The sequence below is a fragment of the Gossypium hirsutum genome, chromosome A04 (genome assembly GCF_007990345.1).
Source record: "Gossypium hirsutum isolate 1008001.06 chromosome A04, Gossypium_hirsutum_v2.1, whole genome shotgun sequence".
NCBI classification, from domain to species: domain Eukaryota; kingdom Viridiplantae; phylum Streptophyta; class Magnoliopsida; order Malvales; family Malvaceae; genus Gossypium; species Gossypium hirsutum.
The window spans coordinates 8,098,401-8,242,579 of record NC_053427.1 but is presented as its reverse complement, the minus strand read 5'-3'; the positions used below and the strand labels follow the sequence as shown (position 1 = coordinate 8,242,579).

Here is a 144,179-nt window from a genome sequence, read left to right as displayed (position 1 = left end):
ACTTTAGGTACCATCAGGATTATTACAGCTTGTTACTATTTCTGAGTGGAAATGGGAGCGTATTACGATGGATTTTGTATTGGTATTACTAGTGACATTGAGGAAGAAAGACTCAATTTGGATTATTGTTCACAGACTAATGAAGTTAACTCATTTTATCCCAATCAAAATTGATTATTCACTTGAGAAGTTAGCAGAATTATATGTATCAGAGATTGTTAGATTGCACGGAGTTCTATTATATATTATCTCTGATAGAGACCCGAGATTTACCTCGAGATTTTAGGGTAAGCTTCATGGAGCTTTGGGCACTAAACTTTATTTCAGTAAGCATACCATTCGTTATTTACCGTTGGACAATTAGAATATGTGATACAGATTCTGGAAGATATGTTACGGTGTTGCATTCTTAAGTTTGAGGGTAGCTGGGAGAGATATTTACCGTTGGTAGAATTTGGGTATAATAACAACTATTAATCTAATATTAAGACGGCACCATTTAAAGCCCTCTATGGAAGAAAATGTAGAACACCGTTGTATTGGTCAGAATCAAGTGAATCTAAGCTAATTGTTATTGATTTGATGCGTGAGATGAAAAATAAGGTTTGGACAATCCATGATTGTTTAAAAGCAATGTCATATCTTCAAAAATCATATGCAGATTGAAAAGAAAATATATGGAATTCACTATTAGTGATCGAGTGTTCCTGAAAGTTTCACCATGGAAAAAAGTGTTTCATTTTGGCAAAAAAGGAAAGTTGAGTCTGAGATTTTTTTGGGCCATATGATATCACAAAAAGAATTGGTCTTGTAGCTTATAGGTTAGCTCTACCTTCAGTACTTGAAAAGATTCACAATTTTTTTCATATTTCGATGTTGAGACGGTACAGGTCAAACCCTTTACATGTCATTACTCCCTATGAGGTTGAGATAAAGTCAGATCTATCGTATTCTGAAGAACCGATTAGGATTTTAGAAAGTAAAGTAAAGGAACTCCGAAATAAAAAAGTGACATTAATTAAAGTCTTATGGAATCATCATGGGGTTGAGGAAGCTACATGAGGAACTAAAGACCTGATAAGATCACAATATCAGAACCTATTCTAGTAAGAAATTTCAGGGATTAAATTTCCAAAGAGGAGAGAGTTGTAACTGCCCTTTTTTCAATAGTATCAGAAATAATAGCTTCGGTACCACAACTCTGACATTTCAGTCTGTGAATATTAATTATTTAATATTTCTGATGGCATTAGTGTCGTATTAAATTTTGATTAAGAAATTTTATCATTTTGATAGTTAATTAAAGAAAATGACTAAATCGTAAAAGCTGCAAAAGTTGAGTCCGTTAATTAAAGGTACTAAATGTTAATTAAAAAGGATAGTAAGGTACTTAACTGGTAATTACACCATTAGAAGGGTGAGTGGACGATTTTGGCTACCATTTTACTCAAATATCAGGTGAAATTAAAAAGGGTAAAATTGTAATTATTTTACTAAGTTAAATTACACAAAAATAAAATGAAATTTTATCATCTTCTTCATTATATTTTCTTTACGTTAGTCAAAACCCTAGAGTAAGTAGAGAACACCATTCGGTTAACTTTAAGTCCTCAATAGGTAGGTGAAACTTCGTCTGTTTTTTAGTGATTTTTACGTTTTTGAGCTCGTATTAACTTAATCTAGCTAACACTGGGATCAATTCGTAAAACTATCAAATGTTATATCTTTTTTCATTATTGATTTGAGTTGTTTCTTGAATTTTTATGGAAGATTATTAAGTTTTGTTGTTAGATTGGATTGTTTTGTAAAGTGGTTTTTGATCATTTTAACGTCTAAGGACTAATTTGTTAAAGTGGTAGAATAACTTGTACTTAATGTGAATTAATAGCAAATAGGAGCTGTAGAGAGGCCCTTGTATATTCGACCAAGCTTGAATGTGAATAAAAAATGGTTAAATTTGCATGTTTTGAACTTAGGGATTAAATTGAATAAAAGTGAAAAGTTGAGGGTAATTTTATAAGATGCCAAAAAGGGACTTAATTGCATAAAATGATTTAATTTTGTTATTGGTATAGTAAATTGAATGAAATTGTTGTTCTAGATCAAGAACGCGTTGTGAACCACGGAAAAGAGAATATAGCGGAGTAGTCCCTATATTATGGTTGTCACTGCATTAGTCGATAAGTTCGCTCGGTTTAATTTTAATATTTTTAGGTTTATTTTGGGATGAATTAATTTGTTGTGACTTGGATATTATTGTATGGTTGCACTTGAGATTTGAATAACAAAACATTATAGAATTGATTACCATGAAAATCTCCTGAAACTATGAACGTAGAGTATTATTGACATGCCAATAGGTTATAGTGTGCGCTGTATGGGTTTAACTTGAGATGAGACAATGATTCCTTCTTATAACACCCCATATTCGACCTAGACGATAAGGCCAAGCCTGGAGAGTTACAACGAACGATATTGAAAAACATAACTTCATAACTTAGCTTTAAAACCATTTGGAGTCATATAAGATTTAAAGAAATAACAAAGCAAGCAGTTTGAGGTTTATCATCCAACTAAGTTGAAAATACTAAAAGTAAATTAACAATACTAGTTGTACTAAACAGTTTAAAACAGCAAAATCAAGCTCTCTATCTACTGACCCGTTCAAGTTTGTGATTTGCTTGTAATTCATTGAACAAAACAATGCATTAATTTCTCATAAATAAACCAACTATATACATATTCAATAGAGTTATGGTTAAATAAGTAGATATCCAAATGAAAATGTTGAATCAGACTCAAGAGACAATTCATTCAATTACAAATCAGAATCGTACAAACATATAACAAATCAGTTTAGTCAGATACAGAACAAAACATAATATATACAATTTTCTTAATCCCAACCACTATACACCATTTCCGACCAACCCAACACACCAAATGGGTAATTACTACCCATCTAACCCTACACACCATATAGTGTCGATTTGACATGTTTCAGTGATTCCAATCTAGCTGCTAGATCAGAGTACAGATACTAGTGGTTTAACCACTATTTCAGAATAGAATACTTCCCCCTTACTCAATTCTCACCCAATGCAAATGCAGATTTCAAATGACAGTTAATATAGAGTCCTTTACGAACATTCAGATACAATTCATACTCAAATAGAATAGATCGATACCATTACCCACACAAATTTTTATTATATAGTCTCAAGTCATAGAATATCAGTTTATACTGTTTAATTCAATCATACGGCCTCACAGAAAGCTTGTATTTGTTTCAAGCGACACTCGTGATCCAAGCGTAAAAATTTCGTATATTGATCCACAGGCCTACGTGGTTTCACACGGCCTGTATAGCCAGCCCATTTGGCCTGGCACATGCCTGTGTGCATTCTCGTGTGTCTCACACGATCGTGTCGTCTACTCGTGTGATCCTAATTTTTGTAGACAGTGAGTTACAAGGCCTGGACAAACACCCGTCTCCTTAGCTCGTATGAATCTTGCATTAACTTTGCCATACACGGTCAGTACACACACTCATAAAGCTCTAACTTGGTGAACAGCGAGTTACACGGCCTATCAAATGGCCATGTGACGTCGACAGCTATGTTTTTGACGTCCAAAATTCATAAAAACATAAATTTTTGGTACACCTAAAGTAGTTTTGAATAGAAACGACACAGAGAAACCCCAGAGCCTAAATTAGCCAACCAAAAACCAAATAAATGACTAAAACAACGTAATTCGCACAAATTAATACTTACTAAACTATTCAAAAACTTCGACATAAAACCTCTAATGAAACTAATGCTTACCAGCAAATTAGCGGCAACCACTCAAATTAACCTGTCAAGAAACGTTACTTCCAACACCTACACCTAATATAAAGAAGCCAAAAGCTGTTTAATCACAAGAATTCAACCCAACAAAGATAGAGTCATTTCGACAGAATGACCCCGATGTTTTGAAGAAATTTACAGCAAAACTTACACAATTAACTTTTAATCTACAACACAAAGAATGCACTTACACAAATATATTGTAGAGGATTTAACGTCAACTAAAAACGAGAGACAAACCGAACACAAAAAAGAAAAAGAAAAGAGGGAACAAGAAGAAAAAGAAAAAGAAAAAGAAAGGACATTGTAGAAATAGAGAACGTTAATTTAATGTTTAAAACCACCACTCAAAATTTTGACATTAATAAAACATCTTTCTTAACGCATACGTTGAAACTCGAACATAGGATCAATAAGGGGGAGAATACTTAACCAGTGAACCAGCAGGCTCATTCTTAACGCAAATTTACACAGAATTAAATTTAAGTCAACCATTCAAGGATAGAGGTTAGTATAGAGTAAAATAGAAAAAATTTCTACAGACGCGACTTGAACTTCTGACATCAAACACATAAGCAGAGCACATAACCACAAAAACAAAGATTTAATTATGCTAGCATTTCTTAATCAAACATTTAAATTTTTAGGGCGTACACTGCTTATTTCCTATTTACCTTATTATATCAAAGTCTGGCATTTTTTACGGACTATCGAGTTATACTTCAGTGTTTGCTGGCATGTTTATGGGGGTAGTTGTTAACCTTCGAGCTAGGCACTTAATGCTGAGGAGTGTTATTGGTTAGATTAGCTCATATGAGTGTTTGGCGTGTTTCGGATGATTAACCATGTACTCGTATCCATAAAACATTCATCGGGCATTGATTATTTATCGTATTAACATTTGAACATTTCTTACTTGTTGTGAACTGTGTTTGACAGGAGTTCTAATATTAGGTCGTAACAGGGAGTTTATTCATTTAACTAATTACCTGAATTATTGTGTTATTTTTTGTAAGATTTATCATTTAATTGATGAGCTTACTAATCTTTATACAATCTTACTCGTGTTTTATTGTGTTCTCTTGTAGATAGCATTTTATGGATAATCGGGCGATCAGATCAACTCGAAGATTCACACTATCTCGAGAATTCTTTGGTAGATTTTGTGAACATATAGGCTAATATGGCATGTAATAGGGTTGATATACTTATTGTAATGTTTATAGCTATGTGCTAGTTGGTATGTTCATTGCCGAAACCATTTTTAAATCGAGTTTTAGGAAAATGGGAATCGACTTTAAAAAAAATGAAAACGGGAGTCGCCACCAATCTTTTTAGGTGTGATTGGATCACCTTATAAAATGTTTTGTTTTAAAACATTAATTTTGGTCTACGAAAGTCGAGAAAATAGATTCGGGAGTCGGTTACGTATGAGGAAGGGTTAGCACCCTCGTAACACCCAAAAAATTGGTACCTAATTGATTATCAAGTGTCTTTAATGTCGAAAATTTAAAAAATTTTAAGATGCAGTCCTCTTTTAATATTTTTTATTTTGAAAATTAGGGTTCACTTTTATCAAATGAATCAAAATATTACATCCAATAAGTTAGGACACAATATTTTTAAAATATTTGACACTAAGTTAGCCTTTTTGGAAATCTATATCTCGAAACAACAAAACGCCACATCCAGTAAGTTATGACACAACGCCTTGAAATTCCGAGACAGTTGCTTGCACTTTTAAAAAAAACCTTAAAAACTTAGAAGGGTGCTTGACTATTCGAACTCAACGAGAAAAGTTGCAACCCAATAAGTTAGGGCACTACCTTTCTCGAAGTTTCCAAACATCAAGCATTGCCTTTTATTTTTTAAAAAAAAAACCTTGGAATATTATTTTAAATGACATTTTAGGATGACATATTAATGCATCATGAAGCATAGATGTACAAAATATTCTAACATTTCCATACAAACATAAATAATATCATTAAGAAAAAACTAAATAACATGAACATACGTTTAATAAAAAAGATCATACTAATATAAGATAAAAAAACATGAGTAAACTAAAAGAAAAACATAATACATGCAAAAATTATACAACAATATATATTATAAAATAGCACATAAAATAAATAATTAAACATAGCATATAAAAAATGAAACTATACACATATAAGATAAATGACATACACTGAAAAAAAATATGAATAAATAGAACATTTACAAATTATAAAAATATAATGCAATAGTTCAAAATACATGAAATGATAATATAATATATATACATGCATAGAAAATATATATTTGAAAATAAACTATATAAAAGGTTAAATATTATAATATATAAATACATAATCAAATGTATAAAAGATAGGAATAAATATGCATATTTGAAAAATGAAGAAATTAAAATAAAAAGGTTGAAAAACTAAGATAGACAAAGAATAAAATAAGAACAAACCACAGAGAGTAAGAACGCAAGAGGGAGAGAAATTTGAGTGAATGCTCTCAAGAATTCTTATTGCTTCCCAAAACTCAAGTGATTTACAATGAAGGGAGAGGCCTCTATTTATAGTTGAGCCTCCCCAAATCTAACGGTACAGATCAATTACATCAACGGTTAAGATTAAAGGATATCTACAAATTAAATCTCCAAGATTAAAAGATCATATCTTCAAGATTGCATATCATATCTAAGATTGCATATCATATCTATGATTGTATCATATCTAAGATTGCATATCATATATAAGATTGCATATCCTTAAAGATTATATTTCCATATGAGTCAAGCTTATAGATGGACCTTAAATCTTTTCAAGTAATGGGCCATTCCGATTGGGCCAAATTATATGTTTGTGATTTTGTACTAGACTTGGACTTTGTTTTATTTTTATTTTTTGGGGTTTATTATTTTAAATACTGAAATGGGCTGGGAAAAATTGAGTGTCTACAGCTGCCCCTCTTTGTTCATTGTTGTGTAACAGGAATAGAGCGAAGACTATAAAAGGACCAATTTTGCCCGGGCTCGCCGAGTCTTGAGTTCTTGATCCTTGATCTTCTTTAAATGGCCTCTTGACGGCTTCAATCTGCTTCACTGCAACTCAGAAAGGCGATATCTTCTATCTTTGATCTGCTCATCGTCTAATACAGAGACGCCAAATTTGTTATCTTCGATCTGCTCCCCGTCTAATACAGAGACGCCAAATTTGCTTCTTCAATCTGCTCCTTGCAAACTCATGACTGTCATGTTGATATCTTCGATCTGCTCTCCGTCGAACACAGAAACGCCAAATCTGCTTCTTCGATTTGTTCCCTGACAATACAGAGATGCCAAATCCTCTTAGATTTGCTTTAACGTAAGCACGTGAAAGCCAAATCAACTATGTCTTCGACTTGCTCCTTGTAAGCACAAGAATGCCAAACCATCTTGGATCTACTTCAGTATAAACATCTGAAGGTTGGATCTGCTATATGTCTGCCCTCTGTCGAAGTGGAGATGCCAGACTTCAATTTGTTCTCTGACAATACAGAGATGCCAAATCATCTTAGATTTACTTCAACGTAAGCACGTGAAAGCCAAATCAGCTATGTCTTTGATTTGCTCCTTGTAAGCACAAGGATGCCAAACCATCTTGGATCTACTTCAGTATAAACATCTGAAGGTTGGATCTGCTATGTGCCTGCCCTCCGTCAAAGTGCAGATGCCAGACTTCGATTTGTTCTCTGACAATACAGAGATGCCAAATCATCTTAGATTTGTTTCAACGTAACCATGTGAAAGCCAAATCAGCTATGTCTTCGATTTACTCCTTGTAAGCACAAGGATGCCAAACCATCTTAGATCTACTTCAGTATAAACATCTAAAAGTTGGATCTGCTATGTGTCTGCCCTCCGTCGAAGTGGAGATGCCAGACTTCGATTTGTTCTCTGACAATACAGAGATGCCAAATCATCTTAGATTTGCTTCAACGTAAACACGTGAAAGCCAAATCAGCTATGTCTTTGATCTGCTCTCCGCCAATACAGAGATGCCAAATCTGGTATCTTCGATCTGCTCTCTGACAATACAGAGATGCCAAATCTGCTATCTTCAACTTGTTCCCTATAAACACAGGGATGCCATGCTGAAATCCTCGATCTGCTTCGCTGTAAGTACAGGAGTGTCAGATCTGTTATCTTCGATCTGTTCCCTATAAACACAGGGATGCCAAATCTGCTATCTTCAACTTGTTCCCTATAAACACAGGGATGTCATGCTGAAATCCTCAATCTGCTTCGCTGTAAGCACAGGAGTGTCAGATCTGTTATCTTCGATCTATTCCCTATAAACACAGGGATGCCAAAACTGCTATCTTCAACTTATTCCCTATAAACACAGGGATGCCATGCTGAAATCTTCGATCTGTTCCCTATAAACACAGGGATGCCAAATCTGCTATCTTCAACTTGTTCCCTATAAACACAGGGATTCCATGCTAAAATCTTCGATCTGCTTCGCTGTAAGCACAGGATTGTCTGATCTGCTATCTTCGATCTATTCGCTATAAACACAGGGATGCCAAATCTTGTTTCTTTGATCTACATTGTCCCATAAAAGACATAACCTGTAGAATACGTATGATTTCATGCCTAATAATTAGGATGCTACGATCGAAGTGAGTCAAACTCTCCTAATTCGACATGTTATAATGTAAAATGTTGAAAATGATTCCTATTTCGGATCTCATCACTCATTCCTTCATCGAAGTTTATCCTTACTTCTCTCGAAGTCTCATTCCAACTCAACTTGTGGGTTTGTACCATTCTTCAAATGCTATGACCCGCTGAAAATGTCTGTAAGATGATCCTTTCCTAGGATCAAATCGTTTGATTTGTTCAATCACCATTTAGACTGAAGAAGAAATTTCAGTTTCCCCGAGTATATCCGACCCTCACATATGGGAATTCCTTAAACAATTGTCTTGTTTCAGTTTCTTGTATTCTCTAGAAATTTCCAAAGTAATATGCAAAACTTCATTTGTGAAGATATTTTAGTTCATCTATCATTATTTCAATGCAACATGCTTTATGAATAATGGGAGACAAATAAATTGATCCTGAGGATAATTAGATTTGAATAAATTTGTCAAAAATACAAAGGAAATTAATCTAAAAGCCCATCTTTGAGAAGAATAAGAATCTAAAGATAGCAAACAGGACCAAAGTTAGATGCCCTAGATATTGCCACTTGAGCGTTTATATGCCAGCTCCATGAAGACTTTCTTGAGTTCAACATGTGTTTCAAAAACCCAAAGTACTTTGTCGATGCCCCGATATGCAACGCGCCTCACTCTTCGTTGAATCAGATATAGCAAGATTACCGTGTGACTTTCCAAATTTGAGCTGCCCTGTCGGGATTTCAACTCAAAACCCCTTTGGTCTCAAGACGCCCTTTGCGGGTTTTCACCTTGGCCTTTCCATTTTTTTTATTTTTTTCTCTTTTTTCTTTTTCTTTTTATTTTTTTCTTTTCTTTTTCCTTTTTTTTTTTGAAATAGAAGTACCAAAGTGCCCTTTGCGGGTTTTCACCTTGGCTTCCTTTCTCCTTCAGACAAAGTACTCATTGACCGAGTCCGAATTAACTAGATCAGATAAATTCTTCCTATCCATTTCTAGTCAAAATCAGTGCACCTCTAGAGAAATCCCTCTTTACAACATATGACCCTTCCCAATTCGACATCCTTTTGCATGGGAAGGATCTCTTTCAGCACAAGGTTTCCTTTATGAAATTCTTTTGGACAAACCTTCTTCGTCATAAGTCTGTGTCATCAATTCTTGGTACATTTGCTTAGGATAAATACTTTCAAGTTAAGTTTACTAGAGGTATTCAATTCTTGACTCCATCAAAGCTTGGAGGAAAAATCTTGATTCATAAACCCATGAGAAAGGGATTGCCCCAGCAGCAGTCCTGGCTGTTGTTTGTCACACCCTACAAAAAGATGGTTCAATGATTCTCAACAGACAAGAATAAAGTTTCTAACTTTATCCTTCAACTTGGAAAGCTGAGGTACAGAGATTACTCCCGGAGCATACATTCCACCATGACTCAATGATGTTTCTGAAGCATCCCTAATCTTCATAAATTGCCCCCAACTGTGAAGCTGCCAAATGGGCATAGCAAATAAGAGCCACAACCAATATGGCTATGGTGCTCCTTTGATACATATAGGATAGAGAATGAACAAACTCTTGCAGATCATCAGCCGAAAACCCAGCCTGGTCTAAAAGAACATGATAGTGGGTCTGCCTCGTGATTCCAATCATTCCAGCATGGGTACCAAGGTAAAAATCATTGTTTTTTGGATGGCATACTTTGTTGTCAATGACAGTACCATGTAACACATTGCCAGGAGATCCCTGCTGAAAAAATTTGGTATGATGGTTTTCCGTACAACAATAACCACAATCTTTAGAGTTCCACTTCTCGTCAAGGAACTTGTAAGCCTCAATAACTTGATCTAAACTTGATTGAATTGAGACTCGCTAACCCCATCCCTGAAAATAATGATTTGATTAGGTTTCCTCTTCCCTGAACTTGTATAAAATTCTAAGAGAGCTTCCTTCATGATACTGTCATCCACTTTGTCAGAAACTGGTTTTGAAGAAAGAATCTATCATTTTAAGCTTCAGAGACTGTGTATGGCCTAATGCCCCATAGCTGGAAATCAATGGCCACTGCCTGGAGCTAACCATCACAGCTATTGATGGCACATCAGACTGCTCAGGAAAGCCAAACAATGCACCCATTCCAAGGATGTTGGTTGGAACCTTTGAAACAACTAGAATTGAAGGTGTTTGCCCCAACATAAGCATAGAGAGTAGGTGGTAGTTTCTTATGCCAATTTTTACCAGTCTCGGTCATCTTCTGTAATTTGTTTTTTTTTCTTTTTCTTTTATTTTGGCAACTTTTGTTGTACTGTGGTATGGCACATTATCTTTGAAAAGACTGGAAACTTTTGGCATTGTGCAGTTATATATAATCTTTTTTTTTGAAATGGATGACTTTTGACTTTGTAATATTGGCATATGAAGCTATCTTCCTCTCTTAATGGAGTAGTTGACATCCACAAAGATGAGTCATTGTCAGCTTGAAACTTTTGACGAGCTCGGGCCCATAACATACATGCTCCATAAGTCTTGACTCCTTTAAATTTGGCATTTATTGTACAACTGATGCAATCCCTTTCCATGGTGGACCAACAGTGCCCTAAAACCTCATGTTTATCCTGGAAATTGCAAATCCTGCTGCCTGCGTATTTGGACTACATTTTTGAATTCCCATAATAGTCTCAACAAGGTCTTGTTTTGTCTCCTCAGCTAATTCCAATTTCGCAATCTTTCCTTCCTCTAAGGCTATATTTCCTACCACCACTTCATGAGGTAAAAACCATTTTCAACAAATTCAGAAACAAGTCAGAATTTCTGTCACCTTCAAAGTATTGAGATTCCTCTAAACACATATCGCACTCAAAAGGAACTCTAAATCTGTAGTACCATTGCCCGTGTCATTGATATCTAGGGATCTATAGGCACACAAAAGAATATACAAGGAATAATTGAATTCAAGAATGACTATTTACATAAAAAAATAAAAATTTATAAAGAATGTCAAAGGTCAAAAGAATCAGAATGAAAGAATATTTACTCGGATAAATAATACAAGTATGTTTTATTGAAAATAAAAATGTCTGAACATGAGCCCACTTCTCAAAAGAAATCTCATTACTCCTAGGCTTTAGAGCAACAAGAGTGTTCTGAATATTACTCCGTAAAATTCCTAAAGATTACAGGAAGTTCTTCTGCAGTCCAATTGTTTAAAGAACTTCCCTGTTCGTAAGGGCGAATGCCCTTAAGATGTCTTTGTTCAGTCCCTTCCTCATGTATGACATTGATGGGATGATTTTCATTTCCAAACACCCCCTTCTCATAGTAAGCTATCTCTCCTGACACAAAAGTCGGGGATATGTAAGGGAACATCGTTAATTCCTATTCAACTTCTTTTTCACTTAGCCGTGACCCTCTTCTCTCTCTCTCTTTTTCTTTCTCTTTTTAATAACTTTAACTATTTAGGGTCTTTTTATGGATTTAAATGCATGTGATGTGATGCAATGCAAATGAATGAATGCAAAAGAAAAGGAGATGTTGATCTTGAATTCAATTCCATTAGAATAACTTTTCTAGAAAATAGATTTCTTTACATGAAAATATATTACATATGTGGTCTTGCCCTTCATAGTCCAAGTAAACGCTGATCTTTTCTTCACGGTCGAATCCTGTAAATTCTCTAAAAGATGCCTTTGCTCCTTGCTGTTTAATCTGAGCCTCGATCTCTTGCTCGCTTATCTCCATGATACTCATCAAAAAGTGCCAGCTCTTGGATAATCTTTGTTGGCAATTAAATCAAGTCATGTATTCCTTCGTGGACTTCCGGCTTTCTCTCGTCGTGCTCTTGGATAACCTTTGTTGGCTTGAATATCTGGCAATTACATCATGTATTCCTTCATGGACTATCAGCTTTCTCTCGTCGTGTTTATTTGGACTATATTCAAACGACCGCACTATAATCCACTTTATCAAGAAATTCGTTTCCTTATGACAAACTATTCTATTTAGGAATCGAATTTCGAATCAATACCTTCTTTTCTTTGATGTAATGTAATGCAAATGCATGAATGCAAAAAGGTATCGATCTCGATTCAATTCCATTTAGAAAACTTTATTTAGAAAAAGAATATATTTACATATAAATCGATTACAAATACGCTTTCGCCCTAATGCCTAAAGTTTTAACAACAAAACAAACGCTTGGCCACGATCAGATTGTAGCTTATATTGGTGCTCAATATGTCAGCCTGTGTCGTCAATGTCTGTAAATAATCAGCTGCCTCCTGAGTTTGAGCTACGACCTCACCTATGGGGTAATCCGTGCAGCTAAGGGCACCTCCTCCAATACCTGTGAAGTTGTTCTGATTATTTTGAGATAGATTAGTGAACAAGTAGGTATCTCATTCTGTAGTGTGCTACCTTAAAATAATATCCTATATCCTCAATATTTCTTGAGAGCTTTCAGATTTCTACCCATGCAGAGCATCCTGCCTCGGTACCTTCGCAGCATAGCTAATCTCTAAAGGTCTTTAAATGATATGGTCTTCTTTAATCTCATTGTTTTGCGTCCATTTTGACAGACCATCAGGGCTTGCATTTCCATTGTCTCTGATAAGTGCAACATAGTAAACTCATGCTTGTTGTTTGGTCCTATAATAAATAAACCTCTTACCATCATAGGCACAATTCTTTCCATCCAACTCACCTTTGTAGGTCCATGCATTCTGTCAATCACTTTCCTTCCAACACTCTTACCATCGACCATCTTCATATGAAAGAGAAATGTTATAATGGTGGAAATGTCCATCAGTACTCTTCTTGTTCACCTTGAAATGATTGGTGAGTACATTACCTTCTGCCCTTTAGTTCCTGCAGCACGCCTTGCCATAGGGTATCAAACAATCTTCCTCGTATCCAATTCTACTTTGATTGGAAACAATATTGAGACGCACCAGTGGCGAAAGAGGCAGGAATTCCAAGGCTGCCCCTTTTCCCTCCTGCTCTTTCTATTTTAGCTCACTCCCTCTCTCCATGACGTTCATCAACTTCCTCACAAAAGTTGGAATACAGTCAGCCCTTGAGTAAACTTTATCAACTTGAATCATAGGACAATGCCACAAAACTGAATATTCCTCCACCACGGGTACTATATCGGCGTAAAGCAACTGTATACAAGATTCCTATACTAAGTGATGGCCCGAAACAAATTCTCGTTTATTCCCAAGTCAAGCAAGTACTGCAAGTCCCCAAGGTTGTTGTAGAACAACTGCTTGGCATTGCTACCCCATTGATCCTATATTTCCTTTAACTCATGCTGATTATCCTGTGTGACGCTGATACGAATGTAGTCTGACAGCTCTGACACATATCCCATGGCTAGACTATTTTCCTTTACTAACTGAGTTTGCTCTGACCATATATGGACGTTAGCGTTGTCCTCCACTCTATCAAGAAGTTCGTTCTCCATATTAAAACTCTCTAACTTAGAAACTGACCGAAAATCGATACCTTTTAAATGCGAAATGATATGCAACAAAAGAAAGGAAATAGTTAGTATCACATGATAACAATAAACTCAAAGATAACCTGCAATGGTAATAATTACGGTATAATTCATCTAGGTTGAGCTCTTACGGTTTTTCTATATGTGGTTTGTTTCTAAAGTTTGAGGTACCCGAACCAGCAAATTCCTCGATCCTTACCCATTATAGGCTCATTTGAATCGAGTTCAGTTCAGGGGAATACATTTCCCTATGGCAACACGGAGATGAAAATCTCACGAAACCATAGGTACGGATGTATCCCGAAAGTGATCCACTATCCTGCACGGAGGCGAAAACCTCATGAAGGCATAGCTTCTCACTCCCACTTAAGGGTGTGACCACAACGGTCATGCAAATGCAATGCGTATCAGGATATAGCAACACATGCAATAATACAAACACATGTAATGCAAAAAGAATTAAATTTTAAAATTTTTAATTTCCAACATTAAGACAAGAGATAATCAATTACACGGCTTGACTCTCTTATTAGTCCCTAGTGGAGTCGCCAAGCTGTCGAAACCATTTTTAAATTGAGTTTTAGGAAAATGGGAATCGACTTTAAAAAAAAAAAACGGGAGTCGCCACCAATCTTTTTAGGTGTGATTGGATCACCTTATAAAATGTTTTGTTTTAAAACATTAATTTTGGTCTACAAAAGTCAAGAAAACAGATTCGGAAGTCGGTTACGTACGAGGAAGGGTTAGCACCCTCGTAACGCCCAAAAAATTGGTACCTAATTGATTATCAAGTGTCTTAAATGTCGGAAATTTAAAAAATTTTAAGATGCAGTCCTCTTTTAATATTTTTTATTTTGAAAATTAAGGTTCACTTTTATCAAATGAATCAAAATATTACATCCAATAAGTTAGGACACAATATTTTTAAAATATTTGACACTAAGTTAGCCTTTTTGGAAATCTATATCTCGAAACAACAAAACGCCATATCTAGTAAGTTAGGACACAACGCCTTGAAATTCCGAGATAGTTGCTTGCACTTTAAAAAAAAACCTTAAAAACTTAGAAGGGTACTTGACTATTCGAACTCAACGAGAAAAGTTGCAACCCAATAAGTTAGGGCACTACCTTTCTCGAAGTTTCCAAACATCAAGCATTGCCTTTTATTTTTTTAAAAAAAACCTTGGAATATTATTTTAAATGACGTTTTAGGATGACATATTAATGCATCATGAAGCATAGATGTACAAAATATTCTAACATTTCCATACAAACATAAATAATATCATTAAGACAAAACTAAATAACATGAACATACGTTTAATAAAAAATCATACTAATATAAGATAAAAAAAACATAAGTAAACTAAAAGAAAAACATAATACATGCAAAAATTATACAACAATATATATCATAAAATAGCACATAAAAGAAATAATTAAACATAGCATATAAAAAATGAAACTATACACAAATAAGATAAATGACATACACTAAAAAAATGAATAAATAAAACATTTACAAATTATAAAAATATAATGCAATAGTTCAAAATACATGAAATGATAATATAATATATATACATGCATACAAAATATATATTTGAAAATAAACTATATAAAAGGTTAAATATTGTAACGCCCCTTACCCGAGACCGTTGCCGGAGTCGAGCACAAGGCACTACTAAACTTATTTGAGCACTTAACCAAATTTAGATAATTTATATCATACTTTTCAGACAAGCTGTCCAACTGCATCATAGTTGCTAAATAATTCATATCTCGAGTTATAAAACTCGAAATTCAAATCCGTAAATTTTCCCTGAATTTATACTCATATATATACTTACCAATTTTTTTCTAGAATTTTTGGTCAAGTCAATTAGTACAGTTTATTAGTTAAAATCTCCCCTATTTCAGGGTTTGACTACTCTGACCTTTGTATATTACGAATCAGATATCTCTCTGTACAGAGTTTCAATGACTATGCCGTTTGTCTCTAATAAAACTAGACTCAATAAGGAATCTGTACATATAAAGTATGACTTCTAATTATCTTTTTAAAATTTATGGTGAATTTCCAAAGTCAGAACAGGGGATCCAAAAATCGCTCTGGCCCTGTTTCACAAAAATTTAAACATCTCATAAAATATAGCTCATATATTTGTTTTGCTTCTTCCATATGAAAATAGACTCATCAAGATTCGATTCCATAACTTATTCATTATTTAATTCCATTTCTAATATTTTTAGTGATTTTTCAAAGTCAAACTACTGCTACTTACCAAAAACTGTTTTAGTACAAATATTGTTAACTAGTTTATAACATCTTTACTTCAATTCATTCAAACTCTATACATGCCATATAAATCTTTAAACATAAAACAAAAACTACCGGAATTGATCTGAATAGTGTGCCCTGTTGTGTTGATCCGATCTACCCACTTCACTTCAAGTCAATCTACATAAAAATATTAAACACACACAAGTAAGCTTATTGAAGCTTAGTAAGCTCATAGGCATAAAAACACAAATCATATCAAATATCGTACACAATCATATATCTATTAGTTTAACTATTTCATCCTCCAAATCACAATTTCATTAATAACTCATTGGAATAATTTCCATATGGCTACTCACAATTTAACTCCCTTAGGCCCATTTCTCATTTACTTCATTGTCAAATTAGGGAACAATAAGGGAATTGAGTGATTCATTATCACATTGCCGTAGTAAACTATGGACTTTCACATTGTTACGCATCACACACCGAAGCCATAGCCTTGCCATGGCCTTACACGGTTCACATATCATACCGAAGCCATATCCCAGACATGGTCTTATACGGAATCACATTATCACATTATACCGATGCCATAGCCCAGCTATGGTCTTATACGGAGTCACATTATCACATTGTACCGATGCCATAGCCCAGCTATGGTCTTAAACGGGCGCACTTATCACATATTTTTCGTCAATTCATCAGGGTCACAGCATAGAAGCACTCAAATCCATTGTTCCTACTAATTTGTACTTTTAGTTACACATTATTTATTAGTTAATGCAAATTGATAGTATTCATCAACAATAAAATACTTTAACAATCATAAGATTTTCATATCAAAACATTGAACTTTGCCATATGAACTTACCTGGACTAATTTGCAAAAGTCGTAGAAATTCAGGGACTATTCTTGAATTTTCTCCTTTCCACGATTCAGTTCGTTTTCTTGATCTATAATTATAAAATCATTCCTTCATTAGCATCCATTTCAATTCTATTTCACTTCACAATTTATGCTGTTCAAATTTCGAAATTGCACTTTTACCCCAAAATTTACAGTTTTCACAATTTAGTCCCTGCTCAATTCACCCATCAATTGAACTAATTTTTCTCAATTAACACTTTATTTTATCATCATAAACTATTTCAAAACCTTTTATATTCTTAATTTCAACAGAAACCTTCAATTCATAACTTTTTCACAATTAGGTCCTAAATATCATTTCCTATCAAAATCACTTAATAAAACCACCTTAATATGAAATTAGAACTTAAATTTCATAATAATTCATCATAAAATTCCCTTATCCATCCAGGGTAACTTCCAATTTCACCCATAAAATCAAAAACTAATGAATTCTACAAGTGGACCTAATTGTAAAAGTCATAGAAACATAAAAATTATCAAGAAAAGTAAGAATTAAACTCACATGATGTAAAAATATGAAAAACCAGCTTTCTCCAGACCTTCTATGGCGTTTTGGCTGAGAAAATATGAAGAAATGTCTAGATTTTTCAATTACATCATTATTTAACTATTAACTTTTATGCTATTTCCAATTTTGCCCCTTGTTCACATTGTTTTCTTGCTTATTTCATACCCAAACCGTCCAGCCACTAACCTTTGGGTCTAATTGCTCTTTAAATCCATCTTTTTAAATACTTAAGCTATTTACTCACAATTTAACAAATTTTGCGCTATTTTCAATTTAGTCCTTTTAATTAATTAGCCATCCAAACGTTAAAATTTTCTAACGAAACCTTAATACTAAATCAAGGACACTCCATAAATATTTATAAAAATATTTATAGCTCGATTTTCAACTTGGAGGTCTCGATACCTCATTTTTGACCCGTTTGACCTAATAAATTCTTTTAATTCACTAATTTCACCATTTCACAAATTCTTCTAAATTCTTACTTGACTCATAAATATTAAATTACTATCTTGTTCAATCTTATTTGTCGAATTTAGTGATCTCAAATCACCATTTCCGACACCACTGAAAATTAGGCCGTTACAAATATTATAATATATAAAATAAATAATCAAATGTATAAAAGATAGGAATAAATATGCATATTTGAAAATTGAAGAAATTAAAATAAAAAAAGGTTGAAAAACTAAGATAGACGAAGAATAAAATAAGAACAAACCACAGAGAGTAAGAACGCAAGAGGGAGAGAAATTTGAGTGAATGCTCTCAAGAATTCTTATTGCTTCCCAAAACTCAATTGATTTACAATGAAGGGAGAGGCCTCTATTTATAGTTGAGCCTCCCCAAATCTAACGATATAGATCAATTACATCAACGGTTAAGATTAAAGGATATCTACAAATTAAATCTCCAAGATTACAAGATCATATCTTCAAGATTGCATATCATATCTAAGATTGCATATCATATCTAAGATTGTATATCATATCTGAGATTGCATATCCTTAAAGATTATATTTCCATATGAGTCAAGCTTATAGATGGACCTTAAATCTTTTCAAGTAATGGGCCATTCCGATTGGGCCAAATTATATGTTTGTAATTTTGTACTGGACTTGGACTTTGTTTTATTTTTATTTTTTGGGGTTTATTATTTTAAATACTGAAATGGGCCGAGCAAAATTGAGTGTCTACATTCATGATGTTATAAATTTTAGAATTCCTTATGGTATGCTACCCTAACATCTTAAGTTGTGCCTAAATGTTTGATCATAAATGGTAGTTTCTAGTTTGGATCTTGGCATTGTGTTTGTGGTCAAGGTAAGCAAAGTTAATGTGTGTATTGTGGTTTGTATGTTTGTTTAAAGAGATACAGACTATAGGTACCATGTGATGTGAATTTGAAAGACATTTTGAGTAAGATTGGATGAGTATATTTGGTATATTTTGGTTCTCTATGATGTGTTTTAAGGTGTTGAAATGATGTGGTATGGATTGATTTAGGCTGTTAGGAAATAGAATGAAGAATAAGATGTGATGTACACGGGAAGCCCACATGAGCGTGTCTCCTGAGCTTGTTAGGTGCAATTTTCACACGAGCTGACACACAGTTCCAACACGACTGTGTGACCCAACATCAGTGCAATACAGGCTAGCACATGGTCTTCGACACGGTCATGTGAGGGTACTTTCAATGCTACACAGGTTAGCACGCGGCTAGTGACATGGCCGTGTGGAGTTATTTCAAAAGCTACAAGGTTTGGCACACAGGTAGCGACACGGTCATGCCTCTACACCATGCGGTCTATATCCTATCACATGATCGTGTGACCCTTATTTGAAATTTTTAATTTTTCTCTGAATTTTCTAATTTGTTTCGAATTGGTCCCCGATTATTCCTAAATCGTTTCTAAGGCCTCATAGGCTCTAAGGCCTGTAATTGTATGACTTGTTCCATTTTGAATTATATATGAATTTATTAAATCAGTTTGATAATTGAAAGCTATTTGTTATGAAATGTTTCATTTTTACAATAATACTCTGTAATCCTGTTTCGGCAATGAAAATGAGTTATGGGTGTGACAATAACAGACAAATCAATTACAAATTCAGTTGCAGATGCAAATACTTATACAAATTCTGTTACAGATGCAGATACAGATACTAATTTAGTTATAGATGGAAACTCAGTAACAAGATCAGTTACTTATGCAGATGTAGATTCAGATTCAGATCCTACCATCATTCGCTACACACCAACTCTGTCCATCCCTACACACTAATTAGGGTAAATAAATACCTATCCAACCCCACACACCTTTAAGTGACCGTATGTCACTTTTTAGAATAATGCAGTCAAGCTGCCTAAAATAGTGTAGTAATCCACCAGAATCAAATAAGTGTGGTCAATCCACCAGTATTGCAGTCAAGCTGTCAGAACAGATATATGGTTAAACTACCAATTAAGTTATCCCAGGTTGTTCGACAACGATGACCCACCACTCTAAGTTGTCCGGCAATGATTGTAATGAACTGAAAGTTACGGTATCGGAAATTGAGTCTTGAGTACTGTTTCCGTGAAATTAATTCATTAATATTTATTAGAAATATTTATGAATTATAGTTGAGTGGTTGATTCATGTTTGATTAAGTGAAGTAGCTTGAATTTAGTTTAAAGGGCTAAATTGCATAAGGAATAAAAGTTTAATTATAGATTAAAGATTAATAAAGGGACTAATCTAGCAATTAGACCCTAAGTGACATGTGTGTGTTAATATTGAATAACATGTGTAATAGTTGGTAAAGATATTAAATGTGTTAAAGTAGTTTTTCTTATAGATTAAGTTATTTTATTAGAATAATATTATATTATTAAAATTATTATATTGAATATAGATTTATGAGTAAGTTAAAAAAAAGAAAGAAAGATAGAAAAGTTACATAGAGCAAACGTGAGAAAGAAAGAAGGAAAGAAAGAAAGAAATAGAAAAGGGAAATTTAAGGTTTAAGGACTTAAAGCTTGATTGGTAAGTTGTTTTAGCTCATTTTCTTATGATTTTTATATTTATGGATGCCTAATTCAAAATTCTACATGTATGAGGTTAAAATGAAGAAAAATAGAGAACTTTTAGATATTGATTTAGTTGAATAAATTGAGGTTTTATGGTAACAATTGATAGAAATTGAAGTTAGAAGTGATTAGTTAAAGGAATTTCTAAGCTAGGTTTAAATAAGGACTAAGTTGAATAGAGATCAAAATTTATGTTTTATAATGAATTTTATGAGTTAGAAATTGTTAATGAGTTGATTAAAAGAGAATATGAAGCTTAAGTTAAAGAAAAAAATATTAGTAATGGAAAAAGGACGAAATTGGCATTTTTGTAAAAGTTTGGTAGAAAGTGAAAATGTGTTTTATGAATTAATATATTGATGATTTTTAATTGTATGATTGTTAGTAGCAAAAGTAGCACCGGATATGTCATCAAAGAAGGGAAAAGAGAAAGTGAACGAAGATATCGATTAAATTCGATAAATAGTGGTTTGTATTTCTATAAACCGAGCTTAATCGTTATTGTTATATTTGATATTTATATTGTATGAAAATGTGAATGAGGTAAGTATTTTTATCATATTGAAATGAATGTGATTTTGAATACCCTATTAACAGTGTCGGGCTAGTCGGATAAAGTTGACATGGCATAGGAATTGAAAGTATTGGGATATTTCGACATTGAGTCGATGAGACACTATGTGTCGACTACTGTTAAAGTTTCGGATTTGTTCCGATGAAGTACTTTGTGTACTATAATGTTAAAGTTCCAGATTTATTTCGATGAAGCACTATGTGCTTATCCCGGAGTGTAGGTTGGATCCGTGTATCCGTCAGTGTCTGAGTTATGTTAATAAGGGTAAATAAAGTAAAGGTTATTAAAGTACTGATTGATATTGAATAATAGCAATGATGTGTTTGAACTACCATGTTTTAAAGTTAATTAAGCTATTGTTTATAGAAATACCACTGAGAGTATTCTCAGCGTACAGTTTGTTTCTGTGCGCAGGCTAGGTACGAAAGTATAAGAACTCAGCATACAAGCCGATCCCCAAACTCAAATTGGTGAAGTTTCTATCTTTTTGGAAAATGGCATTGTACCTAGGATGTCTTTTGGTCATTTTGAAAGTATTTAAGTTGTTAAGTGATATTTTGGTATGTTTTGTAAATGTTACCAAAACCTTAAGTATGGTATGTGTTGATATGTTAGTGAAGAGTAATAAGAGGAAGTGTTGGTAAATATTGTAGAGAGAAGAAATGAATAAACTTAGTTATCAACATTTTATACTAAAACAGATTTGGATAGTAGCGGTATTCCAACTTTGAAAATATACCAAAAATATTATAAAGTGAATTAGATAATGAATAAAATTTTTAATTGAATCTTAATGAATCTATTTTTATATGGAAGAAATAAAATAGGCAAAAGAGTTGTATTTTATGAGATATTTACGTTTTGGTGAAACAGGGTTAGAACAATTTCTGGATTCCCTGTTCTGAATTTAGAAATTCACCATAAATTGTGTATTAAGAATTAGGACTCAAACTTTATTTGTATGGATTCCTTATTGAGTCTATTTTTAATTGAAACAAATGGAATAGTCATTGGATTTCTGTACAGGAAGAAATTTGATTCGTAGTGCACAAGGGTCAGAGTAGCTGAACCCTGAAACAGGGGAGACTTTTTCTAATAAACTGTACTAATTGGCCTGACCAAAAATACTAGAAAAAAATTAGTTAGTAGATATACGAGTCTATTTTCAGGGAAAATTTACAGAATTATATTTCGAGTTTCGTAACTCGAGATATGATTTTTTAGCGACCGTGATGCAGATGGATAGTTTACTACGAAAATTGTTTAAGTGCTAAGATATGTTTTGTAATGTCTCCTGCTCAACTCCGGCGACGGTCTCGGGTAGGGGGATGTTACAATGATGGATTATTAATATGTATTTAAACTACCAACACTTCCTCCTTCAAAAAATATCCCAACCCCACGCAATGCAATATGGCATGCAAATACAGAATCTAAATGAAAAGTATGTAAGACATGCAAATATGTATTACATAGGAAATAGAAGGCATGGGATTCCACACTTTGAAGAAAAGATGTATCAAATATTGACAAAAGCAAATCAGTTTTGTTACAATGTCACAAGTATAATCACATAGTAGTCTTAGAATTAAACAGAACAACATAATCAGATTTCACATGTTCATATACAAACATGGTAGAACAGAAACATGCCATCACAAAACTCAACATGCTTACATATCATATCATACTACCATGCTTTTGAAAGTAGCATATACGGAGACAAAATACCATATTTCACATTTAACAGTCATACGTATCACATTACATACCCTACAAAATGGCTAACCTCGAATCGTATTTCATTTACAACCTTAAGCAAAATTTATAGAAATTGGGCCCACGTGGCTTCACTAGCCTAGCCTGTGTGGCCCACACGTCCGTGTTACAATGTCAAGGTTCCTCGTCGCAATAACTTAAAATTTCAAAGCTCATTGTGACGACGTGCGTTCAACATCACTACGTCACATACAAACTCTAAAATATTACCATAAATCACAAATTGTAATTTTAACAACAAATTTCCAAGTGCACACCAACATCAGCCAACCAATAATTCTAACTCTTTAGCATCATTTCATACCATTTAAAACCTTATGTACTATTAAGCCTACACCATTTAAAACAATTAATTCTAACCATTCTCATTCTCATTCCAATTCTAATTCTCATTCTCTTCTAGTTCGCTAAATTCATCCACTTTTATAACATTTCATTCCAGATCAAAACACATTCAAGTCTATTTACAAGATACTTTCATTTGACCAAATAAATAAATCAACATTATAACATATAAAAGCATATAAACATAGTTTGTACCAAAATGACTCAACCTAGGTACATGCCCTTCTTAACACAAAATAAAGCTAAGACAAACTTTGTTAAGTCGGGAATCGATCGTCGGATGCTGAGATGGCCACTCGAACTATTGAAGATCTACTCTACCGACACATGAAGAAAACAAAAATTGTATGCTAAGCAAAATATTCAGTGGTAAATCTATGATTCAAAACAATTAAACAATATAAATCATATATGTATCTACTTCAATTTAACTTAAAACAAGTCACAAACTAATTTCATGCCAAACACGTTCCAATACAATATAACATGCTTATATTCATGCAAGTTCCTTAATTCAATATACATACATACTAACTTGTCATGGAACATTCAATTCATAGGCAATTCAATTTATATCAATTATCACATAAAAGTATTAACATTTACTCAATTATGCATTATATGAATTACATGTGTATTACTTCAACCAAATAAGCTAATGAACATAACATATCAACATCTCAATACTAATGACATTACATATTTATTCAGTTTTGCCACATTTCATCACATCACATTACATTACCAATTCGAATCAAACCATTCATTATCTTTCATATCAACCCTCAACCTGTTTAATCAGTTCACATGATCTTTCGCATGATATCAACAAACGAATATCTTATTTATACACGTGTAGTAATATTTAATAACATTTACATGTTTTTAATCAACATTCATCCAATTCATAGTTTATATCCCCTATTAACATAACACGGACTCGGTATGGATACACAGATCCATCACCCCAGGTTGTCTAGCAACAATGCCTTTCACTACCTATATTCATTATATCATCCTGAGTGGTCAGACAATGATGGTTTGCACTATACAATATATTACCATCTCGAATGGCCCAGCAATGATTTTTTTTAACCTAAAGCATGCCAACTAATTCAACGATACTCAATATCGTTATTAAGGTAACACCGAATCACTATACATTGTAACCATTTATTACAATTCAACCTCAGTATCAATACATTTCATACCATTCAACATTCCATATTGTACTCGTTTTTCCTATATTCAACCAGTACGCAGTTTCAAATTTTAATACCATTACACAACTCAATTCAACATACACTCTCAACCACATTCACAATCAAAATCCAATTCATTATAAACATTGTATAAACATCATATAACAACTCAATTTCAAACCAATTATCACATATCAATCAATCCATACCATTTTCTATTCTATTCTATTTAGTCCTTGTCTTGATATTCAATCTAATCCTTAATAATTCAATTCAATAATGACTGACCTCAACAATATGTAATGTAAAATAACATGAATATATAGTAATTAAATGAGTTCCAAATAATAGAAATACAAACCAAAATTTCAAGCTACTTGTTGACGACTTTGGATTTTCCTTTCGTTCTCGACGAATCCTGGTTAATGTTAGCTACAGATTAACATAAAACATATAGTACTATTAATAATCAACCAATTCCCAATTAATTATGAAATTATACAAGTTTTTAAATTTATTCAATTTAGCCCCTAAAATCGGGACTAACATAATTCTCAATTTAAAACTCTGAATTGAAATTCGATTTCACTATTTTTTATTAGGGACCTCATATTTCTTATTTCTATAGTAAATTTCACATTTTATTCACTTTAGTCCTTAATGTACTAAACCATCAATTAAGCTTTATGATTTAGACCTTTTTTCACATCTAAGCTTAAAATATATCAATTTAACATCTAAAACTCCAAGAAATCAACAATGAAAATTTTTTAAAACTTTAACTTTTTTACAAATTGATACATGGGCTAACTAAATCAAGCTCTCATTATCTTAAAAATATAAAAATTACAAGAAAAATGGCTAATTTGAACATACCAGTTAAGGTTGAACCTTCAATCGTTTCTTAAGTTTTTCCTTCTTTTTTGTTTCAAGTCTTGGAAGAAGAAGATGATGAAATTATTCTTCTTCTTCCACTATCTCTTTATATGTATATAATATTATTTATTTAACTTTAATTTAGTCAATAAATTTTATTTAAAATCAATTAATTATCCTCCACTAGCTATATAATAGCAAGGTCAAATTGCTATTTTAAACCTTAGGTTAATTAAAATTTAGGTTATTAATTCCTTTCTACTTAAAAATTCATAATGATTGTATTTTACAATTTAGTCCGTACACCCTAATTAAACACAATTTTGACTAAATTACTTATCCAAAATTCAATTCACTTATATAATAACTCTCTAATATTTATGACTTCAGTTTATGAAAATTGGGTTTTGAAATTATATTTTTCGACATCACTAACTTTTTGAATCGTTACACAGTTAGCCACTTCACAACATTGAGTTCTTAACATCGTGACGAGGGATAGTCAATAAGCCGTGTCACGACCTGGAACCTTTGAAGTTGCGGTATTAGCCCATTAATTTTCAAAATTTACATTTTAGTCCTTATTCAATCTCGGGTATCAAAAGAACTTTCATAAGCTCATATTAAACCCTATTATGATTGTAAAACATGTTATGAACAGACTATGAACTTCATAGCATGTATTAATTGTTAAATTGAATTATTGTAACACCCCAAGAATTTAGATTTTGAGTAGTTGGTTGTTTTCATGTGATGTGTATTGGTTGGGTGGTTAAATGCTTGATATTTTTACTTAAGGTCTCGTTTTTTAGTCTCTGTGTACGTAAGGAATATGTTAGTTTTTCTCTAGAAAGCTTGTAGATGAGTTTAAACTATAGGAAAAAATTTGATTAGTTGGTTAAAAATTGATTTTATTTTATCTTTTAAAAAATATATATAGTTGTAAAACATGTTATAAAACTTGACTATGATACCATGAAATGTAACACCCCAAACCCGGACTAGACGTTATGGTCAAATCTGGTGATTTTACTGCAAGTTCGTTTAAAAACACAAAATTTATTGATTTTGAAAAATGTGTTGTTAGCTTAAGTTACGTGAAAATCTGACTTGTTTGAAAACACATCTTAGTTTTTTGTTTTTGTGAAACATTGTTTGTTTACACTTTCTAAAACATATAAGTTTACAGTGGAATTCTTAATGCATTAGATTTTGAAAAACACCATTGTTGTTTTGAAAATCCATTACTTTGTAGGGAAACCGAGCGTCATCAATAAAAACGGTTTAAACAATTTTAAATGGAAAAACAATAATAAAGTCCAAAAATAAAACAGTTCCAAGTGTCCAAACAATCCAAAATTTACAGAACACCTTAATTCCAAATTTAATAAAATCAAATATACCAAATTATTAAAACCAAGCTCCCGTTACACCAATCCGCCTAAGTCTGAGGGTTACCTGAAAGAGTCAAACAATCAGAAGGAAAGTTTTTTGAAACTTAGTGTGTAACATACAATTTTTTTTAACAATAGAAATTAGCCAGATAGAAATATCAAAAACAGTACATATCAAAGCAGTACAGATGCAGAAATATAATCCTACCCCATTTGCTACACACAACTCCAACCATCCTAACACATGATATGGGGTATGAAACACCCATCCAACCTTACACAGTACTTAGTGTTGGTATGACATTTTTTTAGAATATTTGCAGCTTAGCTGCCAAATCAATAGGCGAACTATCGCCGTATACAAAAATAGTTGTGGTTGTGCCACAAGATATGGTAGATAATCAAACTGCCCACACTTCCTCCAATACATAAATCCCGTCCCAAATACAAATAAAGAACTAATATCTATCAAATATGTTTATGATGTACATGCTTATCGTGACAAATATAGAAAATACATAACATTTTTCTTCACAAAGCATATTATAGATTCATTCATATCATTTCATTTTAGACATGTGAACAAATACCTAATTTGGCACTAGCAAATGACTAGAATTCATGCTTTATGACTTAATTAATAACAAATCGACCCTACAAAAGGCTTACATTCGATCCAAACGTTGTTTACGACCCTAGAAAAAATTTAGAATTTTGCGCCCACACGGCCTAAATGGCCAGCCTATGTGGCCCACACGATCTGGCACATAGTCTCACACACGCCCTTGTGGCCCACACGGCCCAATTGGCCCAGATCGTGTGGCTCAATAGTTCACATATGGCCTGTCCTACAATTTCTAAGGGTAACAGATTAGGATAAGTTAAAAATAAAATTTGCTTCATCTCCCCACATTTCTTCTTTTTACTTTTTCTTGTTTCCTTTATCTACCGCTGTTTTTGCTATTTTTCTTTGCCAAGTGAATTCAAGTTTGATTTTGGTTTTCTTGCTGCTATTTCGTCAATTTTGCTCTGTTCATAAATCGTTGACTTTCAATTCTATCCTTATTGTTCTATTTCGGTAAGTATTCAAGCTAGGGTAAATGGTTATTTTTGTTTTTGATGAGTAATTAGGGGTTTCTTTTTAAGTGAAGAGATTATTTGACAGTGTTTATTCATTGTTAATGATCGATTAGGGGAGAATACTGACACAGTAGGTGCACCTCTAATGATTTAGTTGAGTGAATTTGTTGCTTTCGAGGGTAAATGGCTGAATTTGTTGCTATTGTAGTTGAATTTTCAATGTTGAAGTTTAAGCACCGATGTTGGATTAAGTTTAGCATTTGGATTTGAAGGAAATCTATAAATTATTTCATTTGAATAGTGGTTATAGGTACTAGGAGTTCGTCTTTGGATTTGCAGCAAAAATTGAATTAGGTGTGTAACGGAAAACATGAAAAACAACGAGCAGCGAAAGCTGAAAAACTACTCTTCCGACATCACACGATCGTGTGACAAGCTATGTGCAAACTGTTGAGCTACACGGTCTAGGCCAATGGACCATGTGCGCCACACGGACGTCTGGGACCAAAATTCTAAAATTTTCCTTGAGGTCATAAACAACATTTCGATCAAATGTAAGCCTTCTATAGGGTCTGTATTTTATTAATTAAGCCATAAAGCATGAATTATGGCCATTTGCTAGTGTCAACTTAAATATTTATTCACATATCTGAACTAAAATGATATGAATAAATCTATAATATACTTTGTACGATCTGAAGAAAACATTATGTATTTTCTATATCTGTAACACTCCTAACCCCTCTCCGACGATGGTTTAAGGTCACGAGTATTACTAACAAATCAAACAATTAATTCAATCATAATCAACATATAAATTAACTAATAACATTGTAATATGCAGGGGCAGATTACGACAATCTAATACTTTCATGCTAGATTATTATACATTCGAATAATAAATTATGCTATGCATTTCTAAACTTGGTCTTCCACTGTCTACACTCTTATCACTATTTATCCCTTCTAGAATGTCCGAATTCGGATACATACAAGACTATTCCAATCATTAGCATCAAAGTATTAGTCCGTACCCCGTCTACGATTATCTTTTTAATTTATCTTCGATAATTTTAGTAGAATACACCTAATATAGGTTTGCTAATCCATTCCAATTCAGAGTAAAAGCTACTCTCACAACCCTTATTACGAGTCTACGGGACCTTAAAAATAGTTTAAAAATAGGTAGGGACTAATTTGAAACAATTCTAAAAGTTTAGGAAATTAATTACAAAAATTTTCACAGTAGGGGTCACACGGCCGTGTGGCCAGGCCATGTGACTCACATGACCAAGTCACACGCCCGTGTGCCTGGCCGTGTCCCAGCCCATGATTGTGCCCGTGTAACTCACTGAATTGGGTCACACAGCCAAGCCATATGCCCGTGTGCCAAGCCGTGTACCCTTTGAAATGGCCTCGCATGCCCGTGTGCTAGCTGTGTGTCTCACACGGCCAAGTCACATGCCTGTGTCTGGCCATGTGGACCTAAAATGTGCCTTAAACTACAAGTTTACCATTTTCTACTTGCTTGGGCATTAAGCAACTCAAAAACCATTCGTTTAACCTATTCAAACCATGATCAAACACATTCAGAACATGCCCAAAATAATCATCCTAGTGCCTAAGTAATATACCCTCATTGGTACCACATTTATATCATCAAAACATATCATCAATGTATCATTCAAATCAAAATTACAAATATGCCAAACCATTGAGTAAAAGCATTGGTTCAATTCAACATACCATATTATGGCTTCAAACAAAAACACATGGTTACATATATATATACCAAACCAACATAACACTTATGCTTCATTTACAATTCATCCACAAATAACTATCAACTAGACATCCTAGGTACATGCCAACATAAAAGATAAACATAACCACATTTGAGTCGGGATTGTTGCTGGATCTAAATCGACTATCAAAAGTGAAGTACCTAACCTGTGCACGGAAAACAAAACCGTACATTGAGTAAAACTCAGTGATATTTCTATAATCTGAACAATTAAGAATATAATGATACAAAAATGCATAATTTGAATTATATGAACATAATGTTGTCTAAGCTTGTATTTGTCATATACCATTATTTCAATTTCACATGCTATCATATTTGTTTTGTTTAACAAATATCTCAATACACATTTCTAGCTATATAAATAGCTTTTCACATATCAATCCACATTTCAATTAAACAATAACATTATCCATTCCATATTCAGTTCATGAGTATATAACTCATATATTCCATGTATTTACAACATATTTCACATTCTATTTTCAATTCACTATATCACTTCCATTTCTCATACCATGCCATTTCAATATCAATTATAGAACTTTATTATTTATTTACCCCTATTAACATGATTCGGACTCAGACGGATACACGGATCCAACCAACACACCAGTTTGGCACCCAGTGCCTTATCGAATGAATCTGAAGTAATAACTGCGCCCAGCGCTATATAAATTGACACCTAGTGTCTCATTGGTTAAATCGAAGTAAATTGGAACCTAGTACCTCATCGACTCAAAGTTGAAGAAATCTCTAAACTCTTCTTATCCTATGGCATGCCATCTATATCCAACTCAGCCCGATACAGTTAATAGAGTTTAATTTCACATTTCAAATTCAACCAATATCCAATTCTCATATTTGTATATATATTCATTTCAATTCAAATAATCAATACATTCATAATGTATGTACCAATTCAATCCATTTCAATCAACTATCAAAATGCCAAATACTCACCTCACACACTTACCAAATGCATTAAATCGAATTCTAATAATTGGCAACTAGGTTCGAATTTATAGAAATACAAACCGTGGATTCCGAGCTATTCGACGTCAATTTTATCCTTACCCTTTTTAGTCGAGGATTTCAGTACGACGTTAGCTATGGAATTAAAACAATTAAAATACATCAATACAACACAATTTAATTTCACATTGAGTATTTCAATTTTTACTCAATAATTGCTTAAATTTCAATTTATTCCCTAAATGGAGACTAATTTTTATTCTTTATATTTAATACTATATTCTCATACAAATTTCACTTTAAACTAAATTTAACTCCTTACTTTCAATTAAACCCCTAAATTTTGAATTTTTTTACAATTTAGTCCCTATTGCTCAAAATTTACTATTTGTTTTACAATTTAATCCTTTTTCATTTCTAGCTTAAAAATCTATCAATTTAATCCCTAATACTAAAACTATTCAACATTAACAACATTTAGAATCTTAATAATTGCTAAAATTTCAACATAGGCCGGTTAGTACTAAACACCAAAATTCCAAAAATATAAAAATTACAAGAAAAGAGACTAAATTGACTAACCAATTGAAGTTTGAACCCTAAAAGTCCCTAGGCTATGCGTTAACCCTTCTTATCTTCTTTCTTTTCTTTCTCAAACTTTTGCATGTCTTTATAATTCTTTTTCTTTATTCTTTCTTTTATTATTATTACTTTTATTATTATTATAATCTTTATATATATTAATTTCATTTTATAATTCATAATATATAACATATATATATTAACTATTATATATATAAATACCCCATTAATGCCGTCCACTGCCCAATATAAAGGTATAATTACCACTTTAATCCCTCAATTGATTTTTAATCTATAATTGAACTTTTACTCTATATGCGATTTAGTCCTTATACTATAATAACTTTTAATTCATGCAAATTTACTTAATCGAAACCTAATTAACTTCACAACTAACTTCGTAAATATTTATAATAAATATTTACGAGTCTGATTTACGGGAATGAAGTTCCAAGAATTTACTTTCAGTCACCCTTGACTATAGGGTCGTTACAGTATCTGTCACGATAAGCATGTAAATTATAAACATATTTGATACTTGTTAGTTCTGTATTTGCATTTGGGACGAGATTTATGTATTGGAGGAAATGTGAGCAGTTTGATTATCTACCATATCTGGTGGCACAGCCACAACTATTTCTATATACAGCGATAATTCGCCTATTGATTTGGAAGGTAAGCTGCAAATATTCTGAAAAGTGTCATATCGACACTGAGTGGTGTGTAGGGTTGGATGGGTGTTTCATACCCCATATGGTGTGCTGGGATGATCGGAGTTGGTGTGTAGCTGATGGAAGTAGGATTATATTTATGCATATGTATTACTCTGATATGTTCTATTTTTGATATTTTTTGTCTAGCTAATTTATGCTGTTAAAAATTTGTATGTTACACACTGAGTTTCAAAAAACTCACTTTTTGGTTGTTTGACACTTTCAGGTAACCATCAGACTTAGGCAGATCGATGTAACGGGAGCTCGGTTTTAATAATTTAGTATATTTGATTTACTTAAATTTGGAATTAAGGTTTTTTGTAAAGTTTGAATTGTTTAGACAGTTGGGACTGTTTTGGTTTTGGACTTTATTATTGTTTTCCATTTAAAATTGTTTAAACCGTTTTTATTGATGACGCTCAGTTTGCCTGTGAAGCAATGAATTTTCAAAACAACAAATGATATTTTTAAAAACCTAATGCATTAAGAATTTCACTGTAAAACGTTTTAGAAAGTGTAAACAAACAACATTTTACAAAAACAGAAAACTAAGATGTGTTTTCAAACAAGTTGGATTTTCACGTGACAAAATCTAATGATGTCTTTTCAAAATCAACGAATTTTGGGTTTTTAAACGAACTTATAATAACATTACCAAATCTAGATATAACTTCTAGGCCGGGTTTAAGGTGTTACATTTATTGGTATCAGAACCACTCGCTATGCCTCTTGAGCGATGGTGGGGCAAACCTCAACAAGGATGTTGAATCCTTAAGAGATATGATTGTAACACCTTAAACGAATCCCACATCAACAAAGCATGAGAGAGACCTGGACTATATAAAGGGGTAGCAATACTTAAGTGGTAAGAAGCCTTTTGGGGGTGTATGGGCGCTCCCAAGAACAAAGCTGTGAGGGTCATGTGTGCTCGAGTCAGGTATAGGATGTTACATTTTCAAAACAATCAATTACACCCTTCAAACTTTTTGCACCCAATTGAGTCATTGAACTAACAAAACTGGCTAAATAGGCCCTTTAGTTAATGTTGACCATTAGTATTTAATGACAACATAAACATTGTTGTTAATAGACACAACGTCAGCAAAAAAAAATTTAAATATCATAAAATTATTTTTAAAATAAGTACACAATAAATCTAGACAAATGGCTATTTAGGTTCATTTGATTAAGGACAACCATTTGTCCAAATACATTTTAGAATTACAAAACAAATAAAAAATGATTAAAATCATTAAAATTATAAAAAATATTAGAAATTTATAAAAAAAATATTAGAAATTAATTAATCATAAGATTTTATAAAATTTTTAAATATAATTTGTTATTTTTATATTTTAAACCAAAAAAATGAATATCAACAATTTATATTATAAAATAGAGCTTAATTATTTTTATACTTTTTCCTTTCATTTTTAATTTTCATAAGTTATATTAGTTAAATAATTTAATCAAAATGAGAAGAATAATTTTTATGAAATTTTATAAAACTAATTTATTTTTATAATTTTTATAGTTTTATTTAATTTCTAATAATATTTATAAATTATTTTTTTTCTAATTATTTTATGAATTTTTAATGAATTATTATTTATAAATTTTATAATATTTCCAGGTTTTTAATTAATTTCTAATACTTTTTAGGATTTCTAATACTTTTTAGGAATTTTAATAAAAATTTACAGTTTTTATAATTCTAGAATGAATCTAGAGAGATGTTTATCTAGATTCAAATGAATATGAACAATCACTTAATCCAATCACTTAATCCAAATTCTTTGTACTTATTTTAAAATATTTTTTAACTTTTTTTCGACCTAACATTGAGGTGTCAATTTACTGTTAAATACTAACAATTAACATTTTTCGAAAGAATAATTAGTCAATTTTATTAATTGAAGCTCAATTATACAAAAAGTTTGAAAAAGGTTTAATTGATTTTTTAAAAAAAGTTTAAGGGTTTATTATATCAATAAACCCTTTTAAAACTTTTTAAACTTTAGAGTAAGAATCTAATTCTTAACAGGCATAAAATTATGTACTTAAGAAACAAATCTCCCGTCACAGGCCTCAGGTCTCACGTTCACCTTCTACTGCTTCTTCATTTCTATTTTTAATCAGAAAATATATATTAAAATTAAAATTAAAATGGGAAGAGGAAAATTCAAGGGCAAGCCCACCGGTCACCGCCACTTCTCCACTCCTGAAGAGCTCCGTACGTACTCTGCCTCTTTCCTTTTCTACGTATTTATATACTTTTTTAATTAATTCCTTTGCATGTACGTATTTCATACGTATTGTAATACACTTTTCTGGTATTCGATCTAACCTAGCTTTCAGCTTCTGGATCAGTAGCTCTAGCGTATTGATTTTTCTTTTTTGTGTGTGTCTGTGATTGAGAAATTTTAGCTCCTAAATAGAGAAAATAGGGAAATTTTTACTTAAAAATTTTCTACTTTTAAACTTAAGTTTTGGGTTTTAATGAACTTAGATATGACTCTGAAATTTCAAGGATGAATTGTTAGATTCGAAGCTTTTTGGGTATTTTTTTAATTCGTTTGCATGTGATGTACTTATGCGTATTTCCATTCGGTTTTAAAAGGTATCTGATCTAACCAAGCTTTCAACTGTTGGATTGGTAGTTCTATCGTATTGAATTTTATCTTCTTCTTCTTTTTTGTACTTTAAATTTCAAATTTTGTATTTTTAAACTTAAGTCTTAGTTTTGAAGAAACTTAGAAATGATTCTGCATTAAGTGGATGAATTATTAGATTCCATTTTTTTCTTTCTTAATATGTTTAAATACTTTTGTTTCTTTTAACCAGTGTGGCTAAAAATTTGAGCTTTGAGTCAAATTGAGAGACCAGAAAGAAATATTTTAATTCTTTGTGGTTTTCTTAAGTGGTTTTATAACTTTTTATCATTAATCTCACTTTGTTTTTGTTTTGTTCTAATGTTTTAATGGTTTCAGGTGCTGGTACCTCTGCTCGTCCCCGTACTTTTAAGAAGGTAAGATTTTTATGCTAATTTTAATTCATTTGTGATTATAAATTTGGAGAATAAAATATATACGGTGAAATTAGTTTTTGATTGTTATTAGTTAACTTTCTTTTATGGAAATCTGTTGTTGTTATCATGTATTGTTGCTATATATTGCCTGAAAAGAAGTGATTACTTATCTTGAGAGTGATTTTTGTGAAGAAGAAAACACTACGAAGTTTGAAAAACCAAAATCGATGCTTTGTTTGAACTTTTGCCAAGTTATGTTCGGTCCCTTTTCTTGTAAGGTAGATGATGGGTTGAATGTTGTAGTTTTCTTGGGTTTTGGCTGTTTGGGTTATTTCTTATCATCTTTGTTATTACTTATTTTGAAGGGAATATTAGTTTGGATTGGACTTTATTTGTTTGGAGGTCTACCTTTCAGTTATCACATTTAGATGCTTGGAATGGTGAAAAAAAATTGAATTTGGCTTATATGTGTAAAACTATAGCTACGAACTGTCAAAGCCGTTTGGCAGCTAGGAAACTAACTGAGAAAGCAAGAAAGTAGAAGCAGCATACTGGAAAACAATAATGTCATCACAGAAACTGTAGGTGAGGAACTAGAAGGTTTAGGTAAAGAAGCTGAGACAAGAGATGCACGAGAGCTGTTGGAAAATGAAGAAGTGGTCACAGAGGAAGACAACGGTGGAAAAACAAGCAAAGTAGAGGAAGTATGTGAGGGTTTAGAGGAAGGGAGTGGTACAGACTTGGAAGCAGTTTTGAAAGGAAATGTAACATGACAAGACTCGTAGACTTTTCTAGTACTATCACGACAACGATAGCCTTTGTGTAGTGAGGAATAACCAAGAAAAATACATTGGGTGGATCTACACTGTAACTTATTAGCATTATAAGGTTTGAGGTTAGGAAAGCAAAGACAACCGAAAACTCCAAGGAAAGAACAGTTAGGTTTGACACTAAACAGCTTTTCATAGGGTGACACATTTCCTAAGGGAAGAGAAGGCAACCTGTTTATCAAAGATACTGCATTGCTAAATGCATCATTCCAATAAGTCAGAGGCATGAAAGCATGAGCAAGCATAGGGACAGGTAAGTCAATTTTGTTTATCAACAATCTGCCTGTGCTTTCATTCAACCAGTCCATTTTGTTCAGAGGTATAGGGACAGGTAAGTCGATGAGAAATACCATGTAGTGCCAAGTAAGACTTTAAAGCTTGAAACGCTCCTCTCCCATCTGTTTGAAGAGTGTTAAGCTTACAACCAGAAGCCTTTCCGCTTGTCTTTGAAACTGAACAAACATGGATGGCACTTCCAGTTTCTTCTTCAAAAAATACACCCTAGTGTATCAAGTGCAGGCATCAGTAAAAGCAACATGGTAAGAGAACCCATTGGAAGGAACTGGAGCTGGTCCCCACACATCAGCAGCTACCAACTGAAGAGGGGCAGTGTACTCAGACATAGACTGAGAAAAAGACAATTTATGTTCCTTTCCCAAATGACATGCAACACACACAGTTATCTTTATTGGATTGAAAAGAAACATTACAGTGATGCAATGCATTCACAAGTGTAGAGAACAAGGATGGCATAACCTGGAGTGCCACACATCTAAAGGATCAACTTTCTCAAATACACAACATTCAGCTGAAATGGAAGAAGCAGGAGCCTTAACAGAACCATTCAGATGCAGTTTGTAAAGTCTATTAAGAAACCAGTCCATGGAGAAGAACGTCTCTGCTTCTCAAATTGTGAACCCGACAGTGAGTGGGAAGAAACTCAAACAACACCTGATTGTCCTTTGTGAACTTGGACACGGATAACAGATTCTTGGTTATGCCAAGAACAATCAACAAAGAACGTATATGTAGTGGTCTAGAACAAGTAAGCAAAGATGATTGCCCAACATGCATATCAGGTATAGCACTGCCATTACCAACATAGACCTTACGGACCACTGTTTGATGCACTATCGCCTATTGAGGCAGTTGCATGTGTGAGATAATGTGTTACGCTAGAATCAGGGTACCAAGCATTGTCCCCAACAACTTCAGGTGTAGCAATATAGGCTTGAGGACTAGGAATTAGAGCAGGAGAACTCACAAGCAACTTAGAACTTGCACCAAATGGATTGGACCAAGAAGGAGAAGGGCCTGGAGAAAAAGACCAAACACCTTGTGAACTTGCAACAGGTGACGAATTAAAAACAAGCATTGGAGGCTTGAACAAGGGCATCCAAGATTGCACTTGAGGCCCAACACCAAAATTACACATATTTGCCTCAGGTTGCTCTGTATTTTGTGCTTTTATATGAGGCATCGAAATGATAATAACAGTGGTCAACGAGATGACCTGTTTTGCCACAAAGTTGACACTGAATTCAAGAACCTGAAGATCAACCACGCCCTTGACATAGAAATGGACCGAAGCCAGAAATGGACCTCGACTGTAATAACAGACTCAAAATCTGAAGAACGGCCATTAAGAATCGCTGTAACATGCTCATGCTCACTAATAACCTCACCACAGCTAGCAGACTTTCACAATAGGCCTTGATCTTCATCAAAAACTTTTTCAAGAAGAGATCACCTTTTCGTTGAGAATGCAAAGCACGTCTAGAGAACATTAACCTAGAAGTGATCTTACTACCATAGATACTAGCAAGAGTACTCCGGATCTGAATAGTAGAGTCCATACTAATTAGATGCGAGAGTACCTCTTGATTAACAGTAGACAAGACCCAAGAGGCAAGGGCATTGCCCTGCTGCTCAAACCTCTCAAAATCAGGATTCTCCTTAGTCACCCCAGTTACATCCTTAGTGAACTGTTGAGGAGGAAGAATGGAGACATTAAGAAAATTCTGAAGTTTGTGAATCTTGAGAGCAAGCAGTACTTGTTGCCACAACAAGTAATTTGAATTCTCAATGTTAACCTTCTTGGTGGAAAAGAGCTGACTATCAAAAACTCCATCTGTGGAAGAAGCAGGAGGTATCATAGGTGCAATGACTGAGACAGATGAAGGGCTAGTGGGAAGAGCCATGGAACCCACAGTCGAGTAGAGAATCAAATCCGTGAGGAAAAACAGAAGCTCTGATACCATGTAAAGCTATAGCTACAAACTGTCAAAGCTGTTTGGCAACTAGGAAACTAGCTAAGAAAGCAAGAAAAAAGAAGCAGCATACTGGAAAACAATAATGTGATTTCTTATTATTTGATCAGAGATTAGCACAGCTTTTATATACACTGATAGGAGTTGATAACTAAATAACTGTAGCTAAACAAACCCTCACTGACTTAACAAACATAAACTAATCTGTTAACCGACCTAAGCTGAGTTGCTTAATACTCTAATAATGTGGACATGACAAATGAATAAGAATTCATTAATATTGGCAATAAGTTTGATAATAGCTATTTTCTTTTTCATGCTTTGTAATCAATTGTGTCGAGTGTTTAATTGAAAATTTTAGTTTATTTTCTTGAATATATTAGCTTAGTTCTTATGCTTCTCTTTCTTCACGTTATGGATGTGCATGTGTGTGTGTGTTTTGTACTTAATTTTACTTGGTAGATGAGATGGTATTTTATCTTCATTCTAGGAAGAAGCCGAAGTAGAGGAAGAAGAAGAAGAAGAGTCTGAAGAGGAAGTAGAAGAAGAGCCCGAGGTCATTACATTTTGCCCTTTCTTGGTCTAATGTAAATGGCATTGGTTCCATTTGCAATAATTGCTTATTGTTCTATTTACCTTTTATACTGTTTGATATTGGTGCTGACATGACAGAAACGAAAGGGTACTCAAGGGCTTATTGAGATTGAGAATCCAAATTTGGCCAAACAAAGGAATGTCAAAGCTAAAGATGTTGATGTAAGTTCAACAAATGCTCCTGTGCTGTACGAAGACCGTACTTAATCATAGATAAATTTATGAATTTATAACTCGATTGATAACTTGAAAATTTATGTTCCAGATGGGGAGAACAACTGAACTATCAAGGCGTGAAAGGTTTGTAATTCTCTTTATTAATCGAATCTGACTGATCACTGCTTTATCATGTCCAACTGGCACAAACTTTTGATTGCATAAGCACTTCATCTGCAACCGAATATTTGTAGATTATGATCATAGTTGGAAAAGGGACAGGATATGATTAAATATTTTTCCATGTTATTTCAACATGAGTAGAAGCCTTTTCATCATTTTTATTGAAACTGCTGTTGATTATTTGCTTCAAGATATGGTGTTCTTGCTTTTGAATCTTCATATTTCGAAGATACCCATATACTTTTTATGACTTTTTGTTAAAGGATGTAATTTTATATTCAAATTACTTATTTCCTTTGAGACGAACTTAGATTATGCTCTTGTTGTACTATTAATGACTGCAGAGAGGAAATAGAAAAGCAAAAAGCACATGAACGATATATGAAGCTGCAGGAACAAGGGAAAACTGAACAAGCAAGAAAAGATTTAGGTAACTAATGGATATGATTCCCGAATTGTTTTGTCTCTAGCATCAGGTTTAAACTGTAGTGTAACCCTAATTGAATGTTTATGAAGTTGCCATGGGCTTGCAATAGCCCTGGAAAATATCATTATACTTAAACAAGGCTTTTTTATGTCCTTTCAGTGGACTGGTTTGCTTCTTTGTGGTTAACTGAATTTGAAAATGTATAGCTAAGGTTGAATTTATGTTCATTCATAGGGCTCTGAAGACGAAAATAATGATAACAATAACTCATCTCCTTTTGAGTTATTATAGTAGTGCCATATGTTGTGCATAAACCATCCTCAATATAGGTGTGACACAAATGATAAAATGTTTTACCTAAAGCATCAATAGAAGATCATTGTCCATGTTATAAATATTATATGGAGCATCGAGGTACTGATGAAATACTTGATTGCTAAGGAGAGTACATATATGTAACTTGATTTCTCTTGCTGTCTACTCGTATTTGTGGTCATAAAATATGACAGGAGTCTATGGGAAAAGATTTGTGAGAAATATAAACTCTTTTACTTGGATGTTCTTTTTAAAATGGTTTACTCCTGCCATAAGTGCTATATTCTCAGGTAGTAAAATGAATACAACTTAATTATATCTTTGTTAACAATGATGGGAAGTTGAACTGAACAAAAACTGAGGAAGTCTCTTATAGGTTAGGTGCAAAACTGCATATGTTTTTTTTCTTTACCACATAGCAATCTAGATCAGTCTTTCAGTGTTTAGAAGTAAGAGGTAGAGAGATGAATTATGCCGGTTTTCATGTATAAAATATGAATGAGTTGGTTTTTCTGATTTGGTGGAGACGTTTATATCAGCATAATATGAAGTTATCACCTTGACGTCAACTCCTCCATTTCTTTTTCTCATCTCTTCCCTATTTTCTGATGTTTGCATTCATGTATTTTATTGCAGAGCGCTTAGCCCTGATACGACAACAAAGGGCAGAAGCTGCTAAGAAGAGAGAGGAAGAGAAGGCTGGTATGGTTCCCGTCACTATTATCTCTCCTTTATATTATAATGCACGCATCTTCTAATGCTCCCTTTCTGGTTAGTTAATTATTACTGCAACATTTCTTATATTAGAGAATTGGTATAAGATTCTTCATTGCTTGAACTTAGGTGTAAGTGTTGGATACGGAGATGTGTCTGACACAGGTATGTTCATTTTTGCTAAATTTTTTTTGAAGGCTGACATGGAGAGTCATATCGAATTATCGATATCCATGTCTAAATGTGTCGTACATGATTATTTGACACAAGAAAAACAAAGAGTCGGAGCAACATAGATTAGATATGGAATCTAAAATCAGAGTGACCTGCTTTATAGGAATATTGCAATTTCATTTGAAAGCTGATAATATTTCTATTTGTTCATACAGCGAGAGAACAGAAGAAAACTGAAGCTCGCAAATAATCCAGGTTGAGAAAAATCTGTGACAGTTTCTCTCTTTATCTTCTATATTGACTTCTGCATCTGTATACTTGAGCTCTTATCCCATAAAAAAAAAAGAGTTTGGAATCTGATTGTTGGATATTCTAAAACATAAATATATACTTTTGGATCATCTCAAGTTACTTGCATGCTTGTCCTTCTTGTTTCTAGTGCATTATTACCATTGAAGTGAATATGTAAAGCAAGGGCATAGTTTAGGAAGTGCGAGTGGAGTTCAAAACTCAAATGCTATGTTCAAGCAGAGCAGTTTTGGTTGGATGGAAGGAATACTCATTCCATGGAGTAGCCAATTCTTACCTTATCACACCTTTGCCTGTGATAACCATTAAGCTTTGAAATTTTAACTAATGTTTATTTTATTTTATTTTTTCAAAATTAAACTAAATATTATTTTTACAAAATTAAACTAAATTTATACTATTATTTAAGCTTCTAACTGTGTTGGTGTCACGAATCAATCAGGTACTAACTCGGTTAGGGGAAATTATTTTAATGCCCTTTTGTATTTAAAATAGAAAATAAGTTGTATTATTTGAGAATTTTTTTGTTTAAAAAAAGCAAAAAATTTATGTCAATTACACTAGTAAAATTTTAAATTTATCATTCAATTGTATTTTTTTTATAATAGCTTTTTACCAAGTTTGTGTCTTTATATATAATATCTAGAAAAATACTTTCAAATAACAAGATTTGAACTCAAAATATTTATTATATTATAATCTTTTATTTTTTAACTCTGTGATTTTAATTAAAGCTTTGTTATAAATAAATATGTATTTTATTTCGTTGCACACATTTTTTACTCGCATTCGCTTCACATTGTAGATGTGATAAAATTTACTATATATTATTAAATTAAAAAATTATAATGGAATATATAAAAGTATTCGAAATATTAAAATTTTTATCATGCGTATGGACATAGAAATTATATACTTAGAACATAGATGTTAGTTTAGAAGTATAATGAAATGTATAGTTTGAAATTAATTAATAATAACAAATAAAAAATGATTAAATTTTGAGCACAATGAAATATAAATAAGTAAAAACATAATATCAAGAATTGACTTGTAATTAGAGCTGATCATGGGTTGGACTGGGTTCTGTTTGGGTTGGGCCCAAGTAAAATTTTAGGCCCAGGCTCGGGTCGGCCCAAAATATGGGCCTAAAAATTATTCAAGCTCAGCTCAAAATAAAATTGTTAAGTCAGAGCCCGACTCGACCTGGCCCATATTAATTTTTTTATTTATTTTATTAAATAAAAATTTACAATATAATAAATCAAATACATTTAAAAACATAAAAATAAATATTAAAACAAGAAACAAATTAAAAATTATACTAAAACAATTTTTAAAACAATACACAAATTGAAAGTGAAAGTGAAATTAGAAAAGTAAAATTAAAAATTAAAAATGATTAAAAATAAAATAAAATATTTATTATATAATTCGAGCCGGGCTCTGGCCCAGGCCAAAAAAATTTTACACGAGGCTCGGCTCATTTTCTAAAAGGGCCTCGCTTTTTGTTCAAGCCCATTTTTCTGGCCTACATTTTTGCCTGAACCCTCTCATTTTTTGGGCAGGCCTTCGGGTCAGGCCGAGTGGCCCAGCCCTTGATCAGGTCTACTTGTAACACCAACTCAATCAATTGATGGGACTAAAATTAAAATAAAATTTTGATTTAATGGTAAAGTTAAATTTTTATTAATGTAACTAGCACGGGTTCAAATCGAACCACGTACAAATTTTTTACAAATTTTTTTATTATTATTTTAAATAAAAAGACTAAAATGTTATCTAATAACATAACTTATTTTAGTTATAAAAAGATATTTTTATAATTTTTCTAATCGAGTTGGTGTCACGAGTCAACGGACATTAATTTAATCCAAGCTTAAATAATAGTATAGATATTATAAATTCTTATAAAATCAGAACTAAAATATAAAAAATAAGTAGAAATTTAAATTTAAAAAAAAAAGATATTTTAGTAAATATATGAAGACTTGTCATATGAAGTGGGTTTTATCTAAACTCATTCTCAACGGGTTTTTTTTAAAAGAAAATAATAGTACCCTTACAAGATCAGGGTAGATGGAGACTTGTCAAGCTCAATATTTTTTGCCACCCTAAAAAATAAACATGATGTTTGGATAGTTTCTCAAATTACAATTAGCTTAATTGAATTTTGCTTTTATTTAATTTATAATTAATTTTAGTTTTTATAATGTAAAAATAAATATTATATATTATAAATAGTGAAAATATTATATTAAAAATAATTTATAAGAGATTAATTTTTTATTTATTTGAAAATGTTAATTTTAAAAAATATTTATGAAAATATATTTTGAAACCCAAAATATATAAAATAAAACTCATTTTGTTCCAAAAATCCAAAACCAACGTTAGAATAGAAAATAAAAAATCAAAATAATTATCATTGACAATTTCAAAAATCGAATAAATCCACTCAAATCACACCTACCATAAGATTTTTTCTTCACTTTTATATTAGGATTTATAATACAAAATTTTTTGAAAGATTACTCCGATTCCAGTCAATGTTATGTGCTTAGTGATGTTCATGTCAGGAGAAAAGTACTACAAAAGTACATATAGAGTACCTCAACACTCACAGGTGTTAAGTTTAACATTTTATTTGCATGTTAATCGTAACTAACCCACTTAAATAAATTGGAAGTCAACTCCCATGGTTATCAACTTCTTCCCTATAAAATTCATCCATTTCTCTCTTATCCTCACTCAAAATTTTCCATAACTCTCCAACTTTCTTAAATTTTCCTACTCTTCTATAATTTTCAAGGGAAAAATGGTGGAGCACATTGACAAATACGCAGTGAATATGGTAAACTCTCCAACTCAAATTCTCTCCAATTTTGAATTTTTACAGAAATGTTTTCATGATTTTTGAATTTTAATATTATTATTTTATAAATTTTTAACAATCTATAAATTGAGTTCTTTGATCTGACACAATTTGCATTTTCAAGAGCTTCATCATCGTATCGAACAACACTTGAAGGTTGTCAAGTTATTTTTTACTTTTTTAAAAAAAATATTTATTTTATTTGTTTTATTTTAATAATTTTATAGTTTTTTATATAGTTATCTTAATATTATTTTAATATTTACATTAGAGTAGTATTATATATTTAGTATAGGTTTATTTTTTTAATATGTTCTAAATTACATAATATATAAAAATAACATAATATAAAATATTATAAACCTAAAAACGGGTTGGGCTCGGGCCTTGAATGTTCAAGTCTGAGCCTTGCCCATATTTTAATTGGGCCTAATATTTTCGCCTAAACCCTCCCAAATTTTGGGCGAGCCTTCAAGCCTAGGTGGGTAGCCCGACCTGTAACACCCTGAAAATTTCTACAGTAAAATATTACTCTTCATAGAGTAAAATAAGGAAATAAAGTAACAAGAAAAGGAAAATTGAGTTATGTCACTGGGAAGTATATTATGACATATTCATTCAAGAAAGGACTAAATTGTAAAAGTGAGAAAAATTTTGTGGCCCAAGAGTAAATACTCAAAATTTAAGGGATTAAAGTGTAAATATGAAAATGTTAAAGGACTAATAGTGCAAATATTTTAAGGGTGGAAGGATTAGAAACCAAGAAAAATTGATGAATTAGGACCAAATTGAATAGGTGAAGAATTATGAGGGACTAAATTGAAATTTTACCAAAATTAAGTGATGACTCAAGAATGGAGTTTTAAAAGATAACAAAGGGCAAAATGGTCAATTGGAAGAGAGAGAAATCTACAAAGAATGATGATGTTGGAGATATTTTAGATTAATTAATTAATTAATTATTCGTTATTAATATTTTAATTTGATTTTTATATTATATTTTATTATTTCATTATTATTTTATTAGTATATATAAAGAAATAAAGATGAGGAAATTCTCATCCATTTTCCATGCATTCACGTTAGGAAGAAAAGAAGAGAAGAAAGAAACTTTTCATTCTTTACAATTTAGTCCTTCTACCAAAAATTCACAATTTTCACCTAGAAATCAAAAGAATTTTCATAGCTACCAAGGGAGAAAAATGTTAAGGAGACTATGGGGAGTTAGAATATCAAATTAGATTCAAGGAATAGAAGCTGAAGGAGAGAGAAAAATCAAATTAAAGATTGGAATCAATAGAATAAAATAAGTACATCAATATTTCAATATATTTTTAAATTTGTTATTATTGAGAAAGCATGGAAATAATGTTATAGTAGAGTCTTCTTATATAAGGTTCTATGATCTTGATGAGTTAGTGAAGCGAAATAGGAGAAAGTGATGGGAAATATTGTAGAGAAAGGGAATAAGGGTAAAACTTGTTAAACAACCTTTTTCACTAAAACAGTTTTAGACAGCAGCAGTAAGCTAACTTTGAAAAATAACCAAAAATTGTGGAAGTTTAATGAGAGGTTAAATAAAATATGAAATTAAAGCTTATTGAGTCTAGTTTCTTAGAGAAGAAATGGTGTAAGTAATGGAATTATAAATCATGAAATATGATAAATTATGTGAGACAAGGTCAGAATGATTTTGGGTTCCTCTGTTCTGACTTTGAAAAATCATAAAAAATTTGAGAAAAATAATTATGGGCTTAAATTTATATGTTTATAATTCTGAACAAGTCTATTTTCAATAGAAACAAACAGGAACATCATTTGAATCTTGTACGAGGAGATAATTAATTTTTAGTAAAGAAGGGTCAGAACTGTCAGATAGCAGAACAGAAGTGACTTTAAAGAATAAACTGTACTTATTGGCTGAGCCAAAAAATTTGAAAATTTTATGGTAAGAAGATATGTAAGTCTAGTTTCAGATAAAATTAGCGGATCTTAATTTCAAGGTCTGTATCTAAAGATATAAGTAATTTAGTGACTATGATGCAAATAGATAGTTTTGAATATACATATAAGTGAATAGTGAAAGTATTGGTAATGTTACTTGTAGCATGTTATATAAATTAAGGATGAGGAATGGAGAGGAGGAGGAGGAGAATATGTATGAATATTTAGCTAGCATGGCTAATTTGTATGTTTTAGGCTCAGGGACTAAATTGAATAAAAGTAAAATTTTAGGGGCAATTTTGTAAGGATATCAAAAATGACCAAATTGAAGGAAATGAATTGATTTATTGTCTAAAAATGACCAAATTGAAGGAAATGAATTGATTTATTGTCTAAATTAATAAATTGAATGATAATATATTTATGTATATGATGCATTGAATCGGTAAATATTTAACAGAAATTTTTGTTAAATGACATGTAAATTCGAGTAATGCTCCAAAACTCTGTTCTGACGACGGATACAGGTTAAGGGTGTTACACGACCCATGAACAAGTCTAGTTGTAAACATTTACATCTCATTATTCGTGTGGGAAAATGACCATCACGCTTAAAAATGTCGCTTTAATAGTCGACCTTTCAATAGACAATGAGGTAGTAATCACAATTAGTGCAATCAATCTAATGAACTAGTGTAGTCGATTGATAGGTGTCGTTCCATTAAGAGAGAAGCTAGAGAAACATTTAAATAGGTGCTAGTTGAAGTACACCCATTGCATGCAACTGTGGAGGAGATGATTGATATGCCAAAGCTTGGATTCTTTGGATGGGGGGAGGAATGTTGTTGCCAAAGTCGTTTTACAATAAGGTCCATACCATGTTTCTTCCGATATTTGAGGATTTTGAGACAGTGGATAAATTTAGTTGGGGTTCTACCACTTTGGTGTATTTTTATCAGGTGCTTTATAGGGCAATGAATCAATTGACCAATGAGCTAAATGGTTTTTGCTTTCTCTTGCAAACATGGGCATGGATATGCATGTCATGGTCAACACACATCCTTTCACAATTATGAGGGTTACCTCTTATTATAAGATATAAATATCATATTGTATAATATCTTAAAGTGTATTTTAGTAGCCGCATTTAATTTATCTTGTTGCATTGATTAATGGAATGAAATTAGAGGTTGCTTGGAGTATCCATGCTACAAGGACTTGACATGGATGCATCAAGAAAGCCATCAATGAGCAAATGAATAGGTATGTCGATATTGCGACTAAATTCGGTGGAATTCAATATTCCTTTTTGTGAATATAAAAATATTTGTATCTTTCACTACAAGAAAATAAACTTTTAGCGGCACTTTTTTTAACCTTTAAGCCCCTCAAAAAAACGCCGCTATAGGAAACGCCGCAAAAATTTGCGACGTTTATCCAAAAAAACACTACTAAAAATCATGACTTTTAGCGGTATTTGTGGGAAAAGCGCCGCTAAAAGTCATGGCTTTTAGCGGCGTTTGCAAGAAAAGCATGCTTTTAACAGCGTTTTACGAGAAAAATGCCGCTAATTTTGACAGATTTACAATGCACATTTTTCACCAATATCCAACCTTTCCTACATTAAATCCAACCAAAAATAACAAATATAGCATGAAATGCAACAAAAAACAGCAAATTTAGCACAAAAAGTATAACTAAAAATATTAAATCTAAATGATACTTTAGATTTAACGAAAGATATATGATGTAATTAATGAATAAAGTAAAACTCAAAATATTCTTACAATAATGTTAAATGTGAAAATGTTAAAAACATTCTTACAACGAGAAAACTAATATCTAAGATGACGACTTTTGCGACTGCTGAAACATCTGCATCATATGCTGAAGCTGTAGCTGGAGCTCATCGTACTTTCTGCTTTGCTCTGCCTCCCTCATTGCTGCCGCTGCCTCCCTCTCTGCTACCTCCGCTCTAAGTTGTTGCTGGAATTCTTCATATTTTTTTTGAACCTCAGCAATTTGCTTAACCGTGTTCGCTTGCATCTAAGCTATTTGGTCTCTTAACCTCTGAATTTCAGCTTGAGCTTGACTCCCGGAAGGCATGTATTGCTGGGAGCCAGATCCAAAATATTGAGTTGGGATAACACCAGATCCTTGAAATCGAACCCGATCATACCTTTCAGAACCCAAAACTTCAGTGATAATTCTGTTATCAATGTTCTCAAGATTAACAGAACTATCAGTCGAAGCAATCGCTTCATACTCCGCCTTCTTCTCCTTTAGTTTCTCCTAATAAATCAATCAAAGAGTTAGAAACGAAATATATAATAAAAAGGAATGCAACATAATTTTACATTATTTAAAACTACTAATGACGAATTAAACCATTATAATTAAATATTATAAATATTTATAATAAATCAAATTTTATTAAGTAAATATATCATAATTTCTCCAACTTCGAATGTCATAGGAGACTCATCTTTCTTCCTATGCGTATCTCAAAAAACTGAAGACATCCAATTTTTTGACTAGACGAGACTTCCTAAAATATAGTAGTAAAAATATTATTTAATAGTAAAAAGTCATTAATATTTGACAGAATTAATAAATTCATAATACCTCAGCCTCAACTACAGAAGTAAAACTTCTCGACCCTGCCATGTGTGTGAATTTTTGTTTTTGTCTGCTTGTTCCAACTCGCTCACGGTCCTACATAATGAAATTATTATTACGTATATAGTAAACACTATATATAAGAGTTTGAAATAACGTAATACCTATCCTTTCTTTGAATTCCAGAATCTAACCGCATCTTCCCATTAGTACCTCAGCATTCCCGGAAGGGCATTTTGCAATTTTTCCTCAAGGCTTATGTCTTTCTTAAAATATTATTTTTTCAAAATGCTTTTATGGTCTCTCCATTTTTCACCCAATGCCTTCTTGATATAGTCATCAGAGACCTCTAAAACAAATCTCTCCTAAAAAAACACAAGTTTAGAATGTAAATATAAATGAAACTTAAGCCAAAGTATTATAAATTACATTCACGTTTTGTTCCCTTAATATTATCGAGAGCCTGATTTTTGTTGCTATCAGGCATGTGATGCCATGATTCGTAGTTGATGGGCAACATATTGGCATTTCGTGCTAAAATGCCTAAATAGACTGCTAAAAGTCGAGCTTTAGATCCAACAGGTTGACCATGACTGTTTCTACTTAATTTGACACGCTCGACAGGATTTAAGTCGTATAAATCTTTAAGCAACGTACGTCCTCGATCTTTGCGCATCCCACCACTTTCAGCTAAAAAACGATAAATTATTATTATATTAAAATTGACAAATCAATAATAAAAGTCAACACATGTAAAATGAACTTAACATTACTTTGAAATTCTCCAGGCTCGTCAAGTGTCTCCAGCACATTCGAAGACCCAACAACTGTCTGCTGTTCACTATTTGCTTCTTCCGAATTTGGAGTATTCTGGACAATACTTAAATCTCGTAATCTTCTTCTACGCATTTTTCCTGCAATACATATAAAATAGTTGAAGTTTTAATAACAAATTACAACAATAATAGTACATATAAAATAGTTAAATTATATAACATGACCAAGATTAAAATTATAATATTACATATAATTAAAAAATCGTAAAATCTTACTATATCATTATTCGTAAATATCTTCATTCACATCATGTCAAACCCATTGATGTTGTGTACTAGTACTAGGGATATTATGATAAGTTATATAAGTTATATATTTATCTAAGTTATATAAGTTATGTAAGTTTTGTAAGTTATGTAAATTATAATATCAAATATATTTATGTATTATGTAAGTTTTTTATTTATAAAAATAAAATTTGACAATGTGAAAAATCACATGGATAATACATATCAAGTATCAAGTATCAAGTATCCAATAGGTGTAAACTAATTTAGGTAAGTTGCAGGATTAAAAATATTTAATTAAATAATATTTATAAAAATTATTTTAATTAAATAATATACATATCGTTCATTTTTATTTGACAAATCACAGGTGCAGTTAAAATATAAATGTACAATAGTCCACACTTAATTTAATTTATGTTTTACAAGTCATCTTTTCTTAAGTACATGTTAAAGCACTGTGTGGACATCCGTATTTAGCTTAAAAGCTTATTTATTTCAAATAAAAAGTTTAACTTAAATGATAAAACGGACGATAATATTTGTGATAAAACGGAAAATAATATTTGTGATAAAACGGACGAGAATATTTCAATAATAATTTAAATTTAACTTAAAAACTATATAAAATATTTTATTAAAGATTTGTATATTAGATGGGACATATTATATTAATTAATTTATTTATTAAAAATCGTGATACAAATATAGAAATATTAAATCACAAATTACAAAAATATGGTAGAAAAAATTCACGTGGCAAGCATACATGTCGAGAGGAATAATATTATTAAAAGGTTGCAAATAATGTAAGTAAGAACATACGCATTGGAACCAGTAGCAAAGAGATCCCAAGGATAAGCAGAATAAGCAAATTAAAAAAAATTAAAAACAGCATAACAAGTCTCTAAGGATAAACAGCATAAGCAAATTAAAAAAATAATCTAAGGACAGACTTGAAATAAGTTAAAAACATGATCCATTAATGATCCATTAAAAAATAATCTTAGGATAAACAAGAATAGTAATTTAAAAAAACGAAAATAAAAATAAAAGATTAGCTAACCTTCTAGTTATCTAGGCTTTCTGTGTATTTGAGTAGTATTTGTAGTTTGTATTTGGTTTCTTAGATCTCGAGTGATAACTGATAGAGCAGTTGAAAGCTTCGGCTCTTTTTGCTATTGCTGATCCGATCCTGCCCAATCCAACAATCCCAACTAATTACAATTATTAGAAACATGATTAATTATTCAGCATATAGCTATCCAAATGAAGAAGAAGAAGCTGACCTGAAGATAATCTTTTAGTACAGCGACCAAATTTCTTGAGACTTCCTCTATTGAAGTGCTGTCATCTACATCTATATCATTTCCCACACCTTTCCCACCCAGTTTGATGCAGTTGACAAATCTGTTATAAAAAAATTAAAAAAGAAAATAAATAAAAGAAGAATCACCTTTTTGAAATTTTGTGTTATATTTTTTGATTGCTTCGTCTATATTTCTTTCTGTTTTCAAAAAAAAAAAAAGTCCTTTACAATCAGTTTTCAGGCTTTTTTTATAGCCGAATTTCAATATTATTTTTTTTTATTTTTCTACTGTTCTGGCTACGTTTGTGCATCTGCTACTGTTTGTCTCACTACTTGCTTTCTGATTCCTCAAAGCAAAAAGCAAATTACTAAAGAACTCAAATTTCCAGTTCAACTTATGCATATAAAAAAATGCAACTGTTAGTTATAAACGCAACATTTCAGTAATTTGGTCATTCTCATTCTTAATCAAATATGATTTCCAGCCAATTAAAGAACAACGAAGGCAAATCTACGAACAAAAATCACAATTTTCACTAATATATAACCATTTTAATTGAGAAAATGAATACTTGTTTAAACCAAAAATAATTTGGTCGTGGAAGAGAGAAAATTAAGCAATTTCAATTGAAAGAATTTTTTAAGCAGGAATAATATGTGTAGAAGCGGGAAAATTAAGCTTTTTACAAAATTATAATATATTTAAAATTTAAATAATATAATTATGTTTTATATAGAAACTTGATCAAGATAAAATCCCTGTTTGAGTTTGTATCATTTAACTCGTAACACTAATCACAATCAAACCCTTTATATCAATATATATATATAATCATCCTGAAATTGATCCCAACCCAATCCAAAATTAATCAATGGTTAATATTAAAATTGAATCAAAGGCTGATATAAAAATATTAACACTCGCCCACGTCCTTCAAATCTTCTTTATAGGCCAAAATTGAATGACCAAATGCAAAGAGCATAACTTAATTAGGCAAAAGATAGAACATGGTTACTAAATTAATTTGGAAAACTAACATCATAAAAAGTAAGACAACAACTAAATTAGTTATTTCATGAATACTTTTTCTGCTATCACATTTAAGAGAGTCACCTTTCAGGCCATCACAGTGGAAAAATCTAATTTGCTACTGAATATAAAGAATAAATCATACCCTACTAGAAAAAATACCAAAAATCTAAAAATTAATAAAAGATGGCAGAAATGAAAAGAAAAAAAAGGCAGTTTAATCCCTAGATCCAAGAACATTGTGATCTACAAGAGAAAAATAAAAGTAATTAGAACACGTGGAAATATAATGACTTAATGGAAAGAAAAATCTATGTTTTTGAAGGTTTGATTTCATTTTACACCAATAAAAGGATGAGCACACAAACACAATAAACAATAAGAGCAAGAGATGGTCGCACAAGAAGAGCTACATTCAACACAAATACATGCAAACATATTGAGAAAAAAATTAAAGATACAAACAGAGAATCATCAGATAAAAAAAAGGGGAAGAAAACCTAAAAGAAAATCACAACAAAGAAAGGCATGAGACTACTGAATCTAAGCTCACCAGCAAACCGAATCATTCAAAATCCAAAAAAGCCACAAACGATAAAGCCACAAAATGTGAAGGTAGTCTTTCTTTTATAACGTGTATATGCCGGGACAGATTAAAAAATGTTTTAAAATTTTCAACAAATTCATCACGAAGCTATAGAATCAACAAGTATCATGTTGTTAATTTCTGTTAAAAAAAAAGACTCACCGCACTCCAACAAGATGCAGACGGCTGGCGACGGAGATGCAGCAGAGGGGCTATGCAGAGGGCAGCCGACGGCGATTTCGGGAACTGATTTGGGGAAACAATATTTGAGGGATGGGGGAACTGGTTTGGGGAAAAATTATTTGAAGAAAAATTACTTGGGGAAAATGTTAGGGATTTTGGGGAAGGGGATTTGCTGAAAATAAAATGGGGAAAATGAGAAAGGGATTTAGGGTAGGATATAAGTCTCGGTAAAAAACAAATCGGACTAATTTGGGGGGTTTAAGTTTTAGGGGGAAATTTTGGGGATTTCGGGTATAGGCATGGGATGAAAGTAAAGTGATGACAGAAAAACGAGGCCGTTTCACATAAAATAAAATGATTATTTGTGGCGTTTCTTCTTAGCGCCGCTAAATATCAACTATTGCGGCGTTTTTAATATAGCGCCGCTAAAGGCACACCACAAAACGGAATCGTTTAATTTTAAGTAAATTTATTTTTGTGGCGTTTTTATCTAAAATGCCGCTGATGTCCGACTTTTTGTGGCGTTTTTACCATAGCGCCGCTAATGGCAATAAAGTCTTCACAACAAAACGGTGCCGTTTTCATTTAAGTAAGCTTAATTTTTTAGGCGCTTTGTCAAAAGCGCAGCTATTGTTTACCTTTTGCGGCGTTTATAACCAAAAAGCCGCTAATGCCTTTCCTACTATTAATTTTTAAAAATTCAACAAAATTTATAAAATTCAACAAAATTGACAAATTGAAGTACACATGTACTAAATATTTAATTTTTAGTTAGATTCAATCCAATTTTCTTCTTCGTTTCTATATTTGAAAGGTTTAATTATTTCATAAATTCATTTAAATTAATTAGTTTGTTTTGTTTCAAACAATATCCCAAAATAACAAATCTTAACCCCTAAAACTTGAATACTAAACATTAAACCCTAAAATCTAAAGCCTAAAATTATATACTCTAAACCTTAAACCCAAAATAACAAACCCCAAGCCCAAAACAACAAACCTTAAACCATAAACTTAAAATACTAAACATTAAACCCTAAATTGTAAGTAAAAATGCAATCTCATCATTTTGATAGCATATATTTTTATAATATTGGAACGATTAAATCAAAAATTTTCCATTTTCAGAGGGATAAAATGTAATTTTACCTTTAAAATTTTTAAAAATTTCAAAAAGCCTAAATGAAAAATTTTTCATTTTAGAGGGGCCGAGACCCTTTCAAATTTTTATACTAATTTACCTTAAAACCCTAACCCATGTCCCTTTAAACCCTAAACTCATAACCCTAATCACATATCCCCTTAACCCTTAAACCATAAAACCTTAAACCTTAACCACTAACCCTTAAATTTTAAACCTCAACCCTTAAACCATAAACCATAATCCCTAAACCCATAATTCATAAACTTTAAAATATTAACTCATAAACCATAAACCCCTAACCCATGTCCCCTTAACCCCTATCCCCTTAATCCTTAAACCCATAACCCTTAACCATTAACCTCTACCCACTAATCCTTAAACTTTAAGCCACAATCCTTAAACCCATAATCCTTAAACACAAAATCCCTAAACCTTAAAATATTAACTCATAAACTATAAACCCTGAACTATAATGATAATTAATTTAATATTTTAAAATTAGTATTATCTCTTTTACGATTATATAAGAATTTATTTAATATATATTTTCACAAACAATCAATCATATACCCAAAAAGCTTTAAAATTATTTTAAATAATAGTATTTTAATTTTTTCATTTTTAACATATATTTTTATATGTTTTTATTTTCAATTTTTTTCTACATGTCATTATTTTTTTCTGAAGAATTTAAATATTCAATTTAAAATAAATTGTATTTTAATCAATATAAATAAACCATTTAAATAAGAAATAGATAGATAAAATAAATTTTGCAGCATTTTTCTAATGCTCGATTTATAGCGGCGTTTTTGGAAAAACGCCACTAATGCCACATATCCTTAACATGAAAACGACGATGTCTTGCTGATTCTTTTGCAGCGTTTTACGAGAAACGCCACTAATGCTGAACCGATAGCAGCATTTTTCAAAAAACGCCGCTAATGCCACTAATGCTCAACATGAAAACGACAACGTCTTGCTAATTTTTTTTGCGGTGTTTTGGGAGAAACACCGCTAATGCTCAACCTATAGCGGCATTTTCTATAAAAGCGCCGCTAATGCTGATCTTTAGCGGTATTTTCTGAAAAACGCCGCTAATGCTCGATCTATAACGGCGTTTATGCCACTAATGCTCAACATGAAAACGATGACGTCTTGCTAATTTTTTTTGCTGCGTTTTACAATAAACGCCACTAATGCTCAACCTATAGCGGCGTTGTTTTAAAAGCGCCGCTAATGCTCGAACTTTAGCGGCGTTTTTTGTTCAAACGCCGCTAAAAGCCTGTTTTGCTGTAGTGTTTCTTTGCAGTTTCGATGGATATTGTACTTGAACATCACCGTTTTTGCCATAATACTAGCTTGTTTTTGAGTTGTATATATTGGTCAAGGAATGGGTGCCCCTTATCTATTTTCACATTATGGAGTTGCAACACTTTGATCGAGTGAAACATCAGTTAATGTTTCTTAAAGAATTTTTTTATGGATTCCCAAAACATCGAGTGATTTTGAATGATAAATCTGAGAGGATAGAATCAATATGCAGAATACGTCTAAATCTGGAGTTGGTGAACTGAGTTGAGCATATGTAAGGAAATTATTCAAGATAGTAATTTTCAAGCCTACGAGTCATACATGCAATGGCTTAGTTAAGTGGACCATGAGTGATTTTATTTAGTGAAATATCTAATTGTAGCACCTTTTACTCAAACTGGATGCCTAATAATAATAAAAAAGTCACTGTGCCTTTTTATTAATATCAAACCACTAAAAGATGACACATTGACCTATTACAAAATTACATTTTCTTTTAGCTTATCTATGCTTCTAATTGTATTTAACTGTTATAACAATTTCAATTAATCTTTTTCTCCCCATTAATCTAATGAGAAAAATCAATTAGATAAATCAAGAGAGTATGATTTGTTTCTACCGTTAACTATGCTTTGTTGCCCGCATAGCATGATTTTAACCCATCAAACTCCAAATGCGCATGGTACAATGTTTCTATACTCTCAATCACATCAAGCAACCAGAACAAATCATAATTTAAAGAGCTCTATATTCTATGTCATGTTAACTATACCTAAAAGCTTTCCAACATTGTTTATTAGAGATGTTATTAGAAAGTATAGACAATTTAATAATCATTTGGTTGATCATTCAATCATGAATCCAGCAATATAAATCACAATTTTTTTCTTAGTTTTTTTAGTTTTAATCATAGGAGGAGCTTGAGAGGATAATCTCTTGTAATTTATTTTATTTAAATTTAGTCAATAATTAGAGTTTTTATATATCAACAAACGTAAATATAGTTATACATGGCCATAAGTATTGAAAATTTACCCATGAATGTGGATATCTATGAAGAAGAAAAAATTCCAACTAAAAACTTAAGCTCAGAACATGTTGATGATTCATTCTATGGAATGCTTATTTCAACTCAATTTAATCTTTTCGACTCTCTAATTCATTAGTGGAAAATTAGTTTCTACTTCCTTTTGACAATCCTTTTTAGGTTAAGGCTAAATTAGTGGACAATGTACTAGCTAAGTGATCCATCCCTTGTCCCGGAAGCTGCGATTTGAATGACCATTTGTTCATTTTCTTTCTTTTACATTGGCGAAAGGGAATGCATTGTTTTTCTAGTGAAGTTAGCAAATAATGCTTTACCTGTGTTGTACTCCACATATTCAGTATAGGGGGGAAGAACTGGGATCTAAAACAAGTGTAAAAAATAAATTCTGGGCAACTCTAGAGGGTTCTGCTTCTATGCATGATGCTAACTGTTGACCAAATATTAATATGGAAGAGGTAGCATCCGTTGACCAAGAGCTTGATTCTTGTATTATATGTCAAGTAAATATGGTAGTCTTTATTCTTTGTTGAAGAGCTTGAAGTGCATATCTCCATCTTTATTCAAGTTCCAAGCACGCCTCGTTTGTTCCTAACATACAGTGATTGCAATTTATCCTGTAATCTTGCAAGAAGGTTATAAGAACCAAGAGAAAATCAGAACACTATCTATGGCTGATGTGTGAAAATTTATTATGTAAGTGCACGTGTTGAATTAAGTAATAAAATGATAAGAAGATATAGTTCTCAATAGTAAATCTCTAAGAAAATCCATTATACTTCACAATATCACCGATTTTTAAAAAAGTTCTTAAATCAGAATTGGGTCTTTACTTAGTAATACGAAGATCTTGTTCACTGCATAGCCCCAGCATCGATCTTAAAATTCTTCACCTCAATAGTAGGCCTGACGATACTCAAATGATATCCTTCATGCAAAGGCATGCTATAATCAATACACCTACTCTGTTGCTGAGGAGTTCAAATCATCAATGGTTGATCACCAACCCTAGGTGAGTTCTCAGGATTCACAGGATCCATCTTGATTGGTTGTATTTTAACTTGTTTGGTTGCTCTTCCATTCTGGCGATAGGTACTTTCAATTTGTTCCATTCTAGAGTACTTGAAAAACAAAAACAATATAAAATAAAACAAAAATAAATTCAAATAAAATAAAATAAAAATACCTAATCTTTGATTACTAATGAATAAAATTAATATTAGCGGAATATAATTTAAAATTTTGGTATCTGGCAACAGCATCAAAAAATATGTGTGAAAATTTGTTATTTAAGTGCACGGGTCCAATCAAGTAATAAAGTTGTAAGAAGATATCATTCCTATAAGGATCAAATTTTATGCTGCTAAATATCAACTATCCAATTTTATCTAATCCAGATCAAGAAAAAAAAATTATTCACTACTAAAATTAAATTAAAATACTTAAAAGAAATTTTATTAAACAAAAACGATAAAAATTACTAAGCTTTTCAATTAACTTTTAAAGATCTTGGAACACTAACTTCATTCAATCGTTCAATCTATGTAATTACTAACCCAGAACACAATAGCATTGACTAAACCCTTCCAGTATCTAGCTAAGTTAATCCCCCTTCCCTACTAGTTATATTTCTATGCAAGGAAAGCTGGTACAAAAGCAAACCTATTGAGTTTGTAAATGCCCAAATTTGCCCAGCCCGGACCCAACAAGCCCAAATCAAATACAAAACCAAACCAAATCAAACCAAGAACCTAAAGCCCAAACTATGGCCCAAAATTTTACAAGCCCATGACCCAAAAAAAGAAAAAAATAGCAGAAACAGAAAAACCCTAGTAGCAGTGTGCGCCGCTCCTCACGTGCCTGGTCAGCACATCCGACGCTCGAGGCTTAGCCACCCTTTGACCCGTCCCATCGCCTGCACCTACAGAGACCTGCAAAAGAAGGCAAAAAGAATACCAAAGAAGCAGAAACAACAGAGAAAGGGGAGTGATTTCTTTTCTATTGTAATCGGTTATAAAACCGAAACAAAATCAGTTTGTAAAGGGAGAGAAATAAAAAAAAAAGATAAAAATACAAAAACTGATTCAAAGAAGATTAAGGTGCTTTTTTATTTCTATTTCATTTTTATTTATTTCCATTTTTTAGTTCGAAATAACAATAGTAAATAAATAATAGGGGAGAAACCCGTTACCTTTTTGCGTCGTGCTCGGAGCCTTCTCCGGCCTCGGAGAACACCGAGTCAGGGGATTCGACTAAAAATCCCATCGGCATTATTAGGGAGCCGAAGAGTCCCTTTTATTTTCTCCTCTTCTTTGCTTTTATTTTCGAGTTTTTGGTGGATAGATGGGCACATTACCCTTAAATCGAGTTTGGGGAGTTCGGATTGACTGAAAAGGGTTCCTTTTAGGAACTCCGGCCGCAGTATACGGTGGCGGTCCGGCGACGGCGATGATGGGTTAAGAAACCCTAGCAGAGGAGAAGAAAATGGGGGGTAGGTTTTAAATTTTTTTTTTTAAATGAATAACAGAATGAATTTTTAAGAAAAAAATTGGTTTTTATACTGTTTGAAACGGTGCCGTTTTGCACCAGGGTCACCCGTGCCAAAACGGCGCCGTTTAGGGTGACCCGCGCGCGACCTGACCCGCTCTAGGGGGAGATCCGCGCGTTTTCACTGAATGGGCTATTTACTCCCGTAACCCTTCCGCCTTTTTTAATTCTTTTAATTTAATCCTTTTTATTTTTCTTTTATTTTTAAATCTGGCCATGAAATTTATCGCGTGCTTCAAATTGGTCCCTAACCCGCTGATTGGCTAAAAAGGAAGCGTGTCCTAAATTTGGTTTATTTTCCGAATCGATCCTCCGTAGTTTGCGCATGTTCAGTTTTGGTCCTCACTTGCCTATTTTACATTATTTATAATTTTTACCCTTAATTTTTATTTTGATTGCAATTCAGTCCTTAATATGTTCAATTTATTTATTTATTTGTTTTTTTTAAAAACTGTTATTATTGTTCATTTTGAGTTTTATATATATATATATACATATACATATAATTTATTTTAAATCATTTTTATTATTACTATTTTCATATATATTTATATTATTATTACTATTATTAATCTTCTTATTATTACTATTATTATTATTCGTTTTATTATTACCATTATTATTTTATTATTACTATTATTTCTATTATTATTATCATGGCTATTATTTTATTATGATTATATTTCTTTTTGAGTTTATTTACTTATTATTTTATTATTAATTAATTCCTTTGCTTAACCATTTTCAAGGCTTTATATACATATTATTTTATTTCATTTATTTGTCTTTGCATTTATTTGCTTATTTTAATAGCTTTACATTTTATTCATTTTAAACTATTCTATTTATTTTATTTATATTATTTATAGTAAACTATTTTATATTGTTTATTCCAAATTATTTTAGATATTATTCATTTTAAAATTGTTTTCTATATTATTTGATTAAACTGTTTTATTTACTTAAAATTTTTAGATATTATTTATATTAGGCTGTGGTATACCCTCATATAAGTTATTTATCCCAAAACTGTTATTATGTATTATTTATTCTAAACTAGTTTTATTACTAAGTTTAAATTGTTATATATATATATATTGTTTTTTAAACTATGCATTTTAAATTCCTTTTCACTTGTCATTTTATATGTTACTTTGAATTATCTCGTAAATTATTTATTTTGAATTGCTTTGTATATTATTTGTTCTAAATTATTTTACATACTACTTATTTGTAAATTGTTTTATGCTATTTACTTCAAATTATTTTACATATTATTTTGTTCCATTTCTTGAGTGTTAATATTGATATCAGAATAATGTGTGTTCTGCGATTATTACCAAATTTTATTTATTCGTATTTTCATGTCTTTGTGATTTATCATTGTAACACTTTGTTCGTGAATTATTATGCCATGTTTGATGTTTTCATTTCATTTTGCTTCATTAAAATCATTTCAAGAGTCATATTTTTATATCCATAATAGGCCATTTGGATATTTTAGTCTCATCAATCATTTTTTGATTAGATAGTCAACTCTTTTATTTAAAAAAAAGTGTAAAAAGGGATTTTCGAGAACAAGGCAATATTCTGTGTTTGGAAATTCGAGCAAATCGTGCCCTAACTTACTGGGTTTCGATTTTTCTCGTTTAATCTAAATAACGACATATTCTTTTAAATCACAATACGAGTTTTAAATAAAATGCTTACTCTCTGAGATTCGAAGTGTTGTGCCCTAACTTACTGGATATGATGTTTTATTACCTCGAGATAAGATTTTTTGCAAATAAGGCAATATTTCATGTTTGAAAATTTCAGGAAATCGTGCCCTACGTGTTGGGTCTCGATTTATCGTTTGACCGAATAACCAAATATCCTTTTTAAAATTTCAATTCATGAGTTTTGGAAATCATAAGATGATTTTGGTATTGAGGATTTGAAATGTCGTGTCCTATGTGCTGGATGTGATATTTTATTTCTTCGAAACAAGAGAATCTTAATATCTGTTTCAAAACATCCAAACATTCATAAAAAGGGATCGTATTTCAAAACTTATTCTAAATCTTTTCAATTTTCGACGTTAAGACATTAATTAATCAATTAGGTACTAATTTTGGGCGTTATGAGGGTGCTAATCATTCCTCTCACATAACCGACTCTCGAACCCGTTTTATCCAATTTCGTAGACCAAAATCGTTGTTTTAGTAAACCAAAATGTTTTATTAAAATGACCAAACTTCTTAGTGATCCGATCATACCTAAACAAAAAAGGATTGATGGCGATTTCTAATTTTCGTTTCCATTTCCAAAACCAAAGTCGATTCCCGTTTTCAAAAAAATAGTTTCGACAGAGTTAATTAGGGCATCAAGTATATTCTTATTCTAGCCACAAAACTAATTTGTCGATGCTACTAAAGTTAATCCTAATTTATTCAATCGAAATTTAAATCTTAATTTTCTCTTTTAAGAAAAAAAAGATTATAAAATTAATACAACTTGGTAATTAGGCAAGCAGATTAAACAAGCATTGACTAAATAAATAATTAACACAAATCAAAACAATTGAAAAGAAAATAATTAATTATCTAAGACCTAAGATCCATCGTTATTCCAAGAAAACAAAGTTTTCAAGTTGATTTAAGAAAACATCATAAAAAGAAATCCAAAACAAATTTGCATTGAGAAAAGGTAAAAAAGAAATAATCTATATAAAAAATAATTATAAAACTAAGGTCGAATGCTCCGAGTCTTTTTGTCTTGTTTCTTAGCTTCCAAGTTAATCCCCTATTCTTTTTTTCTCTTTTCCTCTTAAATCATGTCATCTCTTAATTTTAGGGCTTTAATTGTTCCACTCCACCGTACGCAAAATTGCAACGGAGAAGACAACTTGCTGTTTGAAAATTCTGACTTGAAAATTTTTGCTCTGCTGCACTGAAATCTAGTGGAGCGGAAGACTCATCTTCACTACTTTTTACTCTTTATGGATCAAGTTTTTCGTTCCTCATTTGGGACCTACAATAGAGAGAGAAATGACAATTCTAAAATTAATAAAAATCAAACAAAGTCCAGGTAAAATATAATTAATCTAAAAATTATAAAATACAATAAAAATTAACCTACGTGCTCAATATACCTCGTAGAATACTATAAAAACTATATTACCATAACTCTAAATACGAGAGTTATCAATTGCAAACACGAATATCGTGCATGTTGCTTAAGGAAGCGGCTGCTGGTGAAGAACGTATGCAGGGTCCAAGGATGTATAAAACATGGGGTGAGACTTTAATAAGGCAAAGCAATAATAAGGTTGCAAAATGGTTGATGGTGGCAAACAAGTGGGAAGTCAAAAAAATTTGGAGGGATTAAGATTAAGTTATATATGTTATGAGAGTTAATTCTTTATAGTTTTATAGTTTTTAGAATGATTAAATCAAATTTGTATCATCTTTTTAGATTAAATTATAATTTTACCAGTAAATTTTATAAATTTTAAAGAGTTAAAACATAATTTTCCTTTTTAAGGGACTACTGCCCTTGTCTGCCCCCTCTGCCTTGGCCAATGACTGGCAGAATCAATCGGAGCTGGAGTAAGCTCGCTTGATGTCTTCTGATTTATCCCTCCACCAAATGGAATCGATACTGTCGAGTATTTTGTACATGAACTTGCAGATATCTAACACGATTCCTTTTGGCTCTGTAACTATCTATAATTGTACAGACTTCCATCATGCAGCCCCATGCTGTTAATATTAACTTCCAGCAATCATTTTTTCCCTTTGATCTTTCTATGATAATATCAAAATGACTCAAATATATTTGTTGATAATAAAATCTAATTTTCAAATATATAAAACTTCGTTTCTTAAAAGTAATGTAATGTAAAAATTACACAATTATTCATGGGGGACGGGATGAAAAAGAAAGGGAAATACATGGAGGCGGTGGTGTCTATGGTGTAGCGAGCAACAAATGTCTTGGAGGCGGTCCTGGAGGAACAAACATTCCTTTAGAGCCATTAAGCTTTGGAGAAGGAGGCCTTGTAGGGATCGGTTTCCCAATTCTTCTGACGATGATGACCACCTTGTTTTGAGCAGAGAGTTGAGTCATTGGGGGAAGTGTTGGATTAGCTTCACAAGTTTGCAACATTAAGCCATGGATAAGAATGAGGAGTAAACAGCAGCAAGAAGAAGGAGAAATATCCATTGAAATTAAAAATAAAAAAAGGGGAGGTTGCTTCTGATGAACTGATTCTTTTGCTTTAAAACAAGCTGAAAAAGCTATGAATTTTTGTTGTGAAAGCTGAAGTTTTTGTTGACTTGCGGTTGTCAACTGATAATATCTTTTCCGTGATGAAAGGCGTACATTGTTGACTGCCTCAGTGAGCTGGATGCCATTAAAGCCTCGAAACAAATGAAGTCCTGTACGGAAATTGTGGATTGAGACTTAAGTATATAAGAATTTGGGTTAAAATTCTCGTAAGTCCCTTACACTTTACAAATTTGAAATTTAGTCTTTATATTTATATTTTTAGAAACTTAATCTTCCTATTGTTTAGATTTTAAAATTTAAGTCTAATTATTAATACTGTTAATTTTTTTACTAAATTTGTTGATTTAATATTTTGAAATAAAAAATACTAATTTAGTAGTCATGTCACTAAAAATATGATAGTATAATGAACTTGAATTTAACAAAATAAATTTTATTAATTTTTTATAATAAGACATCTTTTATAATTTTCTTACTACTGTATAAAATTTTATAAAAAAATTCTACATTTCTATATATTTTATAATTTTTATAAATTATTTTTTCTAATTTTTAATAAAATTTAAATATTTTTTTATATTCTTTTATTAAATTTTAATAATTTTTATAAATTTTATTATTTTTTATTTTTTATTGCCATATGTCATGCAGTAGTTATGACATATGTTAACTTTAATTGGAAAATAAAATAGAGACAGTTAATTTTAACGGTCAACTATTAAAATTAATGGTCAAATGTCTTTTTTTATGCATTTTGGTAGTTTAAGTACCCAATTAAGTACAAAAATTTGTGATGCATTTTGAATGTTCAAATACCTAATTGAATAAAAAAAATGTAGTGGCTTAATTATTTTTTTAAAAATTTGAGGGCTTTTTACAATTTTAAACTTTATTTATATAACTTTAAATTATTAAAAAAAGCTATCCAACTTTTTAAAATATTATTATTTTTTAAAATGTAAAATTTATATATGATATATTATTTTCTAACTGTAATTTTATATATAATATATTATCTTTTTACTAGTGTTATAAATTTTAGTCATTAATTATGTGTTTTTCACAAAAAATTTTGGAGATAAACCTGTTCACAAGCAGGGCTATTCACCCATATTTGAAAGTTGCCTGAAATATTGGAAGTTTGGACAAAAGTATAAGGCCTAAAATAGACTTGGTAAAAAAATTTTAACCCCGTTTAAAACATGATTGAGTTTAGGCTCCAACATTCAAAACTCGAGCTCAACTCATTTTTTATTTTGTAATATATTTTTTATTTTATTTTATATATTATGTAATTTATATAAAATTAAATTAAATATATAATGTTATAATGTTAATATTATAAAATATGTTATTTATGTTTAAATTTTAATAATAAAAAATATTAAATTAAACATAACATGCTTTTTAATAATTGAAAAATAATATGGATAAATTTAAAATAGGTTTGAGTTAGTTATTTTTAAATATAGTTGTGCTGGAACAAAATTTGAGGATTGTATTTCAAGTCGAGTTAAATTACGGCAAGTATAAGGTGAGCTAATATCACTATATAATTTAATCCAGCTCAACTCATGAACATCTTTATTTGAAGATTAAGGTTTTTTTTTTTTTTGTAAAGGTTAGAGTTCAGTTAGTTGATATTTATATAGATATATGTATGCATATTATCACTAGTTTATGTACAGATATTGATTGTGCCACATAGGGCTTTGTAGGAATGGTAATAATTGGTTTGGGCTTGACTATTCCATAGAATTAAGGATGTTTAAACGGTCAGTTCGGTTATTAATCAAATAGAATTACTATTAATTGAATTACTCGAAATATATAAATTTTAACTATTAATCGAATCAAATTTTTTTTCAAATACATTAACCGAACCGAAATATTTCTATTAATTCGATCAGTTAACCGAAATTTATTTATTTTTCTCTTTTTGTTAAAATAAGTATAAAACATATAAAAAATACATTGTTAATGTTCTTTTTTTTAATAGTTCAAAAATATATATTATATATAATATATATTATTTAATTCAATTAATATAAAAAAATAGTAGTTCAAAAAATACATTGCTAATATAAAAAGTATATTATATATAATATATATTATTTATTTTAATTAGATACCCGATTTCGAACCAAATTAACCAATAATCGAAATTTCAAAAAGTATTAATTGATCTCCGACAAAACTAAATTTCGACTACCAATCAATTAACCGAATTAAATCGATTCGATCGACTAATTCAAATTTAACCAAACTATAAACACCTCAACATAGAATTGTATACTTTTGTAAATGTGGAAGCTGTTTAATTAATTGAGTGGAATATCCCATTAAAATATTTAATTTCGAAGAAAAGAAAGTAAACATAAACTAATTTGCTAATATATTTATATAAAGTTTAAATAAATTTTGTAAAGTAAAAAATTATAAAAATAAACGATAAATTACATTCATTCTTTAATACATATAATTGATAATTTAACTTCGACAAAAAATAAAAAATAAATAAAAGACTAGATGAAAAAGAAGTGATTTTTCTTGGAGAGCTAAAAGAAATTATAATTAATAGTTGTTGGTTTATGTATCTATAAAAATATGCAATGTATATTTTTTTAACATTAATTTTAATATAGATTTTATTATATTTATTGATATAATGTTTAGAATTATTTGAGAATAATATATTTTAGCGTATTTAAATTTATATCTTTCTACACTGATAACAATATCAATACTAATTAAATTAAGACTCAATCGACATATATTTTTTAAAATAATAATAAATAGATGTAATTGTTTTTTTAAATATATATGATTGAATTAAAATAAAATATTACGTATTAAATTGTATATTAAATCAAAAATTAGTATGTAATTTTAATATTTATCTAATTAAAAAATAAATGTTAATAAAAAATGTTTTTTTATCAAAATATTAAAAACTCAGTCCGTCTCCCCGTTAATCTGTAAAACTAACCACAAAGCGTAAGAGCCCTCGAAAACCATCCTCTCCCTGTCACTCACGCCATCATTTTCGGTTAATTTACTTCCAGGAAAGCTGCTGCAAAAGCCATCTTGATGCTTCCAACATCCACCACCACCACCACCCCCCCCACCCCCAAACCCCCTTCTCCTTGTTTTCCAAACTCCACCACCGCCTCCCCTAAATCACCCAAACCCCCCTATCTCTCTGCCATCGACCGCAAACCCTCTTCCTCTTCTCTCCAATTCCAGCCTTATTTCTTCTTACCCAACCACGTCCGCTTATGGCTCCTCCTTTTCATCATCTCTCTCCAGATTATCATCCTTTTCATGGCTCGCACCCTCCATCTCTCCCATCGCCGCTCCCACTTCCCTTCCCATCCTCATCACCATCTCCTCCAAAACCCCCCTAACATTTCATCCACGTCGCCCTCTTCCTCTTTTTCACCGCCCCACAACTGCTCATTCCGTCGTATTTTCGTCTACAACTTGCCGGCTGTTTTCAACCAGGAGTTATTGGATAACTGCGTCGAGCTGGACCCTTGGCATTCACGTTGCAGGGCTTTATCCAACGACGGATTCGGGAGCAAAGCCACGGGATTGTCTGGCGTCATACCCGAGGATTTGGTTCCAGCATGGTACTGGACCGACCAGTTCGCCATGGAGATCATTTACCACAATCGCATTTTAAACTACAAGTGTCGTACGATGGAACCGGATTCCGCGACGGCGTTTTACATCCCGTTTTACGCAGGACTCGCCGTAGGGAAATACTTATGGTTTAAGTATAGATGGAAAGATCGTGATAGGTACTGCGAGATGATATTGAAATGGCTTCAAGAGCAGCCGCATTGGAACAGTTCCGGTGGGTGGGATCATTTCATAACAATGGGGCGCATCACATGGGATTTCCGGCGGACCAAAGACGAAGACTGGGGCTCCAAATGCATCTACTTGCCAGGCATGAGAAACATCACACGTCTTTTGATTGAACGAAACCCTTGGGACTATTTCGACGTCGCTGTGCCTTACCCCACCGGATTCCACCCCAGATCGGACTCCGACGTCTTAGAGTGGCAAGACTTCGTCCGTAACCGTAACCGCAAAACCCTTTTTTGTTTCGCCGGAGCGCCACGTGACACCATCAAGAATGATTTCAGAAGCTTGCTGTTGAGGCAATGCATGAACGTGTCGGGGTTATGCCGAGCCGTGGATTGTGCAGGCACCCGCTGCTCAAACGGAACTTCCCTGGTGCTGGAGGCGTTTTTGGATTCGGAGTTTTGCCTGCAGCCAAGAGGCGATAGCTTCACCCGCAGGTCAATATTTGATTGCATGGTAGCGGGTTCCATCCCGGTTTTCTTCTGGCATCGAACGGCATATCTTCAGTACCAATGGTTTCTACCCAGCGACCCCAAGAGTTACTCAGTTTTCATCCACCGCAACGAGGTGAAGAACGGGACATCAATCAAAAGCGTGCTTGAAAGTTACAGTAAAGAAGAGGTAAAGAAAATAAGGGAGAAAGTGATTGAGTATATTCCCAAACTAGTTTATGCGAAACCAAAAGAGGGTTTAGAGAGTATAAAGGATGCATTTGATGTTGCTATTGAAGGAGCATTGAAGAGAATTAAGGAGCAAAAGCAGTTTGGACACAAATGGAAATGATAAATTTGGAAGAGAATTGCTGCCATTGCCATGTCCTTGTATTTGTAATTTTGTATCCATATATAATAAAACCAACAATATATTAGAATTACTTTTATTGCAGGTCTAAATTGTTGGTTGGGGTTGGATATATGTCATAGGTTGTTCATGTAGCCTTTGCCCTTTTACTAAAGAATGAGAAGCATGAGACCCAGGGAGTGGGGAAGCATGTGTAATGACATGAGAGAGAGGGAAGGAGCTTTCACAAAACTGCGTCTCTTTGGATGTCAAACGGAGGTTATTTTAGGTAATTCAAAAGTAATCACCTAAATTATTTGAAATAAATAGTAAAATTGAGTTATGAAGATTAGAGGGCTAACATCACTAATTTTTTCTACTAAAAAATGATTTTTAGGGTTCTGGAGAACACCCGTATATTTTTTTCAAAAAAAATTGGGTGATAATACCCTAATGGCTGACATCCATTATCTAATAAAAAAAAAATGGGTGTTAGGTGCCGGCCAAGCTCAAATTCACCGGGATGGTAATATTGCAACAGGGGATGGTAATATTCCAATATTAACCCCTCTTTGTTTTGTTATCTTTTTTATTTCTCAAGCTTGATTACATATTTTATATTGTTTCTTTTATTGCTAAATTAGTGTTTCTTTTATTTTAAAAAATAACCTGTAATATATTTATAAATTTAGAAATATTTAAATGGTATTTAAAATTTTAATTTTAAATAGACTTAAAAATTTTAAATTCAGAAACTTGTAATATATTTATTAAAAAAAGTATCTTATAGGTTAAATTAATTTATAAAATTAAATTTTATATTTTATATACACATTATTTTTTTAAAATAAAAGAAACAATAACGTCACCATGTTTATTATAAATTGATGTATTTTATTTATTTAAATATGTATAATTAAATCAAAAATGAAATTTGTATATAGTTGCACTAAATTATTTAAATTATGTATAATACCTAAATTATCCCTATTTATTTGTTATATTACTTAAAATACTCCTTCGAAAATACAAAAACATTATGATAGCTAATTTAAAATTTATTCTCCACAACTAATGAAAATCATTTAAAATACTAAAACTAGATCTGTCTGAACAAACTATGTATTCTAAAGCAATCAAATACAACAAAAACTATGGAATGGAACATTACATGAAGAAGAAAAATACCCTAAAGAACCATGAAAAAGGAACTGAAATCGAATGAATGAAGGAAATCCCTGGAATGCTGTGATTTCTTCATCTTCAACGAAAGATCTCGAGAAAGATCACGGCGAGGAAAGCTTGTGCTTAATGAGGAAGTAAATTTGGACACTCGGAATCATCTAACAATTATGCAGAACAGCAGCCGTCTTTCTTCACAGCTGAAACATCATCCCGAGATCCGACATTGATGGTTTGTCCCTTGGGCAATGTTGTTTGATCATTCCCTCCTTCGAGCGCTTTTCGACTGATCACTTGATGTATTTGAGTTAGCACTTCAGTGAATGCATGCTCAACATTTGTAGATTCAAGGGCAGATGTTTCCATAAAGAAGGTGTTTTCACTCTCGGCAAAGGCCTTAGCATCGTCGGTGGTAACGGCAAACAAATGTCGCAGGTCGGCCTTGTTACCAATGAGCATAATCACGATGCTAGAATCTGTATGATCTCGTAGTTCCTTCAGCCATCTCTGAACATTCTCAAACGTGACCCGTCGAGTGACATCATAGACAAGCATGGCACCAACAGCTCCTCGGTAGTATGCACTTGTAATTGCCCGGTATCTAGAAAAGAATACAACAAGTAATCAACTCTCGGAAAGCTTATAAATCTCACACATGCATAGGTGAAACTGTATATCAGGCATTCATAACTCAAATGATCGTAGAAAATCATATATATTACCCTTTTACACCAATAACACTGCAAGCAGGGCAAGAACTAAAATCAGAATCTTGTATTGAGTTTTCATCATCAAAGAAAAGTACAATCAAGAACTGCAATTTTATGATTTACCCTTGACTAGTTCATCGCAACGAAAATATTCCATGATCAACCAAGCAATTTATAATAAAATGCAGCACAGCCGACCAGAAATTTAGGCCCCAAGACACTTGATTCCAAGGAGAGAACACAGAGTTTCCATTTCATGCTCTACACATACTCAATATAGATTTTTATTTATTAGAAAACGCATTAGGGCTGTCAATGTAGAAAATGAAGTACATTTCCAATACAAAATTCAAATCAATAGAATATATGATATTGTGAAACCTCACTTCAGTATATTTTCCCCAGAGAAACATCACTGAGAAAATGATCAATGCAACTCGAATGTTCTACTGAAAATATTGGAGTAAGCAACACAAGCCATCTTTTGGTGCTCATGCATGATACACAAAGTTAGAGTAGAAGAGATGCCCTCCGAACAAGCTTGTAATGTGTTCTTCATACAAGTCCTTCTAAAGGAAAGACAAAAGAATAAAATTATCCATAGACAAACAAATGATATCCTCTTCAATATACCTATATTCTAATGATGTTTACAAATACAGTTAATGATTCAACTATGAGTTTTAGGAAAAATGGGGTTTGTTACCACCTTTTGATTAATGGATCAAAGCTGCAACTTTTATCAATTAGACTCAAATGTCATGTTCTTTTCAATTCATCCATTAGTAAACCAACTCTGGGATTTTTGTATATAACCTACAACATACTATTTTGCACTTCAAATTGAATTTGCATCATGCTAAGTTTTCTTTCAAATACGTTTTTATCAGTATACCAATCTATAAAGGGAAAAAAAAAAGAAAAGGAAGAACTACTTTTCACCAAATAACCAAAATCCAAGTCCACTTGCTTGAACATTAAAAAGAAAAAGGAAATTCTGAATGCCCCTTATTCCAAAATTTTCTCGGCATCCAAACGGATAACTAAATTCCCAATACTCCCTTCACCAAACCAAGACAGTAATCTAGAAGGTTTAGTTCATGATTTAGCCCTTAAATTATACTCGTTTTAGTACTTTAGTATCTAAACATTTTTATCTATTTTGATACTTCAACTATCATTTTGTCACAATTTACCCAAGCATCTCTATGTCAGTAAATAAGAACGTGACATATAGCTAATGACATCATCCATTTGGGGGCCAAATTGAGATAAAATGATATTTTTGTACCAAAGTGGACAAAAAAGTTTAGGTTTCAAAATGAGAAAATAGGGATAATTCAAAAGAGAAATCAGGAATGAAGCTAATCTCGAACCACCACATTTTCCTCCAATACTTCAAATTTTCAGAAAAGAACATAGAAGAAAACAAACAAAATGAGAGTATAATTTTCCTACATTTTCTCAGCTACCAAAATTCCAAGCATTCTACCATCCCAATGCAGTTGCAGAAACTAGAAAACACCTCATTTTCCTCAAATCTATCAAATTCCAAAACCCCATTAACCTAAACAAAGCAATTGAGAAATAGCAGTAAATCATTAAAAAAAAAAAAGTTCAAAAAAATGTTACCTTTCTTGTCCAGCAGTGTCCCAAATCTGGGCCTTAACGATTTTATCATTGACCCGAATACTTCGGGTGGCAAATTCGACACCGATTGTGGATTTAGATTCAAGGCTAAACTCGTTTCTAGTAAATCTCGACAACAAATTGGATTTCCCGACGCCGGAATCTCCGACCAACACCACCTTAAACAAATAATCGTAGTCGTCATCCGCTCTATACGCTGCCATGTCGGGTTGCCGGGTCGGATTCTTTTACCGGAATTTTAATTATGAAGAAATTTTATAAAATAGCAGAGATTAGTGGCATTAAAGAGATTATTTATTTTTAAATATATATTAAAAGAATTTTTTTTAATTTTTTCTATTTGAATTGAGATTTTACAGTTTAAAAAAATAATTTCGTGATTTCGTTTATAAAATTAAAATTCACAATACGTTTTTAAAAGTAAATATATTAATAATTTTTAATAATATATTTAATTAAAATTAAATACAAATCAATTTATAAGAAAAAAAAACTCCAAAAAACTATATGCCTTCTATATATATTTGATTTTTTATTGTGGAATTTTTAATTTTTAATTTCGTAAGTGAAGTTAAAACATTAAATAATAATTAATATATGTGTTTAATTATTATATGAATATATATTTTTTGGATTTTCGAAAATTGAAATGTTTTATATTTGATATACATATATTTTTTAAAAAACAATGTACTAAACCTTAAGAAAAGGTAATAGAAAATTTTCTTTTTAATCACAATATTAATGTCTTTCTTCGATTAATAAATTTACCTTTCGAGATTTATATTTTTTTTAAAATTTATTTTAATTCTAAAAAATTTAAATCTAATCTCAATATTTACATGTAAGTTATAAGAGTTAAATTTATTATTATATTAATTAAATTAAATTTATTATTATATTAATTAAATTCATATAAAATTAAAATATAATATTAATGCAGTAACTAATTGTTGAATTTTAAAATTGACAGAAAAAAACATTTTACCAAATCTATTCACATGATTATATGCATTACCTTTATAAACTTGAGAATGATAATGTTTGTACATATAAATATAAACCCTCAAATATCATTATTTGAATTAACTTAATTTTGCAACTAATAGATTTAAATATCCATTTCTCCTAATTTTTTATTTTTCTATTTATTTTTTGATCAGGTGGTATAAGCTTGCACACAAATAATAATAATAATAATAAAAGGAACCAAATTAAATTTTATTTTTCTTGAAATCTCACATTTAGTCTGATGGAATTCACCATATGTGGTTTTAAGAATTTGCATAAATCCTTCTCACTGTGTTCCCTTAAATGAGTATAAACCTTTACAACATAATGACATTCTTCACCATACAGATGGGCTGCACAAGCTGCTTTGTATGTTACAAGCTCCAACATCCCTGTTCCAAAGCAACCAAAACTTCCAATTAATCCATCTTCCCAACCTAACTACAATCCACGGCAGTAATTCAAAGGGTGATAAAATGATAATGTCAACAGTTATCTCTATCAAACTGAGGTTGAAGCTTGTATGTGATCCGACATTGACAGTAAAGAATTAAGCAAAATGGTGCGTATGGATTGTATTGTTACATAATGGGAAATAAGAACGCACCTGAAGCGATTTCGGAGGCAAGCATCCGCTTGCCAAAATGACGTTTTAACCAACATCTGCAGCGTAATCTCCAAGCTCTTCTTGAGTTTACCTCGGTAAATATGCTTGGAATCCTTCTGTAATAAATAGAGCGATTTGCTTTTTGTTCACCTTCATTCCCAACGAGGCATACAGACAGTCGATCCTCTTCGTATTCATATAGTTTGAGGAAGCATGAAGCAAACTCCCTCCACGTTTCAGACTCTGGAAATGTAGCTTCCACATGCAAAGCAATCATCTCCACAAGGGATTCCAGACTATAATCACCTGAAAACAACTTTAAAATCAATGTTAAAAATGCACAAGCATCTACAACCAAGCAAGAAGGCAGTGAAAGCGGAACAAAAGACGATAAGAAAATTGATGGTGCATGGATGGTAGCCATGGATTACAATTAGGGATAGGATCGGCGCATAGAATTACCAAATAAAGCAAACACTGGTCTATCCATGCAAGATAATCTATAACAACCTTTTTGATGCATGCTGACAAGCCTTGCCAATGAGTGGCAGCATGTCGGATCCCTCTTCAAAACCTCCTCAAAACAATTACAGAGCCTGACAGAGTCATTAGAATAAAAGTACTCTAGAAGACTTGCCCTTAATCTGCAGAAAAGTAGCACATCAGTGTTTTATAAAGCCAACAAGATGATCAAGATTAGCACACTGCAAGCAAAATTAAATCTTCACCATGAAAATTTAGAAAATATTCCAAAAATTATGTGTTCCAGAGAGCAAATGAAACAAACACATTCAGGTATGACATAATCTCTATTCTCTAAGCATTTCTCTCCAGAATTAAGTCACAATAAATACCTTAACCATAACCATTAGGCAAGTCCTCTAGCCACTAATTTTTCATTTTACTTATTCTGTTTTTCTCAAGTAAACTGAATTACGCCAAAATCAAATATGGCATCTTCAGGGATTACATTTTCCAATTTGAATACACTTCTTAGCAAAACAGGAGAAAAACAAACTTATTTGGCAGATTAGTACCTAAAGGGAAAAGGCATGTTCGAAATGTTACAGAACTTTTCGACTTCACTTAGGGCCTCTTTCGCTTGACCTCCAATTAGCAATAACTGGAGTAAATTTGACAAAAAAAGCAAAAGAAAAAAGAAAAAAACCATGTTTGAATCAGTACAAATAAATACCTTTTGCTTTGTACTTTGACTAGTGCAAATCTGAATCTCTTTAAGAATATTAGATGCTTCAGCTTATGTTACAGATGTTCTGAATTAATCAAAAAGAAAAAAGTTGCAAGGAAGAAATAAAATTTACCTGTATCAAAGGAAGTAAGGCTGCAGACAAAGGGGGTTCACAGTGAAGAGCAAGCCGTAGATGCTTCAGAGCATCTTTATAATGATTATTAACCATTTGCCTATGCAAATAGACAAAGTTCTCACTAGAATATGGCAACTTTAAAGGCATCAACCATGACTCTAAACCCTCTGAAACAAGAAACATGACACATTTCAGTAAGGCCTTTAGATGTTAGAATGATGAAACAATATTAATAAACAAAGCCAAAAGATTTGTGATGAATAATTCGTAAGAAAATCATGAAAAGCATCCAAAAGATTCTTCATAACTGCAAAGATGTTAATTAGCCTGTCAAATCATCAAGCCATCTTATATTTTTCACGTATACAAAAAGTGAAGAATGGTACTATCATGACAGTCAAAGAAACATATAAGGAATTCAGAGCTTACCTAAGGCAGAGAAGACTGAAGGATCACATGTATAGCCACTATCATCATAGAAACCAACTTCATTTTCAGAAGAGTTTTGATTGGAGCCTAATGGCTCAATCTCTTGTACGAGAGGTGCAGCTCTCTGCAAGTTAACATTGTTCTGCACATGAACGACTCTTTGTTGGTTGCTACCAGCCACCAGACTTTCTCTTTTATCATTCATGACAGATGTCTCTGAACCACATTGAGAAGAAACAGCATCATGAGTATAAGCTGCATAATTTCCCTCTGAGTAAACAATTTCGTTGCCCATATTTGATCCTGAAGCGTCTGATTGCTGAGGGAGGTAATCCTGATCTGAATTTCTCAGTTTAACCTCTTCAGTGAGATTGGAATACCAAAGCTGACAGAATGTCAAGCCCATGACCAGGTTTGCCATTGGGTGACAGCTAAAGTTTTGTTCTTTCATCAAGCTGACGGAGGGAAATTTCATAAAAGTCACTCAAACACCAAATTCATCCATGTATTATATTTCAAAGACAATAAGCCTTTACATTCATATAACTATCATTACAGAACGTGAATATAAATGCATCAATAATGTTAATATGAAAAACTAAGAGATTAATTTTTGCAACCCAGCAGATTGAGCAATGATGCATAATGCCATATGTAACACAGCCAATAAAATTCTGTTCAAATGGTCATGGTATCAATTCCTTAAGTCTAACATTCCAAATAGACACCGTACAAGCGTAGTGAAAAAAAATTAATCACTTTGCAGCTAGATCTATCTGGTTGTGCAATATTATTCTTCCTTGCAGTGCTCTACAAATAAACCATAACTAATTTTTCCATACCTAAAACATAAGGTGCTAACATATGAAACCCTAATAACACCTAGAATAGCATGTATATTAGTAACAGCACCATCCCATCTCACATGGAGAAACTAAATCCTCGTGGTTGGCGCCAATGTCCCTTAAATACGAAATGTGATTTGTTCAAGAGCAAGCATACACCATTGCAGCCAACTTTTGCAAGATAGAGTCAGGAAGGGGGTTCTTTTGGCAACAAGATAGTTACTAGCTTCCTAATTTTGCGTGATGGAAACAATGCATGTAATGTACAATGATTGACAAGTGGGTGATCATAGACAAAGAAATAGGATACTTCTTCTAAATGCATCAACCCCAGGACAACTTTTTATACAAGAATGATACCTTAAAGTGGCTTGATGAGCCCAGCCAAGATTTCCATGTGTAAGGCAGAATAAAATGAACTCCAAATGAACTGCAATTTGCTCCTGTTCAACCACAAAAGATCTGTATTCAAACAGGAACCATACAAGCCAAATACATGTAGATATGTCAAAGTATACCTCTGTTTTCACAGTCTTGAACCTGATCCTGCTCATCCAAATCTCATAGATGTCCCTGATCCTTCTAATGTCAACATGATCCCCATCTATGTACTTAAGAAGCCTGATTGCAACCTAAAAACATCCCTTACAGACATCAGCAGTTTTTATATACACACGAAGGACTGCTTCAAGCCCTCTTGTACCAAATTTACAAATATTTTTGACATAAGTAGCCAATAAAAACATTGTATACGATAACATATACAACATTCTACTGAAAAAGGTGGCATACGCAAAAACTTGAGCTAGAAAACATCTTTAACACATTTAAGATAACAAAAAAAAAATAGAAAAAGTAATTCGATAAAGGTCTGTTGGTCACGGTCTACTAGAGTTTTCGTTTCCTTACAAGTTTCTATAAATTAAATGCTACACTCATTCTTATATCATAATGCATTTGTCACTAAAAAAAATTTAAAAACATAATGTGCTCCTTCAATTTCAAAGCATTTCATTGTTGTTCTACAAAGTGCGAGCCAGTAAAAGAAGTAAAAATTCCTCAAATATTACCAAGACCATAACTTTAACATAATAACAACCAAAATATAAAAGGCAGCCATACCGAGTACTTGAGGCGATTCAGATCAGCAGAAAAATCACGGGAAGTACCCTTAAGCAACAAGCGTAATACTCCACTAGCCTCGGCCCAATTATGTTTCTTTACAAGTCTTTCCAAAAGATAACAAAGTCTTTGCCGATTTTCCCAGCGAATATGGGCGTATTTCAGTGTTAGAAGATAAGAAGGCTTGGTTAATGATAATTTCAACCTTTTGTCTAGCTTTCGCTTATTTCTCTTGGGTTCTTCTAATCTACCCGTAAGTTTCTTCATTTTTGCTCTATAGGTCTTACAGAAACAACTCAAGGTTTTGTGATACGTTTTTAAACATAAATACGAGGGATGATCTTTCAAACATATAAAAACAAATTCGACCCGATATGTGTCCAGTCCTTCTGATACTGCTATTGGCTTTTGAAGAAGAAGAAGAAGAAGAAGTGGTGGTGGTGGCGGCGGCCGATCAGATGAAAGCACTGGAAAAGAGAAAAAAAAAACAAAGCTACGAGAGGGGGAAAAAAAAGGAAAACAGAAGAAGATGTCGCGGGAAAGAAAAGAAGAAATGAAACTAGGGCACGGGTGTATGGGCTTTTTAACCTAATATTGGGCTTTTAATTAGATAATAACACATTACCCCTAAAATTGGGCATCGTTAGTCTTCTTTGGTCCAATTTCTTTTAGTCTTTTTCTCATTTGAGTCTGCTAAATCAATTTAGGGTCTAGTTCAAAATTAGGTTTTATTTCTCCCAATTCCCCCAATTTTGTTGAGTGGATAACTATACCCTCCCCTTAAGAGGATTTTTAACCCCAAGGATCAAAATCCGAAAATTGAGCAAAATCCTCCCATGTTGCTTCTTTTGGTCCCAAATTTGGCCACTGGATCAATAGTTGCATGATGGCTCAATTGTGACTTTTCACGAGTACCGGTACCAAGGCAAGGTAATTTTTGGGTTGTCCGTCAGTTCCCATTTTCAGTAAGGGTGAGTTTGGATGGGCGGTGCGTTTACTTGTGGTTAGTGTAAAAACAGCGGTAGCAGTGAGATTAAATACTATAATGATACTATAGCGTCAGACAAAAAGTAAACTAAAAGCACCGCACCCATCCAAACTAAAGTCTCTGAAAGTTACTACCTTCTCTCCAATTGAGCCTATAGAACCGAAAAATCCTCCCATGTTGCTTCTTTTGGTCCCAAATTTGCCCACTGGATCAGTAGGTCTGTGATGGCTCAATTGTGACATTTCACGATTCGAGTAACTGGTAGCAAGGCAAGGTAAATCTTGGGTTGTCCGTCGGTTCCCCTTTCCAGTAAGTCTGTGCAAGTTACTCCCTTCTCTCCAATTTTCCCTTTCCAATAGACTGATGTGAAAGACAGGGTGGATCTCTGGAAGTTTCAGTTTATACGCTATTGACCCGATTTTGTCTTTCAACAAGGCAGGCTCTGTAATACCTGGCTGCTAGCTTTAGGTTCTTCCTTACGGCAACCGACTTTCGCTTGTACGATTGGAGTTTCAGGTACACGTTATTACCTATTTCTTGTCTGCATTTGCTTACAGGTATTCTTTTTATATTTTTCTAATATTTACCCACCTATTGGCAAGCACATGGGATGATATTTACCTTTCCTTTTTAACCCATGAATTATGTGAAGATTTTCCATTTGGTGATAATTATTTTATTTTTTGATTTTTATGGTTATTACTTTTTTTTTAATTCCTAGTACTGCCATTGTTATTTTCATCTCTTGGTTCAGTGCCATCATAGCATGTGCTTGTTATTAAAATTAGAAAATTCATTGCCATGCCTTTATTATCTTTTCCTCATCATCCATCTCTTTGCTCAATGTCATAATCCGTTTCTGTTGGAAGCCATCTGCTGTTGTCAGGTCTGTAGATACCCTTCTTTGCCATGTATGCCTAGAAGCTACTTACTTTATATTTACACCGGCTTCATGTCTGCTGTCGACATGACTAAGCGGACACATTTCGGTACAACCAAATCAGCTTTTATTTTTCTCTTTCTTCCTCCTTTCTCTCTTTATAAAATCCAATGGTCCCATTTTCCCCAACACAAAATCGTGGGTAAAAAAAATTTTATTAGTGGTTGCTTTGTGTTGGTGTCTTGGGTGGAAATTTTTTAGTGTGGAAATTGTAATAAATTCAAGATATATTTTTTTAATAATAATTTGTATATTATATGTTGATCTAGTAAATTATTATTAATATTTAAATTTAATATTATTGACAAATTTTATCTCGTATCTTATTAACGAGAACATTTGAGTATTTATAAATATTATTATTCTTCACGACATGACCTCGTTGTTTATGACTTGACCTCACTATTATTAGGATCGACATTTTGAATGAACTTAGATATGCTAGACATGCATTTCACTCTGGGTCCGCAAGCTCCCTTCACTGTCCTCTCGCCCGCGACCCAAAACCTACAAATTGGATCATATCTAATATTCGAGCTGGTGATCACTAACGTATAACAAATATTTAAGATTATTTGTAAAAATTTTGTTTTGTATTGGAGCTTTAGTGATAGATTGTTTTGTACTTTATGTTGAAATGATACAGTTAATCTTATATGTTATGTTAACAAATAATTTAAAATTAACATTTTAGTCTAGTCAACTTTTTTTCAAAAATTGAAGACTAAATTTAGATAAAAATAAATATCAAATTCATAAAAAAATATAAATATTAATTTATGATTGGGTGTTAATTAAATATCTTTACTCTTTTCTACTCTTTTTTATTTCTTTTTTTTTATTTCTTTTCTTTTTTATTATTTCTTTTTATTTTCATCTCTCTTAGTTCAGTGCCATCATAAATCTCATAGCATGTGGTTGTTGTTAATAGGTGGGTTAAAATTAGAAATATCATTGCCATGCTTTTTTTTTTAAATACAAAAATGGGTAAAGTTCAAACAACAAATACGATTAAAGCGACTCAAATTAAAACCATACTTGAAGCGATGAATATCTTAACTTATATATAATAATATATAAAAAGGTCGATTATGTTCGCAAAATACTTAAATCAAACATTAAGATATTTGACTTTAATTTGATCGTTAATTCAAACTATTTGAACACCAGCTCGATTGATAATTATCAAATCGAATTTGATTTTTTTTTATTTCAAATTTGAATGCCTTAATTCATTACGAATATCCAAATATGAATATAGAAATACAACTCTCTAACACCCTTCAAAATATATAAGATTATTGGAAAAAAGTGAACGATCCTACTTTTACATCTGTATCATATAATATAACCATACATTTAATCCTTTGCGTAATATTTATAGCGAATGTTTTTTTATAAGGTTCAAATATGGTAAAAGCTTTTTGTATTGCATCCAGTCTAGAGCTGATTATGGGTCGGGCGGCTCGGTCTGGTCCGAAAGCCCGCCCGAAAAATAGGAGGGTTTGGTTAAAAATATAGGCCCGAAAAATAGGCTTTGGCAAAAAAACGAGGCCCGTTTAGAAAATAGGTCGGGCCTTGAGTAAGAGTTTTTTGGCCCTGGCTCGGCCCAAATTATATATTAATATATTTTTTTTATTTTATTTTTAATCATTTTAAATTTTTAATATAACCATTTTTATTATATTGTCAATTTGTATATTATTTTAAGAATTGTTTTAGCATCATTTTTATTTGTTTTAATATTTGTTTTTATGTTTTTAAATATATTTGATTTATTATATTTTTAAATTTTTTTATTTAATGAAATAAGCAAAAAAAATTAATATGGGACGAGCCAGGCTCGGGCTTAGCAATTTTATTTCGGGCCGGGTTTGGACAAATTTTTAAGCTCATATTTCGGGCTGGGCCCGAGCCCAGGCCTAGTATATGGGCCTAAAATTTTGTCTGGGCTCGGCCCGGCTCGGCCCATGATCACCTCTAGCATCCACCCAAGCAGGGGTGTAGCTAGGATGCTTTGCAGGCTCAGTCCCTTAAAATAGAAATTTTTCTATTTAAGTTTTTAAAATTTTAAATTAGTAAAGGTAAAATTATACTTTAGTCTCCTTTAAAAATGATAAAAATTTGATTTAATCATTTAAAAATTATAAAAATATATGTTATTAAAATAACGAAATTGTATTTTTACGATTGTAAAAATTATAATTTAATTTCATCCATTAAAAAATTGTTGCCTTTTGCACCCAATGACTTTAAATTTATTTAGTATTGCATCTAAAAAGCACTTCAGAGACAAAAAAAAAACTTTTAGAACAAAAGTATTCCTAAATAAGTTGCTTTTTTAGTGAGAAAATGTTTTTCCCAAGTCAAAAATTGGCCCAAAAGTATTTTTTTAAAAAGATGAAAATTTTAACTTCTCTCCAAAAGTGGTTTTGTTATAAGCATACCTAAACTAGGCATTCATCTACTAATAATTCACTTTTCAATAATGTTGTTTACTCGTAATTGTATTTATTGTTGTAATTGATAAGTGAAAATTTTAATATGGTGGTAGTGGTAGTGGTAGTGGTAACAACTAGATAAGTGATGTGTACGAAGTTGCTTATTTATACATAAGAAGAGTTTTAGCTTCACGAGCAACAAGTTTTCTATTTATGCTATCTTCCAGCTAAACCATAAATTTACCTTCTTTTTTTCTTTTGGATGGAATAGCTTTGTAAATTGTAATGTAACTATAGAATAGAAGGAAATGAATAAAGTAAAGGTATAATTATAATTTTTGTCCTAAATTTTTTTTCTTCACCCCTGGACCCAAGGATTTCATCTACTAATAGTTCATTTTTCAGTAATGTTGTTTACTCGTGATTACATTTATTGTTGTCATTGAGAAGTGAAAATTTTAATACGGTAGCATTGGTAGTAACTAGAGGAGCATATGTACGAAGCTATTTATCTATACATAAGGAGAGTTTTAGCTTCACGAGTAACAAGTTTTCTAATTATGTTATCTTCCAGCTCAACCACAAATTTACTCTTTTTTCTTTTATGAAATAGCTTTGTAAATTGTAATGTAATTATAGAATATCATAGGAGAAGAAAATGAATTAATTAAAGGTTTAACTATAATTCTAGCCCTAAAAAATGTTTTTTCTTCACCCTTAGACCCAAAGGACTTTATCTACTAAAAGTTCATTTTTAAGTAATGTTGTTGACTCATAATTGTATTTATTGTGGTAATTGAGGAGTGAAAAGATTAATATGGTCACAGTGGCAATAATTAGAGAAGTGATGTGTACGAAGTTACTTATCTATACATGGGTAGAGTTTTCTATTTATATTATCTTCAAACTCAATCACAAATTTACTCTCTCTTTTTTAAAGGTAGACTAAATTTAGCAAAAAATAATTAAATATTCAATTAATAAAAAATTATAAATATTAATTGTTTAATTTATAATTGGGTGTTAATTAAATCTCCTTATTCTTTTTTATATGTTTCTAATTTTAACCAAATCTCCTTACACTTTTTATATGTTTCTAATTTTAACCTGCCTATTAGCAAGCACATGGGATGATATTTATAGAGTAGGCTTTCTTTCCTTTTAACCCATGAATTATATGAAGATTTTCCATTTGGTGATAGTTATTTTTATTTTTTGAAAGAATAGTTATTATTATTAATTGTTATGGTAATTACTTTTTATTTTTTTATTTCTAGTACTGCCATTGTTATTTTCATCTTAGTTTAGTTTCATCATAAATATCATAGCATGTGCTTGTTGTTAATAGGTGGGCTAAAATTAGAAGTATCATTGCCATGCCTTTTCTTAAAAAAAAAGTTACAAAAAGAGGTAAAACCCAAACAATAAACATGATTAATGTGAGTCAAATACAAGTCACGACTTGGGTGGTGAACATTTTAATTTATATATAAGAATATATAAAAAAAGTCCATTTTATAAAAATATATAAAAGGTTGATTATGCTCGCAAGATACTTAAATTAAACTTTAAAATGTTTGACTTTAATTTAATCGCTAATTCAAACTATTTAAACTCAAGCTCGGTTGATAATTATCAAATCAAATTTTTTTTTTCATTTCAATTTTGAATAACTTGCAAACTCAAGTATTACACCCTGAATTCATGACGAATATAAAAATATGAATGCAGAAATACGGCTCTCTAACACCCTTCAAAATATTTAAGAATTTTGGAAAACAAGTGAAGGATCCTACTTTTACTTCTATATCATGTAACATAAACATACATTTAATCCTCTGCGTAATATTTATAGCAAAAGTTTTTTTTGAAGGTTCAAATATGGTAAAAGCTTTTTGTATTGCATCCACCCAAACAATGGCGTAGCTAAGGTGCCTCGCAGGTACAACCTCCTAAAATGAATTTTTTTTTAAATTAGTAAAAGTAAAACTGTACTTTGGTCCCCTTTAAAAATGATAAAAATTTGATTGAATCTTTAAAAACTATAAAAATACAGGCTATTAAAATGATGAAATTATATTTTTACTATCGTAAAAATTATAATTTAATTTTATCGCCTAAAAAATTTTTTTTGGCTTCTACATCCAAGGACTTTGGGTCTGTTTAGTATTGCATCTAAGAAACACTTCGAGGACAAAAAACACTTTTAGAACAAAGACATTCCTAAATAAGTTGCTTTTTTGAGAGAGAAAATGCATTTCTCAAGCCAAAAATTGACCCAAAAGTGTATTTTTTAAAAGATAAAAAATTTACCTTCTCCCCAAAAGTATTTTTGTGATAGGCATTCATCTAGTAATAGTTCACTTTTCAATAATGTTGTTTACTCATAATTGTATTTAGTGTTGTAATTGAGGGATGAAAAAAATAATATAGTGACAGTGGCAGCAACTAGAGAAGTGATGTGTACGAAGTTGCTTATCTATACATAGGGAGAGTTTTCGCTTCACGGACAACAAGTTTTCTATTTATGCTATCTTCCAGCTCAACCACAAACTTACTTCTTATTTTGGATGGAATAGCTTTGTAAATTGTAATGTAATTATAGAATTGCATATGAGAGAAAATGAATTAATTAAAGGTATAATGATAATTTTAACCCTAAAATTATTTTTTGCTTCGCTTCTAGGCCTAAGGACTTCATCTACTAATAGTTCACTTTTCAGTAATGTTTTTTACTCATAGTTGTATTTATTGTTTAATTGATGAGTGAAAAAATTTAATTCAGTGGCAGTGGCAACAATTAGAGAAGTGATGTGTACGAAGTTGCTTATCTATACATAAGGAGTGTTTTAGCTTCATGAGCAACAAGTTTTCTATTTATGCTCTCTTTCGGCTCAACCACAAATTTACTTCTTCTTTTTTATTGGATGGAATGGCTTGGTAAATTGTAATATAATTATGGAATTGCATAGGACATGAAAAGGAATTAATTAAAGGTTGATTATGCTCGCAATATACTTAATTCAAACATTAATATGTTTTATTTTATTTTAATCATTAATTCAAATTATTTGAATACTAGCTCGATTAATAGTTATTAAATTGAATTTGATTTTTTTTCTATTTCAAATTTGAATAACTTTTTGAATTCAAGTATTACACCCTTAATTCACGATGAATATCCAAATATAAATGTAGAAATACCGACTCTCTAACACCCTTCAAAATATGTAAGAATATTGAAAAAAAATGAATGATCTTAGATTTACATCCACATTATGTAACATAGACATTCATTTAATCCTCTGCATATATAATATTTATAGCAACACCTTTTTTGTTTTAGAGGTTCAAATATGGTAAAAGCTTTTTGTATTGCATTGCATCCACCCGAGCGGGGTGTAGCTAGGGGGCTCACAGAGTCCAATCTCCTTAAAATGAAAAATTTTCAATTTAAGTTTTTGAAACTTTAAATTAATAAATGTAAAATTACACTTTGAGCCCCCTTAAAATGATACAAATTTAATTTAATCATTTAAATATTATAAAAATGTAAGCTATTAAAATAGTAAAATTACATTTTTACTATCTTAAAAGTTAAAATTTAATTTCTTCCCCTAAAAGAATTTTTTAGCTTCACCCTTCCCACCCAAGGACTTCATCTACTAATAGTTCACTTTTCAGTAATGCTGTTTACTCATAATTGTATTTATTGTTGTAAATGAAGAGTGAAAAGATTAATATGGTAGTGCTGACAGCAACTAAAGAAGTGATGCGTACGAAGTTACTTACCTATACATAGTGAGAGTTTTAGGCTCATGGGCAAAAAGTTTTTTTATTTATGTTATCTTTAGGTCAACCACAAATTTACTTCTTTTTGTTTTGGATGGAATAGCTTTGTAATTTGTAATGTAATTATAGAGTTGCATAGGAGAAGAAAAGGAATTAATTAAACGTATAATGATAATTTTAGCTCTTAATGTTTACATTTTTATTAAATTTGACCATTTTTTAATCTAAATTTAACTATTAACCTTTAAAAAATAATTAAATTATCATTATTCTAATAGAAATGTTGATTAAAACATTATTTTTTTAAGATATGACACAAATTGTCTTATACGCCATGTCAAAAACTGATTCAAAATTATAAAAATATTAAAAATATATAAAAATAAAAATATATCATGAAGTACACATGAATTGCCATGGGACCTGCCATGTTTAAGATTTAACATTTTAACCAGTACTTTTATTAAAAATTAGAAATTCAAAAATTTTAAAAGGTTAATAGTCAAAGGTTGTCGATTGAGTTTTAGCTCAATTGGCATGATTATTGTTATCAATGTAGGAGGGTGTAGGTTTGAATATATTAAAGCGCATTATCCTCCTATTTATGGATTAGGGAAGAACTATAAGGATGATATTAACCTTTCCTTTTTTAACCCAATTTTCCATTCGGTAATAATTATTTTTATTTTTTGAAAGATAATGATTGTTATGGTAATTATTATTTTTATTTTTTTAATACATTTTTTTAATTGTAAAAAAGATGATAAAACCCTAATAATAATAATAATATGAATAACGTAACTTAAATTTAGATCATATCTGAAACAATAAATACTCTATCCATTAAGTCAATATTCCGGACTCTACTTTTGTTATTTTCATCTTTTGGTTCAGTGCCATCATAAATATCATAGCATGTGCTTCTTGTTAAAATTGGAAACATCGTTGCCATGCCTTTATTTTATGCGACCCTTGTTAACCATTTTAAATATTATTTAATCACCAAACTAGTTTGCTATCTTTGCTTGGTTTCGGGTAAATTGATGGCCACTTTAACCTACATATCTTAAATTTATATTTAAAATAATCCCTTTTATTAAAAAAAATTAAACATTTTCTCAAATTAAATGAGAATTTGTTTAAAAAAATGGCTTCCAAAAATATCTTAAACTTAAAAAAAAAGTTCCTATCTCTTTTTTTTTCACTCATTTTAGTATTTAAACTTTCAAAATGTATTAAAAAGGCTCTCAAACTTTTTCAAAAAAAGCAATTAAACCACTACTTCTTTTTTGCACTCAATTGAATACTTGAACTTTCAAAATGAATGAAAAAAACCTTAAATTTTTTTCAAAAAAAGCAATTAAGCCCCTACTTTTATTAAAAATTAAAATCAATAAAAGCTATAAATATTATTAAATTTTAATAAATATTAAATATTAAAAAATGTATTAAAAATAGAAAAAATATAAAAATCTTAAAAAATATTAAATATATAGAAATATAAAAAATTATACAATTCTATAAAGTCGTAAGAAAATTATACAATACGTAAAGAAATATAAATTTTATAAAAATTATTGTACCAAAAGAAGTATTTCATAATTTTTCTATAACTTTTATTGATTTTTATTTTATTATTATTTTTCGTCACATGTCACGCTGTGTTGCAATAGTTTATGACTTTAATTGACAAAAACTAGGGGTCATTAACTTTAATGATCAATAGTTAAAGTTAATTGTTAAAGGGATTTTTTAATGCATTTTATAATTTTTTATGATTATTATAAAATTTTACAATTTTATAATTATTTACAATTTTTATAAAAATAATTTGAATAAAATTTTAATTTTTTATTAAAATTTAATATTTTTTCTAAAATTTAATATTTTTATATATTTTTTAATTTTTTAATAAGAGTAGGACCTTAGTTGCTTTTTTGGAAAATTTTGAGGGTATTTTTTATGTATTTTGAAAGTTCAAGTACCCAATTTAGTGAAAAAAAAACAATGGATTAATTGCTTTTTTTTAAGAAATTTGAAGGCTTTTTTTATGCATTTTAAAAGTTCAAGTACTCAATTGAGTGCAAAAAAAGAAGAAGATAGGTTTAATTCCTTTTTCTGAAAAAGTTTGAGGGCTTTTTACACCATTAAGCCAAAAAAATTTTAAGCAATTCTTAAAAAATTACCTTTCTAATTTATCAAGCTGAAATAGATTTTTTTTATGTTAAAAAAAGTGTTTTTTAGAGAATTTAAGTCATTATCTTAATCATAAATAGCTAAGGTTATTAACTATTTGGGCTAACTAATATCATTGTAAAATTAGATGAAAAAACTATATCTAATTAAAATATAAAGATTAAATCTCAAATGTAATTGTAATAGAAGGAGCAAAATTGCAATCTTACCATTATCTTATAATGACTAAAGAAGAAAAAAAATGGTGTCATTAGTTAATTTCAATAAATAGTACCTTTAATGATTAAAAAAAACACTTATTCTAACTCATAATTCCAAAATAATTTTTTATTAGAATGGTAAATTATTTTTAAAAAATCACAATGATAATTTAATCAAAATAATTATCCTATTAACAAAAAACATTATAAAAAATATAGGGATGAATCTCAAAATTATACATGAACTTTAATTCAACGAGCAATTTGATACGTGAACTTTAATTTAGTGCAATGATGCACATGAAACTTTGATCATAGTTCAAATGTATAGATAAAATTTTAACTTTGGTTCAATCTTACAGATTTTAAAAAACAAATACATCAATTTATTTACATTGGATAAATATAATTATTTTTATATGCAATATATAAATATAAAAAGGTACTATATCAATAATTATATTAATAATTTCTGAAAATTTGATCAAATCATAAATTTATATATATAATTAAACAAAATTAAAATTCAAGTATGAAATTACATAGTAATTAAAAATATTAAATTTTTTCATAATCCTCTTCAATTTTTCCCCTATTCTCCGAAAAACCTAATGCTCGTAAACTTTTTCTCTTCACTAGATTGTTGTCGCCATCGACTTTATCATCACCGTTGGATTCTGACATTCTCTCTTGCAAACTGCACCACCCCATCTTTCATTTGAAGAAAATAGTAAAAGTTATTATTGAATAAAAAATCACGAGAAAGTGTTTTCATTGTAACGCTAAGGTGGACAATACCTTAAAACTAGAAAAGGGGAAAATCACAATTTATCTTCAAAGAATTGAGCTCTCCTTGACGATCCTCGTGATAACAAAAGAAACATTCTCTTCTCTTTTCTTTTTCTTTTTCTTTTTTTAAATGAAAGAAAACTGGGTTGTATTAATAAAATAAACAGAATCCTAAAACAAAATCAGCCCGTTTGGCTCTGAAAAGGCAACCCAGCATTAATGAGCTGTTATTTCCTATAAGTATTTACAGCTCCAGGAGAAGAACAAAAGAATAGTAACCATTAAGCTTTCTTCTCCAAATCATAAACCTGTTGGAATCTTCACCCCCATACCCGATCAATTTCTGCCTCTGTGACTCCCTCATCACCTGGTCCGTGAGTAAGGTAAGTCTTTCCTGCCATTTTTAAGCCTTTTGATGTCAAATCATGCCCTTGTTCGTTTGCTTTTCTTCGTACATAAAGGAACTTACTTTCATAGAACATCTTGCACATTTCTTGAATGTCTTGAATGTATGCGCTAATTACCGACTTGTCTATTCTCTTAGTTTGAGCTTTTTTTATCACTGTCAAAGAATCCCCTTCAATATTCACAAACTTTAATCCCAGATCCCTTCCTAAGATAACCGCCTGTAAACATGCAACGGCCTCAGCTGCAAACCCCGTAGGTATATTCTCATGATTTATGGTTTTTGTGGCTAGGATTTCCCCTTTCCAGTCTCTGACTATGAGTCCCGAAAATGATCTTTGCGTTTTAAGGTCCACTGCTGCATCGAAGTTGATTTTGTAGAAACGTTGAATCGGGGGCCTCCATTCTACACTTATCGGGCTAAAGGCAAGTTTTCCTCGTTTAATGCTATTCAGTTCTTGTAAATACTGTACGCTGAATCTTGCCGTCTCTGCTCCTGACATTTTCTTGCCTTCGTGAATCCACTTGTTTCTAGCCGACCAGATAGCCCAGATGGTGCAAAGAAAGTATCGACAGATATCAGTACTGCTGTTTTGCACGAACCAGGTAAACCATTCCATAAATTCCATATTTGCTACTCTTTCAGGCCATTCATATTGTAAGCTATTCCATGCAAAGGAAACATTCTTTGATAACTTTATAATTTAATTTTTTATTGTTCCCATTTCTCAAACCTTTTCCCTATTTTTCACAGCTTGATCGTTTTGATGTATAAAGGTCTTGTTTGGTTCGAGGCACTAGAAACATGATTTTCCTCACCTAGGACCATAAACACTTTTAACCATCATGCTATCACATAATATTTACCATAATTTTCCTTTAATCTCTAGTGTTTTCTATTAAGTAGTTTTAGAAACAAAAATATAATCACTTTGATTTTAGTCTCATGTTGGTCAAGTGTTTACGGGTTCATCTTTTTTAGAGCAATTTCCGAGTTCATCTTAAATACCACATAATTTATAAAATAAAATTAAAAAATATGATTTATCTTGGGTATCCAAAGTAGGTAGGCTATGCATTTCTCGATTCATCTTGGATATCCCATATTATATACTTTCATTCCCTTATTGGTGAAAAGTTGAAAAAATGTGATGAAACGAAATCAACCAATACAAATAACCCAACTTCAAATTTTATGCACAATCACAATCAAATATGTATTTTCTTTTTCCCTTGTGTTTATGGGTTGGTTCAATTTATTTGCAAGAATGAAAGGCTGGTGAAGTAGAGAAGAATGAAGAATGAAGAAAACAAGGCATACCCAAATGAATCAAAATCAAACAATGTGTTGAAAGAAATTGGTGAGAAAATGTAAAATAAGTGAAAGAAAGAAAGAAATTCAAATTTAATTTAACTTTTGTATTTCTTAAAAAAATGTAAAAGCATTCCACTTGGTGTAGTGCAATTGACTAGCGCTGCGACGTCGTTATACTAATTTTGTTGATAGAAAAAGAGTTCGGGTTCAGAACAAAAATACTTTTAAATATTAATTTAAAAGAAGTGGATAAGTTTAGGTACAAATTCTGTATTTAAGCTTGTTTTAAATTTACAAATAAATGGTAGTGATTCCAATACCATGCACTTAAAGTCAAAATATTATATATATAGAAAATATGAATTAATTAAAATATTATATATATAAAAAATATGAATTAATTAAACGTATCTTTTAATTTAAATATGAAATAATAATAAGTTTAATCGAGTTTAGACTTTTACATAGTAAAAATTAATTCCAATTTTCATACTCGATTTGAGGCTTAATTATATTATTTACAATGAGTTTTAAGTTTTGCATTGAAATGTTTATTAAGGTAGTCAACACTGTATTATTGTATGATAAGAACAAGATTAATATTAATTAACTATTTATTAATACGATAAATAACTTTTTTTTTAATTTTATCATCACATTAAACAAGCAATAGTATTAACCAAATAAATTATGTAATCTGACCTTGTATTGATATTAAATTACACATATTATTTTAAATTAATTATCAAATAATTAATCTTACAATTCTATGCCAATTAAAAACAAAATTTTGCAGTATAAGTAGATGTATTAATCAGTGGTGGAGTCAGGGCTGGTAAGCCTAAAATGAAAAATTTTCTATTTAAGTCATTTATAATTTATAAAATTTTAAATTAATAATGATAAAATTGTACTTTGACATTAAAAAAATAATAAAAAATGATTTCATCTAAAAATTATAAAGATATAAACTATAAAAATATACAATTTAATTCCGGTCTCATAAAATTTATTGGCTCTTAACCTTCCTAATAAGTAAAAAGTTAGCCAATGATGGAGCTAGAGGTTGCTGGCAGGGGCCTCGACCTCTCTAAAATGGAAAAATTATCATTTAAGCCATTTATAATTTATAAAATTTTAAATTAATAATGATAAGATTGCACATTAATCCCAAAAATGATAAAAATCTGATTTAATTATTTAAAAATTATAAATATATAAACTATAAAAATATACAATTTAATCCTAGTCACAAAAATTTTCTTAGCTCTTAGCCTTCCTAATAAGTAAAAAGTAAATTTTGGTACTAGAAATAGATTCATTAGCTAGCGGTGGAGCAAGAGGTGACTTGGCAAATGTCTCGACCTCCTAAAATAAATTTTTTTATTTAAATATTTTATAATTTATAAAATTTTAAGTTAATAATAATAAAATTACATTTTAACTCTAGAAAATGATAAAAAATTAATTTAATCTTTTAAAAATTATAAATATATAAACTATTAAAATAATAAAATTATATTTTTATTATCGTAAAAATATACAATTAAATTCTACCCTCCAAAATCAATAAAAATTTGCATAGTATAAATAGATGCATCAATCTCCAAAGAATCCTACTTTTTGCATGGTTACTCATTTGCATTTTACCCTTTTATGAATGAAAATTCTCAACGTATGGATATTAAATTATCTTTTATTATGTGATAATAACAAAAATAACGTATAGTAATAAATAAATAAATAAATAAATTAAGAGTTTTCTTGAAAAATAACATTATAAATTAACCTTAAAATATCTCACTAATTAATAAAAAAACATTTGGATAAATAATAATTAAAAAAATACATTTTCATCGAAATTGCATCTAATGAAATACCAAAAAAAAATCTTAATATAGTAGTATTAATAATCAATAAAAATAGATTTGTTTAAGGTTAAAATATATTATCTTATAAATTAAAATAAATATTTAATTAGGTACTTCAATATGAAGTAACCTCAATTTCTTTTTAAAAAATAATTTTAAAATTTAATTAGGTACTTCAAGATTAAGTAACCTCAATTTCTTTTTCAAAAAATAATTTTAAAATTACTAAATCACTTATCGAATATTTATTAATTTATAAAAATTCTTTTAATATATGGTTTTAATATAAAATATTATTAAAAAATATATTTAGAACTTGTTTGAAATAATTTATAAGAGAAGAAAAATTTCCCACCCAAAAAAAAAAAAAACAAGGAAAATTTCAATCGTCACTTGCACACTATTATCATTATATAATTCAGGCATTCTCTTCTCTCTCTTTTGTCTCAGAAAAGTATCATTATTACACCTTCACTTCCTCATACCCATTTTTCAGTAGTATTCCTTTACCAGAGACATATAAGTTGGATTTTCTTGATGATTGTTTTTGGGTTCTTGGCGGTGAGTTGGGAGAAAGGGTTTCTCTGATTTTATATTTATGTCAGCTAAAATCTAAAAAAAAGTGTCAGAGAATAATAAAAACAGTAGAACGTTAACCCAGAATGGTTGGGATTCTTTGTTATGGTAATGTGTTTACTTTTACAGGCAGAGAAGTGATATAACTTTGTGAGCCATGGAGCCAGTTGACATGGAGGAGGATATTTCTCAACTACTCCCTGCTGATCCTCTTCCTTTTGCCAGAAGGTGGTTGAGGTTTCTTCTCATTTTTCTTTCCATAGCTTAGCTGATGATATGGGATAAAGTTACTTCATTTTTTTTATCTACTATGTCAAAAGCTAATGTAAGAAGTTGCGATGTTTTCTGCGTTTGTTTGTTTATGCAACAGCTACCAGCTTGAAGCATTAGAGAAAGCTATCAAGCAAAACACAATAACTTACTTGGAAACTGGATCTGGCAAGACAATGATCGCCATCATGCTTCTCCGCAGCTATGCTTATCTTATCCGCAAGCCCTCACCCTTTTTCGCTGTGTTCTTGGTTCCCAAAGTTGTTCTGGTGAAACAAGTGTGTCAAATAACATATCTTTCTTTTCAATTCATGCCATTATCAATGTTGTTTTTAAAAAGAAGCTTTTGATTTGTTGTATCTCTTCTGATTTACATAATGATTAGCAAGCTGATGCTGTGGAAATGCATACGGACTTGAATGTTGGAAAGTATTGGGGACATATGCAGGTCGACTTTTGGGATGGGGAGAAGTGGAAACAAGAAATAGATAAATATGAGGTGGGGTTTTCTATATATATATATCATTTAGTTTATATGGTGGTGATTCAGAGCAAATACTTATTCATCATGTTGATTATGTATGTGCTATGTGATGTGTGATGTACTAGCTACTTCACCGACATTTTCTTTGATTTGTTTTACATAATGTTTTCTGTTTCTAAGTAACTGTTCATTTTTCTTCTTTCTTAGACATGGTACATGCAGTTAGCAATAACATGTATTTCTGTCATTTCTTATTGACAGGTGCTTGTGATGACACCTCAAATTTTACTTGATGGATTGAGGCATCGCTTCTTCAATATAAACATGATAAAGGTTTTGATAATTGATGAATGCCATCATGCCCGAGGAAAGCATCCTTATGCCTCTATTATGAGAGTTAGTTGTCTTTCCATTCATCTTTCATTAGATTTTAATTTTGTTTACTATAAGCATCATCATGATTCTTATCATATATATATGACTGCATTGTTGTATGTTTTGTCTTATTGATCTTATGATAGTTCTCCACAAAATTTATATGTATGTTTAAATGTGGAAAGCTATGCATTTAACTATGTTTAATTAAATTGTATACATTGACGGCTTACACTTATAAAACTGTCAGATGTTGTTTTCTATCTTTTACATTAAGTGTGTTTTACTTCATAGCTATAGCCAGACATGATTTTTATGTACTCAGGGATTTCTTTTCGTTATAGGAATTCTATCATCGCCCGTTAGAAGCTGGTGCATCTAATCTTCCTAGGATTTTTGGGATGACTGCTTCTCCTATAAATTCAAAAGGTGATATTAGCAAGCTTTTAGTTTAGTTATTCGTTATACGTGTTCCTTTTTTTTAATAGTATTTGAATTTTTTTTCCCTGTCTATTACCTTAGGGGCAAACTCTGCTGATAGCTATTGGCAGAAGATCCATGAATTGGAGACTATTATGAACTCAAAGGTCTTTTTCTGTTTCTGTTCATTTCAGATTTTATGCTTATGTTGATGATTTGATCTTTTGAGACATAAGTGTGTCATTCAAGGAAGATGACATTTCAATATTTATACGGTATGTTTTCCTCTATTGAAGGTGTATACGTGTGTAAGTGCATCAGTGCTTGCTCAGTTTGTTCCATTTGCGACTCCAAAGTTCAAGTTTTACCAACATATGGCAATTCCAAATGTTTTATATTCACACTTGGTAGAGGAATTGACTGTTTTGAAAGTAAAGGTGCGTATTCTTTGTTGAAATCTTTTGCTATGTCGCCAGTTTAATGTGAGAAATTTCCTCTCTTCTATGAGTGACTTTTTACTAGTTAGTAAATTTGGATTTTATTTTGGCTGCTGTATGCCTGTATCCATAGTTAAAACAACTTGCACTTAGCATGACATTTTTTTTTACTAATTTAGTACTTGGGATGCAAAGAGGAGTGAAAATAGTGTTCTCATGGATTATTATCTATCCTTCTTAGTGTTAGTTGAAATTTGAAGGTGTGAATGTGATTCTTTTGCTCATACTTCAACATGCATTTTTCGTTTCCTACTAGGATACTGAGTATTGACAATAGATGCCCTGATTTTTAGCATGAATGTTCGTTGGATAATTTGGATCTTGAAGCTTCTGCAGCAGAATCTACAAGAAAGAAACTATCAAAGATACATTCAGCTTTAATACATTGTTTATATGAGCTTGGTGCTTGGTTGGCTCTGAAGGTACCTTTTTAGCCAATTATTTTTGCCAAAGTGCAATATATATATATCATCAAGTCTGTTCATTTTTAATAGGCTGCAGAGTGCTTTTCATGTTATGAAAGTGAGCTTCTTATGTGGGGGAAATTGGATGTCTTTGGTGAGAAAATTATTAGGAGCTACAGCGTGGATGCTTTTCGTGCAATTGAAACATGCATGCCATCTGGTACTTGTATTTTCCTCTTAGAGTGAGTTAATAATATGTTGTGTTTATCATTTTTCTTAAATATATTCTGTTTTTATGTTTCCACAAATAGGTCTGGATTGGACCATAGCTAATGATGTTAAAGGCAGTGTGGCTGCTGGGTTTCTTACCACAAAAGTTTTATGCCTTATTGAATCTTTATTCGAATACAGGTAACATGGTTATTACTGATAATATTTTTATGCGGTGTTCTATCGGTTTACCAAGTGCTGATATAGTATTGCCTCCTTTGAAAGTTATCTTTCTGCTCTCTGATAATTTCAAGTTTATTCTGGGAATATTTAATACAACAAAGATTAAAGAATGGTTTGCTGTGTATTTTTCACTCTGGTTGGTAAGCATTAATAACTAAAGGTAATGAGGCCATCAATAGAGATGTATAGAGGATTTTAAGGAATGAATTTGACAAAATTGATCTACAAACCTCTTCATTCCATTGCCCTTGTTTTTGCTTTTCATCATTTGTGACATTTTGTTATGTGCAATAATGCAGGGTGTTGAAGGACATAAGATGTATAATTTTTGTTGAGAGGGTTATAACAGCTGTTGTGCTACAATCGCTATTCAGTGAATTGCTTCCCAGGTACAGTAATTGGAAGACTAAGTACATTGCGGGAAATAACTCTGGATTGCAGAATCAGACAAGGAAAAAACAAAATGAAATTGTAGAAGAATTCCGCAAAGGCATGGTATGTCACGTACAATAGATAAGTAATGTATCTGTTATCCACTGCATTCGAATGATGGTATTCCATTCCTGCAGGTTAACATAATCGTTGCAACTTCAATTCTTGAAGAAGGCTTGGATGTTCAATCATGCAACCTAATTATCAGATTTGATCCTTCACCAACAATTTGTAGTTTCATACAGTCTCGAGGACGTGCTAGAATGCAGAACTCAGATTATCTATTAATGCTGAAGAGGTAATAATCTATATTTCTAATCCTTGCCAAATATTATTTCTCAAGTTTTAAAATCTTTATTACTAGTGCTGCCACAGATGACTTTTTTTCCTTTTTCTTTTTATATATAAGGTTACCATTAAAACACCTTCAAAGTATTATGCAATCACGTTTGGTAAAAAGCATTTGGAATCCTATTAATTTGCTTGATTTTTATACTTCTGAGAGCCTTAACAGTGCTCTGGTTTGATTATTGTAGCGGGGATTTTTCTACACATTCTCGACTGAAGAACTATCTTACTAGTGGAGATGTAATGAGAAAGGAATCTTTATGCCATGCATCATATCCTTGTTCTCCTCTTTGTGAGGGCTTAGATGATGAAGAGTTTTACCATGTTGCGAGTACAGGGGCATGTATGACTCTTAGTTCTAGTGTTGGTCTAATGTACTTCTATTGCTCACGTCTCCCTGCAGACGGGTTAGTGATTATTAATATTGGTTGTTGCACATTCTGTTAATATTTAATGAATTACTTCTTCCTTTTTATTTAGTTAGGGCCCTATTCATGGCTTCATAGTTTTTACTTCTTTCTTGTATTTGTTTGTTCTCTCTAGGTATTTTAAACCTATTCCGAGGTGTGTTATAGACAAGCAAATGGGGCTTTGCACCCTCCTTCTACCCAAGAGTTGCCCTATACAAACTGTTTGTGGTCAGGGTGATGTAAAAAACATAAAGAAAAAAGCATGCTTTGAAGCATGCAAGAAACTCCATCAAATTGGTGCTTTAACAGACAATCTTGTTCCTGATATTGTTTTTGAAGAACATGATGTGGAAGAAATTGGTAATAATAATGCATGTCCTTATTTTCTTTATCTCCAATAATTAATGTATGTAATTTCAAGATATATAAAGTTGTTAGAAGAAGTATCTGATTTTCCTTTATTTTATTTAATTATTTGATTTGTAGAAAAGGAGCCCTATAATGATGATCAACCTATTTTCTTTCCACCTGAACTAGTAAATAAGGGTTCACTGGACTCCATGACAAAGTACTACTGCTACTTAATGGAGTTGAAGCAGAACTTTGATTATGAGGTTCCTGTTCATAACATCATGCTTCTTGTCAGGAATCAGTTTGACATGGATGAAAAAGTGTGAATATTGAGTTAGAAGTTGACAGGGGCACATTAACAGTTAACATGAAATATATTGGACTAATACGTCTTAATTCTGACCAGGTACTATATATTTTTTAAATTTTATTATTGTTCTAGGGTGATAAGAATAGAAAATATATTGTAATGCGTTCATAATTTAACATTTTACCCTCTGTGCGATTTTTCCATTTTGGTAGGTTATCTTATGTAGAAGGTTTCAGCTTGCAGTTTTTCAAGTACTTATGGATCGTAAAGCTGAAAAGTTGGCAGAGGTGTTATGTGACCATACCTTGGGGAATAATTCTGAAATTGATTATCTACTCCTCCCATCAAATTATGTGGGCCAGAGTCCTCTGATTGATTGGTTGTCAGTTACTTCTGTCACATTTTCTTATGAAAAGGCCTGCAAGAATCATGTGAACTGCAATGCTGATATGATACAGATCAAAAGCGGTCTGGTGTGCACTTGCATGATCCAAAATTCTTTGGTCTCTACTCCTCATAATGGTCATGCTTATATTATCAGTGGTCTTTTAACTAATATAAATGCAAATTCACTTTTGAGGTTGAGTGATGGACGCGTAATGACTTACAAGGAGTATTATGAAAAAAGGTAAGCATTTCTTTAGTAATTTTCCAAAGAATTAATGTGAATATGCGATGCTTATGTTTCTGGTTATTAACTGTATTCTCATGTGACATTACAGCCACGGTATCAATTTATGTTATAGTCAAGTCTCTTTCCTTGCTGGGCGACATATTTTCCCGGTGCAAAATCACATTCAAAGGTGCAGAAAACAGAAAGAGAAAGGCATGTTGTCTCTCATCATCTTGCCTTTTTGAGATTAGTAAGGATAGCTTTGGATGATCTTTGTAATTCAACTTTTAAGAACAAATTTTCATATTGGAAGATTTTTGTAGAGAAACTAAGATTTTCGCAATATCTGGTACGAAATCGGTTTTGTCTAAGTTTTCATACCGGTTCAGTTTATTTTAATATTAAATTTTTTTATTTATGTTGCAGAATCAAGTAACGCATTCGTAGAATTGCCTCCTGAGCTTTGTTGTGTAGTAATGTCTCCCATATCGATCAGCACATTTTATTCTTTCACATTTCTTCCATCAATCATGCATCGACTCGAGTCTTTGCTCCTTGCTACCAGCTTGAAAAAGATGCATTTGGATCATTGCGTGCAAAATGTTGCCATTCCAACCATGAAGGTGAGCTAGCATACTTTTGAATTCCTCTTTTCAGAGCCACCTATGCTTTACAGAAATATGTATTACATCTTAAAATTATCTGCTGAAGTATTATTGAGAAAACAAACAGCATGTATCACATCCTTGTGATATGTACTGTTAAGTGTTGCATTTTATATGTTTGTGTTTTGACTTGGCTCAACTATGCTTGGTAGGTTTTGGAGGCAATTACTACCAAAAAGTGCCTAGAAAACTTTCATTTGGAATCACTAGAGACTCTTGGTGACTCTTTCTTGAAGTATGCTGTTTGTCAACAGCTTTTCAAAAAATATCAAAATCATCACGAGGGCCTTCTTAGTATTAGGAAGGAAAAAATTATTTCAAATACAGCTCTGTCCATGCTAGGATGTGACAAGAAACTTCCTGTAAGTTGTCTTCTAGATATTTATTTAATTTATCCAATTGTGTTGTTATATAGTCAGTTCTCTCTTTAATATGCTTTGGAAACTGCAGGGGTTTATCCGTGATGAGCCTTTCGATCCCAAAGACTGGATGATTCCTGGATATAATTGTGGAAGTTACTCATTAAATGAGGAAACACTGTGTAATGCAAAAAAAATATATGTTAGAGGAAGAAGAAAGCTGAAGTTTAAGAAGGTTGCTGATGTTGTTGAGGCACTTATTGGTGCATACCTTAGCACGGGAGGCGAAGCAGCTGGATTACTATTTTGGATTGGATCGGTATAAGTATTAATTTCACAAATATACCATATGAAAGACATTTTAAAGTGCGGGCCGAGAAGTTTGTTAATGTCCAGCACTTTGAGTCCCTTCTACACTATTCATTCCAAGACCCTTCTTTGTTGGTGGAAGCATTAACCCATGGTTCTTATATGCTTGCTGAAATTCCAGGATGTTATCAGGTGATAATCTGCTATACGAATGACACATTAAAATTTTTTTTTCATCATATGTATCTTAATGTCTTATAATCATGGGTAGTTGGTTCATTTTTCTCTCTCAAGTTTAAATTGAACATAATTAATACTTTTTCCTTGCAGCGGCTGGAATTTCTAGGGGACTCCGTTTTAGATTATCTTATTACTCTGCATTTATATAATAAATATCCTGGGATCACGCCAGGATTATTAACGGATCTTAGGTCAGCATCTGTTAACAACAATTGCTATGCATTATCAGCTGTAAAGGCTGGATTTCATAAGCACATTCTCCAAAGTTCACAGAAGCTTTACAAGGATATAAAAGAAACCGTTGAAAGTTTTCAGGAATTATCGTTGGAATACACTTTCGGCTGGGAATCTGAAAAATCTTTCCCCAAGGTTTGCATTAGATTACGATTACCACTCTTGACTTGATTATTTACATAGCAATGCTTCCTTGTCAGAGTTCTTATTTCGTGAAGCAGTGTAGAGTAATGGGTTCTTAAAAGCATTATTTTTATCACCATTGCTCTCGCTTAGAGCTGAAATCATTGTTGTGAATGTTTCTTAAATGATCTTATTATGACAGGTACTCGGTGACGTGATGGAGTCACTTGCTGGAGCTATTTTTGTTGATTCAGGATACAATAAGGAAATCGTATTCCAGAGTATAAGGCCACTGTTGGAGCCCATGATTACTCCGGAGACTCTGACGGTTCACCCTGTCAAAGAGCTATATGAGCTGTGTCAAAAGGAGCATTATGAACTAAGAAAACCCATTGTTTCACATGAGGATGGTATTTCTTCTATTACGATAGAGGTTGAAGCAAATGGGAAGGTATTCAAGCACACATCCACAGCTTGTGATAAGAAGATGGCCAAGAAACTGGCTTTCAAAGAAGTTTTGAAGTCTCTAAAGGGAGCCAATTTCAGCTAGATTTTGCATTTGACTTGAGCGGAGATTGAACATATTGCCTTGCAGTAGCTTTAGCAAAGCTTGAAAACATAGGTGACTGATGTTCATTAAATTAACTATAATTATGACAGAGGTAAGTGCTCTTATTATTAAACAATAGTATAATTATGGTAACTAAGGAATATCGAATTGGCGAAGGTTGAAAATATCAATAATTATTATTATTTTATTATTTAGTCCATAAATTAGAGTGATTGTTTTTAATCTAAATTTATTAATTTAATTTAACCAAAAAAAACAACAGAGAATGAAATACGAAATAATTGAAGATAACTAATACAAAAGATAAATCTTAGGGAAGAATCTACTTAAATTTTATCTATTATTTTAAATATAAATTAAACGATTTATTTGCTTATATTTTTATTCGTAGAAAATTTTAAATTATATGAATATTTTTTTTAAGAGTAAGAACAATTAATTATGGGTTGATTAATTGAAATCATTTTTCAATTAAAACTTCTATTGTCACACTAAATTAATTTGTAAATTGTCTTATTAAATTTGACTTTAATTTGATTGATTTATGTCATCTTATTTTGAGGGTTGCAACTCTACTTATGTTAGATATACTCTTAAACAGTGACTTTTGTTTAATTGAAATAAGCATATATAATTAGGAATAAGAATAAATATTTATTATGTAAATTAGAAATCAAATAATAAGATTCATTGTATGTTTAATCTTCTTTAGGTATTTAAGGAATTTAGTTCGTAATATCGAATGAAAAAATTTAAAAGTCAAAAAAACAAGAAGACATAAAGAAATTTAATAAAATTTCTAAAGAAGTTAAAAGGAGATCTTTAATCTCGAAGGAGATTCGCTTTTTAGTTGGCGTCGGTTGTGCTTTTTGAGTTTTTTTTTATATTTTCTGAGTGCTCTCTTATGTCTTCTTCTAATTATTATTTATAGATTTTAAAATGTTTAGAAACTCTAAAAATTGAGTTTTTTCGCGTAAAAGGGAAGCAAGATATGAAATCGACACGGGCTAGCACATAGCGTGTGGCCAGCCCATGTGGATCCTGAAAACAGTTCTTTTTGTTCGATTTTGACTTTTTTTTTACTTTCTTTTTATACTCATCTAAGTATAGAAATATGAATTTAAAATATTAGAAGTATCAAATTCATTAATTTATATAATAAATCATTCAAAAACGCATCAAGAATGAGATTAAAAATCTGTTACTTTTATGGCTTATCAAATATCTTCATACTTAAGCGTTTGCTTGTCCTCAAGCAAAATTTTCAACTCACAATTAAAATTAATCTTTTCTCAACTTATAATTCTCATAAATAATGTTTCGAAATAATTCACAAATAATCATACATTGATAATTCAACTAAGTTTCATTGTCGATTTTGTGAAATTTAAGTATCAGGATCCATATAGCCAGGGACAGGCCCGTGTATCCAGGCCGTGTGGGTTAAAAATATTTTTTTTGTTTTTTTTAAAATTAATTACTTTTAAAAAAATAACATGAAATCAAAATTAAGAAAATTAGCAGTGTTAACACTCGAGTTGCCTCCCAAGAAGCTTATTTAAAGTCTAAACTTGACTTACCTTGTGCGCACAGTTATGAAGGTTTGCGGAGCCAATGCTCCTCTCTATCATTTCTAAATTCATCACCACTATAAAGTTTGAGTCGATGACCGTTTACCTTAAATGTGCCATATGCTGGATGGGTTACCTCTATCGTACCTTATGGCAAAAAAAGTTTTTACTACGAATAGGCCAGACCATCTTAATTTTAGCTTTTCAGGAAACAACTTGAGCTTTGAATTGCATAAAAGGACAAGATTTCCAACTGTGAATTGTTTGGGCTGCTTATCGTGGCGTCGATTTGTCGCTTTTTTATATAGTCTTGAGTTCTCGTAAGCATTCGCTCGCCGCTTATCTAACTCATTCAGTTGCATCAATCTCTTCTCACCTGCCAGTTTAAGATCATAGTTTAGGAATTTTATTGCCCAAAAAGCTTTGTACTCGAGTTCAAGCGGTAAATGACAAGTTTTTCCATATACCAGTCTATAAAGAGATGTTCTTATGGGTGTTTTATATGTAGTCCTATAAGCCCATAAAACGCCATCTACTTTTATCGCTCAATCCTTTCTATTTGACTCTACAGCTTTTTCTAGGATGCATTTGAGTTCTCGATTCGCAACTTCAACTTGCCTACTAGTTTGAGGGTGATAAGTGGTAGCTGTTCTATGATGCACCCCATACTTCTTAAGAACTATATCAAATTGAGCGTTACAAAAATGCGTACCCCTATCACTAATAATCGCTCTAGGTGTTCCAAATCGAGAAAAGAGCTTTTTAAGAAATCGAACTACCACTCTAGCATCGTTAGTAGGAAATGCTTAAGCTTTTACCCATTTTGACATATAATCGACTGCTACTAGGATGTATTTATCACCAAAAGAGTTAGGAAATGGGCCCATAAAATCAATGTCCTAGACGTCAAAAATTTCACATGAGAGCATATAAGTTTGAGGCATTTCATTATGTTTAGAAATACTACCTGCTCTCTGGCATCTATCACAAGGAGCAACATACCTGTTAGTGTCCTTGAATAGTGTGGGCTAATAAAAACCTGATTCAAGTGTTTAATGTATTGTCTTAGTCCCACTGTAATGTCCTTCTGTTGATCTTGAGTGGTAGTGTTCTAAGGTTTTACTCGCTTCTGATATTGTAACTCACCTTCAAATTACTTGATCTGCACATACACGAAAAAGAAAAGAATCCTCCCAAAAATAATTTTTCATATCGGCAAGGAATAATTTCTTTTGATAATGTGTCAACTATTTTGGTAGGATGTTAGCATATAAGTAATTTGCGATATTCGCAAACCAAAGGACTTCAGAATCGGTTATAACTAAGAGTTGTTCCTTAGGCAATGAGTCATTTATCTTATTCTCATTAAGCTTCTTGAGATGTAAATTCTCTAGTTTGGAAAGGTAATCTGCTGCAAGATTTTCAACTCCCTTCTTATCCTGGATTTCCAAATCAAACTCCTGCAATAATAAAATCCATCTTATAAGTCGAGGTTTTGCATCTGATTTAGTTAGGAGATAGCGGAGAGCTGAATGGTCAGTGTAAACAACAACTTTAGATAATATCAAACATGGTTTAAATTTATCGAATGCAAAAATCACAGCTAGCAATTTTTTTCTGTAGTAGTGTAATTTTCTTGTGCATCTGTCAATGTCTTGCTGGCATAATAAATTGGCTGAAAATGCTTGTCTCTTCGCTGTCCAAGAACTGCGCCTACTGTAAAATCACTCGTATCACACATTAGTTCAAAGGGTAAATTCCAATCAGGTGCAACCATAATCGGGGCAGTAATTAATTTTTCCTTAAGAGTATTAAATGTTTCTAAGCATTCTTAATTAAAATCGAAGGGCACATCTTTTTCTAGCAAATTCGTTAAAGGCTTAGCTATTTTAGAAAAATATTTAATAAACCTTCTATAGAGCCCAACATGTCCTAAAAAGCTTCGAATAACCTTAACTAAACTAGGCGGAGGTAATTTTTTAATGGTTTCAATTTTACTCTATCAACCTCAATTCCTTTACTAGAAATTTTATGGCCTAACACAATCCCTTTTCGAGCCATAAATTGACATTTTTCCCAATTAAGCACAAGGCTTGTTTCCTTGCATCTCATTAAAACTCGTTTTAAGTTTTTGGATAAAGATGGAAAGAATTACCGAATACCGAGAAGTCGTCCATAAATATCTCCATAATGTCTTCTACAAGTTCATCGTTGAACTTCCTATATTCAATACAAACTCTCCATCCTGTGACTGTTCTCATTGGAATCAACTCATTCTTCTCATTGGCTACAACAGTCATGCCTCCCTTATTAGGAACAACCTGCACAAGACTTACCTAAGTACTATAAAAATAGGATAAATAACTCCAGCATCTAGAAGTTTAATTACTTTAGCTTTAACGACTTCCCTAATAAACTAACTATAATTACGAAAAATGTAAGTGCACCTATTGAACAATAGTATAGCTATGGTGAGTAGGGAATATTGTATCCACGAGGACAAAAAGTACTAGTAATTACCGTTTTTCTATTATTTAGCCGATAAATTGGAGTGATTGTTTTTAATCTAAACTTACTAATCTAATTAAACTAAGAATACAACAGAGAATGAAATAGGAAATAATTAAAATAACCAATGAGAAAGACAATATCCAGGAAAGAATCCACCTAAACTTCACCTATTTTCTGAATCTGAATTAAACGGTTTATTCACTTGTGTCTTGATCCGTAGAAATCCCTAAATTATGTTAATATCTCTTTCGAGAGTAAGAACAACTTATTCTAGGTTGATTAATTGAAATCTCTTTCTAATTAAAACCCTATTGTCGCACTAACTCGATCTATGAATTCTCCTATTAGATTTAACTCTAATCTGGTAGATTTATGTTTTCCTATTTCTAGGGTTGCATTCAACTCCACTCAATTATGCTATATCTACTCTTACAGATGGACTTTTGCTCCACTGAAATAAGCATATTAAACATGAATTAATATTCCAGAAATATTAAAATAAGAAATAAGCATACATAATTGAGAACAAGAATCAAGTATTTATCATGTAAATTAGAAATCAAATAATCAGATTCATCATATGTTTCATCTTCTCTGGGTATCTAAGGAATTTAGTTTAGAATCCCGAATAAAAACATCTCAAAGTTAGAAAAACCACAAGACATAAAGAATTCAATAAAACTTCTAAATAAGTTAAAATAAGATCTTCAATTTTGAAGGAGATCCACTTCTGAGTTGGCTCCGATGGTGTTCTTCGAGTGTTTTATTTAATCTTCTCTGAGTGCTCTCTTATGTCTTCTTTTAATTGGTATTTATAGACTTTAGAATGGTTAGAAACCTTAAAAATTAGGTTTTTCCGTGTAAAAGGGAAGCAGGGTGCCAAATCGACACGAGCTGGCACATGGTCGTGTAGCTAGCCCGTGTGAAATGCCCATGCCATGTGGATCCTAAAAATAGCTCTTTTTGTCCGATTTTTGGCTTGTTTTTCGCTCCTTTCACTCCCTTATGCTCACCTAAGTATAGAAACATGAATTTAAAGGATTAGGAGCATCAAATTCACTAATTTACATAATAAGCCATCTAAAAAAAACATCCAAAATAAGATTAAAAATATGCTATTTTTATGGCTTATCAAGGACTCAACTTGTAGAAGAGTATTTGGGTTACCTTCCTCAACCAGGGTACATTGATTGAGAACAAATACTTTGCCCACATTCAAACTGTTCGAATAGAGTGTGTGATTGTGATCACTGTCGTTCCTCAAAGTAAAAATTTGATCATTTATGGGTAAAGGGCTTCAAAAATACTTTCTTTTCAAGTTTAGTAATAAACTTCAATTGTCACTAACTGCTCATACTTGTTTGACAAGCCCTTTCCAAGGGACAGTTGATGATATGATTGGTCTCATGGGAAGAGATTATGGGGACTTTCAAGGGAAAAATATGATCCTTTATGGGTTAAGGGCGGTGGCTATTGCAACTTGGAGACTTTTCCCTAAGTACATTAAGCATATAAGCTTGATAGAGAGTATTTTGATTTCGAAACAGGCTAAAGAACTTACCTCTACCCTAAGCATTACAAAATTTAAACACTGCAAATGCTTGAGATTGAAGATAGAAGGAATTATGAGTTGGAATAGATAGTTTCATTGTCTCCAAGTATGTTCATTTACTTTGCTGGCCTCACCCAGTGAGTGGCAGCCAGTGCTTGATGATCTGTTTCTCCCATCCCAGGTTTGTTAATTGATAGGAATGATGGATAAGTCTTTATTTGATCCAGATCTGGGTTTTGAACGATTGAAATTGTAGGGGTTCTTCGAGTTTGTTCATGTGTATGCTTCTTGATGAAGAACTTCATGTTGGTCCATGTAAAAACACTAAAACATTTAGAAAAAGGGAAATATATGCATTGCATTTGTTTTGATGGCATGAATAGTACACAGTAATATCATTTAGAAGTTTCTCGATCAGCTGTTAACATGAAAAGTATCTTCTGGTTAGAAGTTATATTTTATTTGTTCTTTAACTTTTATTTTAAAAGAATTTACTATTTGTTCCCAGTTCACCACCTCTATAATCTGTTATATCATTTCTTCAAACCTTAAGCCTTCCATTAGATTCTTCTTTCATTGTTATGGTGATAAGGAAAATAAAAATGTTTAAGATGGTTTGTGCTATAAAGACACACGTATGTGTTGCTTGGAAATTAGAGGATGCAAGTTTACTTCCAAGTGTCATAGATGTCAATATTCATATCAATAGTGTTTACTGAGGTTCCTTTGCTGTTAGTGCTGTCCCATTTTTGTGTCGCTGTTTGATCCATGTCTGAGTGACTGTTCGTTGTATCCATTTTTTAATGAGTTTTTGGTGGTTGTTCTGATTTAGGTTATGGCTGAGGTTTTAATGACATGTGTATCCGCATTGATGGTGTTGGTGCTTACGCTCTCTGAAATGAAATAAGAGGCCCTATCGGTGGCAACTTATGAAACATTTTGGGATTTTTACTTGTATAATACAAATTAAAAAAATTAAATATTGTAATGGCATGTCAATATCATTATTCATCAAAATGGGGTGTTTGAAACGGTTCCAAGAGGTGAAGGGAGAGAGATGGGTGGCACCCATTTTATTTTTGACACAATAATTGAAACATCATCACAAAATGATGTGTTAAAAAAATTATTTTTTAAGGATGGAGTATTTTCCTATAATTTATATATCTTTTGGATTTTTTTTTAATTTTTGTTATAAACTTTTTTAAAATTTTAATTTTTATAAATTTGATTTTTGAATTAAAGTTTTCTTTTTTTTGGAATTTTTATATGCTTTTTTGAAAATTTAGAAATTTTGATATGTTTTAGGGGTATTTTTGCACATAGTGTCGTCAATCTCTCTCCCTCCCTCCACCAAAAAAAATAAAAAAATTTTATATTGGTGTCGCCTATCTCTCCCCCTCCTCCGTTAAAAAATATATATTTTTAAAAGAATGATGCTTCAATTATTATGCCAGGAAAAACATGGGTGCCGCCCATCTCTCCCTCTCCTCCTCTTGGAATTGTTTCAAACACCCTATTTTGGTAAATAATGGTATTGACATACCATTTCAGTATTTAAGTTTTCAAATCAAAAGTAGTTAATTTAAAATTAATTTAAATTTAAAATGCACAATTAAATTATATGTTTTTTAATAAAATTAGAATATGCTTTAATGATTTTCATCTTTTATAATAATTCAAATAAATATTGCTAAATTATTGTTTTTTTATTTAAAAAAAACGAGTAATATATTTATAAAATATCTAGTCCAATATATTTTAAATTAATTTTTAAATTTAATAATAATGTGAGTGATGCAATAATAATTAAAAAACATGATAAGTAGTTCAACATTGTTTTAAAATATAAAATATGTAATTAAACTTGGAAAATAAAAAAGATGCGAAAACAATGAGTGGTTATGTTGTAATATTCCCAATCTCTTTTTTGTTGGGTGATTTTGGCCATTTGTTGGCCAGCACCATACCCCAAAAAATATTTTTTTAATCAGATAAAGGGGTGCCGACTATCAGTGTGCCAGCACTCAAATTTAAAAAAATACATAGATACCGACTATCTAATTCCCATAACTCAATTTTACTGTTCATTTTAAGTCATTTGAGTTGGATAAATATTTTTAAATTAGGATTATTTTTATAAATATTTTTTTTTGGGGTCAAATGGGTAAAATAGTCACTTTTTGCATGGTTACTCATTTGCATTTGTAAAGGGTGTCTTCTGCCTTTACCCTTTTATGAAAGAAAATTCTTAACGTATGGATATCAAAGTATCTTTTATTATGTGATAATAACAAAAAAAGAAGGTATAATAATAATTAATTTAAAATTAATTAATTAAGAGTTTTCTTGAAAAATAACATTATAAATTAACGTTAAAATATCTCACTAATTAATATAAAAAATTTTGGATAAATAATAATTAAAAAATACATTTTCATCGAAATTGTACCTAATAAAATACCAACAAAAAAAATCTTAATATATTAGTATTAATAATCAATAAAAATACATTTGTTTAAGGTTAAAATATATTATCTTATAAATTAAAAACAAATATTTAATTAGGTACTTCAATCTGAAGTAACCTCAATTTCTTTTTTAAAATATAATTTTAAAATTTAATTAGGTACTTCAACATTAAGTAACCTCAATTTCTTTTTCAAAAAATAATTTTAAAATTTAATTAGGCACTTCAGTAGTAAGTAACCTCAATTTCTTTTTCAAAAAATAATTTTAAAATTTAATTAGGCACTTCAGTAGTAAGTAACCTCAAATTTTTTTCAAAAAATAATTTTAAAATTACTACATCACTTATAAATATTTATTAATTTATAAAAATTCTTTTACTATATGGTTTTAATATAAAAATATTATTAAAAAATATATTTAGAACTTGCTTGAAATAATTTATAAGAAAAGAATAATCCCCCCCCCCCACAAAAAAAAGGAAAATTTCAATCCTCACTTCACATTATTATTATTTTTATATAATTCAGGCATTCTCTTCTCTCTCTTCACTTCCTCATAGCCATTTTTCAGTAGTACTCCTTTACCAGAGACATATAAGTTGGATTTTCTTGATTATATGTTTTTGGGTTGTTGGCGGTGAGTTGGGAGAAAGGGTTTCTCTGATTTTATATTTATGTCAGCCAAAATCTAAAAAAAACAGTAGAACGTTAAAAAATGTCATGTGTAACCCAGAATGGTTGGGATTCTTTGTTATGGTAATGTGTTTACTTATACAGGCAGAGAAGTAATATAACTTTGTGAGCCATGGAGCCAGTTGACATGGAGGAGGACATTTCTCAACTACACCCTGCTGATCCTCTCCCTTTTGCTTTAACAGACAGTCTTGTTCCTGATATTGTTTTTGAAGAACATGATGTGGAAGAAATTGGTAATAATAATGCATGTCCTTATTTTCTTTATCTCAAATAGTTAATGTATGTAATTTCAAGATATATAAAGTTGTTAGAAGAAGTATCTGATCTTCGTTTATTTTATTTAATTATTTGATTCGTAGAAAAGGAGCCCTATAATGATGATCAACCTATTTTCTTTCCACCTGAACTAGTGAATAAGGGTTCACTGGACTCCATGACAAAGTACTACTGCTACTTAATGGAGTTGAAGCAGAACTTTGATTATGAGGTTCCTGTTCAGAACATCATGCTTCTTGTCAGGAATCAGTTTGACATGGATGAAAAAAGTATGAATATTGAGTTAGAAGTTGACAGGGGCACATTAACAGTTAACATGAAATATATTGGACTAAAATGTCTTAATTCTGACCAGGTACTATATATTTTTTAAATTTTATTATTGTTCTAGGGTGATAAGAATAGAAAATATATTGTAATGCGCTCATATTTTAACATTTTACCCTCTGTGCGCTTTTTCCATTTTGGTAGGTGATCTTATGTAGAAGGTTTCAGCTTGCAGTTTTTCAAGTACTTATGTATCGTAAAGCTGAAAAGTTGGCAGAGGTGTTATGTGACCATACCTTGGGGAATAATTCTGAAATTGATTATCTACTCCTCCCATCAAATTATGTGGGCCAGAGTCCTCTGATTGATTGGTTGTCAGTTACTTCTGTCACATTTTCTTATGAAAAGGCCTGCAAGAATCATGTGAACTGCAATGCTGATATATTGATACAGATCAAAAGCGGTCTGGTGTGCACTTGCATGATCCAAAATTCGTTGGTTACTACTCCTCATAATGGTCATGCTTATATTATCAGTGGTCTTTTAACTAATATAAATGCAAATTCACTTTTGAGGTTGAGTGATGGACGCTTAATGACTTACAAGGAATATTATGAAAAACGGTAAGCATTTCTTTAGTAATTTTCCAAAGAATTAATGTGAATATGCGATGCTTATGTTTCTGGTTATTAACTGTATTCTCATGTGACATTACAGCCACGGTATCAATTTATGTTATAGTCAAGTCTCTTTCCTTGCTGGGCGACGTATTTTCCGGGTGCAAAATCACATTCAAAGGCGCAGAAAACAGAAAGAGAAAGGCATGTTGTCTCTTATCATCTTGCCTTTTTGAGATTAGTAAGGATAGCTTTGGATGATCTTTGCAATTGAATTCAACTGTTAAGAACAAATTTTCATATTGGAAGATTTTTGTAGAGAAACTAAGATTTTCGTAATATCTGGTACAAAATAGGTTTTGTCCAAGTTTTCATACCGGTTCAGTTTATTTTAATATTAAATTTTTTTATTTATGTTGCAGAATCAAGTAACGCATTCGTAGAATTGCCTCCTGAGCTTTGTTGTGTAGTAATGTCTCCCATATCGATCAGCACATTTTATTCTTTCACATTTCTTCCGTCAATCATGCATCGACTCGAGTCTTTGCTCCTTGCTACCAGCTTGAAAAAGATGCATTTGAATCATTGCGTGCAAAATGTTGCGATTCCAACCATGAAGGTGAGCTAGCATACTTTTGAATACCACTTTTTAGAGCCACCTATGCTTTACAGAAACATGTATTACATCTTAAAATTATCTGCTGAAGTATTATTGAGAAAACAAGCAGTATGTATTACATCCTTGTGATATGTACAGTTAAGTGTTGCATTTTATATATTTGTGTTTGACTTGGCTCAACTATGCTTGGTAGGTTTTGGAGGCAATTACTACCAAAAAGTGCCTAGAAAACTTTCATTTGGAATCACTAGAGACTCTTGGTGACTCTTTTTTGAAGTATGCTGTTTGTCAACAGCTTTTCAAAAAATATCAAAATCATCAAGAGGGCCTTCTTAGTATTAGGAAGGAAAAATTTATTTCAAATACAGCTCTGTCCATGCTAGGATGTGACAAGAAACTTCCGGTAAGTTGTCTTCTAGATATTTATTTAATTTATCTAATTGTGTTGTTATATAGTCAGTTCTCTCTTTAATATGCTTTGGAAACTGCAGGGGTTTATCCGTGATGAGCCTTTCGATCCCAAAGACTGGATGATTCCTGGTTATAATTGTGGAAGTTACTCATTAAATGAGGAAACACTGTGTAATGCAAAAAAAATATATGTTAGAGGAAGAAGAAAGCTGAAGTTTAAGAAGGTTGCTGATGTTGTTGAGGCACTTATTGGTGCATACCTTAGCACGGGAGGCGAAGCAGCTGGATTACTATTTTTGGATTGGATCGGTATAAGTATTAATTTCACAAATATACCATATGAAAGACATTTTAAAGTGCGGGCCGAGAAGTTTGTTAATGTCCAGCACTTTGAGTCCCTTCTACACTATTCATTCCAAGACCCTTCTTTGTTGGTGGAAGCATTAACCCATGGTTCTTATATGCTTGCTGAAATTCCAGGATGTTATCAGGTGATAATCTGCCATACGAATGACACATTAATGGTGCAATTTTTTTTTTCATCATATGTATCTTAATGTCTTATAATCATGGGTAGTTGGTTCATTTTTCTCTCTCAAGTTTAAATTGAACATAATTAATACTTTTTCCTTGCAGCGGCTGGAATTTCTAGGGGACTCCGTTTTAGATTATCTTATTACTCTGCATTTATATAATAAATATCCTGGGATCACGCCAGGATTATTAACGGATCTTAGGTCAGCATCTGTTAACAACAATTGCTATGCATTATCAGCTGTAAAGGCTGGATTTCATAAGCACATTCTCCAAAGTTCACAGAAGCTTTACAAGGATATAAAAGAAACCGTTGAAAGTTTTCAGGAATTATCGTTGGAATACACTTTCGGCTGGGAATCTGAAAAATCTTTCCCCAAGGTTTGCATTAGATTACGATTAGCACTCTTGATTATTTACATAGCAATGCTCGCTTATCAGAGTTTTCTCCTTATTTTGTGAAGCAGTGTAGAAATGGGTTCTTAAAAGCATTATTTTTATCACCATTGCTCTCGCTTAAAGAAAAAATAATTGTTGTGAATGTTTCTTAAATGATCTTATTATGACAGGTACTCGGTGACGTGATGGAGTCACTTGCTGGAGCTATTTTTGTTGATTCAGGATACAATAAGGAAATCGTATTCCAGAGTATAAGGCCACTGTTGGAGCCCATGATTACTCCGGAGACTCTGAAGGTTCACCCTGTCAAAGAGCTATATGAGCTCTGTCAAAAGCAGCATTATGAACTAAGAAAACCCATTGTTTCACATGAGGATGGCATTTCTTCTATTACGATAGAGGTTGAAGCAAATGGGAAGGTATTCAAGCACACATCCACAGTTTGTGATAAGAAGATGGCCAAGAAACTGGCTTCCAAAGAAGTTTTGAAGTCTCTAAAGGGAGCCAGTTGTAGCTAGATTTTGCATTTGACCTGAGCGGAGATCAAACATCTATTACATTGCCGTAGCTTTAGCAAAGCTTGAAAACATAGGGGACTCGATTTGCAGTAGAATATTTGGGTTACCTTCCTCAGCCAGGGTACCTTGATTGAGAACAAATACTTTGTCAGCATTCAAACTGTTCAAATAGAGTGTGTGATTGGGATCACTGTCATTCCTCAAAGGAAAAAATTGACCCTTTATAGGTGAAGAGCTTCATAAATACTTTCTTTTCGAGTTTAGCCATAAACTCAATTGTCACTGACTGCTCATACATGTTTGACAAAACCTTTGCACGGGATAAATGATGGTATGATTGGTCTCATAGGAAGAGATTATGGGGACTTTCCCCCAAGTACATTAAACATGTACGCAAATTCATAAGCTTGATGGAGGGGACTAAATAACTTACTTCTACCCTAAGCATTACAGAATCTAAATGTTGAAATACTTATATATTTATTTAGATAGATAAATCTTATTTAGATAGATAAGTTTTATTTATTTTCTAGGAATATTTTATTTTATCTTTTAGAATAAATGTTTCAGTAGTTTATTAGAATAAGAGAATTATTTTTCCAATTAGGATTATGACTTTTTTTAATTTCAGTTATTTAGTTAGTAATATAGAACAATTTTATTAAAAGTTCTCTTGAGAACTTTCATGGCATCTGAGTTATGTTAAATATCTAGTAACATCATGGTTAAAATAACCTTCATTGGAGATAAGAAATCTAGCAATCAAATAGAAGAAGAAAATTCTACTGATGAAACAATTACCGAAAGTACAATGACTCAAGGGACAGAGGCGTCTCACCTTTCTTTTCAGTTGACATTTCACGAGATGAATGGCAAGAATTATCTGGAATGGTCACAGTCTGTAAAATAAGCAACTGATGGGCGCTACAAGCTAAGTCATTTAACTGGAGAAGTCAAGCAACCATAAGTGGGCGATCCAAAGATGAGCAAGTGGAGGTCAGAAAATTCTATGATAATTGCGTGGCTTATTAATTCCATGAAAACATCTGTAGGTAAACCTTTTCTTTTTCTCCCAACTGTTAAAGATGTTTGGGACGTTGTGAAAGACACCTATTCAGATTTAGAAAACGCTTCACAGATCTTTAAGCTAAAAATAGAACTTTGGAAAGCTAGGTAAGGGGAAAAGGAATTATAACGAGATGATGTCTCTTTAGCAAGAACTGGATCAATATTATAATGATGAATGAGAGTGTCGTGGACATGGTGTAAAAGCTATGAAAAAAAAAGAGAATGAACGAGCTTATTTGTTTCTAGCTAGTTTAAATAAAGTATTTGATGAAGTTAGAACTCGGATCTTAGAGAAAAAATCACTTCCAAAACTTCGTGAGATTTTTTCTGAGGTTAGAAGAGAGGGAACAAAGAGAAAAGTAATGTTAAGTCGGGATTTGAAGCTAATGATGATAATTCTGCTCTTGTAATTATTAAAAATAATGATAATAGTGAAAAAAGGAAAAAAATCTTGGTACGATCGCTGCAAAAAAATTGGTATACTCGAGAAACGTGTTGGAAGCTTTATGGAAAACCGACAAATGAAAGAAAAAAAGAGTGGCAATAGTCGTGGTTCACAATTAGAGGATAGTAGAGCTTTCCAAACAACTAATGGAAATTATGAGGGCCAAAGTTCTCTGGAAGGGTCTCCATTCACTAAGGAACAATTAGAGCATCTGCGCAAGATTTTTCAATCACTATAGTTTCGGATGAATTCTTCTATTCCTAACTCATCAAATAATCCTTCTTTCTATTTTTCCCAATCAGGTATTGATTTTTCTTTTTTACTATTTAAGATATTTGTTTAAATTCAACCAATAACTACTTTATGTTTAAATTCTGTTTCTGATTTTGATAAGGTTATGATTTGGTATTATAGGCTTGGACATCATAATTTTTACTATTTAAGATATTTGTTACCTAATCTATTTAAAAATAAAAGTCCTTCATATTACTGTGAATTTTGTGAATTGGCTAAACATCATTGGTCATTCTTTCCACCTCAAAAATATAAAGCCTCCAAACATTTTTCGTTAATTCATAGTGATGTTTGAGTGCCTTCAATAGTTTCAACTTTTTCAGGAAAAGGTTGGTTTGACACATTTATTGATGATCGTACTCATATTTGTTGGATGTTTTTATTAAAAGATAAGTCTGAAGTTAAAAATGTGTTTCAGTCTTTTTATGCTATGGTGAAAACACAATTTGGTGTGAAAATAGAAGTATTTCGGAGTGATAATGGTCGGGAATTTTTTGTGACCAATTAGGTGTTTTCTTAACCAAACATGGAATAGTCCACCAAAGTTCTTGTACAAATACACCACAACAAAATGGGATTGTAGAAAGAAAAAATCGACATCTTTTGGAAGTAACTAGAGCCTTGATGTTCACTAGTCAGGTACCACGTTATCTTTGGGGCGAAGCCTTATTAACAACTACATATCTTATTAACTCCTTTTCGTCTTTCTAAAGATAATTTTCCTACTACATATCTTATGAACTCATTTTCGTCTTTTTAAAGATAATTTTCCTAACTTTAAATTGATCACAGATTTATCCCTCCGAGTTTTTGGGTGTAGTGTTGTTGTTCATCTTCACAACCAAGATAAATTAAATCCTAAAGCAAAAAATATGACTTTGTTGGCTATGCTTCTAATAAAAAGGGTTACAAATGTTATGATCCAATTGATAAGAAGATTATTGTTACCATGGATGTTACATTTGTTGAAACACAAACTTTATTTTGATTTTAATAATTAGGGAGGGAATTATAGTAAGGAAGATTCTATAATTGATCAAGAAAAGACTAGGAATATACAACATATGGATTCTAATAATAGGGAAGGCGAATTTATGATTAACACAGAAATTAATGAAGTTAATGTTAATAAAAAGGAATATGAATGTGTAGAGTCTGATCATGAGAATAAAGAACAAATAAATGAGTTAATTGTTTACTCAAGAAGAAATTGAAATCAAGAAAGTGGAATACACCAGATTCATCACCAAGAATCTGACTCGCAAGATCTTGTCAAAAGTCCAGGTAAAACTCATAATCCAGCCAATGAGTTTTCTGATTTAGATATTCCAATTGCTAAAAGAAAATGTGTTAGAAATATTATCAAATATCACATGTCTAACTTTGTATCCTACAAAGCCTTGTCTTCGATATTCTTAACCTTTGTTTCGTGTCTCAATACTATAAAAATACCCAAAAATATGAAAGATGCTTTACAGGTTCTTGAATGGAAGGAGGCTATTTTAGAGGAGATGCGTGCTCTTAAAAAAAAGGTACATGTGAAACAATGGAATTACTTGTAGGGAAAAAAATAGTGGTCTGTAAATGGAAATCTGTAGGGAAAAAATAGTGGTCTGTAAATGGGTGTTCACAACCAAATTCAAACTAGATGGATCTTTAGATAGATACAAAGCCCGGTTGGTGGCTAAAGAGTACACTCAAACATATGGGATAGATTATCTTGAAACATTTGCTCCAGTAGCCAAATTAAATTCCGTTAGAGTCCTTTTATCAATTACTATTAATCTTGATTGGTTTTTACAGCAGCTAGATGTGAAGAATGCTTTCCTAAATGGGAAACTTGAAGAAGAAGTTTACATGGATCCTCTTCCGAGTTTTGAAAAAAAATTTGGAACTTGAGTATGTAAACTTGAGAAATCTTTGTATGGTCTAAAGCAGTCTGCTCGAGCTTGGTTTGAACAGTTCACTCAAGTTGTTAAAAAACAAGGTTACTCACAAAGGCAAGCTGATCACACAATGTTCTGTTGACATTCACAAAAAGATAGAATAGTAGTTATTATAGATTATGTCAATGATATCATTCTTACAGGAGATGATATGGATGAAAAAGGCGTCTCAAGGAACATCTAGCATTGGAGTTTGAGATCAAAGACTTGGGTCCTTCGAAATACTTTCTTAGAATAGAAGTTGCTCGATTAAAGAAGGGTCTTGTGGTCTCTCAGAAAAAATATGTGATTGATCTTTTACAATAAGGAAATCGTATTCCAGAGTAGAAGGCCACTGTTGGAGCCCATGATTACTCCGGAGATTATGACGGTTCACCCTGTCAAAGAGCTATATAAGCTCTGTCAAAAGGAGCATTATGAACTAAGAAAACCCATTGTTTCACATGGGGATGGTATTTCTTCTATTATGATAGAGGTTAAAGAAAATTAGAAGGTATAAAATTTCTTCTATTACGATAGAGGTTGAAGAAAACCCGAATTCGTCCTCAAAATTTCTCACCTAATAAAATTCATCAAGTCTTTTTGTCTTTTTTTTAATGATAAACTACAGATAAGTCCATCATAGCTGATTTTGATTCAGAACTCGTATTAGAAGTCACATCAAAATTTGATATTATACCAAATTTAATTGAACGGCCATGATATTCTCCTATCACAACTTTATCATTAGTAGTACAATTATCGAGAAATTCAAAGTGATCGTCTAACGAATCATAACCGAGAAACTCGAATTATCAAACTCTGACTAATGCTTCTAGCATGTCTGCATCTGAAATCTTTCAACTTATATTTGTTTCTCTTTATATAGAAAGCGTCAAGAAATATTGTTTAACACAAGTGCAATAGCTTTAACTATCGAGATGACTATAATCCATAATACCATTTTCCGATTAGAACTGATTTAGTAGATATATTTATGTATCATGCCTACTAGAATATGAATCTCTCATTCTGACTGTTCATTAATTTACCCTTAAATGAACAAAATTTATTCCCAGACCTGAAGATAAACTCAAATGCGTATAACTCAATTAACCTTTCAAATGAATAACTCACTCTGATTAAAACAACTGAGTCGATTTTATCTATCAGATAATAACATTTCAGAATAATCCATTCTTCTTGTTATCAAGACAACCTAGACATACAATCTATCACATTTCTTTCAGAATACTAATCAAAGATTCTTAAAAACTGCATTAACTTAAACAAAACATAACATTTCGTTTTAACTTGTTGACATTAATCAAGATTACCTGAGGAATGAAAACCAATATAAAAATTTGAGCTCGATCTTTCACCTTCTACACTTTTTCCAATGTCAATCCTTTTACGAAAACTAGAAAGGGATTATGTACAATAAAGCTATTTCGATTATTAACATCAAAGCTTTTTGCTACACCGAAGCCATAACCATCAGATAATTTAAAAATTATAGAGCTATAATAGGACCGACTTTTCAATAGTATAAAGAGAACAATACCTCAACATCAATAGTGCACTCCAAAATAGAAGAGGAAAACCAAAAATAGTCCCAATAACAACCAGTTCAGTAATACAACTTCTATAATCTGAGATTCATATCACCGAGCTCCATGATCGAACCGGAATTTATAACATTAATAAATGTAGTTACTTCTGCCCAATGAATATCTTTTACAGATGAACCATGTTTGATAGATAAGATTAGACTGTAAGAATGATAAGAAAACCGAGATAATAAATCCAAGATGTGAAGCTATATTGAATTTTCAAGAATAAAATTCCACATTGAATGATAAAGAGATCGATGATATCCCAGAGAAAGTCCAGAAGAGTAATATCGTTCATACGCACTAGAAACAGTTGTGATAGAGGCAACGTAAATTGCATATATGTAATTTAGAGCATCAATCAATAGAAGTAGAAAATAGCATCATATGAGTCTTATCGTCAAGTCTTCTATCAAACATAATGGGTTATAAAACCAAAGAAAGATAGAGCAATGTCGATCATGAATCAACCATACTTATAATAATTCTGTCTAATATTATGATTAGCCAGCATTTCTATATGATAAGTATCACATCTGAAAATGAACAGTTACATATATCTCTGAGAATAACAGAACATATAGAATACCCAAAAGAGATCACTGTAAAATACTCAACTATAATAATTTCATTTAGATGTCATTGCAATCTCAACACTATCCCACTAACTACTACAATCGTTAATGATCCCACATTATCCCAATCATTAAAGAAATCAATTTAAAAGAAATTCTGATTAACCCGTTCTTTAAATACCATACCTGAATAAGTCGATTACTCGTGAATAACTTCTTCTTTAATAGCAACATTGCATATCTAGAATAATCTTCAGAATAATCTGATATCTCTTCTAGAATTGTCATTATTTGCTAACCCATTCTCAGTTTTGACCGTATTATTATTTATTTAGCTATTTAACTATTCAATTTCACACTTGTAAGCCTATTCAATCTAAATCTTACGGATTTTATTGTATAAGACTGTACTGGTGAGGGGGTGAAAGTTATAAAGCCTCAAAATTTGACTTTCATATGTATACACGTATAACATAACATTTATCATCAACATAATCATTACAAACATTTATTCATACCTTTATGAGTTCTATCTCATCATAAGTAACATTTTTAATCAGATACTTGAGTATCGCTTTTAGCATTATCAGAATTAGCTCGGTTGGAAAGTATTGCTGTGTATAAGTAAAACGAATCTCATCAGAGTTGGGAGACATCACACAATCACAGGTTATATAATGACATATGTTTCTAGACTTCATATATACTACGTTCAGCCCGAGAACCGACTAAATCATAGCTTTGATACTAATAAATATAACACCTATAACCCGAATCTGCCTCTAGAATAGGGTTACAGAGCATTACCAAAGTTTATAAATCAAACAGACAGAAAATAAAAACATTCCATATCATATAGCATTCAAGTAAAAAACCATTCAAAATCATACATATTGTCCCTTATATGAGCCATCGGAGCCCAAAATACATATTAGAAACAAATAGAAAACTCAGAAAAATTTTCGAAAACATTTAATATTTTCTACACTGAAGGGGTTACACAGTCGTGTGACTCACACGGTCAAGAGACACGCCTGTGTCTAAGGCCGTGTAACTCACTAATTTATATTCTTTTAAAAGATACAGGGGATACACGGTCATGTCACCTGGCTGTGTGTCACACATGGCTGAGACACACGTCCGTGTCTCTGCTTGTGTGGACGAAAATAGGCTATTTTATAAGTCATTTTTCTTACCCAACAAGGCATGTATCTATAGTTAACATTGTACATATAAACAAGTCATATTATGTCATCCAAAACAAGTAAAATCAATTCATAAACATGTAGTATATTCACATACAACCAATATGCCCTTCGGCACCTTAAATGACAAATACAAATATGTTTAACCATATAATCCATGTAACCAAGTAATCAACCAAATTTTATGTCTAATCGCATTAATACACAACATGTAAATCATTTACTAAAACTTACCATTTGGTACCAATTGTACCATTTATTCAATAGCATTAAATACATATACACTTTCTATAGCATAGTACCAGATCACACCAAGTTTGTAACACCCCAAACCCGGCCTAGACGTTATGACCGAATCTGAAGATGTTACATGGTAGTGTTTTTCGAAAAAGTGAGTTGTCGTCCAAAAACCTCTTTTCTATATAACCTCTTTACATTATTTTATGTTAATTCTAGGATGTGTCATTCGTTTTCAAAACGTAATTCATTATCCCAAAGCTATTCTCTTTCAAAACATTATTAACTTTCAAAACGTCACTTATTGTGGAAGCTTTTTAAAACTATTGCGTATTTGAGTCAATTTTGTTAAAACGCTTGAGTCTTTTTGAAAACTCGATTATCCCTACTACTAGAAGTTATAAATCAAAAACAATAAAAATATCAAATTAAAAATTTAAATCCAAAAAGGCAATGATACAGTAAAATCCCAAACATAAAATCAAAATCAAAATTAAGTACTTAAATGGAATGAAGTAGGTCGTGTGGCCACCGCTGAATCTTCTTCCGCATCGATCCGCCTATGACTGGGGATTACCTGTACAGATAAATCAGAAGGGTGAGTTTACAGAAACTCAGTGTGTAGTCCCATATATATAAGCAGATAGAAAGTAAATACAATCTGGGCCTAAGCCCTTTCTCAGTATCAGGTCCAGTTTCAGTTAGGGCCTTAGCCTATCTCAATACAGGTGCAGTCACACATTAGGGCCTTGGCCCATTACAGTATCAGATATGCAATCACAAAATCCTACCCAGTCAGCCTCTACACTCCATCTCCGTCCAACCTTACACTCCATGTGGGGATATAATCACCCCACCCATCACTACACTCCAAGTAGCACTGAATGTGGCACTATACAGTAGTATGCCTCGAAGCCTTTCAGTACACTTCCTCTGATCAATATAAACCCATCCCCATGCAATGCATCATACAATCATGTCAGGTCAAATCATGGTATCATACATGCATTCAATACAGTTTTAATAGCATGCTCAATATACAATCATAATTATATATATCGTACGTTGATATAACAGTCTTCAGTCAATTAGGGGTCTAGGTAAGCTTACCGACCCTACAGTAGGTTCACAACCGTCTCGGGTGACCTGTGCAACCTTAACATCCAATAGCGAAAAATGGGCCGACAACATGCCCATGTTGCCAGCCCGTGTGGGCCTACGCCCCATGTGGCCCACACAGCCTAATTCGGCTTTACCCATGAATCGCACATGGCTAGCCTCGTCGATCATACGCTCATGTTTGGTCACAAGGCCTACCACACAGAGGGTCACACCCCTGTGTGGTGTCGATAGTCTCACTTTTCGACTTTTCCCCGACTAGCGTTTTTAGTGATGTGATTATACACCTGGTCTATTTCCGTTGCTAACTCAACCACGAGCATTCCAAGACCAAGAGTCGACAACCCCAAGCTCAAAAATCAATGATATCAACAAAACTAAACGAAGTTATGATCAGCCCAACGACTTCCAATCACTATAACTTACCTCAGACGAAAAACAGAATGGTGATTCCCTATTGCCAAAGTGTCAATCAACAACCCACTACTCTTTGATCGAGTCCTAGCCATAAAACAACCTTTAGTAACCATTAATTGACTAACCAAAAAGCAGACGCACCTCACTTACCGAATGAGCGAAAACGTGGAATGGGAAAATGATTATTGAAAGAGGCAAAGACAGAGGCCAAAGGAACAATAATTCGGCTGCAACCATGCAGGAACAGAAGTACCCCTCCAATCAGTCACTTTTAATCGAATCATTATGAACAAAAAATTTCCAGAAACTACAGACAACCTTATCTTTGACGAACAACAGTGGATTTGCAGTTAAACGACACCGTCTGAAATTTCTACAGTCGCCTAAAGGTCTCCTAAAAAGAAATAGAACTCCCATTAGAGAAAGAACAACAATAGGATGGAAGCTATAATAGCAAAACTTACCGTCACTGCTCAAGATATTGAAGAAACCAGTCGCGACCACAAGAAGAGGGTTGTGAAACGAAAGAAATCCGCAGCAAACAAGAAAAGAGGGAATTACTGAACTAAGAGAATAAAATAAAAGAGAAAAATGGAGAGGGAAAAACTAAAGGAAACTTTCGGCAGGTGAGAAAGAACAAAAAAATTCGGCTTCAGCAAAACTGGGAAAGGAAAATCTGAATTTTGAAAAAAAAAGCTAATCTTATCACAATCCCTTAATTTCTCCTATTTTTACTCCTCAAATCTCTCTACAAGACTCTCCAATCCAAACACCCTAAACCATCCACAACCTCCCACACATATTAAACACTCGGCATTTTACCATATTTTAAACTCATTCACGGCACAAGTACAAAAAAAACATCCCCCTTACCCGTACAAAGATTCGAACTCAAGACCCCCATCACACTGACATTCCACTTAACCACCAAACCAGCAGGCCCATTCTGACATATTTTACCAACATATATTTATAAGCCTACTGATTAGAGATAGGGGTTTATTCATTTAAAAACAAAATTTACCCAAGCTAATGCTTGAACTTGGTACCTCTCAGACACTTCCCAGAGCACTTAACCACTAAAGCAGACATACAATTGTGTCACAAACATACAAAAATAAATATTAAATAATTTTTGGGGCGTTACAAAGTTATAAAATGTACCTCATATGCATTTTCAGCTACTATTTTACCTTTCACCATTCAACCATAAATCATTCCACACATCAACATTTTAAGGCAAATTATGCACATATCAAAATACCAAAACATAAGACAAATGAGTGGCTAAGCTAAACAAAACACATATAGGCCAACATTTAGCCAAAAATAACCTATACATGCCATTATAACTAGAATAAAAACATTCAAAGTACAGATAGAACCGATGGATAGTGTGATATAACTCTGACAAGCATCCAACCCAATCGAGCTTTTGATAATCTAAAAAGTAAAGAAAAATAGCTACGTAAGCAATGAATGTTTAGTAAGCTCGTATAAACTTTAATCATATCAATTTATTTCAAATATGAAATTTATACATATCAATAATAATCCAATATTTATACCACAATACTCATGAAGTTATATTCAACAACTCACAAGGTGAATAAATCCACATCATTACTTATACATATTATTCCTAGCATAGTAAGATTTTAAACAACTTTAACTCTTCTAAATTTCTTTATTTTCATTTGCATTTCTTTACTTTCCACACTCATTCCATAAGCATAACACACCAGTCATAAGCATATCATTCAACCATAGCCACAAGCTAGTGCATTTAAACATAGCTTTTTTTTCGAATTAATCACATGATAAGTCATTTCATAAGAAATTGCATAACTTAAACATTACTACTATCTCATGAACACTAGCATATTTTCATTTGAGTACTTACCCTTTCAATGCATCTTATAAATAAACATATTACCATTCGACCAATAGCTTGACACTTGCCTAAGCATCAAACAACAACACTTATTAGTGTACTTGAACATATTTCATATAAATTCAAAACTGATAAACTTATTTTCTCAACATGTCACACTTGAGTTTATTACTCATCTCAATTTAAATAATTTTCATATATCAACAGATCAAAGATATTCACATATATTTATGTCAGGATACATATCATTCTCTTACTGTTTTTTCATAAAAATATATCATCTATATCATTATATCCATATTGTTTAGTCCAATTTTGGCTCGGGCCAAAACAAAACCCCAAACCTAACCCAACCTAAACCCAATATTAACCTAAGCCCAAACTAACCCTAACAGCCCAAATAAAAAAAAGAGAACAAACCCTAGCCCCTAAATTCGAAGCCGCACCTAGGTTTTTTGACCTCTGCCACCACCTACCGCCACTCCTCTGTCAGCCACCTGCTCCACCGTCGTCAACTACCTTGCAAAGATGAACCAAACACTCAACAAACAATAGAATAGATTAAAAAACATTGTAAAATGGCTATAGAAGCCATCACATTTTAAATGTAAAATGGAGGACACACATCAAATAAAGAAACAAAGATTCAAAAATAAAAAATCAATAAAGAAACAGCAAACAGATTGAAGAATAAAAGCAAGCCAAGGTTTTTATTTTGTTTTTTTTTTCTTTCTATTCTCTCTTTCGAAATCCATTATATATACATATTTTTTTTATTTTATTTTTTAAAAATATATGTTTATATATTTAAAAGACCTTTTTTTAATAAAAAAAAGTACCTGAGTGTCTGACCACCGTATACTGTGGTTGCCAGTGGCGGCGTGGCGGCGCATGGCCGGAGCCATGGCTGGAGTGTGAAGAGGGAGAGAGAGTTTGAGAGTCTTTAGTTTTTTTTTAGAAGGGATTTGAAGAAAATGAATTTTTTAAAAAAAAATTGGCTTTTATAGGGTGTCAAAACGATGCCGTTTTGGCCAACTCCCTCAGGCACCAAAATGACGTCGTTTTACCAACGACCAGATCCGACCCGACCCACTCAGCCTAGGATCCGTGTGTTTTTAAGCGGAAGGGTTATTTGCGCTTTTGGCCCTTCCGCTTTTTTAAGGTTTTGCAATCAAGTTTTTTTAAATTTTAATTTTTGCCCTTTAATTTTTTTTGTTTCCAATTTAGTCCATTTAGAAGCTGTGCGTTTCGGGGGAAGGGAAAATTTCCCTTTTGGTCCCTTGTTATTCGCGCATTCAATGTGATCCATTTCCTTTTTATTTATTTTAAATTTGCCCCAAACTTTCGTTTTAAGTTCAATTTAGTCCTTTCTCATTATTTTGCTATTTTATTTTCCAATTAATTATTTTTATTATTATCTTTTATTATTATATTTATTATATTTACTATTATTTTTATTTTTATTTTTATTACTCTTACTTTTATTAACATATTATTACTACTACATTCTATCTATTATTATTATCTTATTTAAAATATTATTATTATTTCCATAATTATTATTATATTATTATTCTTATTAGTACGTTATTATTATCTTTTCTACCTTATTACTATTATTGTATTGTTACTAATATTATTATCATATTATTAGGCTAATTAATTTTATATTATTACTTCATTATATGTTTCCTTTTGCATTTACTTATATTTTTACTTATATCATCATTATTATTAATTTGTATTATCATTATTATTATTTTTACTATTATTATTTATATTCGTTACTATCATTATTAATTTTATCTTTATTTTATTTACTATTATTTTTATTATCATTATTTATTTATTTATTACTACTGTTATTATTATTGTCATGTTATTATATATGTTTTATTACAAATTGTGCTTTAAATATTATTTATTTTAATTTGGTTCTTTACTTCCAATATTTTTAAACATTTTCCCTTATATTTATTTATTCATTACTTTATTATTATTGTCATCACTATTATTTATTTATTTCATCTTTACTTATTCATATTCATATGTATTATTATTGTAATTTGTTTGTTAATATTACTATGACTATTATAGTACATTAGTATTATCATATCGTTTATCATATATTCTTGACGTGTATAGTTGTTTTATATTATTGCATTATTATTCCCCATGAACTGCGTTTAAATATAATTGATTATATTTGTATTATGCTTCAAAATAGCCCATGTCATTTTAAACTTACGTTTCATAAAATTTTTAAGAAACAAAGAAATTTTCGAAGTAAGGCAATGCTCTGTATTTGGAAATTCGAGAGATCGTGCCCTAACGTACTGGGTTTCGATTTTTCTCGTTTGATCCAAATGACCGAATAACCTTTTAAAATTAAAACACGTGAATTTTGAAAATCAAAAGACTAACTTATTCTCGAGGGTCTAAAATGTTGTGTCCTAACGTACTGGATGTAGCATTTTATTACTTTGGACTAGAAGGTTTTTAGAACCCATTTCGATTTACTCAAGCAATTTCTTCGTATGGATCAACATAAAAAAATGATCGTATTCTAAATTCTTTTCAAATTTTTAAATTTTGACATTAAGACATTAATTAATCAATTAGGTACCAATTTTGGGCATTACGAGGGTGCTAATCCTTCCTCGTACTTAACCAACTCTCGAACCCTTTTTCTCAAATTTCGTAGACCAGAGTCGTTGTTTTAGTAAACCAAAATGTTTTATTAAAATGACTAAATTTCTAGGTGATTCGATCGCACCTAAACAAAAAAGATTGGTGGCGACTCCCAATTTTTGTTTTCTTTTCAAAATATAAAGTCGATCCTTGTTTTCAAAAAATGGTTTCAACACATATATCATGTACCATCATTTCCATGCATTTCATATATATACCTATATTAGTTCATATCAAACTCATATCGTCTCGTAACAAAACATTTCCTATTGAACCTTTTAGAATATCATTAGATACTCGGGGTAGTACACATGAAGTGTACAAAACTATAATCCGTCAATTCATATGCATGTATGCTTATATGAGCTGTAAACAGGAAGCTTTTTCGAGCCATATAATGGGAAGCTCATATGAGCTGTATATCGGGAAGCTCTTGTGAGCCAAATATCGAGAAGCTCAAGAGAGCTGTTAATTAGGAAGCTCATGAGAGCTAAGTATCTGGAAGCTCAAGAGAGTTGCGGTGTGTTCGCAACACATGCAGGATCACAGCCAAATCGGGAACCCTAATGACATATCATTTGTATCCTTTGAATTTCTAAGGTTCAAACGAGACTCAGTAATCATCGTACGTAGTTGAATTTACGTCATTTCATAACATGTCAACTTGCATACTAATATATATACATTAGTTTGATCACAATATAATCACTGATTAACACTCACTTTAATCAAAATTATACAAAATACAGTTCATACGAATTTAACTGGCTAAATTGCATAAATACCAAGATTTAGGGGCATTTTGGTAATTATCCATTTTCTTTGATTTTCCACTCGATCCTGATATGAATAAAAAATATGCAAAACCAGCTCAAGGAGCTCTCCCTATGTCTGTTTGAAATGAAAATGGGAGAAGAAATGCCTAGAATGTAATGGCCTAATTTTCAGTGGTGTCGGAAACAGTGATTCGAGATCACTAAATTTGACAAGTGAGTTTAAAAATTTAATGAATTAATATATATTAGTCAAGTATAATTTTAGAAGTATTTTTGAATTAGTGAATTTTGTGAATTAAAAGAAATTATTAGGTAAACAAGGTTAAAAACGAGGTATCGAGACCTAGGATTCATAAATTGAGCCATAATTATTTTTAGACATATTTATGGAATATTATTGAGTTATTATTAAAGTTTCGTTAGAAAATTTTAACATTTTGATAGTTAATTAAGTAAAAAGGACTAAATTGAAAAATATGCAAAATTTGCTACAGTGATTAAATAGCTCAAGTGTTAAATGAGTGAGGATTTAAAGGGAAATTAGCTCTAAAGTGAATGGCTGAAACGGTGGAGGCTGGAAGGTGATTAAGAGGCAAAATGGGAAAATAAATAAAATTAAAGTAGATAAAATTGGGACTAAAAAGAAATCTAGAAAACTCTTCATCTTTCTCTGGCCATCAAAGAGCCTCTTAAACTGGTTTTTTATACTTTTACTACATGTAAGTTCAATTCTTGCTATTTTTTTTGTAATTTTTATGTTTTTCTGACTTTTACAACTAGGTCCAAGTATTTAATTCATTAGTTTTTGATTTATGGGTGACTTTAAAATTTACCATGAATGAGTGCTGTATGTTTATGATGAACTTACATGTATTTGAAGCTATAATTTCATTATATGATGCTTTTTTTAAGTGATTTTGTTAGAAAATGATTTTTAAGACCTAATTGGGAAAAAATATTAAGAAATAGGGTTTAGTGTTGAAATTTTGATTATCAAAGATTGTGTAGTAGTCTAGAATGGTGGAATTACGTGTTAATTGAGAAAAAAATTAGCTTAATGGATGTGTGAATTGCACGGGGACTAAATTGTAAAAACTATAAATTTTGGGGTAAATGTGTAATTTTAAAAATTGAAGGGTATAAAATGTAAAGTGAATCAGAATTTAATTGAATGCTAATAAATGGAAAATTCTATTTTATAGATCGAGAATCCGAAGATAAACGTGGAAAAGAGAAAATTTTCGATTAGTTCCTGAAATTTTACAACTTCTACGAATTAGCCCAGGAAGTTCATATGGCTGAACTTTCACGTTTAATTGTTAAATTAGAAATGATATAACATTTTAATTTACATTTTTGATATTGAATTATGATTATTATAATAATGTGAGAATTGAATTGAAAGTTTAAATTAAGAGAAACGCAGGATTGAGTACGTTCGTTTAGTAATCAGTGATGAATTGACGGATAAGACCATGGTTGGTCTATGGTAAAGTGTGGAATGTAAGACCATAGCTAAGCTATGGCATTTCAGTGAAAAGACTATAACTGAGTTATGGCATTGTAAAAGTGATCGCAAGACCATGGTTGAACCATGGCAGTTATATGTGTGTAAGTGTAAGACCATAGTTGAGCTATGGCAATGTGATAAAGTGTGAAAGACATGGCAAGGCCATGGAAAAGTGTGTGTGCAAGACCAAAGTGAATTGTGGCATTAAGTAAACGACGTATTCCAATCCGTAAGACGTTCTCTAATTTAAGAAGGGTTGGTAAGTGATATTTGAAGCTAAGTGTTGGAATCTAATTAGATATTGATATTGAGCTCAATTAATTGAATTTACCGTTTGAAATTGTGAATGGCAGGAAATAATAGTAAAATACTTGTTTATTGAATTGTTATTATATTTTGGTAATATTTATGTTTTGAGCCTATGAACTTATTTAAGCTTCCTTAAGCTTATTGTTGTGTGTTTAATGCTCTGTGTAGATTGACGAGAGTTCAGAGGAATCGGATCAACACATGAAGCTACACTATCCAAATTATTCTGGTAGCTTTTGTTACGTAAATTAAGGTTTATATGGCATGTATAGGATAGAATGAAAAGAAAGTAACTTGTAGTGTGGTCATGAACAGCTTTTATACATATATGTTTGTTTATGTGCCTGTATTTGGTAGTAGCTAATAGTAGTTAATGAAAGAAACTACATGGTAAGTTTATGCAAATGAGATGTGTGATGACATATTAGATTAAGATCTTAATATTTGGCCTGAATTGGTTGCTTGGCTGAGCTATATTAGTATATGAAAATGTTATATGCAGGTTGATTGTAAAGTGGGTGAGAAATGTGACCTTGAAATGGCCTATTTTCGTTCACACGAGTAGACACACGAGCGTGTGTCTTGATCGTGTGTTACACACGGCCGGGCATATGGGCATGTTGTTTGGCCGTGTGTCCCCTGTATCTTAAAATTTAGAAGCAGAATGCTCAGAAATGATCACACTGACAGAGACACGGACGTGTGTCTCAGCCGTGTGAAAACTGCACATCTTTTAAGAAAAATTAAATTAACTACACGGCCTGGCACATGGGCATGTGACTTGGCCGTGTGGCATAGTTAGAAAGTTACACGGGGTAAGACAAGGCTTGAAGCACAGGCATGTCTAAGGGTCACACGGGCGTGTCCCTGGGTCACACGGGCATGTGAGCCCTGTGCTTGAGAAAAATTTTGAAATTTTACGAAAAATTCTTAGTGGTCCCGAATTAGTTCCGATTCAGTTCTAATGTTCATATTGGACCTCGAGGGTCTAATTAAGGGATATTATGATTGTTCTCAAAAAATGAATAGTATTTTACTTGAATTATTTGAAAATGTTCCGTAATCTTTGGTAATGATTTATAACCCTGGATATGGGTTAGGGTGTTACATAGAAAACTTTAAAATCTAATTTGTTTATTTTTAATTTCAACTTATTTACCATTTTAAAATCTAATTCGGTAATCTGTTTGAACCGATGTCTCAAACTGGGAAGTTCCACCGCCTGCTTTTGAGATTGTGCCTGACCGTAGTCTTCGTACACATCCTAAAGGTCGACCACAATCGACAAGAATTCGAAATGACATTGACGCCAGGGAGATGGGCGAACCCAAACTGTGCACTGTGTGTCGAACATTCGGACACAACCGATCAACTTGCCCACATCGTGTCTACGTTTTCGGTCAATCGTCTAGTAATGTCGGACTCGAAGATGACGAATGATATATTATTGAGCGCATGTTCTTGTAAAAACATTGTAAAAATATGAAAAATTATACAAATGATATACTTTATTCAAATTATACAGTTGATTAAATATAATACAATATACATACATATTTAATTTAAAGCACATTAAAATGAAATAAATTACAATAAGAGAAAAATTAATATGAAAAAAACGTAAATTAAAATGGAAAGAAAGATAATTTAAATGAAAAGAGAAAAAATTAAATTTAAATGAAATGAGAAAAAAATAAATTAAAATGGAAAGAAAGATAATTTGAATGAAATGAGGACAAAAATTAAATTTAAATTGAAAAAAATAATTTAAATGAAATAAGATAAAAAATTTAAATTAAGATGGGAAGAAAGATAATTTAAATGAACTGAGAACAAAATTAGATTTAAATGGAAAAAAAATAATTTAAATGAAATGACAAAAAAAATTAAATTAAAATGGGAATAAAGATAATTTAAATGAAATGGAAATACAAATTAAATGAAATTGAAGAAATGAAATAAAATGAAAAAAAGAAAGATGAAAGGACATGTTAGGCCAGACCTGCGATAGGCTTGGAAAATGAAACGTCAGTGGCTAGCACCAGCAGGCCTAGTGCCTAGGATTTGACCCAACATTTCAAGCCTAAAAAAAAAAACTCAATTAAAATGAAATGAGAATTTTTTTGAATTTAAATGAAATTTAAAATTTTGTAATGGAATGATATTTAAATTGAGAATAAATTTAAATAAAATATGAAAAATTTTAAATGTCCTTGATATTGAGACTATTTTTAATTAATATGAAATAAATATGAAATAAATTGAAAAAAAATTGAATTGAGAAAATATCAATTGAAATGAGACTACTTTGATTAATATGAAAAAAAAATTGTATATTAGAAAAAAAATAAATTTAAATGAAAAAAAATATTGAAATGAAATGTTAAATGAAACATGAATATGAAATGAAATGTTAAATGAATATGAAATAAAATGATGATTATGAAATGGAATGAAAGTTTAAATGAAAATAAATTATAAGTTTAAATGAAAACAAAAACTGAAATTGAAAATAAAAATTTTGAAATGAAAAATAATTAAATTTAAATAGAAAAAATAATTTAAATGAAATGAAATGGAAATGGAAATGGAATTACAAATGAAATGAAAGGGAAGAAATGAAATGAAAAAAAGAAAGAAAGATGAAAAGACATGTTAGGGCGGCAGCTTGGGAAATGGTATATCAGTGGCTGGCACAGGCTTAGTGCCTACGATTTGACCTATCATTTCAGGCCTAAAAAATAAAAAAAAATCCAAAAAATAAAATGAGAAATATTTTTAATTTAAATGGAATTTAAATTTTTATAATGGAATGATATTTAAATTAAGAAAAAATTTTAAATGATCCTGATATTGAGACTATTTTTAATTAATATGAAAAAAATATGAAATGAATTGAAAAAAATTGAATTGAAAAAAGATAACTTGAAATGAGACTAGTTGTGATTAATATGAAAAAAAATAATATATTAAGAAAAAAATAAATTTAAATGAAAAAATTAATAAAATGAAATGTTAAATGAAATATGAATATGAAATGAAATGATAAATGAATATGAAATGAAATGAAAGTTTAAATGGAAATAAATTATAAATTTAAATGAAAACAAAAACTGAAATGAAAAAAAAAATTGAAATGAGAAATAAATAAATTTAAATGGAAAAAATTAAATGAAATAGAAATGGAAATGAAAATGAAATGAAAGGAAAAATAAAAGTTGAAAGGATAGGCCTCTGCTTGTGTCAGGTCTACGTCAGCATTGACCATGGCCAATTTGACCTTTCATTGGCTGACACTAGCTTGGCCAATTTAAAACAAGTTTTTTTTTAATTTTACCCCTACTCAGTCACTATAGTCCCTTACTACAAATGAGCTACTTCAACCTAAAATCGTCGACCATAGCTGGTCATTATGTGGTCAAAACAATTTTTTTTAAATATTGATATTTTTGTATACTAGTATGATACGATTTAAAAAAATACCTTAGTGTCGGCTACTGGATTTCTAAATTCAAAAAAATCATTTTCAAAGCTTGACACAATCATTAGATAATCATGAGACCAAAACATTAGGTAGTGTTGACCATTGGGTTCCCAAAACCCAAATCTACTATTCATTGGTTATTTTTGTAAATATTAAATTTTTTGAGTTAGAAGGTTAAAATAGCCAACACTTTTAGAACAAAAGCATTTCTAAATAAGTTTCTTTTTGAGAGAGAAAATATTTTTCCCAAGCCAAAAATTGGCCCAAAAGTATCTTTTTCAAAAGCTCAAAATTTTAGCTTCTCCTCAAAAATATTTTTGTGATAAGCATACCTAAACTAGGCATTCATCTACTAGTAGTTCACTTTTCAATAATGTTGTTTACTCATAATTGTATTTATTATTGTGATTGAGGAGTGAAAAAATTAATATGGTGGTAATGGCAGTGGCAGTGGCAATAACTAGATAAGTGATGTGTACGAAGTTGCTTATTTATACATAGGGAGAGTCTATGCCACAAATTTACCCTTTTTGTTTTTGATGGAATAGCTTTGTAAATTGTAATGTAACTATAGAATTGCATAGAAGAAGGAAATGAATTAATTAAAGGTATAATGATAATTTTTGCATTTTTTCGTCACTCCTTGACCCAAGGACTTCATCTACTAATATTTCATTTTCCAGTAATGTTGTTTACTCATAATTGTATTTATTGTTGTAATTGAGGAGTGAAAAATTTAATACGGTGGCAGTGCCAACAACTAGAGAAGTGATGTGTATGAAGTTACTTATCTATACATAGGGAGAGTTTTAGCTTCACCGGCAACAAGTTTTCCATTTCTTTTATCTTCAGGCTCAACCATAAATTTACTCTTTTTTTCTTTTATGAAATAGTGTTGTAAATTGTAATGTAATTATAGAATATCATAGGAGAAGAAAAGGAATTAATTAAAGGTTTAATGATAATTTTAGCCCTAAAATTTTTTTTTGGCTTCACCCCCACCACCCAAGGATTTCATCTACTAATAATTCACTTTTCAATAATATTTTTAACTCATAATTGTAATTATTAATGTAATTGAGGAGTGAAAAGATTAATATGGTGGCAGTGACAGTAATTAGAGAAGTGATATATACGAAGTTACTTATCTATGCACAGGGAAAATTTTATACTTATGTTATCTTTCAGCTCAATCATACATTTACTTTGTTTTAAAAAGTAGGCTAAATTTAGTTTAAAAATAAATAAATGTCAAATAGATAAAAAAATTATAAATATTAATTGTTTAATTTATGATTGGGTGTTAATTAAATCTCCTTACTCTTTTTATATGTATCTAATTTTAATCAAATCTCCTTAACACTTTTTATATATTTATAATTTTAACCTACCAATTAGCAAGCACATTGGATGATATTTATAGAGTAGACTTTCTTTCCTTTTAACCCATGAATTATGTGAAGATTTTCCATTTGGTGATAATTATTTTTATTTTTTGAAATAATAGTTATTATTATTGATTGTTATGTGCTTGGTGTTAATAGGTGGGTTAAAAATAGAAGCATCTTTGCCATGCCTTTTTTTTTTGTTTTTAAAATACAAAAAGTAAAACCCAAACAATAAACACCGTTAGTGCTTAGCATGTGCTTGTTGTTATTAAGTGGGTTAAAATTAGAAGCATCATTGCCATGCCTTTTCTTTTTCCTTTTTTTTTCTTTTTTGTTTTTGAACTACAAAAAGTAAAACCCAATCAATAAACATCACTAGTGCGAGTCAAATCTATACTACACCCAGAGCGGTGAACGTCTTAATTTATATATAATAATATATAAGAAGGTCAATTATATGAGAATATATAAGAAGTACGATTATGCTCACAAGATACTTAAATTAAACTTTAAGATGTTTGACTTTAATTTAATCGCTAATTCAAACCATTTGAACTCTAGCTCGACTGATAATTATCAAATCGAATTTAATTTTTTTTTCTATTTCAAATGCAAACTCAAGTATTACGTACACCTTTAATTCATGACGAATATCCAAATATGAAAGTAGAAATTTGGCTCTCTAACACCCTTCAAAATATATAAGAATATTGGAAAAAAGTGAATGATCCTACTTTTATATCTATATTATGTAACATAGGCATACATTTAGGCTCTGTTTGATTGGTGGAAAATATTTTCCGGAAAATATTTTACGGATTTTCCAGTGTTTGATTGGTGTAAAATGAAATCCTAAGGGAAAATGTTTTACAAACACGGGTAAAAAAGGCCCCAATTTATGGAAAACGCCTTACCGATTTGGAATCAGTAAGACATTTTCTGGAATTTCCGGCGTTCTCCCTTCTCTACACCCTCGTTCTCCCTTTCATTCTCCCTTCTCCTCTCTACACCGATCTGGTTTCGTTCTCCCTTCTCCCTTTCGTTCTCCCTTGATCTGGTTTCGGGCTCCTTTTCCCCCCTTGATTTCTTCTTCCTTTTATAAATTAATTTGGGGATTTTCTGCTTGTTTTTGTCTGAGATCTCTTGCTTGGGTTTTCTGCTAGTTTGGCTGTGGTGTTTGGCTTGTCTTGGGCAGACTTTCTTCGCAGACTTGCTTTAGAAAGGTATATTTTCTTGTCCATAGTTTTGTGAATCGGTTTCTGGGTTAGTTCCTTTATGTTATTGGTTTCTTGTCCATAGTTTTGTGAATCGGTTTCTTGTCCATAGTTAGAAAGATTTTGTCCCCTGTTTATGCTGAATGTCACCTCTGCTCTCACTGATCTGTGCCTACAGTCTTCTGTAGTTACCACTGTATCGTTGGTCGCAGATTAGATTTTAATCCATGCTTTTGATGTTCTAACAGCATCAAATGTAGTCAAATGTAGTTTAATCCATGGTTTTGTCGTTGGTCGCAGTTTATTACTTATCTAGTTAGAAGTTAAATTTGTTAGTATTTGATGCTAGAGAAAATGGCTTCCTTTGATACTGGCAGTCCTATAGACCATGTGCTGCAATAAGAGGACATAAACTCCAAGGGTTTTTGTTGATAAGAGCCTGCAACTCATTGTAAACAACACCTTGCAAATGAAAATGAGTCATAGCCTCATAAACATAAGTAGGAGTAGAATCTGACAGACAAACTACCTTGGTTCTTTCATATGATTTATTTCTTTACATGTTGGCGTAGGCAATTAAGAACCTTGTTCTTGGAAGACAGCTCAATTATTGAGAAATATGGTCGATGGATTCATGAGATTGCGATGAATAATTCAGTTCTTGAGACTTTAAACTTTTACATGACGGATCTTGTAAAAGTTGGTTTTGAAGATCTCCAACTTATTGCCAGAAATTGTCGTAATTTGGTCTCTGTGAAAATTAGTGATTGTGAAATTTTAGATCTCGTCGGTTTCTTTCATGCTGCTGCTGTTTTAGAAGAATTCAACGGTGGTTCTTTCTACAACCAACTTGATGGGTATGCTGCTGTAACATTCCCCTCGAGGTTATGTCGTTTGGGTTTAACCTACATGGGGAAGAATGAAATGCCAATTGTGTTTCCTTTTGCACCGTTGTTTAAAGAATTGGATCTCCTTTATGCATTACTCGACACAGAAGATCACTGCTTGTTAATACAAAGTTGCCCAAACTTGGAAGTTCTCAAGGTTGAATCACAAAACCATTGTCCGTATTCTATTTTTTTTCATTATGTTCTTTAATTATCAAACATATGTTTTCTGAGTGGAAAAACATATTAATAGTAATTAATTACATTTAATTACTTAATTTTTTCATAAATTTTTCATTTGCTGAAGTCCTATATGAAGTCCTTAATTAAAGTCCTATATGATTTATTTGCTGAAGAGTGAGCTTCTGAAATCTGTATATGTTGAAATCTAAAATCTGTATTTGGTAAGGTTCCCATGGAATTATTAGACTTTTAATTTTTAATAAGGATTTTACTGCATCATAGCTACATCATAGTTCTATTACATGCATTCCCCCATTTATGTTTCAATGCGCGAGAGAAATTCTGTCACTTTGTGTTCTATTACCTTGTCCTTGTGTCATCAACTTTTGGATCTTTATGGACTCGATTTAGAACTGGAGTTTTCACATGAAGAAAAACAATTTTCTCTGCTGAAAGAAATTTTAAAGCTTGGTATAGATGTAGTGGTGTCTGATGCATTTTCCTCCATATTTTTTGAAAATTCTTGGAACTGCATTTTGAGACTTGGAAGCTGTTCTTTCTGGGTTTTTGGTACCTGAACTGCTTGTGGATGAAATATAAGAAACTGCCGCAGAGTGCTCTGAATCTTCCAAACTAGGCACTAACTTGAGGGACTAAAGCTTCTTCCTCAACAGTTTGAGCCTCTTCTCAGCCTTGTTCATTACTTTGGTCTATTCTTTGAGTTTTTTCATATATATATATATATGAAGCTTGTGTTGTTTCTTATGGGATAAATTTTCGTTTAGGGTTAATTTTAGAAGTTTAAAATTCTAGATTCCGGTTTCAATGTTAATGGCATTGATTATTATGTCAAATCTTGAGAAATGAAAATTTTTTCAGCAACTCATGTGATACAAAATGCATCAAATATGTATAGAACATTATACTTTTATAGCAAATCATAACAGAATTCAACTCTTATGATTTAACAGTCAATCTTCTTTGATAATAATTGCTATCTCATAAATGTTAATTATTTCTTCTATCTTTTTTTTTCTGAATTTATTCGTTTTTCTTTATTTACAAGTAATCGATATCAAAATCTTTTACGAAAAATCCAATTAGTACATCCTCAAACTATAATCTATAATCTAGATATTAAACTGGTCTCTATAATCTAGATTTTAAATTGGTCTCTATAAATTTTGATATTGAAAATTATAACTTATAATGTGATTCCTTTAGTTTTTTTAGAACATTAATATCCGATTATTCTTTTTTCTTCCAATTATAACTTATAATGTGATTCTTTTTTCATCCAATTATAAATATATTAATATTTGTTGAAGTATTGGACACATAAAGTAGTTTAATTTCTCAAAAAATTATTAATGCAATTATAATTAGCTTGATATAAAAATTTATTAATATATATTAATATATGTAAAAACAACTTTTCCAGAAAATATTTTCAGGAAATCTGCCAAACAACAGAAAATATTTTACACAGATTCAATCAAACACCAGAAAATATTTTCCAGTAAATCATTTTACAGAAAAGTAAAACATTTTCCAGAAATCATTTTACGGAAAACATTTTACTGGCAATCAAACAGACCCTTAATTCTCTGTGTAATATTTATAGCAAAAGTTTTTTTTTTAGGTTCAAATATGGAAAAAGCTTTTTGTATTGCATTCACCGAAGCAATGGCGTAGCTAGGGGGTTCACAAGGTCTGGTCTTCCTAAAATGAAAAATTTTCTATTTAAGATTTTAAATTTTTTTAAAATTTTAAATAAGTAAATGTGAAATTACACTTTGGGCCCCCTTAAAATGATACAAATTTAATTTAATCTTTTAAATATTATAAAAATATAAACTATTAAAATCGTGAAATTACATTTTTACTATCAAAAAATTTAAAATTTAATTTCTTCCCCTAAAAGAATTTTTTGGCTTCACCCCTGCCATCCAAGGATTTCATCTACTAATAGTTCACTTTTCAGTAATCTTGTTTACTCATAATTGTATTTGCTGTTGTAATTGAGAAGTGAAAAGATTAATATGGTGGCAGAGGCAGCAACTAGAGAAGTGATGTGTACGAAGTTGCTTATCTATAATAGGGAGAGTTTTAGGCTCATGAGCAACAAATTTTTTATTTATGCTATCTTTCAGCTCAACCACAATTTTACTTCTTTTTATTTTAGATGTAATAGTTTTGTAAATTGCAATGTAATTATATAGTTGCATAGGAGAATGAAAGGAAACAATTAAACGTATAATGATAATTTTAGTTCTTAATGTTTACATTTTTATTAAATTTGACCATTATTTTTTTAATCCTAAATTTGATTATTAACCTTTTAAAAAGAATTAAATTATCATTTTCTAATTAAAATGTTGATTAAAACATCATTTTTTGTAAAGATATGACACATTTTGTCTTATACACCATGTAAAAAATTAATTCAAAATTATAAAAATAAAAATATATCATAAAATACATCTGAATTGCCATGGGATTTGTCATGTTTAAAATTTAATGTTTTAGCCAACATTTTTATTAGAAAATAGCAATTCAAATTTTTAAAAAGGTTAATGGTCAATTCAACTATTTTTAAAAGATCAAATGTTGCTGATTGAGTTTTAGCTTAATTGACATAGTTATTGTTGTCAGTGTAGGAGGACGTAAGTTCAACTGCATTAAAATGCATTATCCTCCTATTTATAGATTGAGAAGAGCTATTTGCAGTTTTGAGATTTGTGTCAAAAAGAGTATATATGAGTGTTAATTAAATCTCCTTACCCTTTCTAATCTTTTCATATGTTTCTAATATTGACCCACCTATTGGCAAGCACATGGGATGATATTTACCTTTCCTTTTTAACCATGAATTATGTGAAAATTTTCCAGTGATAATTATTTTTATTTTTTTGATTTATATGGTAATTACCTTTTTATTAAAAACTAGAAAAAAAAATTATAAAAAATTAAAATAAATTAAAGCTATAAATATTATTAAACTTAATAAAATTTAAAATATTAAAAATTTATTAAAAATTAGAAAAATATAAAAATCATAAAATATTATAAAATATATAGAAATATAAAAAAAATTATAAAATTTTATAAAGTCATAAAGAAAACTATACAAAATGTAAAGAAATAAATTTCATTAAAAAATTTATAAAAATTATCGTACCAAAAGAAATATTTTATAAATTTTCTATAACTTTTATTGATTTTTATTTTTTTATCATTTTTCGCCATATGTCATGTTGTGTTGCGACACGTGATAACTTTAATTGAAAAAAATTAGGGGTTGTTAACTTTAACAATCAACAATTAAAGTTAATTGTTAAAGAGACTTTTTGATGCGTTTTATAGTTTTTTTACGATTTTTATAAAAAAAACAATTTTTAATAAGAGCAGGAGCTTAATTGCTTTTTTAAAAATTTTTGAGGGTCTTTTTGATGCATTTTGAAAGCTCAAGTACCCAATTGAGTGGAAAAAAAGAGGCAATGGCTTAATTTCTTTTTTTTAAAGAAGTTTGGAGGCCTTTTTGATGCATTTTGAAAGTTCAATTACTCAATTGAGTGCAAAAAAAAAGGAGAGGGACTTAATTATTTTTTTAAAAAAGTTTGATGGCTTTTTACACTCTTAAGCCAAAAAGATTTTAAGCGATTCTTAAAATATTATCCTTTCTAATTTATCATGCTGAAATAGTTAAGGCTGCTAACTATTTGGATTAACTAATACCATTGTAAAATTAGATTACAAAATTATATCTAATTAAAATATAAAGATTAATTCTTAAATGTGATCGTAATAGATGGAGCAAAATTACAATCTTACTATTATCTTATAATGACTAAAAAAGAAAAAAAAATGGTTTCATTAGTTAATTTCAATAAATAGCACCTCTAATGATTTTGGTAACTAACGTGGATTGAAAAAAAAAACACTTATTCTAACTCATAATGCCAAAATATTTTTTATTAGAACGGTAAATTACTTTAAAAAAATCACGATAATAATCTAATCAAAATAATTATACTATTAACTATTTAGATTAACAAATAATTATACATGAACCCTTAATTGAATCTATCTTTATGAAGTAGTTAATTTGATTTCAACTATTTTGATCTTAATAATAGTTTTTTCAGTCAAATGAAAAAAAAAACATTGAACAAAAGAAGAGACGAAAGAAAAATTAAAAAGAGAGGATGAACAATTTTTTTAGTTAAGGTTTAGGTTTAAAAATTTTAATTAATTAAAATTTTTAATTAAAAATCTATTTTTATCCCATTTAGAAATTCAAGTTGACACCTAAAATCTAGTTGGACTGTCACGTAAGATTACCTTTAGAGAGATAACGGAACTTAACGGTAGAGTGATCACTTTGTAATAAAATAATAACATAAGTGACTAAAACGTAACAATTCAAATATAAGTGACTAAAATATAGCCTAATGCAAACAAAAATAACTATTTTTTGTAAAATACCTTTTTTATTTTATTTTATCACCACATTAAACAAACAATTGTATTAACTGAATAAAGAATATAATTTAACTTTGTATTGATATTAAATTACACATATTATTTTAAATTAATTATCACATAATTAATCTTACGATTCTAATTGGATATTGGTTTATAATTGGATATTAATAATCAATAAAAATACATTTGTTTAAGGTTAAAATAATATTATCTTATAAATTAAAAACAAACGTTTAATTAGGTACTTCAACATTAAGTAACCTCAATTTCTTTTTCAAAAAATAATTTTAAAATTATTATTATAAGAGAAGAAAAATTCCCCCCGGTCCCCCCAAACAAAAACAAGGAAAATTTCAATCGTCACTTCACATTATTATTATTATTATATAATTCAGGCATTCTCTTCTCTCTCTTCTGTCTCAGAAAAGTATCATTACCAGAGCAAGAACAAAGAGATCATCCAACATTTTACACCTTCACTTCCTCATAGCCATTTTTCAGTAATACTCCTTTACCAGAGACATATAAGTTGGATTTTCTTGATGATATGTTTTTGGGTTCTTGGCGGTGAGTTGGGAGAAAGGGTTTCTCTGATTTTATATTTATGTCAGCTAAAATCTAAAAAAAACAGTAGAACGTTAAAGAATGTCATGTGTAACCCAGAATGGTTGGGATTCTTTGTTATGGTAACGTGTTTACTTTTACAGGCAGAGAAGTAATATAACTTTGTGAGCCATGGAGCCAGTTGACATGGAGGAGGATATTTCTCAACTACACCCTGTTGATCCACTCCCTTTTGCCAGAAGGTGGTTGAGGTTCCTTCTCATTTTTCTTTCCATAGCTTAGCTGATGATATGGGATAAAGTTACTTCATTTTTTTATCTACTATGTCAAAAGCTAATGTAAGAAGTTGCGATGTTTTCTGCATTTGTTTGTTTATGCAACAGCTATCAGCTTGAAGCATTAGAGAAAGCTATCAAGCAGAACACAATAACTTACTTGGAAACTGGATCTGGCAAGACAATGATCGCTATCATGCTTCTCCGCAGCTATGCCTATCTTATTCGCAAGCCCTCACCTTTTTTCGCTGTCTTCTTGGTTCCCCAAGTTGTCCTGGTTAAACAAGTGTGTCAAATAACATATCTTTCTTTTCAATTCATGCCATTATCTATGTTATTTTTAGAAAAAGCTTTTGATTTGTTGTATCTCTTCTGATTTACATAATGATTAGCAAGCTGATGCTGTGGAAATGCATACGGACTTGAATGTTGGAAAGTATTGGGGAGATATGCAGGTTGACTTTTGGGATGGGGAGAAGTGGAAACAAGAAATAGATAAATATGAGGTGGGGTTTTCAATATATATCATTTAGTTGATATGGCGGTGATTCAGAGCAAATACTTATTCATCATGTTGATTATGTATGTGCTATGTGATGTGTGATGTACTGGCTACTTCACTGACATTTTCTTTAATTTGTTTTACATAATGTTTTCTGTTTCTAAATAACTGTCCATTTTTCTTCTTTCTTAGATATGGTACATGCAGTTAGCAATAACATGTATTTATCATTGACAGGTGCTTGTGATGACACCTCAGATTTTACTTGACGGATTGAGGCATAGCTTCTTCAAGATAAACATGATAAAGGTTTTGATAATTGATGAATGCCATCATGCCCGAGGAAAGCACCCTTATGCCTCTATTATGAGAGTTAGTTGTCTTTCTATTCATCTTCCATTAGATTTTTATTTTGTTTACTATAAGCATCATCATGATTCACATCATGTATATATGACTGCTTTGTTGTATGTTTTATCTTATTGATCTTATGATAGTTCTCCACAAAATTTATATGTATGGTAAAATGTGGAAAGCTATGCATTTAACAATGTTTAATTAAATTGTATATATTGACAGCTCACACTTATAGAGTTGTCAAATGTTGTTTTCTATCTTTTACCTTAAGTGTGTTTTACTTCTTCATAGCTATAGCCAGACATTATTTTTATGTTGTCATATTGCTCAACGATTTCTTTTCATTATAGGAATTCTATCATCGCCCGTTAGAAGCTGGTGCATCTAATCTTCCTAGGATTTTTGGGATGACTGCTTCTCCTATAAATTCAAAAGGTGATATTAGCAAGCTTTTAGTTTAGTTATTCGTTATACCTGTTCCTTTTTTTTTTTAATAGTATTTGAATTTTTTTTTCCCTCTCTATTACCTTAGGGGCAAACTCTGCTGATAGCTATTGGCAGAAGATCCATGAATTGGAGACTATTATGAACTCAAAGGTCTTTTTCTGTTTCTGTTCATTTCAGATTTTATGCTTCTGTTGATGATTTGATCTTTTGAGACATAAGTGTGTCATTCAAGGAAGATGACACTTCAATATTTATATGGTATGTTTTCCTCTATTGAAGGTGTATACGTGTGTAAGTGCATCAGTGCTTGCTCAGTTTGTTCCATTTGCGACTCCAAAGTTCAAGTTTTACCAACATATGGCAATTCCAAATGTTTTATATGCACACTTGGTAGAGGAATTGGCTGTTTTGAAAGTAAAGGTGCATATTCTTTGTTGAAATCTTTTGCTATGTCGCCAGTTTAATGTGAGAAATTTCCTCTCTTCTATGAGTGACTTTTTACTAGTTACTAAATTTGAATTTTATTTTGGCTGCTGTATCCATAGTTAAAACAACTTGCACTTAGCATGACATTTTTTTTTTTACTAATTTAGTACTTGGGATGCAAAGAGGAGTGAAAATAGTGTTCTCATGGATTATTATCTATCCTTCTGTGTGTTAGTTGAAATTCGAAGGTGTGAATGTGATTCTTTTGCCCATACTTCAATATGCATTTTTTGTTTCCTAGTAGGATACTGAGTATTGACAATAGATGCCCTGATTTTTAGCATGAATGTTCGTTGGATAATTTGGATCTTGAAGCTTCTGCAGCAGGATCTACAAGAAAGAAACTATCAAAGATACATTCAGCTTTAATACATTGTTTACATGAGCTTGGTGTTTGGTTGGCTCTGAAGGTACCTTTTTAGCCAATTATTTTTGCCAAAGTGCAATATATGTATATCATCAAGTCTGTTCATTTGTAATAGGCTGCAGAGTGCTTTTCATGCTATGAAAGTGAGCTTCTTATGTGGGGGAAATTGGATGTCTTTGGAGAGAAAATTATTAGGAGCTACAGCGTGGATGCTTTTCGTGCAATTGAAACATGCATGCCATCTGGTACTTGTATTTTCCTCTTAGAGTGAGTTAATAATGTGTTGTGTTTATCATTTTTCTTAAATATATTTTGTTTTTTTGTTTCCACAAATAGGTCTGGATTGGACCATAGCTAATGATGTTAAAGGCAGTGTGGCTGCTGGGTTTCTTACCACAAAAGTTTTATGCCTTATTGAATCTTTATTCGAATACAGGTAACATGGTTATTACTGATAATATTTTTATGCGGTGTTCTATCGGTTTACCAAGTGCTAATATAGTATTGCCTCCTTTGAAAGTTATCTTTCTGCTTTCTGATAATTTAAAGTTTATTTTGGGAAGATAGTCAGCTTCATTAATATATTTAATACAACAAAGATTAAAGAATGGTTTGCTGTGTATTTTTCACTCTGTTTGTTAAGCATAAATAACTAAAGGTAATGAGGCCATCAATAGAGATGTATAGAGGATTTTAAGGAATGAATTTGACAAAATTGATCTACAAACCTCTTCATTCCATCGCCCTTGTTTTTGCTTTTCATCATTTGTGACATTTTGTTATGTGCAATAATGCAGGGTGTTGAAGGACATAAGATGTATAATTTTTGTTGAGAGGGTTATAACAGCTGTTGTGCTTCAATCGCTATTCAGAGAATTGCTTCCCAGGTACAGTAATTGGAAGACTAAGTACATTGCGGGAAATAACTCTGGATTGCAGAATCAGACAAGGAAAAAACAAAATGAAATTGTAGAAGAATTCCGCAAAGGCATGGTATGTCACGTACAATAGATAAATAATGTATCTGTTATCCACTGCATTCGA

At 31.4% G+C, this 144,179-nt stretch overlaps 7 protein-coding genes and 2 long non-coding RNA genes across 13 annotated transcripts in view; 5 read left to right on the top strand and 4 right to left on the bottom strand.

Moving 5' to 3' along the window:
• The first annotated feature begins 34,162 nt into the window (after window positions 1-34,162).
• LOC121227916 (28 kDa heat- and acid-stable phosphoprotein) lies at window positions 34,163-41,218 on the top strand. Its single transcript, XM_041110860.1, has 8 exons — window positions 34,163-34,359; window positions 35,117-35,154; window positions 38,745-38,810; window positions 38,927-39,010; window positions 39,114-39,148; window positions 39,532-39,617; window positions 40,566-40,631; window positions 41,033-41,218. Exons 1-8 carry the CDS (start codon window positions 34,293-34,295, stop codon window positions 41,065-41,067), a joined length of 477 nt encoding a protein of 158 aa, XP_040966794.1. The 5' UTR covers window positions 34,163-34,292; the 3' UTR covers window positions 41,068-41,218.
• Window positions 41,219-47,674: 6,456 nt separating this feature from the next.
• LOC107948741 (uncharacterized) lies at window positions 47,675-53,095 on the bottom strand. Its single transcript, XR_001697541.2, has 5 exons — window positions 52,716-53,095; window positions 50,918-51,038; window positions 50,695-50,823; window positions 49,338-49,478; window positions 47,675-49,254 (listed from the first exon to the last, which is right to left on the bottom strand). It is a non-coding gene; the product is annotated as an uncharacterized lncRNA (long non-coding RNA).
• A 3,033-nt stretch (window positions 53,096-56,128) lies between these two features.
• LOC107948742 (uncharacterized) lies at window positions 56,129-58,779 on the bottom strand. 2 transcript variants are annotated; one of them, XR_001697543.2, is made up of 3 exons: window positions 58,431-58,779; window positions 57,073-58,170; window positions 56,129-56,863 (listed from the first exon to the last, which is right to left on the bottom strand). It is a non-coding gene; the product is annotated as an uncharacterized lncRNA (long non-coding RNA). The 2 variants fall into 2 exon arrangements; XR_001697542.2 differs by having other exon boundaries at window positions 56,129-56,856.
• Window positions 58,780-65,680: 6,901 nt separating this feature from the next.
• Window positions 65,681-67,805, top strand: LOC121227915 (xyloglucan galactosyltransferase XLT2). Its single transcript, XM_041110859.1, has one exon. It carries the CDS (start codon window positions 66,149-66,151, stop codon window positions 67,712-67,714), a length of 1,566 nt encoding a protein of 521 aa, XP_040966793.1. The 5' UTR covers window positions 65,681-66,148; the 3' UTR covers window positions 67,715-67,805.
• Window positions 67,806-68,739: 934 nt separating this feature from the next.
• LOC107948743 (ras-related protein RABA1f) lies at window positions 68,740-71,536 on the bottom strand. The gene is made up of 2 exons (XM_016883375.2): window positions 71,236-71,536; window positions 68,740-69,494 (listed from the first exon to the last, which is right to left on the bottom strand). The coding sequence occupies exons 1-2, from the start codon at window positions 71,454-71,456 to the stop codon at window positions 69,062-69,064; spliced, it is 654 nt and encodes a 217-aa protein (XP_016738864.2). The 5' UTR covers window positions 71,457-71,536; the 3' UTR covers window positions 68,740-69,061.
• Window positions 71,537-72,453: 917 nt separating this feature from the next.
• LOC107948744 (uncharacterized) lies at window positions 72,454-77,142 on the bottom strand. 2 transcript variants are annotated; one of them, XM_016883376.2, is made up of 9 exons: window positions 76,593-77,142; window positions 75,989-76,102; window positions 75,831-75,913; window positions 74,626-75,080; window positions 74,194-74,363; window positions 73,909-73,994; window positions 73,334-73,515; window positions 72,872-73,177; window positions 72,454-72,656 (listed from the first exon to the last, which is right to left on the bottom strand). In XM_016883376.2, exons 1-9 carry the CDS (start codon window positions 76,857-76,859, stop codon window positions 72,475-72,477), a joined length of 1,845 nt encoding a protein of 614 aa, XP_016738865.2. In that variant the 5' UTR covers window positions 76,860-77,142; the 3' UTR covers window positions 72,454-72,474. The 2 variants fall into 2 exon arrangements, with proteins under 2 accessions (XP_016738865.2, XP_016738866.2); XM_016883377.2 differs by having other exon boundaries at window positions 73,382-73,515.
• An 11,494-nt stretch (window positions 77,143-88,636) lies between these two features.
• Window positions 88,637-100,160, top strand: LOC107948745 (endoribonuclease Dicer homolog 2). The gene is given in 26 exon segments (XM_016883378.2): window positions 88,637-88,769; window positions 88,879-88,949; window positions 92,235-92,333; window positions 92,476-92,653; window positions 92,761-92,874; window positions 93,121-93,255; window positions 93,579-93,663; window positions 93,757-93,821; window positions 93,951-94,091; window positions 94,445-94,573; window positions 94,646-94,775; window positions 94,867-94,966; window positions 95,308-95,503; window positions 95,578-95,738; window positions 95,977-96,195; window positions 96,332-96,558; window positions 96,685-96,861; window positions 96,864-96,955; window positions 97,072-97,487; window positions 97,582-97,685; window positions 97,899-98,095; window positions 98,290-98,499; window positions 98,588-98,801; window positions 98,804-98,997; window positions 99,136-99,414; window positions 99,605-100,160. Coding segments are annotated over 24 exon segments (4,182 nt in total). The 5' UTR covers window positions 88,637-88,769; window positions 88,879-88,949; window positions 92,235-92,262; the 3' UTR covers window positions 99,953-100,160.
• Window positions 100,161-108,589: 8,429 nt separating this feature from the next.
• On the top strand, window positions 108,590-112,876 carry LOC107948746 (endoribonuclease Dicer homolog 2). The gene is made up of 9 exons (XM_041110858.1): window positions 108,590-109,007; window positions 109,134-109,405; window positions 109,522-109,940; window positions 110,035-110,138; window positions 110,357-110,553; window positions 110,747-110,956; window positions 111,045-111,455; window positions 111,601-111,879; window positions 112,068-112,876. Exons 1-9 carry the CDS (start codon window positions 108,884-108,886, stop codon window positions 112,413-112,415), a joined length of 2,364 nt encoding a protein of 787 aa, XP_040966792.1. The 5' UTR covers window positions 108,590-108,883; the 3' UTR covers window positions 112,416-112,876.
• Window positions 112,877-140,470: 27,594 nt separating this feature from the next.
• The window catches only part of LOC107948747 (endoribonuclease Dicer homolog 2), a 10,239-nt gene continuing 6,530 nt past the window's right edge, over window positions 140,471-144,179 (top strand). For 2 of the 3 annotated variants that reach the window (XR_005925451.1, XR_005925452.1), the window contains exons 1-12: window positions 140,510-140,704; window positions 140,845-140,943; window positions 141,085-141,262; window positions 141,369-141,482; window positions 141,716-141,850; window positions 142,186-142,270; window positions 142,368-142,432; window positions 142,562-142,702; window positions 143,050-143,178; window positions 143,251-143,380; window positions 143,472-143,571; window positions 143,933-144,128. Coding sequence is in view for 1 of the 3 variants with exons in the window: in XM_016883384.2 (XP_016738873.2) it covers window positions 140,873-140,943; window positions 141,085-141,262; window positions 141,369-141,482; window positions 141,716-141,850; window positions 142,186-142,270; window positions 142,368-142,432; window positions 142,562-142,702; window positions 143,050-143,178; window positions 143,251-143,380; window positions 143,472-143,571; window positions 143,933-144,128 (1,344 nt within the window). In the remaining 2 variants the exon portion in view is untranslated. Of the gene's footprint in view, window positions 140,705-140,844; window positions 140,944-141,084; window positions 141,263-141,368; window positions 141,483-141,715; window positions 141,851-142,185; window positions 142,271-142,367; window positions 142,433-142,561; window positions 142,703-143,049; window positions 143,179-143,250; window positions 143,381-143,471; window positions 143,572-143,932; window positions 144,129-144,179 lie in introns of all 3 variants that reach the window. The other variant, XM_016883384.2, reaches the window with a different exon arrangement.

Excerpts from the sequence above, each read along its gene's own strand:
- LOC107948744 (XM_016883376.2), bottom strand. The coding sequence starts at position 76,859 with ATGAAGAAACTTACGGGTAGATTAGAAGAACCCAAGAGAAATAAGCGA. Across the intron at positions 76,103-76,592 it reads TGAATCGCCTCAAGTACTCG|GTTGCAATCAGGCTTCTTAA; the intron begins GTATGGCTGCCT and ends GGATGTTTTTAG. Across the intron at positions 75,081-75,830 it reads GCTCATCAAGCCACTTTAAG|CTTGATGAAAGAACAAAACT; the intron begins GTATCATTCTTG and ends TCCCTCCGTCAG.
- LOC121227915 (XM_041110859.1), top strand. The coding sequence starts at position 66,149 with ATGCTTCCAACATCCACCACCACCACCACCCCCCCCACCCCCAAACCC.
- LOC107948743 (XM_016883375.2), bottom strand. The coding sequence starts at position 71,456 with ATGGCAGCGTATAGAGCGGATGACGACTACGATTATTTGTTTAAGGTG. Across the intron at positions 69,495-71,235 it reads GACACTGCTGGACAAGAAAG|ATACCGGGCAATTACAAGTG; the intron begins GTAACATTTTTT and ends ATTCTTTTCTAG.
- LOC121227916 (XM_041110860.1), top strand. The coding sequence starts at position 34,293 with ATGGGAAGAGGAAAATTCAAGGGCAAGCCCACCGGTCACCGCCACTTC. Across the intron at positions 39,149-39,531 it reads GAACTATCAAGGCGTGAAAG|AGAGGAAATAGAAAAGCAAA; the intron begins GTTTGTAATTCT and ends TAATGACTGCAG. Across the intron at positions 40,632-41,032 it reads GAGAGAGGAAGAGAAGGCTG|CGAGAGAACAGAAGAAAACT; the intron begins GTATGGTTCCCG and ends TTGTTCATACAG.
- LOC107948746 (XM_041110858.1), top strand. The coding sequence starts at position 108,884 with ATGGAGCCAGTTGACATGGAGGAGGACATTTCTCAACTACACCCTGCT. Across the intron at positions 109,941-110,034 it reads AAGGAATATTATGAAAAACG|CCACGGTATCAATTTATGTT; the intron begins GTAAGCATTTCT and ends GTGACATTACAG. Across the intron at positions 110,554-110,746 it reads TTGCGATTCCAACCATGAAG|GTTTTGGAGGCAATTACTAC; the intron begins GTGAGCTAGCAT and ends TATGCTTGGTAG.